The sequence below is a fragment of the Mytilus californianus genome, unplaced genomic scaffold (genome assembly GCF_021869535.1).
Source record: "Mytilus californianus isolate M0D057914Y unplaced genomic scaffold, xbMytCali1.0.p SCAF_5, whole genome shotgun sequence".
Classification (NCBI taxonomy): domain Eukaryota; kingdom Metazoa; phylum Mollusca; class Bivalvia; order Mytilida; family Mytilidae; genus Mytilus; species Mytilus californianus.
In genome coordinates, this window is record NW_026262701.1 from 115,278,073 (window position 1) to 115,399,968 (window position 121,896).

Genomic DNA, 121,896 nt, shown 5'->3' on the forward strand with positions numbered 1-121,896 from the left:
GTTGACTTCCTTTCGGTGTTTCGGCAGCAAATCGGTCGAGTATTGCAGATACCGCATTAAACTTCTCTGTATTTCCTAAGAATTTCCACATCAGTAGTAAGATAGTATACGCCTCTTCGGTATTGACCTTTTCGTTTATTGTCTGTGTTTCCATGGCAATTTCGTCTAATCTCAGGGCACATAACGACTCAGATGATGTGGTCATAATGAAACTTTGAACAAGAGATTTGTATATTTTGAAAATATGATGCAAATTGAAGTCATCTGGATCTATTGTACATGGAAAGTCTTGTGGAAAAGTTCCATATTGGTTGATTTGGATGAAAAGCTGTCTCGCCTTTACTAGGAATGCTACTGCCTTCTTCTTTCTGTGTTTTAGTGATAGATAAATGTAGAAATCATAGCAAAGCGAACAGAGACTTTCAGCTAAAGGTCTCGGAATCAAAAGGTCTCCATATCGATCAGCAGTTTCACTTCCAACGATTTCGTGAAGCGGTATGGGACTGTGAAGCAAGCTGAGTTCTGCAGCAAGAGCTGTTCCAAGTGTTTCATCGGCATGAACACATAGCCACCATTGTTTGGTCAATCCAAAGCTGTTTGTAACTTCTGTAACGAACGCTACAAACGGAATATTATCTTCACATGTACTTACTAATAATCTATCCTCGTGGGCCTCTTGTATAATTTCTATAGCTACATCAAAACTATTAAGTTCCAAATATTTTGCAGCTTGCTTTATTTTGGCTGGTACCAACGCAAAGATTACAGAATGTCGGACACTTTTATGTTCATGAAAGTCCTCGATGTCCATACGTATATCTTGATAGATCTCATCTGCGTTTGTAACCATATTCTGGTAGGCTATGCTGTACAAGGCTATCAGAGGATTAGTACGGAGATTTTGAAGTTTTCCAAGGACACCTTGCAGTTGTTCATGTGTGAGATGGTCTATCATATTGTAAGTAGAAATGAAGTAATTTGGTATATTACCATGGTCTATTTGTCTAATCAAAGTGTCAACTAAATACAAAATGCACCCGCTTACTCTGGATGACCAATACTGTTGTGGAACTTGTTCGCAACATGAGAAGAACACACTTTTTAAATGAGAGGATTCAATTGATTCGTCTCCCATCAAGGTATGACTGACCAATGCCTTGAAAACTATAAAACAATATCTCTGTTCTTTGGATAATGCTTCATTTGCAAGTCGTCGCTCCACAACACCGAAACAGATTTGGAATTCTATATCAGGGTCGGGGCTGTTGGTGTGTGGATTACCAATATAATAAACGCCTTCACTTACAATGGAATCAATGAGGTCTGGTGATGGCCAGTTTGCGTCTCTAGACCGTGACCGCCAGGACGTGGCTTTTTCTGGCCAAAATGGGCTATATATACCAGAATATTTCTGGGAAAATAAATGAACAATCATCGGATTTTGATTTGCGTATTGGTCTTTGATCCGCTTTGTAACACTAGAATCTTCGAACTTATGATGTTTGTTAGGGATGTAGTAGGTCCTTCCACCTTCGGCTTTTCCTTTAAACCCCCATGTATCTGGAAATCGAGCTAGAAGTCTTGCATATCCCGGATGAGTATTGTTAGTACAGACAGTGACGTCAGATTGGTCAATAGTTCCGGAGTTCTTAAAGTTCTGAGGATATGCTATACAAGTGGTCAGTGAGCATATGATGCCAACGTCCACCCAGAATCCAAAACATTCATCCTCAGGTTTTCCGTCAAGTGTAACAAAAAATCCTTCGACAACATCTCCGATTGCTTTAAATTGAAATGGACTTTTGGATCCCCCTACAAAGTCGTCACTTGACGATTCGAGCGCAAAAGCCTGGTGACACATGCTATCTGCATACTTGATTGTAGCTTTCATGGGAATAAACTGTTTTATAAGAAATGTAAAATGAACTGCAGGTATTTCACTCCAAGGATCAATGTAATCCTCTAGAAACATATCTTGATGATTAGTTTCTGTAAAAACAAAATAAGCAGTCACAAAAACATTCGATATAGTAAATGTGTAAGTGGATTTCTCAGAAATGTATACTCGTATACTTATAAGGAAAATAATAAAGAAATACTAGTATATAGATATAAGAAGATGTGGTATGAGTGCCAATGAGGCAACTCTCCAACCAAGTCACAATTTTTAAAAGTAATCCATTATAGGTCAAAGTACGGCCTTCAACACGGAGCATTGGCTCACACCGAACATTAAGCTATAAAGGGCCCCAAAAATTACTAGTGTAAAACCATTCAAACAGAAAAACCAACGGTCTAATCGGTATAAAAACGAGAAACGAGAAACACTTATGAACCACATCAACAAAAGACAACCACTGAACATCAGGTTCCTGACTTAGGACAGGTGCAAACAAATGCAGCGGGTTTAAACGTTTTAATATGTCAACAAGACAGCAACACAACGACTTAAAAATGAATGTGGTCAAAGAATTGAAAAATTTGAAATTGGGCATTTACCTTTCATGGTCCAATATCCAAAATCTAAGTACATTGTTAGAATCAGCATATAAAAGAATACCAAGAATTCAATTTTTGATGAAATCAAACAAAGTTTAATTTTGGACCTCTATGTTGACCAATTTGATAAAGGAGCCCAAAATCCAAAATCTCTCAATACATGGTTAGATTCAGCATTTCAAAGAACCCCATAAATTAAATTTTTGTTGAAATCAAACAAATTTTAATTTTGGACCCTGATTTGGACCAACTTGAAAACTGGGCCCAAAAATCCTTTATTTAAATACAGGTTTAGATTCAGCATTTGAAAGAACCCAATATATATTTAATTTATGTTGAAATGAAACACAGTTTAATTTTATCCATATGCTTATTAATTTTCTGTTCAAAGGGAAATAACTCAAACTGAATAAATGATAAACAAATAGTTCTCTAAAATTAGATATGATTTAACCACTAAAAAATAGTTCTCCAAAAATTAGATATGATGTTTTACATTTGTATCTATTTTCAAATTATAATCAATAAAATTAGATATGATTCAAGAATTCAATTTTTGATGAAATTAAACAAAATTTTAATTTAGGACCCTTTGGACCTCAATGTGGTATTATCTAATTAATAATGAAAATAGATAATGGTTTAGATTCAGCATTTCAAAGAACCCTATATATATTCAATTTATGTTGAAATCAAACACAGTTTAATTTTGGACCCCGATTTGAACCAACTTGAAAACTGGGCCCAAAATCAGAAATCTAAATATATGTTTATTAATAGACAATATAAGCTTAGTTTTTAAAGGAGTTCACTTCATAAAAATATATATATATATAAATATAGCATTCAGAAAATTAGTCTTTACAAAATAACAACAAACCTACCACAAAATTCTTCAAACAATTTACCAAAGAAAAGTAGAAAAAAAATCCAAAATGTCATTTATCATTAATAAAATGTCTTTTAAAAATCAATAAAACGTATCTGTAAGTGTAATCAGACTATATATATATAATTTACCATTTCTGTTCAAAGGGAAATAACTCAATCACACAATAAGTACAACTTTTTACTATTAGAAAGGGATATAACTCAACAACGAAAAAAGCTAAAATCGTGAAAATTGAACTTGACCTTCATTTTGTCACAGGAAACAACATATCTAAATTTGTTTTCATGTTAATGAACGGACACCGTTTGGCAGCCGCCCGCCCGCCCACCGTACATCCCCAAATCAATAACCGATTTTTCCTTCGAAAATCCGGTTAAAAATGCTAAAGTAATCTTTCAATTTTTAAATCAACGTTCAGGAACCGAATAACACCTGCAATACGATTGACATCAGTATATAGTATACATACTGCGGTTTTTAGATGTAGTTATCAAAGAAATATTAGATAAAGTACCAAATTTTTAAATTGTTAATGTTTACTTGTCGGATTAATTGTTATGATGTACATGTCCTCTTTGATCTTGTTTATATAAGGTACATCTGTGTCGTATTCATCAAATTATAAAGCTGTAAATATTATTCTCCGTCTTTGGATATGTTCTTTGAATATGTCGGTGTTTACGAGTGGATATTTAATATAATATAAGTTCCAACAAGGTTGCAATCTTTAACGGTTTTATTATTGTTTATAACATAATACCTTCTAGATTTGGCAGACTTGGCATCATATTATATAGGTCAATAGATGTATATTCATCGTCCCGCAATTCAGATTCTGAAATAAAATAACATATACTGTAGATCCCGATGTGTATTTTCTTATATACAGATATATTGATTGATTGATTGATTACAGGTCAAAGTATATTACATGTATATTTTAGACGATAACATGTTGATATGATATCAACTTGAAACGTGTAGACCGACATGCTGAGGCGACTTCTAAAAATGCTAGCTCCATTCCACAGAAAGACCTATAACCCTACACTGACACATTATTTTAACTACAATCCGACCAGTCTTTACTCCTACTTAGTTAATAACGCGTGCTAAGCGAAGCAGAAATACCAATTTTTAATTTGAACAGACCGGATATCGAACCCACGACTTCTCGCATTCGGTTGTAAAAGGTTGTACTGTGCAGTTCCGTCCAAACAAGATCAAAGGTCAGAGATGACCATTTCAAAATTTATCAAACTTTCCTTGTTCAATGAGTGTATAAAAATATCAAACTATCAGCAAACAGGAAGTGTCTGCACTGCAGATGAAAAATTGCTTACCTGCTACAACTCAACATTATGAAGATGCAGACCAAATATAAAAGCATTCCCTTTCATAGAAGCCAAGAAAAAAATTGACGAAAGTTCTCCTTATACAGAAAAAAAATTGATGAACGTTTTCCTTGTACAATGAGTGTTGTAAAATTTCAGCTATCGGCTCACATGAAGTGGCTGCACGGCACATGTAAATATTGCTTACCCTCTACAACTGAACATTATTAAGCTGCAAACCAAATATAAAATCAGTTCTTTTTATAGAAGCCAATAACTTTTGACGAAAGATTCAAACTATTGACAAACAGGAAGTGACTGCACGGCATATGTAAAAATTTCTTACCGGCTACAACTCAATATTACAACATCATAAAGCTGCAGACCAAATATTATTAGTCACACAGTGTGCTAGTGAACAGTGTCAGTAAATTCCTTATTGGACCAGAGCGAGCAAAGCTCGAGCTCCAGATGGAATTTACTGAACCTGTTTATATCATATTGGGTCACTAGCACACTGTGTAACGAATTTATCTTACCGACTTTCTAATATGGGAAGTTTAGACGTAGTTGTAAACCTTGATATCACAACATTAAACAGAACATTCAATTATTTACAGTGAGAAAACCAGCGTCTCTAAGACATATTTTGTCTAAAAGCATGAAAATATTATAATTATGTCTGTTTGCAATATATGTTACTTTGAGAACAACACCGTTTGCTTCAAAGGACCATAACTCTAGAACTAACTGTGTGTTGGTTTAAAATTGGACGCTACACCACTACTAACCGTGTATTAAAATAAAACACGTCCACTGACCAAATATTAAATATACACGGTCTCCACGTGTACGCATTTAACTAATGATATTCCAAGAAGTGTATAGGAGGCAAGATAAAAAAAAATCATTCACTTTCATAGAACACAAGAAGAGTTTGAAGAAAGCTTTCTACCCAAAGTCTTTTGGGCGGATGGACGGAGTGGAGCGGTTACTAGTACAAAAATAAGAAGATGTGGTATAATTGCCAATGAGACAACTATCAACCAGAGTTAAAATGAAGTGGATGTAAGCAATTATAGGCAACCGTACGGCCTTCAACAATGAGAAAAACCAATACTGTATAGTCGGCTATAAAGGCCCCGACATGAAGATGTGAAACAAATCAGACGAGAAAACCAACGGTCAAATTTATAACAAATTAATTTACGAAAAACAAATATGACAGACATGAACCAACGACTATCACTGAACTACAGGCTCCTGACTTGGGACAGGCACATCAATAATGTGGCGTGGTTAAACATGTTTGTGAACGCTCCACCCCCACCCCCCCCCCCCCCCCCCCCCCCCCCTCCCACCTAACCTGGAACAGTGATGTAACAGCACCACTAGACCACTAGACCTGCTTTCGTTTTTGGTGAAGCAGGTAAAAATAATACACGTTTAATAACGTGATTGAAAAGAAACTTTACACGGAGTTGTAATTTAGTAGTGTATGGTGCATGATTTACACTTTTTTTCTTCTTATTATGGCTTGTTGTGTGCTTTGTGCTAATCTTATGAGTCTATTTCCAATTTATTTTTTTTACAGTTTTTTCTTGCAATTTTCTGTTATCCCAATTTCCCAGGTTATGGGATGATTGAGAGCTCACAAATATGGAAAACCCGTCCCATTCTTTCTGTGACTGTACCAAGTCAGGAGCCTGTAGTTCAGTGGAAACATACTTAGTAATATAAACGTATGCTACCGATTTCACAGCGTATGAGCAGATATATTATTATTTTATAAATTTTACAGCAAAGAAATACATTTTACATATCTTTCATTTGGGATGGCTTTTAGGTATTTTGAATAAAATTCATAATTATTGGGGGAAAAAACATCATGTTAAGAGGAAGTTGAAAATATGAAAAATTAGATGTAATTAGTTACTGATAAAAAGCGGAAAACACTTATTTCCAGTGCATACGAAAGAAGATTAAATCACAGTACTTGTGAACTTAACTCTAGGTAGTATAAAAATATTTCCTTGTCTTCATATACACACATAGGAGATTTCGTATTCGTTCATGTTGATAGATATTTATTTAATATTGTTTTGTGACTTAAACCATACATAAATCAATTTATTTATTTTTATGTGTGAAATTAAAAATTAATATTATAAAGTTCGGATTGTTTTCATTTCAGGCAGCTACCAAAAAATATTGGAAATACCAAAATCGCGTACCGTAATCACCAATGCATTTTTGTTTTGCATTCTTAGGCATTCCAATAGAAAATGTTATGTAACTTTTTTAACGATGTGCGTGTGTTTTGTGTACATTACGAGTATTTTCATAAGTTGCTTGCAAAAAATGATTCTTCATGATGAAATTTGAAAATTGGGTGATCTTTCCTTTTCGTCAGTTTTAGCTGTATTCGTCAAACAAAGCGGCATAACTCCGATCTTATAATAAAAATAAGCTTGCTTTGTACTGGACCGATGTCCTAAGCCGGACCCTTTTAAGTGCATGCTCAGGACTTTCATGATACTTAACACCGATGGCTTCGTGTTTAACAAAAACTTGCAGATACATAAAACCGAGGCATCTTGTTTAACCAACACTTTCATGATACTTCATAAGTGCCACCCTTGCATGTGCAAGACATAATAGTGTCCTGTGAAAAAGTGTCCGCCTGGACAGTTTTTCACAGAATTAAAAGTATTAAAAAATGTCCATTGCCATGAAGTTTTGTCTCTTAAGTGGGCAGAATTTTACAGCAACAGTTATGAAATAGTGTCCTCCCACAGGAGCAGTTGATATTCAATTATGTCCTCCAAGGGAAGTAAATACAAAGGTCATTAAAATGTTTTATTGTACTTGAATTTTAATTTATTTAGAAAGGTGTATTAGAAATAGATGAATTTGAACATAAAAATGGATGGCAGTGAATACCGACAAATTTAAAACTATCTAAGTTCAAAGAAATGCCCCTAAAAGTTCAATGAAAATGTAAGGCGAACAAGTAGAAGAAAATGTCAAAATTATTAAATCAAATTGGAGGAGTTATATCATATTTATAAGGACAATTGTGTCAGGGACAAATTAAAATAAGTAAATATCGTAAATGGACAGTATTTACTATGAAAAAATGTCCAGAGTAAAAAAATGCTCAAGATTAGTTACAGACACAAAAGAATGAGATGGATTTAAAATTTTATTTCATGGGGGACATAAATAAATCCTACATTATCACATTTACTGTTCAAAGACCAAATTTAATGGTAAAAAGTGTCCAGTGACACTTTTTCACAGCTTATGACATTTTTACATAGGTTAATTGTGCCCGGGACACATTAAAAAAGTAAATATAGTCCATGGACAGTATTTACTATGAAAAAATGTCCAGCGGACATTATTACATGGGGGACATTATAAAATCCTACACAATAACCAATCATGATACTTATATAATCAAATAATGTTTCGTGGTTAACCAAAACTTTCATGATACTTAAGACCGACGGCTTCGTGTTCATGATACTTAACACAACCGAACATTTCATGATACTTAACATAGATGGGTTCGTGGTTAATCAAAACTTTCATGATACTTAACACCGATGGCTTTGTGTTCATGATAAATAACACAACCGAACATTTCATGATACTTAACACCGATGGGTTCGTGGTTAATCAAAACTTTCATGATACTTAACACCGAAGGTTTCGTGTTTAACCAACACTTTTATCACACTTAACACCGATAGGTTAGTTTTCATGATACTTAACACAACCAGAACTTTCATGATACCTAACGATAATGACTTCTTGTTAAATTAAAATTTCAAAATTCTACCGATGACTACATGTTTAACCAAAACTTTAATGATAATTGAATTTCACTCATATGGCTTCGTGTTTAACCAAAACTTTAAATGATATTACACATATGGCTTCGTGTTTAATCAAAACTTTAATGATATTACACACATGGCTTCGTGTTTATTCAAAACTTCAATGATATCACACACATGGCTTCGAGTTTATTCAAAACTACAATGATATCACATACATGGCTTCGTGTTTATTCAAAACTTCACTGATATCACACATTTAACTTAGTGGTCAACATAAACTTTAATGATGCTTAACACCGATGGCTTAAGTGTATAACCAAAACTTTCTTGAGATGGTTAAAATCTTCTTAAGAACCTAAATACGATGCTAATGAAGACAAAGGCACCTTAAAAGTGTTTTCAAAATCTTTTGTGGCAACCTTCGCATAAGTGAGTCGAAACTTCGTTATAAAAACACACATATTTAATGCTATAGTGGAGCAAAAATTTTGCTTTTATATGTACAATCTTACAATTCATGTCAAATAGATGAAACATCTTTCACAATTTGTACTCATTTCTAACATCATTATTTGTATTGTATATGCTTACCTTTTTGGGGTATAGGTCTCATGCTGACATAATGAAGTTCTCCAACGTGACCTAGATACAGTGGATCTTGTTTTGCAGAATCTTTGAACAAGGGATGTAAAGTAGTCCATTTCTTTTCGTCCTCTCCGTTTATAATTGTTATATTTCTTTTTGTTACCTGTACAAAAAAGTAAACAATATTCAAATATATCAAACCATAAATTATCCTTTAACATACTTAATATTTTTTGAATGTATCATATTTTTTACTCATTCAACCTAAAAATGAATCACTAATTTATATAAAAAAAAAGCTTAATGATGTTTAACATAGTTTAAAACAAAACAAAATGGTGCGTTGGTGGTTTGTGCCACAAGATTGTGTATGCGTCTAGTGTGAGTTGGAGCCAAAGGCTCTTATACCACCGCTGGCTAGCCTGCTTTGCAGGTGAAAGAAAGCCGAGTGAGTAAGTCTTTTTGCCAGTACATAGCCTCTACACTATTCAAGACTTCTGCAATGCATCCTTGCGACAGCACACTGTAACTAGGGTCCAGCATCCTAGGCATAATTGTAGAGGATCTCGGAGCAGCAAGGGCCTCAGAAATGCAGTGTGTAGGCCCACCGGTGCGTTGACATGCCCTTGCACTCATCAACCTTGCCCCAGTTATGGAAAAATAGCCGGATAGATGGGAGTCGTAAGCCAAGAAAGGCAACCCATATAGGAGAAGCAATAACTCCAAAATCAAACCGGTTAGATAAGGCTCGTAAGTCATCGTAGACAGCTTATCTAGAGGAAGGATACATCGAGAACAAAATTCCTGGCCCTCCAGGTTAGGGGTTGAGCGCAAGACCAACTATCTCGCCTTGTAAAAATTCACAGTTACAGAAACATTGACGAACATCGTCAATGGCCTATGCTCCCCGGAGGAGCCAATGGCCTAAGTAAGTAAGTAAGTAAGTAAGTAAAAACAAAATTACAAATTTTTTGTGTTGTAAATTATTCTGTCCTTTGAATTTTTCTCTGATACACCAACATTCTCACATTCATTTGACATAATCGAAAGTACATTCTTCATATGATTATAAACCTACATTTGATATTGCATGTAACATGAGATGATCTCCCCATTGTCCTTCTTGACTCATCCTGGATAGATAATCTTCCCATGATTCAGCATCAAGGAACAAACAGAAAGGTGTGCCGTCTTCACTGTTCGGGTTAGACTCAAGGAACTTGGTACATGCTTGTCGGAGAGCGAAGGGACTGGTATTACAATCATCCAGAAGTTCAAGTTGATCAATGACAGCGGCAAACATACAGTTTCCGTCTGGTACTACATTCCTGATCTCAAAACCTTTCTCACGACCAGTTTTAATCATTGCTCTTAATAACTTCATAAAGTTTCCATCACAATCTTTACGACCACAACCTGAAAGGGAATAATTGTGTGAATGGCTTACTGGATGGAAACGTTAAATAGAAATATCAATAAAGTTCATTGCACAAGTAGATCTGAATAAAAAACATTATGAAATATATAAAGAGATATTATAAAAAGTTTAGGAAAATAGTAGTAAGTGTCTTAATAAGACCACATTCCTACGATAAATTTGTAAATAATGAAAGATTTCGAACATTGCTTTTATTTCTCGTCATCTGTTAACAGTCACAGGAAGGTATTCAACAACGACCAGGATAAAAACACATAGACACTGATATTCACCAATTACCATTGCAAATGTTCTTTAAAGTAAATATTTTATTCAGATGTTATCAATTATTTACCCTCCCCCCTTAATATCTTAATTCAAGAAAAGGTGGCTAAAGGCTTAAAGTATCAAAAGCCAGTTGTATGGGATCTCATGTACAAAAGTATTTTCAGGATTACAATCTGGTTGGTTGCCCGGTCAAAATTATATTTAAATGAAGCATAGCACTGTATATCAATGTAAAATCCCGCCTTTTATATATTGTTACCTGTACATGTGTGTTTATATGCTCCCTGTGAGGACTGTCTTCTAATTGATGATTTTTTCTCCTTTGACTTTCTAATTACTGAAGAGTTGGTACTTTCTTTTTGGAGCTTTGTAGGTTCAGTTACTGAAGAGTTGGTACTGTCTTGTTGGAGTTTTGTAGGTTCAGTTTTACGTTGCTTTTCTGTAAAAGGCGATGCATATGGTCATTTTGAATAAATAAATCCTACAACTATAACGAAATTACAAACGTTATCAACATTACATGTAAAACAAAAATATCAAGTCTGGAGAATGCACACGAACCTTAATTGGTACACACAAAATCAATCTTCGACTTAAGAATTTTAAAAAATACTTCTTTCTGTAATTTTATTGTGTGTAAAAGAGTTGACCGAGGCACATTTGTATCAAGCGCGGAAGCAGAATTGCTTTATACTAAAAATGTGCGCAGTATTAACGCTTCCACAACCCTATAACATTACAGAAAGAAGCATTCAATTCTTCATTTGTTTCGGTTCTTATACATCAGTGGCTTTCAAACATTCCGCTTTGATCGTTCCTAGTAAAGGTAAATCCAGAAAAGTGCTTCAGAAGCATGAAATTTATAACGTGTTGTTTTCATTTTTTATAATTACATTTTTATGCTACAACCATGAAATTACGAGTTATATCAAATTTTTCGTTTCTTTTCTTATGCATTGTTGTGACGTTGTCATAGGAAAAACCGTTTAACGTGCTATCATGATTGTTGCATTTTATTGGGAAATAAAATCAAATTTTGGAAAGCCTCTTAATTGTTGTCATACTAGTACCTTAAAAGAGCCACAGTCAAAATTTTCTTTTCTGTACACATGCATTCACTTTTAATGAAATAACATCATACATACGACAGCTTTGTACAGAAATGTCGTTAGATACATGGCAAGGTTTATGCCAGATCTTACCAGTACTTGAATGAGATTTCTCACCGTCGATTTCCAAATCGTCTTCATCTTCATCTATTCCCGTATTGTTTAATTTGGTGTCTTTCAGTCTCATTTCGAATATTGTTTGACCTTGAAGTAAGAAGGAAAGAAATTTAACAAACGTATTTTGGTTCAATTTGACCTTGAAAGTAAAAAATGAAAGAAACGTTTTTTGGTTCAAATTTGACCTTGAAAGTAAGAAAGGAAGAAATGGAGGAAACGTATTTTGGTTACAATTTGAACTTGAAAGTTAGAAATATTCAAATTTTGGTTAAAATTTGACCTTGAAAGTCAGGAGGAAAGATATGTTACAAACGTTTTTCTGCTCAAAAATGACGTCAAAGAGTCTTCAATATAAGTTTAAAAAACATCGAAATATTTCAATTATTTCCAAGTTAAAGAGAAATAAAACGGCTTTATTTGATTCATGAATATTTCTGCCGTTTGTTATTGTATATATGTTTTCATGAACATTATTCTCCCGACTTTGGTAGTGTTTTCCCTCATTTCATCCGTTCTCTGGATGGATGTCGGTTTTTCGTTGGGTTCTATTATGTTTATTTCACTGTTATGTTCTATTTTCAATATATTTTCGTTGGAAAGATTTTAAAAATTAAGAATAAAAAAAGTTTAAACATACATTTGTATTTGTTAAATTATAATTCCCTTTTACTTTGATATGTGCATGGATCTTTTATTCCAGCAAATAACACGGCAAACAATAGTATACGTTACCTTCTGACCGAAGACCCACGGAGTTGAACGTTGTCCGAAAAGGATTACATTGTGTCATCGGTGGTTTAGTTGGTCGACTTTGAAGACTCTCTTGTTCTAAACTGTGGTTGTTTGGTTTTATTTCGTGAATTTGAAAACTCCCTTGTTCTAAACTGTGGTTGTTTGGTTTTATTTCGTGACTTTGAAGACTCTCTTGTTCTAAACTGTGGTTGTTTGGTTTTATTTCGTGACTTTGAAGACTCCCTTGTTCTAAACTGTGGTTGTTTGGTTTTATTTCGTGACTTTGAAGACTCCTTTGTTCTAAACTGTGATTGTTTGGTTTTATTTCTTGACTTTGAAGACTCTCTTGTTCTAAACTGTGGTTGTTTGGTTTTATTTCGTGAATTTGAAGACTCCCTTGTTCTAAACTGTGGTTGTTTGGTTTTATTTCGTGACTTTGAAGACTCCCTTGTTCTAAAATGTGATTGTTTGGTTTTATTTCGTGACTTTGAAGACTCCTTTGTTCTAAACTGTGATCGTTTGGTTTTATTTCTTGACTTTGAAGACTCTCTTGTTCTAAACTGTGATTGTTAAGTTGTATTTCCCGACTTTGAAGGTTTCCTTGATCTAAAGTGTGATTATTTGAAGATTTAAGTAAATCTGGTTTACGGAAGAAGTCGGACATCCTAGGCGTATATTCTGTTGTGCTTTCTTCCACTTCTGCGTTAGGGTGGCAATTTAATTTGTTTTTTCTTTCAATTTCATCGTCGTCGTATTTAAAAAAAATGGCTTGACTGACTTTTTCTTTGGATTTCACGGTTTTCTCATGTTGCACTAATGATGTGGCGTTATCTGATATCGAATCAACCTTAAGACCCTCTTCTGTTGAAGGCTGTGGTGCGCTGGTATTGAGTTTGAGTTCAAAACTTAGTGTTATGGTGTCAGCTGTATTTGAATTGTTAAACCTCTGGTCCTCAGTCACATGACTATATGTATCTGCTGTTTGTACAGAAGGTTTTGGTATTACTGTCTTGGGGCTGTGATTTATGGTCGTTATATTCCTCTGTTGAATATCAGATCGTTGGTTGTCAGATTTATTCACTGTATCAGTATCATTCGTAGTTGCAATGAAAGGTTTTGATGTTGAATAAAAATTCCCTCTCTTTGAGTTGTCACATTGATCCATGTCAGAACGGTCAAATGTATTTTTTGTTTGTATATTAGTTTCTGTTGGAGGAATTTTTCTTTCGGTATCATTGTTCTGTTCCTTTGGGTATACGTTTGCGAATTTTTTAATCGGCAAATGATTCTGACCTGACGGTGTGAATTTATTTTTACAAGTTAAAAATTCACCGAAGTCAGTTTGGTCATCTTCGTCATCATCAGAACAATTATTGAAATACAATCTGCCTGTAACTGGTTTTGTCTCGTCTGTCACGAAAGAAGGGTACGCTTGTAGATTCTTGTATTCATCAGGGTTTTCACTTTTCAAGTCATTCTTAAACGTGAGAGAGACAAATCTTTCGTCATCTATTTCGTCAATTGACCCATTTTCAAAGTACGAACTTGACGATAAAGTCGAAGTAGTACTGTTTGAGCTATTAAGACGATAATTATCTTTAACTTCAGGTTGCCATTTTCGATATAGGGGATGAGGTGAAGAAGTGTCATTTTTTGTCAGCAAATTGTTCCAACAATGAAAAGATTCATTTTCCAAATTAATATGTTCTTCGTGATTACCTTCATTATTGGGTAACTTATTAACTTTATTTGTCCTTAAAGCATTTGGTTGTATACGGTTTATATGTGTAAGATGGTTAATCGGAGGTTCATCTTCATCACTACAACTTTCAACATATTCGTTGCCGTTCGGAAAGAAATCAGAGGATCTTTTAAACTTGCCGGATGAAACAGGTCGGACATTATTTACAACTGTGAGATCATTCTTTGAGTCGCCGACATCATCGCTGTCATTGATTCCATCTACAGTCTTAAAGTTGTTTTTGAAGAACGGTGTTTGATTTTTATACTGAATGGGTGTCCTCTGACTCCTACGTGACTTTGGCCGATTTTCTTTGACCTTGTTTACAAATGTCAGATGTTTTCCTTGGTTACAATCATCATCACTACTATCAGATAATAATCCATTGTCATAGAACGGATTCCTGTTTATATTCGGGAACGTCTCTCTGTGTACTTGGTGATGACGGAGAATATTATCCATTATTTTGTTTTTTCATCACTACGTTTACTTCTGTAATTCTTAATCCATGTTCCATGTACTATGTTTTCTAGATCCTATAACCATATAAAAAAAATTCAAACTTTTTTTCTTATTTCACTTTGTAATTGATAGATTGATTGCATATTACTAAGTTTTAATAAATGCATATGCATAAAAAGTGATGTGGCTGTACATCAATGAAACAGCAATCCAACGACACAATTAAAAAAAGACATCTAGAGGGCAACAATCAGCCTTCAACAATGATACTGGAAGAAAAACTTATAATCTGAATTTTTTAATGTTTGAAATGCTAAAACGTAATATTTTAAGAATAACAAGAATGTTTCCATAGTACACGGATGCCCCACTTGCACTATCATTTTCTATGTTCAGTGGACCATGAAATTGGGGTTAAAACTATAATTTGGCATTAAAATTAGAAAGATCATATCATAGGGAACATGTGTACTAAGTTTCAAGTTGATTGGACTACAACTTCATCAAAAACTACCTTGACCAAAAACTTTAACCTGAAGCGGGACAGACGGACGGACGAACGGACGCACAGACCGAAAAACATAATGCCCCTAGGTGGGGCATAAAAATCAGACGATCTTAAATGTATATTGCAGTTTGTTAAAAAACAACTTTAAGTATAAAACTCCACAAATATAAGCAATAAAACTAATACATGCAACGTCAAGAGTTAAACAGTTGAAACAATGCATATAATTGTGTTTTCAAACTTATTTCTGGTTTTAGAATAGAATATAAGTGAATATACATACTCAAAAGGAGTATCAAAGATTCTATACAATCACAGACAATATATAATCACAGACAATATATAATCACAGACAATATATAATCACAGACAATATATAATTAGGGTGCCTTATCATTTTATTACTCTCCATGACTAAGTTTTTAGAGAACCCAGTTTTAAAAGTTTTTGCTGTGTAGGAAGTTCAACTCTCACAATCGAGTGATACTTTTGTGATAGTCTTTTAAAAAGCAGCATCAGCTAAACGTTCGAAGCGATGGAGTCCTACATAATGTACCAATTGTACAATCTGGAACTCATTACAATCAATGTGAATCTACGGACATCGGGAATTATCAAATTCATTGACACCTAAAACATTAGTTTCTGGAACAATTACAATTCCAATTTGATGTTTTGAAAATTTAGAGGTTCTTGAAAGCATTTACTTTTATACATTTGTAAAACTAAATAGCATTTGACACAATCAACACCCAACTATATTGTATATGGTGAGTTAGGATTTTTTTCTATGTCACTACAAATGAATTTAAGATAAGTATGATAATTTTTTGGTGTAGACTGGTTATATAATATAGAGGAAATGAAACAAAATTTTCCTCATTATTATATAAAATGTTAAATGTTTACTTCACAGATTATGACTATAAATATATGTGGTTAAAAGTTATAAAGAATAATTATATGATTGTGGTATGTCAAAAATTTGGCAGAAGCAAACTGATTTTCGTCAATATGGATTTCAAAATGTGTTGAACAGAAACTTAAAGATCAATTTATACAATTTTGGTATCAAGAAATGTTCGAAGTCCCCTAAGGCATTGTGCTAAAGAATATTCAAAAGTCATTTTTGTTTTGAAAAATATATTCAGAATGATCACCGTAATATATGTACATCACATGGTAATTAAGATGTGGTAGTAACCGATTGCCAGTCGAGACTGAATGCGCAATTTACCAAGAAGTCGGTGGTGTGTCCGCTCTGTGACTCGATGGACATCAGTGACGAATACCACTATATTTTGCCATGTAGTTATTTTAATAATGCTAACACAAATCTGCTTATTTTGATTCATTGCACACTTGATATAAAAGGGTACTATGGTCTGCCAGTGAGACAACCGTACTGACGTACACCATAGATCAACAGGTCACTGTATTGTTTCTAGGGATGATCAAACCCCGTGAAACCGTAATTAGTGTAAACTGTTCGAGGCTCCTAAACAGCAGAAAGTATAACAAGTAAAAACGGACGCCTTACGCCAACGACTTTCGAGTTTAAGCTTAATATATCGTTCAATATAAGGGAAGCGTTCCATATGACACCCTCCAAAAACGTAACTAGATGACACTTTATAGTTTATTCCTTCGTATTGCCATATGGAAGTATTTCTCCCTTGCATACATGCATTATTAATGAGAAGACATAATCTCTATTATCATATATTCGAAACTGAAAGTAAACTGTGTGATGAATTATCATCATGTACTTTCGATTTACACACAAAATATAAATTAATTAATGTTTATGACTAAATAATGATATATATAAAAGTCAAAAGAAATACTTTACCAATTGTTGAGCAAAAATTAAATCAAATCTTACATAAAGTTTCCTTGTATTAAACTGAAAGGAATGTTAAAACTAGAAATCCCTAGACAAGATTTGTTACTATTTTTAGTCATAAGGAAAAACATCAAGGTTAAACGACTAAACACCAAAAATTACATTCACACAAACGTACATAAAGTTACATTTTAATTTTACACAATTATATTACTTACATGTACAAACATAAATTTTATTTATCTTTATATGAAGGTATCCGTAAGGGGGCGAACTTAGGCCTAAAAACGGCAAACTGAAAAGGCACTTAATTGTTATCAGCTATTCTCTACCACTACTCGTTTTAGGCCGGAACAGTCCGGCTTTAAAAATGTGATCTATATATAAAACCCAACACCCATTATTTTCAAATACATTTTGAGTAGTTTGTTGCATAAAAGAATCATTCCATCATGAACTCATTCCTTTTCATTTTAGATAAAAAAAAAAAAAAAAAGACTGATAATCAGGACGTCTGATGATTGCATTTTTCTCTTTTGAATTTCAGAGATCAGACTTCACCTCGGCACTTCCATCTGCGATTCGCAAGCTACATTACACTTTCATTCTTTTCACAACATTGACACTGCTTCACACTTTGATTTTCCAGTATTTGTCTTTGGTCGTTTCTAGTGTCTGCAAATTTAAAACATGCAGAATTTAAAGCTCTTCGAACAAGACAAATGTAGTATATGTGATTTTGGTCCAATGTTGTACTTTGTATACCTAATATCACTTTTCTTTGGAAATACTTACAATGTAAGACTAAATACCTTCAGACATTATTGTATAGACACCTGTCTATTGTTGAAAACTGTACGTTGCCCTCTATAGATGTCTTTTATTTATCTTTGTTTTAGTGTTGCTGTCTCATTGATGTACACCCAAAATCTTAATTATATTCGTATTAGTAAGGAGACGCCATTGTATATTACAACTTTACGCAACTCGAAAATATTCACAGACATGAAGACGTACATTTACAATAAGAAGACGTACATTTACAATAACATTAAATTTAAGAACATAACTGACTGTGTTATATATTCCTTTAAAATGTGGCAGGGTTAAACATGTTTGTGTACTCATATATAACTGTAAGGTATATAGCAATATATATTTGATTTATCAAAAACAAAATTAATGTTAGTACCGACAAGGAAAAAAAACAATATTTCACTACAGTCTGAAATTGATAACCTTAAGAATAAGTTAATTCACAGGATCAATGAGTTTACATGGATCGTAACAAAATGTACGGACTCTTTAAACAACATCACCACAAAAGTTATGATGTGATATCCTGTTTTACATGTAATAAGAATTTCACAGCTACAACCAAACTTCCTCACTAAATATTTGTATCTATGGAAGAATTTAGTAAAAGTTTCAATTAATTTGTGGATACGAAATCATTGACTTAATAATTTACTAGTTATACATAATTTAATGCAATTGAAATCTTAAACGCGACTACAGACACGTGTATATAGAACAAGTTGTGGTAATAAGGAACATCACCGTCCAAAAAGGGAAAATTAACAACAGGAATTCTTGTATATATTTTCCCGTGTGAACCTGAAATATCCAAATCTATAAAAGACAATGATTGCTGTCTGTATTATATTTATTTAAAGAAAGTTCCCTTGGGTGAATTATCGCAGTGAAATTATAGAATTCGTAATTATTTAAAGCAAAAATATAACCAAGTTACGGTAAAGTGTTTTTGAATATATCAACTAAATGATCTTTACTGAGTTTGGCCATTAACTGTGATAAATATCAATACAGGAACAAGTCTGCTATTGATGGGGAGGAATGGTGCACATAGGAATGCCCACAACCTGCTGATAAACTTTATTGCCAAAACGTACATAGATGTTGTCAAGGAGAAATTTACAGCTTTGATCATCTCATAGCATATTTCCCTTTTTTTTTATTACGGAAGAATGATTTATTTGACTGGCAGCAATTAAATTTGCAATCCGAATTTTGTCGAGCCTGCAACTTTTGTCGCAGAAAGCTCGACATAGGGATAGTGATCCAGCGGCGGCGGCTACGGCGGCGTTAGCTAACTTCTTAAAAGCTTTATATTTTAGAAGCTAGAAGACCTGGATGCTTCATACTTTGTATATAGATGCCTTATGTTACGAAGTTTCCGTCTGTCATATGTCCATTGTCCTTGACCTCATTTTCATGGTTCAGTGACTACTTGAAAAAAAGTCAACTTTTTTTGTAATGTTAATTTCTTTCTTATTATGAGTAATAGGATAACTTTATTTAGTATGTGCGTACCTTGCAAGGTCCTCATGCCCGTCAGATAATTTTCATTTGACCTCGACCTCATTTCATGGATCGGTGAACAAGGTTAAGTTTTCGTGGTCAAGTCCATATATCAGATACTATAAGCAGTAGGTCTACTATATTTGGTATATGGAATGATTGTAAGGTGTACATGTCCAACTGGTAGGTGTCATCTGACCTTGAAGTTTTTGAGTTTTGGTCTTTTTTCTAATACTATATGCAATAGGTCAACTATATTTGGTGTATGGAAATATTTTATGATGTACATGTCAGTCTCGTAGGTTTTATTTGACCTTGACCTCATTTTCACGATTCATTTCTCAGTGTTAAGTTTTTGTGTTTTGGTCTGTTTTTCTTCAACAATAAGCAATAGATCAACTATATTTGTTGTATGGAAGGATTGTAAGGTGTATATGTCTGTCTGGCAAGTATCATCTGACCTTGACCTCATTTTCATGGTTCATTGGTCAATGTTAAGTTTTCGTGGTTAAGTTTGTTTCTTAGATACTATGAGCAATATGTCAACTATACTTAATGCATAAATTGATTGTAAGGTTTACATGTCTGTCTGGCAAGGTTTATCTGACTTGACCTCATGTTCATGGTTCATTGGTCAATGTTAAGTTTTCTTGGTTAAGACTGTTTCTTAGAAACTATAAGCAATAGGTCAACTATGTTTGGTTCATAATATGGAAAGCCTCAGCTGTCATATATTAGAGATTTACAAAACGTTATGCTGAAGCTTAAAATGTAAAGTTAAGACAGCGTGATGTTGAATTGAGTCATCAAAATGCTAACTCAAAATTACTATATGCTAAGTTGAATCTGCGCAATGTTGACTTGCAATGACAAGTGCTTTAATCGTGATAGTATAATGATAAGTCACGATATTGTGATGATATGCCAAACACACCTAACGTTGGGTTTACAGTACATGATATGAAGTTGACGTTGCATGATGTTAGCTTGCAGATGAAAACTGCTCAGTCATACACATCGACAGCTATGATAACAAATAAAATGAATAGCTAAAATGTATGGTGCTGACTTGTTATTAATAAATGTTGAGCTGAGATAGTACGATGTTATATCATTGTGATATTACGATTGGTCTATCATGCAATCTGTTGATTTAAAACACCATGATGCACAGTTGAAAGTACATGATGTTAAGTTAAGATAACACGATGCTACACCACTATATTGAAACGAAAGGTTTACTATACAATTTTTTGACTTAAAATAACACGATGCAACGTGTTAAGATAAGATGATCACTTGAAACTAAAGGACGTACAGTTGAAATTTTGTAATGTTAAGCTACGATAGCACGATGTTATATCATTATAATGTCACAATAGGCTTATTATACAATTTGCTTATTTAAAACTACACAGCGTACAGTTGAAAGTACGTGATGTTAAGCTAAGATAGCACGTTGTTATATCATTAGAATGTCACGATAGGCTTACCACACAATATGCTTATTTAAAACTACATGACTTTCAGTTGAAACTAGGTGATGTTTAGCTAAGATAGCATGTTGTTATATCATTTGAATGTCACGATAGGCTTACCATACAATATGCTCATTTAAAACTACACAACGTACAGTTGAAAGTATGTGATGTTGAGCTATGATAACACGATGTTATATCATAATAATATCACGATAGGCTTGCCATACAATATGCTCATTCAAAACTACACGACGTACAGTTGAAAGTACGTGTTGTTGAGCTAAGATAGCACGATGTTATATCATTATGACATTACGAGAGGCTTATCATACAATGTGTTGACTTGAAACTACACGATGTAAATTTGAAGTAGTTTGGTCTTGACTTGAAACAGTAAAATGTTAAGTTATAAAAACAGAACGTAAAGTCAAAATAAAACACTGATAGGATGACATATACTTGTGCAGAATTGAAGATTGTTGGTGTTGACTTCGAATATAGTACAAATATTAGATCGTTTTATGTTAAATTGAAAGACAATAACGATGCGTAAAACATTACAGAATTATGTGAATTGAAACTGCAATTCTATGGAAAAGAATGAGGGACAAATCCCCAGGATTTTTTCTTCTTCATTTGCAAGTTGATGAATATTAATGAAATTTAAGTCAAGAGGCAAAATGATATACAAAGAAAGTTTTTCATAAATTCATAAAGCAAAAGAATTACCCATCGCTATATATTACACTTGAATACAGTTTTGCCGTATATTTTACATGTTTTGTTTGGATTTTTTTTTATGATTAAAAACCAGACTTTTTTATGAACAATATTTAAGAAAATATTTATCTATGTTGTGTGTTAATATATTATACAACATAATATTGTGCTTATAAGACTTATGACTGTGAGGGTCAAATTTTACTCATATAAAATCACATCTATGTAAGAGTTATCGGAGAATTTGTATTTACCACTCCCGTTTTCCACGAAATAGAACATAAGAATCTGGAGTCTTAATCTTAAAAAACAAAGATCAACTGATATGACAAAAAATACGCTTTAGTAGGACTGAGAGGGTTAGAGCTATATCAGAATGCGACCCATAACACACTTACATATTCTCGTCCTTATATGCATGTAATATTTGCCACTGTACACTAAATACAAATACATTTTTATCAATTCTTTTTTATGAAAAGGAGCCTATTCTTAGCACGTTCATCGATTTGACACCCTGTAATTCATATTTTTTGGGAGTTCCTCGAAAATTATAAAACATTCCTTCTTTATTTACAAAATCGCCAAGTGACGGGTGCCACATATGAAACAGGATCTGCTTACCTTTCTGGAGCACCTGAGATCACCCCTTTTTTGAGGGTTTCGTGTTGCTCAGTTTTTGGTTTTCTATATTTTGCTCTTAATATACTGTTGTTTGGCTTTTGATCTTTTTTCTCTTGTTTATTTCGGCTGATGAGTTTTTGTCATGACATTGTCAGTTTGGTTAAGATTTTTACTATCCCTTTTGTATCTTTCGCCTCCATTTATCCATTTTTGTGTATTTGTTTTTTCGATTCTCCCCTCATCCTGAACAGTATCATAGATAGATAAATGAAAACAGAAATCCTTTTCAACAAAAGGAGATCTACAAGTAACTCGACGTGACCGAAATAGTAAATTTCTTCCTCATTAGATATATTGCCCTTAGGGTAGATCGGGTGTCTTCTGCCATCTTAGGGAGCTACCATTTGATTTTTATTGGGGACTAGGATGAAATTTGAAAAAAAAGGCAGGACAGGAGTTTTGAGTAAAAATAAGGCAGGATGAGCAACTTGGCAAAAAACAGAAAAAAGGCAGGATGACAATTTATGTAAAAAAAAAGTCAGAATAAACTAATAAAAAAATGCAGGACCGAATAGAGTGAAAAATAAAAAGGCAGGACGGAGATTACAACTAAAAAAAAGGCATGACAAAATTTTTCATCCTAGCCCCCCCCCCCCCCCCCCCCCCGCCTAAAAATCACATGGTAGCTCCCTTATATTCTCATATAGCTCAACACAATCGGTCTAGATCTAAAAAATATACAAATTTTGAGAGAGGAATGTTATTCATATGTAGTACTTTTCATCTTGATGAAGAAAATCGTGTGATTTATCTGATTAAAACGACTATTTGTTTTTGAATACAGAACGTTTTTGCATATTTTTTCAACTTTTCTATATGAGGGTAGATGACTCGAATAACATTATTTTTTGTCGTTTTTTATTCTTTTTAATTTTTTGCCATGGCATTGTCAGTCTGTTTTCGACTTATATATGAGTTTGAAATCCCTTTGGCATACTTCGTCTCTAATGATGGAATGTGTAGGGACTTTATCTATTTTGTTTTGTAGACAGAAAACGAGTCTCGTGATCCCAATTTTTATTTTTATTTTCTAACATTGGTGGGGGGGGGGGGTCACAATCTCATATAGCTCTGACCCTCTCAGTCCTACGCTTTAGCGTATTTTTTTTCATTTCAGTTGATCTTTGTTTTTTAAGATTAAGACTCCAGATTCTTTTGTTTTATTTCGGGGAAACGGGAGTGGTAAATACAAATTCTCCGATAACTCTTACATAGATGTGATTTTATATGAGTAAAATTTGACCCTCACAGTCATAAGTCTTATAAGCACAATATTATGTTGTATATATTAACACACAACATAGATAAATATTTTCTTAAATATTGTTCATAAAAAGAAGTCTGTTTTTAATCATAAAAAAAGATCCAAACAAAACATGTAAAATATACGGCAAAACTGTATTCAAGTGTAATATATAGCGATGGGTAATTCTTTTGCTTTATGAATTTATGGAAAACTTTCTTTGTATATCATTTTGCCTCTTGACTTAAATTTCATTAATATTCATCAACTTGCAAATGAAGAAGAAAAAATCCTGGGGATTTGTCCCTCATTCTTTTCCATAGAATTGCAGTTTCAATTCACATAATTCTGTAATGTTTTACGCATCGTTATTGTCTTTCAATTTAACATAAAACGATCTAATATTTGTACTATATTCGAAGTCAACACCAACAATCTTCAATTCTGCACAAGTATATGTCATCCTATCATTGTTTTATTTTGACTTTACGTTCTGTTTTTATAACTTAACATTTTACTGTTTCAAGTCAAGACCAAACTACTTCAAATTTACATCGTGTAGTTTCAAGTCAACACATTGTATGATAAGCCTCTCGTAATGTCATAATGATATAACATCGTGCTATCTTAGCTCAACAACACGTACTTTCAACTGTACGTCGTGTAGTTTTAAATGAGCATATTGTATGGTAAGCCTATCGTGATATTATTATGATATAACATCGTGCTATCATAGCTCAACATCACATACTTTCAACTGTACGTTGTGTAGTTTTAAATGAGCATATTGTATGATAAGCCTATCGTGACATTCAAATGATATAACAACATGCTATCTTAGCTAAACATCACCTAGTTTCAACTGAAAGTCATGTAGTTTTAAATAAGCATATTGTGTGGTAAGCCTATCGTGACATTCTAATGATATAACAACGTGCTATCTTAGCTTAACATCACGTACTTTCAACTGTACGCTGTGTAGTTTTAAATAAGCAAATTGTATAATAAGCCTATTGTGACATTATAATGATATAACATCGTGCTATCGTAGCTTAACATTACAAAATTTCAACTGTACGTCCTTTAGTTTCAAGTGATCATCTTATCTTAACACGTTGCATCGTGTTATTTTAAGTAAAAAAATTGTATAGTAAACCTTTCGTTTCAATATAGTGGTGTAGCATCGTGTTATCTTAACTTAACATCATGTACTTTCAACTGTGCATCATGGTGTTTTAAATCAACAGATTGCATGATAGAACAATCGTAATATCACAATGATATAACATCGTACTATCTCAGCTCAACATTTATTAATAACAAGTCAGCACCATACATTTTAGCTATTCATTTTATTTGTTATCATAGCTGTCGATGTGTATGACTGAGCAGTTTTCATCTGCAAGCTAACATCATGCAACGTCAACTTCACATCATGTACTGTAAACCCAACGTTAGGTGTGTTTGGCATATCATCACAATATCGTGACTTATCATTATACTATCACGATTAAAGCACTTGTCATTGCAAGTCAACATTGCGCAGATTCAACTAAGTATATAGTAATTTTGAGTTAGCATTTTGATGACTCAATTCAACATCACGCTGTCTTAACTTTACATTTTAAGCTTCAGCATAACGTTTTGTAAATCTCTAATATATGACAGCTGAGGCTTTCCATTTGGTTTATTGAATGATTGTAAGGTGTACATGTATTTCTCGTTTGGTTTATCTGACCTTGACCTCATTTTCTTGGATCATGTTAAGTTTATGTGTTACTTGTAGTAAAGCTTTATATTTAGGACTATCAACATAAAATCAATGGTTAGTAAAGAAGGCGAGATATTTCAGCGTGTGCACTCTTGTTCTAGTTCAAAGAACCATTTAATTAGAAAAAAGAGAACTTCTGCCTGATAATATTGTGTGGAAGTATAGTGTACAGAGTCTAACAGTCATAATTGTCAACGAATTGAATGGACCATCAAAAGCACGTAGTTTATCCAAAACACCCAAAGAATTCTCGACACTCCAAAAATAATTAATACCATTTATTTCAGATGTTTATTACAAAAATTGATATCAAGTTTTTTTTTATAGAAGTAAGTAAATTAGATAACGTCACAGAAAGAATAGTCGTAGGACACTAGAAGCCGAGATGAAATGTTATTTGAAAAAGTGAGGCGAAAGATAGCAAAGGGACATTCAAACTAATAAGACTTAAATAAACTGACAATGCGATTTGAAGGGTTTTGTGTGCAGTTTATGTAGCCAATATATGCATAGTAGGAACCTTCAAATATTCAGGGGAGGCCTTAAGCTGAAATGTGGTAGTGACATGCTTATTTACTATTGACTCTCTTGGAGCGCACGGCTTTGAATGATCAAGAACTTATAATTTTATTTTGATGTTGTGCCTTAGATTGTATTTGTGCATCTTTTAATAGAGGAAAATTGCTTCATGAATTCTCTGATCGATACCAGTATAATATCCCCCCTTTGATTATATTGAAATAGATTGGAAATCTACCAAGTTCAGATATAACTGCAGCATTTGTTGTTTATTTTTGTGCACTCCAAGTATAAATTGGCTCAGTCAATTTGATGTGAAGTTTCTTACAGAGTAAATCTGGAAGATACTTCTTCCTTCTGAAATGTAGAGGAAAGAGAATTAAACATTCCCCATGCTTCACTACTATTTAATAAAATAGGCTTCACAGTGTTATTTAAAACATGAATACTTATTTTGATGTTAAGATTTACTGCTAAAAAATATTTCTTCAATTTATAAAAAAAAGTTTAAGGATTTCTTATGCAGTTTTACTAAATGAGCTAGATTAGTTTAAATATATACCGAGAAACTTGTACTATTTTGAAAACCATTCAAGGAGTTTATGCTAAATGTGAATTTCTTCATTATAACATGTCTGTCTGCTTTGTTGAAAATCAAAATCTTTGTTTTGTTTAGTGTTCACATTGAGACACCAATCTTTGCAAAATTTATCAAGCTTTTCTTTTAACCTTTCTGCTGACCTAGATAGTAAAAGAAAATCATCAGCATACATTAACTAACGCATGCAAATCTTTGTATTAACATTGTCCTTGACAATGGTTTGGGAAATCATTTATACATATTTTGAATAAATCGGGACTAAGGTTGTCACCTTGACGCTAATATTTATTGGGAAAAAATCACTGTCTTGTTTTTGGATTTTGACGCATGATTTTTCTCATTTCAAATATACAATGTACTCTCTACATTATTATAGAAGTAAGATAAAGTAAACCCAACCCCAATATCTAGTTAAACAGTCTCTCTTGTTTTGAATTATAGTATTTATTTATAAGGCAGTTAGTTGTGAACATATAGTCTGCCATTTTGGCTTATTTTTTGTAAATCCAATTTGACTATCATGTATAATATTATGTTTCTGGTGACACCTGACAAGTCATCAACTTAGAAATCTGTTCAAAAACTTCCCATTTGTACCCGTTATTGTTATTCCTTTATAATTGTTTGGATCACTTGTATCGTTGCATTTAAAAATTGGTGTAATATAGCCTTCCGTCCAAGATATTGGGTATATACCTGAAGACAAATAAGTATCAAATATCCTCTGTAAGTATTTTAGTAGGGATGTCTGTCAATTTCTTATCATATTATTACAAATGTTGTCCAAGCCTGATGATTTATTACATTTTAAATGTGAAGTGGCTTTGGAAATTTCGGACTCTGTAATGACACAGTCCAATTTATTGAAACGTTTAGTGTTTTCTACCTGTTTCAGTTTTCACAGAGCTGTGTTTATCTACTTTTAATTCACCTTTCAGTTGAGACAACTTTTAGAAATGTGATATCAAAGTTGATGGTGGTACTGTGCATTTGTGACCTGTTTCGTTTTTGTCTGCAGTTAATTGACCTAGTCCCAATACAGCTTTGGATTCTCTTCATGGAAAGAGTCGACTCTACTGATTAATCAATGATTGCCTGTATCGTTTATATTTCTTAAGCTTCCAGTATTAACGTTTCAATTTATAGAAATGTTGTTATAAAGGGATCATATGGAAATCTTGAATAAGTTTCTCCGTAGTTGAGCAAGTCATTAGCTTTAACTTAAAGTAAACTTGCAACCAAACCACTTATTATTATTTTGTTTATTTGTTTATTTTTAATGGGTCTTTTTAGTGACAGATTTTCTGATAATAAAAATATGTTTGATAGTTTTGATGCATCGTCTGTGAAAAGCTGAGTATATAATTCTATTATGTAATTTTGCAAGGTGTCTGATGAAAGTGCATGTTGTCATTTAATGCTGAACTGTCGTTCCAAATACATCTTGGGGTCATATTTTTCAACTGTATTGGAAAATCACTCTCTGCAGGAACACAATATTTTGCAGACATTTCCCACTCATCTAAAAACACAACATTTTCTAGGATTCCCTCTTACACAGTAACATAATCAATTTAAATAAGGAGATGTGGTATGAGGCAACTTTATATCTACCAAAGCTCAAAAATGAAATGAATGTAAGCAATTATAGGCAACCGTATTGCCTTCAACAATGAGAAAAACTCATACCGTATAGTCGGCTATAAAAGGTTCCGACAAAATGCAAAAATACACCACACTTGCACCATTTAGGATATGGCATGTATAATTACCAAATATGTCCAAAAGAAGTCTGCCGTTTAAGACTCTTAACTGCATGTTTAGAAATGCAAACTTAATGATGCAAAAGTTCTTTACCTCTTTAAACATTTCTAGGTCTTGAACTTTTCTTGTCAATATGATTGTCTTTGTCTGCACGTTATGTATTAAAACATTTGGGTAAATTTCGAATAATCGTTCATAATATAATCGATTTCAGATCCTATTCTGGTGTTAAAATCTCCACATAACAAAATCTCGCCCATATTAAAATTTGTGTCTATGCATTCAAGTAGACCACACGTGAGTTCTTGGGCCTTTTTGGTGTAACATGGGAATTTGTACAGTGTACAAATAAATAGGTCCTTTTTAAAATAAAAAAGTATTTTCTAATTTGATCCATTGGCTCTCTGTAGAATAGCTATACCCACAAAATGTCTCTCATTATTAAAGACATTTCTACATATTGGATGATAGTTAAATTTCCCAATAATCCGAATTGAGGAATTATATCCCAAATGATTTTCTACTAAAAAGAATGTCATAATGCATTATATGATTAAGAAAACGGGGATCCTCTGCTAAGAAGTTGATATGAGTGAATGAAATTGTACACAGACAAAGGATAAAAAGTGCGTTAGGTGAAAAACTTCGAGCATAAATCATTGAGAAAAAAGGTTTAAAAAACTAGAATATTGCATACTATAAACAACAACTTGAAATTCCAACATAGTCCCCTAAATTAAGACAAATATTTTTTTTATTAATCAAAGATCAAATAGAGAGAAAAAAGCAGTCGAGAAAAATAAATCTAATAGACTTATTTCGACCGACTTGTATATATGTTCAAGGTATTTTTAAATTCACTATGTAAACATTTAAAAGGATGATCCGGTACAAAAATGACCTTTAACATGTGTGAATTACTTCCTGAATCGAATTTATTTATATATATCTACATACAAAGTAATACACTATAGTAGTGTACTTATATAGATGTCGTTTGTCGTTTTACCCTATCGGGCGCCTCCACACATTTAAGTTCCTGTTTAGTCAAATGGAGTTTAACAAGGCATAGATAAAAACTGCAACAAAATAATTAGAAATGAGTGGTTTATGGAGTAAATTGACATCTTTTTTCGGAGGAGGAGGTAGAAATACACACAATACATCTCATAAGTCAAATAGTAAGTACTAAATAAAAATACGAGGGATCCTGTTCATCAACAATCATATCAACTTCCTTAAACAACTGATATTTGAATGAAGAGGGAGCACTTACGTAATTCGCCAATCTTAATTAGTTACTGAAACATTTTTATAAGGACTAAGCTCTTAACATGCTTGTAATATTTATACAGCCGTAATTTTTCTTCTCGTCCAAGATCAACTTTTTCTTCTCATTTTTCCATGTTTGTTAGCATCCTCATAAAAGTCTCGACATTGAAATATTTTATAATGATATAAGAATCTAGTTTGAAAATGGTCAGTTGACAGTCACCAGTCTTAAATTTCGACTCGTGTACTGCCAAAAAGGGGGATGGGGCTTAAAATATGGATAGAATAACGTCTGAAGTCAAAGTATCCACTTCATTTGCAGGTGTCTCATGGGCAATCATACCACATCTCCTTATTTTTATATTTATATTCGTCCAATTCATTGAAATAATAAATTTTCTTCATCTCGCTAAATATTTATATCTGAAATGATTTGATTAACCTCGGCCTTTGATTTATTTGACAACATAGTCAACGAGTGAGTTTTATTTGCGTTTGAAAATGACTGACTGGTGACTAATGATGAACAGTAATCGTGTATTTTGTATGTTTTTATACAGGATAAATGTGTACACCTTATTTGACTAGAGGGCTTCATAATAAAAAAATAACAAATAACGATAGAATTTACGTATTCGTAGTTATCATAATTGTTAAAGTAATGTTTTCCTTGAAAGACGAAGACTAGCGTTTAAACATCTCTTTTTTTCAATAAAATTCGTCCGGGCTATGTATGAAATATTTTCCACAGGGCATTGAGCGAACATTCACCAATAGTTCAACCAAACAGAAACTGTATTATCCCTTAATTTGAAACAGTGCAATTTGTAAGATGCATGTATCTGAGCATTATTTTACAGTTATTTTCTTGTTTAGTGCTTCCGTTGTGTGTTTTGAATAAACTTTATCATTCAAATATTGTTTATCAGAATTTTACAGTATGAATGCCATTATTTTGACCTTCCATATTATTTTTGTTTGTTAAAATTTTTTTTGTCGTTTTGGTCTACTGATTTGTTAATAGTCAGATTTTCTTTTACTTTTGTTTAATTCTTAAACAATATAAAACAAATAATAAAATCAAATGACGGCCTTCAAACTTATGTTATATGGCGAGCTGTCAAATATATATATACAAGTCTAAATTGAAAACAACGTTCAATATATATATAGCACAAACAACATTTTTCAAAAAGACCAAAAAAGTGAAAAAGTATATTTTAACAAAACGCATTTGACTAACAGGTCGAACAACAAATGTTCTTAAACCCTGCTGACTGCCAAGAACATTTGTTGTTCGACCTGTTAGTCAAATGCGTTTTGTTAAAATATACTTTTTCACTTTTTGGTCTTTTTGAAAATGTTGTTTGTGCTGTATTTAGACCCCTCTAACAAGAAATTTGTTTTGCATGCACACGTATAAAAATTGCGGTTTTTATCCAACACAATCATAGGTTTGAACGTTGTTTTCAATTTAGACTTGTATATATATAGATATATATATTACATATCTACACAGTCTCTGTTGTAATAACTGAACTTTTAATTTTAGAATTCTACCAGCTCATATCGCACATTACTATTCTTTTTGCATGCGTATCTATGCAGTCTCTGTTGTAAATATTTGAACTGCGTCAACTTTGAAAGTTTAGAATTATACAAGAGTGGTTCGATTTTTAACTTGTATAACGTTAAAAATTGTTTTAGTTAAATCAGAATCGATTGATATGATTCATTTTACATCATCGTGATCATACTGATGAAGGATATCTTTTATCCGAAATATTTAAACATACTTATATTTATTGTTTCCTTTTTTTAATAGTGGTCTTGTTTTGTACACTTTTTAGACGTATATATATATACGTTACCATTGTCTTCATTTACGTTATCATCCATGATTATCACAAAGTTGTGAAACCAGCCGGTAGAAAAATGTAGTTAATAAAGAACTTTTAGTGCATTTTTTTTAATCTATATATGAATACTAGAACTTTTTCACTGTCCTGGCAGAAAAATAAGGTAGGTAGGTAGACTAATCTTATTCTGAAAAATAATTTACATAGACTGCAGAGAAAAATTATTTACATAGACTGCAGAGAAAAATTATTTACATAGACTGCAGAGAAAAATAATTTACATAGACTGCAGAGAAAAATTATTTACATTGCTGCAGAGAAAAATAATTTACATAGACTGCAGAGAAAAATTATTTACATAGCTGCAGAGAAAAATATTTTACATAAAATTGAGAATGGAAATGGGGAATGTGTCAAAGAGACAACAACCCGACCATAGAGCAGACAACAGCCGAAGGCCACCAATGGGTCTTCAATGCAGCGAGAAACTCCCGCACCCGGAGGCGTCCTTCAGTTGGCCCCTAAACAGATATGTATACTAGTTCAGTGATAATGGACGTCATACTAAACTCCAAATTATACACAAGATATAGACTGCAGAGAAAAATAATTTACATAGACTGCAGAGAAAAATAATTTACAAAGACTGCAGAGAAAAATAATTTACATAGACTGCAGACAAAAAATAATTTACATAGACTGCAGAGAAAAATAATTTACATAGACTGCAGAGAAAAATAATTTACATAGACTGCAGAGAAAAATTATTTACATAGACTGCAGAGAAAAATAATTTACATAGACTGCAGAGAAAAATAATTTACATAGACTGCAGAGAAAAAATATTTAAAATTCAATAGTGCTAAACAAAAATTGTCTGGACTTTTACTTACTATGCTTAACAAAAATGTTTGAGGGTCGGCTTGATGATTTAGTTTGAGTAGGGAGGCAGGAAATAGAAGTTTTTTCTTTCTTTTGAGAGGAAACCGCAGAAAGCAGGACACCGAAAGTAGCTGTTTTGTAAAAAAAAAATATGATAAAGTTCCTCATTTTACAAGTATTGGCTTTAAATGAGAAGAACCATTTATTTCATTTCTTCAGCTTTACCGAGTTATATTAACTGCAAGATAAGAGCTTACATTTAAACGAAATACGCTTGATTTTTTTTTAAATTTAAATCGTCTGCTGTATTCCACATCACACAAATTTATTTATCAATGAAATGACTATGAGTAAATGGTTATATATATGCATTTAGACTTATTGCACTGTCCTCCGCCTCTTCATATTTTAGACATCCCACTTCTTTCCGAAGTGGGTAGTAATTATTTGAATTACTCCACTATTTGTCACTTTCATATATTGTATCAGCTGTGTAATTTTCTGAATATATCTTCCGTGTGTTTAATTTCCGTATCAAGGATATTACTTACATATATCTGTAACTGTGTATTCATTTACAGCACGGAAATCATTGTCTTTTTATAATTTCCGCTCTTTAGTATGTGTGCATCAGAGTAAAGCAATAACATGTAACTCTATTGAGTTTCTGATTTTTTTGGTCTGCCAAGTTTTTTAAAATCTTAAAAATTAGTGAGAAACCGTTTATGAAATTTCATGTTAAAATATAAAATTGTATAATTATAAAAGACCAGCAATCATGGCAATGGTGAATGAATGTAAAACCAAAAAATGCGTTCGCTTAGTGTATCATTGCCCATCAATGAATAATAAACACTTTACTATAATTGTTAACATCATTTTATATAATGATAATGCTGATTGATTGCATCAGAATCTATTTCACTTATATCCCGAACTTTCTTTGACTTTAAACAACACAAAGATATAAACATTTTTTTTCTACTATGTATTTTTATTTCATGAATTTTGTGTGTTCTAAACCGATTTTGACTGTTAGTTTTTATACGACACTCAATCTGATTAAAATATGGATCCTATTTTATACATGTATAATTGGCATATAATGTAACAACCTTGTAAGCAAATCTGTAAATTAATCAGATTGTACGTCATTACAATTATTTTGTTCGGTCGTGACATGAGACATTGTAAGACATTGTTAGACATTGTTAGACATTGAAAGCCATTGTTAGACATTGTAAGACATTGTTAGGATATGAACTAAATTATTATGAACTGAATCCTAATCCAATGGCTGATGCAAATGAACAAATATTATAGGTATCCAAATGCACTGTCAACAATATGAATAATCAAGCACTTATACAAAAAATATATCTATATATATGTTCCGGACCATGTGAGTATTTGAACCATATGAGAATAATGATCATGTACCATATGAGTATATACTCGTTTGGTTATTAATTCGCCGAACTATATGAGTATTTAGACCATATAGGTATTTTTAAAATAAATTCTAAAACTTTCTTTGCAGGAACACACAGCTCATTCTCCTAACCCAAAACGACACTTGTTACTAACTGACTATCTTTATCTTTGACATATCGCCTGAATCTTGTTGTATCTGTTATCTTGCTATCGCTAGAGTCACTTTAAAGCGCCTTCATCCTATCGGCTTTTTCATCCGTAAGTGAAACCACAGGCATTTGGGGAAATGACCTTTGTTTCATTTCTCCCCTAGTATTTAAATTATTATTTCAGAAACAAAATTTCTTTTAATATTTACTTATTTTCATTATATTGACAAGTTCTTGTTCTTATTTATACTATCTTACTGTTATTGTAAGATCGTATGAATAGGAGAAAGAACACATTAAATAACTAGAAACAAATTGAAATATTTAAAAAATTTTGATTTAAAAAAAAACCTGAAAAATTTTACACCAAAATATTTTTTTAAAAAAGAAAGAGGGTTCAATAACTAAGTTTCCTGTGATTCAAGCGATTGACTTCTTGTTTGGCTGCTCAGTAAGATATTTCTTTCAGTTATTTCGACACATTGTGTTTCGTAAGGACAACTTTAACGATTTTACCATATGATCAAGGAAGTCAAAATTGCAATTAAAAAATTAATTTATGACACCTTTTCAACGTTCATCATGTTAATTACCCGGACCATATGAGTATATTCGCATATGTTCATAACCATCCGCGTATGGTCCAAATACTCATATGGTCCGGAACATATACACATATGTTCAAAAATGTATTATATAGTCTTCGTGACTGGTGCACATGGACAGGTATACTAAACAGTCATCCACATTCAAGAGTTACCAAAAGCAGGTGCTGAAAAGACATTATAATGTGTTTCGTTAAAATTTAGTGCACAAGTTATTTGGAATTATTAAAATAATTAATACTGATGTAGACTATATGTTCTTGGACCTGTACAGGAAGTTTTATCTAGCACTAATTGTATATTTTTATAGTTGATATTCACCCCATAAGTACCAAGTGTTAGATTAGTTTTTTTGATATTAAAGAAATTTCTTGGTATTCCTAAACGGAAGATTTTATACACACAGAAGAAGAAGTATACTTAACAACAAAATTATTTTCATTTACCTGTGTATAATACTACGCAGGTTTCTTCAAAAGTGATGATTTTCTAAAAATTTCACAGTGATATCATACTTTAACTTTGTTTAAACCTGTTTATTTTACTTTTGACTTTAATTATTTATCCCTTGTAATTTTTTATTAACTGTGTATTTGCATTCAGGTATCACAGGTCAAATTTATTCGTTCATTGTGTGTTAATTTACGTTTTTTGATTGAGTTAAGCCTTCCAATTGATATTTTATAGTGTGTTTTTCTATGTTGTGATGTTGTACTATTGTTTCAGAAAAGGGAGAAGGTTTGGTACCATTAAAACGTTTAATCCCGCTACAAATGTTTGCACCTGTCCTAAGTCAGGAATCTAATTACAGTAGTTTTCGTCTGTTTATGTAGTTCATACGTGTTTCTCGTTTCTCGTTTTTATATAGATTAGACCGTTGGTTTTTCCGTTTGAATGGTTTTACACTAGTAATTTTTTGGGGCCCTTTATAGCTTGCTGTTCGGTGTGAGCCAATGCTCCGTATTGAAGGCCGTACCTTGACCTATAATGGTTTACTTTTACAAATTGTAACTTGGATGGAGAGTTGTCTCATTGGCACTCATACCACATCTTCCTATATCTATATAGCACAAGTTATCCCAATACCCTCAGAAAAAAATTCTTGAAAAATGGGATAAATTATGGAGATTTTTTAACTACATCTCCCTATTTTCATCATTCCTTCACTAAATAAACTGATACTTGATAGTCAACGTATCAAAGTAACCACAAAATTCACTGGCACACAGTCATAGTTAGCTTCTCTCATTATTTTAATAATGAAATGCAAATCTTAGGAGACAATGCGATTTATCTTCAACTTCATAACTTGAGCATTTAGGACAGGCTCCATCATCGAGGAATCCCTGATATCTTCCACTTTCAATCTTTAGAGTGTGTGTTGACACGCGCAATATTATCATTTTTTTTCTTATATCAACACAGTGAATTACAGATAAATATTTTTCATAGTAAAATTAAATTTTAAATATATCTAGTACACAAGCAAGGTTTACTCCTAGCATTTCTGTAATTTCTGTAAATTAATAGATAAACCTACAATTTACATCTAGGTTTTGCTTGTTCATTGGATTTGCAGACTTAATTATTTTTAGTATAACATTTAAAGCAGCCAACATTGAATGCTTCCTGGCTTCAGATATTAACTTTGATTTTTGAAAGGCACTATCTAGTAGTGGAAATATTAACTATTTTTTCTTTAATATTTAACCATACATTACACAAATATATAAATATAAATGCAGTCGGCCTAATTCAGACAAAACAGCTATAGATGTTTCTTTTGAGTGGACACCAAGAATATATTTACAAAATTTAAAATGCAATTTTTCTGAAGGACATTTTTCAAATGTTTGGTTAAAGGTCAACAAACCATAGATTGATTTAGATGTTTAAGTTTCCCACACATCACATATAAAAATAGGTTTAACTGTATGAATGATCGAACAAATGCATACTAGTTTTAACTGTTGGATTCACTGGTTATAAATCTGTTCATACTCTGAAGCATGTCTTTAAGACTTTTTTGACAAACTTCTTCTCGCAGAAAGGGAAATGGTCTTGGAGCACAGAAATGAATACTAGTACCAAGATATTGAATGTGTCAATTTCGGCATTACTACACTTTAATACATGATTGATATTTTTGTGGTTATGTTTATTTTGTACTGTTTCGACTGGCGTTGTCTGTCTCGACACAATGTCCGTGCGATAGATTTTGTTCACTGTTTTTTTCTGGAAATTTACAATATTTTTCTTTTTATTTATCTAAAAAGTTACTGTTTTACCTAGTCACAATTAGATACGGGTTTTTTTCATTGACATTTTTTGAGAGAGAAAAAAATCGGTGTTGTTAGTTTCTGCAGATTTTTGTTAATTCTTACTGTTCAAAGTTCATTTGTCCAACTTTCCTTTGTCGATGTCTTATAGATCACACTACCATCTGGTTCATTTTAATAAAGTAAAATTACTTTTGCTGTTTTCATATGTTTGATGACTTTGCTCTTATGTTTTCGACATGCTGTTGAAAGATAAACAGTTGTCTCACGATTCTATCCTGATTGTAGTCTTTACGTCAATGAATACTAGTTCTACATATAAAGCCGATCACTGATGTCATTATATACCAAGTGTATATCGACAATGGTATTGATGTTCAGAACATCATAGCTTTTCACTAATTCTTTTAAACCATTCATAACTTGTCTTTTAAGATTGATTGAATGATTGTTAGTTGCTTAACGTCCTTTTTTAAGACTAGTGCCTGCATGTTGTTTGTTGCAAGATATACACTGTTATTTACAGGAGTTAAATGTTACCTTTCTTTGATGTTCAATTGACATTTTTTATTGTTATATTTCATCTGGTTTTTCATTTCAGGTAAGAAGAAAAAATCCGAGGATTCCGTAGAAAACGGAGGTCAAGAACAGTACAAAGGTATATTGATAAGACTCCATTAATTAAGCCTAGCCCGTATAAAATAAAAATAACACTTCATGTGGAATGCTTGCGTCTGTTGACCAACCTAGTCTCGCTCCATATGGAATCTTTACGATTGTTAAACCCACCTGATCCAACGCCATGTGGAATCATTCCGTCTGTTGACCAACCTAGTTTGGCTCCATATGGAATCTTTACGATTGTTAAACCCACCTGATCCAACGCCATGTGGAATCATTCCGTCTGTTGACCTAGCTATTCTCGCTCCATATGGAATCTTTACGATTGTTAAACCTACCTGATTCAACGCCATGTGGAATCATTCCGTCTGTTGACCTACCTAGTCTCGCTCCATATGGAACCTTCACGATTGTTAAACCCACCTGATCCAACGCCATGTGGAATCATTCCGTCTGTTGACCTACCTAGTCTCGCTCCATATGGAATCTTTACGATTGTTAAACCCACCTGATCCAACGCCATGTGGAATCATTCCGTCTGTTGACCTACCTAGTCTCGCTCCATATGGAATCTTTACGATTGTAAAACCCACTTGATCCAACGCCATGTGGAATCATCATTCCGTCTGTTGACCAACCTAGTCTCGCTCCATATGGAATCTTTACAATTGTTAAACCCACCTGATCCAACGCCATGTGGAATCATTACGTCTGTTGACCTACCTAGTCTCTCTCCATACGGAATCTTTACGATTGTTAATCACACCTGATCCAACGCCATGTGGAATCATTCCGTCTGTTGACCTACCTAGTCTCGCTCCATATGGAATCTTCACAATTGTTAATCCCACCTGATCCAACGCCATGTGGAATCATTCCGTCTGTTGACCTACCTACTCGCTCCATATGGAATCTTTAAGATTGTTAAACCCATCCGATCCAACGCCATGTGGAATCATTCCGTCTGTTGACCTACCTAGTCTCGCTCCATATGGAATCTTTACGATTGTTAAACCCACCTGATCAATCGTCATGTGGAATCATTCCGTCTGTTGACCTACCTAGTCTCGCTCCATATGGAATCTTTACGATTGTTAATCCCACCTGATCCAACGCCATGTGGAATCATTACGTCTGTTGACCTACCTAGTCTCGCTCCATATGGAATCTTTACGATTGTTAAACCCACCTGATCCAACGCCATGTGGAATCATTCCGTCCGTTGACCTACCTAGTCTCGCTCCATATGGAATCTTTACGATTGTTAATCCCACCTGATCCAACGCCATGTGGAATCATTCCGTCGGTTGACCTACCTAGTCTCGCTCCATATGGAATCTTTACGATTGTTAATCCCACCTGATCCAACGCCATGTGGAATCATTCCGTCTGTTGACCTACCTAGTCTCGCTCCATATGGAATCTTTACGATTGTTAAACCCACCTGATCCAACGCCATGTGGAATCATTCCGTCTGTTGACCTACCTAGTCTCGCTCCATATGGAATCTTTACGATTGTTAAACCCACCTGATCCAACGCCATGTGGAATCATTCCGTCTGTTGACCTACCTAGTCTCGCTTCATATGGAATCTATACGATTGTTAAACCCACCTAATCCAACGCCATGTGGAATCATTCCGTCTGTTGACCTACCTAGTCTCGCTCCATATGGAATCTTTACGATTGTTAAACCCACCTGATCCAACGCCATGTGGAATCATTCCGTCTGTTGACCTACCTAGTCTTGGTCCATATGGAATCTTTACGATTGTTAAACCCACCTGATCCAACGCCATGTGGAATCATTCCGTCTGTTGACCTACCTAGTCTCGCTCCATATGGAATTTCTGCGATTCTGATTGTTATCGACCAATATTAGTTGGTAACTGAACATAGGATTGTTTTACTTACTGCATTACACGCTCTGCTGAAATAAAACATTTTTTTTGTTTTTACTTTAAGCATTGAAGTCTTTTTTTTACCTTAAAAAAAATGTACCTAAAAGCTTGCAACACGATCCAAAACCATAATAGAATAATTCAGTTATTTTCAGACCATGTAAGATATGGAGCTATCTTCTTGTGACCAAAATAATTTCTTGCAATGCTTAATTTATGAAACTTGTACCGAGACGCACAATTCTTATTTCATATCATTTCCCAAAATAACAAGTTTGTTAAAATCATTCTGCCATGATAAATGTTTTGTTGTTAAATGCCTGATACAACCCTGCTGTCCATTATATCATTTTGAGCGACAAGACATAAATTGTTAACACTCAAAATATATCAGCGCTTAGAGAATACTCAGGAAGTGCTTAACTTAACACTGTCAGGTAGAGTTTACATTAACGAATCAAATATATTATAGATTCGCAATAAGGAAGAATTTCCTGTACAAACAAATAGTGTGTATGTTTCGATGATTTGGAATTTCAAATAATACAAACAAATGATTTGGAATTCAATGGTTGGTATATTAATTGCGTCATGTTCGAACATTTTAAACTTTTATTATTTCTAAAGGGAAAAGTAAAAAAAAAAACAGACTCATTGTTCGACTAAGTTCATTGACCATAATAAATTTTCTATGTTCTAAGTTAGGGTTAGGGCAAACACTTCCCGATAACTAATTTCACCGTGGCAATACGGACATTTAAAAATATAAATCAAAATTCACAGTATCACAGTTTCCTTTGTGTATTTCAAAGTTTAAAAAATACAATTTCGTATTGCTGGACAAGTAATTAAATGATTGATGATTATTTAAAAGTAAGAAAATACCAAGTTCCCAACAACAACAAAACCGAAATAATACTATGGCTATAAGAAAGTAAGAAGAAATGACAGATGATCACAGATGTTTCCATAGCACATTACACAGAAAAGTAATTTTTATTTCGAAAATTTAATGTTGATGGTGAATCTTTTATAAAGTCCTTGTTTTCCTTCAGACTTTTTTTTAAGTATGGCGACTTTGAGCTAGATATAATGTAAAGACGCCTGTCTATTTTTGTAGTCTGTAGTTTGACATCTTTTAGTCATTTGTCTTGATCATTTCTGATCCATTTGACAACCCGCTCGATTCTATTAATTCATACGAATAGATCAACACGAACTCAAACAAAAACAGGAAATGAACGCCATGTGCGCCCGGAAGGGTAAGCAATTCTTGCTCCACTAGAGGGCATCCGTCGTGCTAGATATAATCAATATTATTAATAAATGTTATAAACGAAAAAAGAGATATTGTAGGTATGAAGTCGATAATTCATCTTTACAAGTATCTATGAGTAAGATGCACATAAATAATCCTGTATATTGCGTCTTGTTTCAAATATTAAGAATGTGAAATTGTTTGTTTTAATTTTCTGCAACCTCAGATATAACAATGACAACAACCTTTAATAAAAATTAATAGAAATTTTTTTATTATTATAATAATGGTTATAATGATCTATAATAGATTGTCATAATGTAGACCTATAACCGTTTTGCTTCAGTGTTGTTGAAAACCACATGGTGGCCTTTTAATAGGAATAAACAACAAAAATACAAAAAGATATCTCGAAGAAAAAAAACAGTGTTCATTAATAGTGCCTGTACAATATTCCGAGCTCTAACTCGTCCTTAAAAAATTGGAAAGTTACACAGAAACTACCACCATAGATCCTCCATCAACATAAATTTCTCCAAATAATATAATATTGAAATATGATAGGACAAGCACTGAAGAGGTTCCGGTCTTAGGATAGGTACATTAATATGTGGCGGGATTTTGAGATCTTAACCGTCCCCTTTACCTTCTTTCCTTTCTCATCGACATTATTACACCATCATGATATATTTTCTTACAAAGATTATACTACTGTGCATGATTTCTGAGAATTTCTAGTTAATTTCAAAATTACATAATATTGCATTGTTTGTCTTGGTTGACAGTTCAGAAAGTAACACGAACGTATGAGGAAATAGAACTACCAGAAGATAAAGATGAAAAGGAAACCGTAGATTACACAGGTAAGACTGTGACGATGAAACTGCATGCGATCATCTTTTAAGAAAGCAAATGTATACGGAAAACTTTATATTGATTTTCATATGTTCTGATGTATTTCAAGGTAAATATTATATTTTTTTATTCAGTTCACAAAGCAACGAGATCGTATGATGAGATAGAATTACCGGAGGACCGGGAAGAAAAGGGTACAATAGACTACACGGGTAAGTGTCTTACAGGATGTCTTACTAGGTCAAAACATTATATCATAGTCCATTGTTACCCAAAACACATTAAACTCGATAAAACCTGGAAATGTAGACGTATAATAGCAATACAAATATATACACAGATTTTTTTATTCCTAACAATTAGAAAATGGAGTGGTTTGACATGTCGATGGAAAAAATACAACGGTCCTCTTACGTAACAAAATGATATTTCCGATTTCCAAATTTAAAATTTTCTCATAAAGTAAGTTTGCCAAATTATACAAGTTGTTTTAGGATATGTAAAAAGTACATATCCTGACATGAAAGAGCAAATCTAATTATTTTGTGCCTTAAGTTGTCGTTTTTAGCATACGAATGTAAGTATATGTAGTTGTAGTGTTAACTATCGTATACATTTAAAAATATCTAATTATAAACGCGCGAATGGCGTACCAAATTATAAGGTATCTTAGATGAGTTTTACAGCCACTTGTTCGATGTCAGTGTTGGTAGGCTTTTTCCCCCGAAGGTGTCACCAGCCCAGTAGTCAATACTTTCATGCCGACATGAAATATCATTGATATGTTCATTTTCTGTAAATTGACTGTTTATAAATGTTGAAATATTCAAAGCCTTAAGGTTGTTCTACCCTCAGGTATGGATTGCCTTAGCCGTATTTGGTACAAATTTTAGGAATTTTCGGTTTTCGCTGCTCTTCAACTTTGTAAACTTTGTAATTGATTTGACCATTCAACTGTTTTGATTCGAGCGCCGCTTGCGAGTCTTATGTAGACGAAACGCACTTCTGGCATACCAATTTATAAGACTGGTATCTTTGTTAGAGTTTTTAGATCTAATGACCATCTTTGAAGTAAGAGAAAAATGCAATTTTGAACATTTTATCTGCATTATATCGACTGTATATCCTAGAAAGAAGTAAAATTATGCTACTTTCTATTTCAGTTGAGAAAAAACCTCGTGCATATGAAGAGGTTGTGCTACCAGAAGACAACAGGTTGTCGCAGGTCCTCTGCATGCTTTGCTTATATATTTATATAATCTCTCTCAAAATCATTATGGCATTAAATGATTCTTTTATTCAATTATTTTGAATTTTTATAACTTCTTAAGAATTTGTTTATTCGATTTTATTTACTTGCTTGTGGGCTGTTCCAAAGCGATAGGTCTATGATATGATAGTCACCAATCCTGGTAATGACAGCACATTTCAAAAATACCAAAAGTAGACCCTTTCAGTAGAAAAAGAGCAACAAAGGAGCAGCTATAGTATAACAATGATTGATTGATTGATTGGTTGGTGTTAATGCCACTTTCAGTACTATTGTGCTATTTCGTGGCGGTCAGTTTTTATTGGCGGAGGAAGCCGCAGTACCACGTGCGGGATTCACAAACCCAGTGTTGACAGGCTAGTAGTTCAACTACTTAGACCACTCGGCCAACGTTGTCCCCAAGTGTATCAATAACCAATATTTATATAGAGCAGTTTGCTCTCAAAAATTTAAATTTGATAAAACCCAAATCTATTGATAAATATTTTCATACACATATGGGCTACAATCGTTCAGATATTTTCTCACTAAACAAATTTGTAATCTAAAGATGTATAAATGTAAAATATATATACTTGTTTAAGATTTACTTTGATTAGAGCTTGTGGCAAAGCTTTATAAAAAAAAAAACTACACAGAAAAAAATCAGTATTATGATAACATGAATTAACTATATTAAAACATTCAAATTTTGTAACAATATAATATATCTAAAGGCTTTTCGATATAACCACGAATAAAATAGTGCTATATTATAAAATTCGAATTTTCGTGGATATTTAGGACAGTAATTGAAACTTTGTGCACCTTCTCCTTCTATGATCTTCTATATATATATATATATATATATATACTAGCTTGAAAACGATCACAATTGCGTGGTAACGTCAACAGTGTTATGGCATTGTCATGGGTCTTTGGATGTCTTTTCCAAACAAAATGTTCTTTTAATCAAAGTTGTCAGTAAAGTCTAAAAAGTGCATTAGCTTGCATTCAAATTTATTGTCGGGAAATAGTGTTTACTTACTTTTGTAATTGTATCTAATGTGCACATCTTAATTTATTTATTGTTGCATTTTACATTTGTTGAAAGCTTGAAGTGAACATGCTTTAAATGTTATTTCCCTTCTTTCAAATACCTTTGATGTACAGTTGCAAATCTTTCACGCCAATAAGTTAAATAAAACGATACATGGTTTAGATATTTAATATATATATATATACCATTTTACTTCTAGATAATTTGTATTCATTCAATAAGTTTATATACTACTGGTACTACTGGTTTGCTATACCTTATCGCTATTTAGGTGTCAGGCCACCAATTCACCCACTCCAATTTAGAACGTGAGCTACTCCGACAAAAAATAGTGCTTTTGATGTCATTGTTTACTTAAACTAACAAACAAATTTGCAGAAATGAAACTTTTGGTGAAAGAATAATATACTTTGACCATTTTGAGCCAAAATTTACTTGTCTATGAGCTTACATTAAAAATTGAGGATAAATGCTATAGTTTAAAAATGAAGCGACTGGATGATCGAGACTAAAGAAAAGTAGTTTGGACATCGTTTGATATCAACTCGAGTTATTCAATTTCATTATTAATTACAAACTCGCCAAAGGTTCGTATATTATATTGAAATTAAATAGTTTGTTGATATCAAGCGATATTCAGTTCTCACTCGTTATTATAGGTCGATCATATGAAAATTAACTGAATCAAAGGGTTTGTTTGTCTTTATTATTTATGCATTTTACATCTTTAGCTGAAATGTTTGTTTTAATTTGCATGTTTTAATGTACATTACATAGTGTTACGAAAGCAGATATTTGCATGTACATTATCAATAGTCATGTTCATAAATGAATCGGAATATGAAATAGATTTAGAAACCTTGTTTTGGAAGTTAAATATACCAGTAAAAATATTTTATTATCACAATGTTTTGTTGCTCGACTATACGTATCAATCAAACTTTGTTATAGATAAGACTGTAAAGTAAATAGATTACTGTAAATTTTGTTGACACTTTCAGGTTTGATCTGCTCTTCAACATTTTTCTAAGATTTTGGATATTTAATATTTTGGCCTCGAGCATCACCGAAGAGACAGTAATTGTCGAAATGCGCATCTGGTGCATTAAAATTGGTACCGTTTATGTTATTTCAGAGTATTTCCCAGCCTATACATTCATATTTCCGATGAACACATACAAATGAATTAACGGATATGTTGTGTGCGTGTGTCAATGAGACAGCAACCCAATATTATGACAAAACAAACCAAAAACATGAAAGGTCAACGATATGGTTTTAAATAAAATAAATAAATATATCGATAGATTTCAGTGTATATTTTGTAACAAACAAATATCAAAATAACATATATTTGTAACCTTACCATCCAAATATGACCTATTAAATGATTGTAAGAGGGGCTGTGCATAGTTAGATGAGGAGTACACGTCAATGAAACAGCAACCCAATAACACAACAAAACCAAAATACATCTAGAGGTGAACATATTCTTTAACAACAGACACGTGTCTGTACCGATTATCAGGTTGTCTGCATATTGATATTGTAAAATATCAGCTGCGAGTCACAATATTAAGCTTTTTGTCGAGTGAGCGCAGCGAACGAGATCAAAAAGCCTTCATATTGTGTCGAGCAGCTGATATTTTACAATCTCAATATGCAGATAACCTGATAATCGATTTATCGGGCTGTATTTGCGTCTTTTGGAAGTGTTTTCTTTGTTTCACCAGCAAACCGGGAGAGGACTTGATAAGTTCGGGTCAAACTTATCAACGTCGGTTCAAACGTTATGACGTCGCTGATATGTCCGGGTCAAAGTTATTAAGCTTAGGCCGGGTCAACGTGTTTGACGTCACAAAGCCGTGATATGCAATTTTATTAAGAGCTAAGCAGAGTGATATAGACAGTGGGACGACCGATAATTACAATATATCAAATCAAATATCGTCTAGAGACGTCCTTAATAAATTTAACAGAAACTAATACTTTTTAATAACATTGACAGACAGTAAAATAAAATCATTTGTGAACCATTAATTATCAACTATTATTTTTATACAGGAAAAGCGACCGGTCCTGAACTATGTGGAGGTCGAATTCACCAAACCACCTTCCAAAAAACAATCAATCAACAGAAAAGATAGTAAGACTGAATATGCCGACGTCACTGTAAAAAATAAGACTGTTATTGTTAAATAAACTTGTAAATTATATGTAACTTACACTGTGTAAACAAAACAAATAAATATGTAACTTACACTGTGTAAACAAACAAAAAATAAATGTGTTACTTAAATGTGTAACTTACACTGTGTAAACAAATGTGTAACTTACACTGAGTAAACAAAACAAATAAATGTGTAACTTACACTGAGTAAGCAAAACAAATAAACGTTTAACTTACACTGAGTAAGCAAAACAAATAAACGTGTAACTTACACTGAGTAAACAGCAATTTATAGTAAATTTGTAATGAAAAATAAACTTTTAAAGGCATATAAAATGCCACTTTGTTATTCATGGTGACATCAACTTTGTTATTCATGGTGACATCCACTTTGTTATTCATGGTGACATCAACTTTGTTATTCATGGTGACATCCACTTTGTTATTCATGGTGACATCCACTTTGTTATTCATGGTGACATCAACTTTGTTATTCATGGTGACACCAAATTGATAAGGATGGTTGGAATGTCAAATGGCTCAAAACAATTATTCAGTATTTGTATGCTGATGGCGACTCCTGACATTGACAATTTTAGACAGCACTTAGAAATTCTTTCAGCTGGAGCACCGTCCCTAATTATATAAATTGAATGATTTCATATGTATATGTATTGTTACATTATCCAAATGCACCATTTTATTCTAGTCTACACATGTAAATAGATTTATTGTTTTCGCTGAAATGATCACCTGATTATCGTACCATGACTTTCACTTTTTTATATTTGTATTAATCTTTGAGTTGTTACAGCATATAAAAGTATGTGCATCCCTTCCATTAGTTAATGGGGAATTTCCTTTGGGGGGAGAAGGGGGGGGGGAGAGTATCATATTGCCCACTCTTTGCTGTTTGTCTATATTTTGTATTGTTGACATATACTCCAGATTTTGATTCGTTTCGTTTTTAGGTGGTATTATTCTCTTGATTTCTATTTTGAGAGACCACTATTAAACCTTACCGTGCAAGGGTCGTAATATTACAGCCACTGCCGACAACCTGTTTTGTTGTTGCTCCAATTGCTTTCTTTATTTTCAGAAGCTTAAAATTAATATAATGTGAAGTTTAAATCAAAATTTTTTTGCCTGGTAAACTTTGATTTTAACAGTAAATATATCCCCGAAAATGGATCAGCTTTAATATTATTTCAGTTGAGCACTATGTAACAAATACAAATCTTAAAAGTTTTTTATTTAGAGAACTCAGATTCTATTTTGAGTATCGTTTTTATTTAACATATTATTTGTTAATTTGTATTATAATCTGTACCGCTATAAATTATTTCATAATAAAATGTTGTTGTAAACTAATTATGGTGTTAGACTCTTTAAATGCATGATACCCCGGCCACGTGAAACGACAGAGATAAAGAAAAAAGAACATCAACGGTACCAATTTAACTGCATCAGAGACGCATTTTAATGTCTCCTCAGTGATGTTCGATGATAAAAACCTAATACAACCGTTGAAGAGCTGAAAGTTGTAAATTTTCTATTTGACACCATTCTATAAACGTAATGACAATCAAGTTTATCGGCAGGTTGTAGACATTCCAATGAGCATCAATGGTGTCCCTTTAATAGTAGACTTGTTTGTGTATTGTTAAGAATCATGACCAAACTAAGTAACTATCAGTCTAAATGCCATTCAACTAATTTTGATCGCCCGTTACCTTTATGGTTTATATTTGCTGTAGACAATCATAAACTCTCATTATACTGCAGAAATTTATCCAAAGAAACTTATATACCTTAAATAAATCTAATATAAACAGCAAAGAAGATTTGGTATGATTGCCAATGAGATAAATTTCCACCAACAAACCAAATGACATAGAAGGTTAGCATCTATAGGCCACCGTACGGCCTTCGTCAATGAGCAAAACACATACCGCACGAAAAAACGAACAACTTTATGTAGAAAACAATAAACGAAAAATAAATGCATGTTATATACAGCAAGAAAATACAACCACTGAATTACCGGCACCTGACTAGGGAGAGGCACATACAAAATGTGGCAGGGTTAAACATGATTGTAGGCGCGCCAACGCTCCCCTTACCTGTGACAATAGTCTAACAGCAGAACATAAGAACAGAGTATCAAAATTAGTTGAAAAGAGCTTAACTCATCACTTATTTAAAGGACCGTAAAAAAAAGGAAAAATAGCAATAGGGAACGAAAAATCGTCCTTTTTGTCGTATTTTTTTGTGTATAGCTTCCCGTGTAAAACTGAAATATCGACGTAAAGGAAAGGACAGTTATTGCTGTTAACATTACATTTATTTAAGGTTAGTTCGTCTGGGTGAATTTCGGCAGTATATTTAGAGAATTCTTGTTTATTAACGAATAAATATCATCAAGGTAACGGTAACTGTTGTTGAATTTATCAAATAAATGCAATTTAGACGGGTCTTTACTGAGCTTGGCCATAAACTGTGATTCATAACAGTACAGGAACAAGTCTGCTATTAAAGAAATGCAATTGGTGCCCATAAGAATACCTACAACCTGTCGATAAACTTATTTGCCGAAACGTACATAAATGTTGTCAAGGAGAAAATTGACAGCTTTAATCGTCTCATCACACTTTTAGTATAAGTATATCTAGCATATTTATCTTTTTTTTTCATTACAGAAAAAGGCTTTATATGAGTTCCAGCAGACACATTTGCAATCAGATTTTTCAAACGACCATTTAATTTAATAGGAACACTTTTGTTTGATAAGGTTGTGTGGAAGTGAAGTGTAAAGAGTTAAAAAGTCAAACATGTTCACCGAATGAAATAGACCATCAAAAGCAAATAATCTATCTAAAACATCCAAAGAATATTTTACACTCCAATAATAGTTGATTCCACTATTTTCATATATTTTATTACAAAAGTTTATGATAAGTTCTTTGATAGTAGTTAAGGAACTAGTTAAAAGCACGTAAAGATTAGTTGTTAAACACCAACTAGAGGCTGAAAGGAAACGATTTTTTGTTTTGTTCAGGTAACCAATACATTGTAGGGACTGCTCAGTCATGTACTTAATTAGATGATTAGCTTATTTCAAATGTTAACCACGAATAATTTTCATTTACATGTATTAAATCAGGGTGCTTACCGAACTCCAAGGAAAAGTCAAAACAGAAAGTCGTTCAAATCCCACTTTTTTTCAAATATATATAATTATAGACTGTCCCTGGTCCATGCTTATTTAATTAACAAAATAAAATTATTTGAAAAAAAATGTTCATTCATATATTTATAATTATCTCATTAAACATATTAACCTGATATATAAAACCGCTCTTACTAAAATCTTACAAGCTTGATTCCTTATCAATACAATGGTTTACGTCTTATTTACATAAAAGATCTCAAAAAGTTATAATGAAAAAAATGCAATCATCTACCAGATCATGTTTAGGAATACCACAAAGGAGTGCTCTTGGTTCTTAATTATTCCTTTTATACATAAATGATTTGCCCCTTTTTACACTAACAATTGTTCTATATGAGATGAAACATCTGATTCTAACATTGAAAAAAAAAATAAAATTACGAAATCATGCTACAAGAACTATTCTTAATGCTATACATGATGCTCAATCATTACAGCTACTTCAAAAACTGGGTTGGTTAATTATTCATCGTAGAATAGAATACCACTCATGGACTTCTTTACCACAAATAAAAAATATATTATATGTCTCTGCCACATAGTATAACAATTGTGGAAACTATTGATTCGTTTAAAGAAAGGTATACAGAATATTAAATGTATATGCAAGAAAATCATTGAAACATTTTATTTCACAAAATTCATATTGTACTGTAGATTTGTACAATAGATATAAGAAGATGTGGTATGAGTGCCAATGAGACAACTCTCCATCCAAGTCACAATTTGTAAAAGTAAACCATTATAGTTCAAAGTACGGCTTTCAACAGGGAGCCTTGGCTCACACCGAACAGCAAGCTATAAAGGGCCCCAAAAATGACTAGTGTAAAACCACTGATTCAAACAGGAAAACCAACGGTTTAATCTATATAAAAAAGGAGAAACGATAAAAATTTATGAACCACATCAACAAACGACAACCACTGAACATCAGGTTCCTGACTATAATGTATATATTATTCATTTTACGGGAATCCTATTGTTTGAGGGGGAAATTATGGTGTGCTACCCTTTTAAAATAACGTATTTATTGCCTTGAGTGTGCATTTTTCACTGAACTAGTACACATTTTTGTTTAGGGGGCAGCTGAAGCCCGCCTCCGAGTTCGGGATTTTCTCGCTGTGTTGAAGACCCATTGGTGGCCTTAGGCTATTTTCTGCTCTTTGGTCGGGTTGTTGTCTCTTTGACACATTCTCCATTTCCATTCTCAATTTTATCCGTGCGTTTTGGAATCGTTTTGGGGCATCGTCACTTCCTTCCCATGTTGAGCGAGCGGTTGAAAAAATATGATGCTATATTGCACGAATTATTCGGCAAATTAAATTCTTATAATTGATAATCAGCTCTGCTGTCATTAGGGAATTGTGATTCAGTACCTACGGAACAAACATTATTTCTAGTTTATCCTGCATAATGACGATAACGAAGACGCTTGATGATCTTTGATAGTGCAGGGATACCGGCGATCCCCTCTATATGGTAAATTACGTCATAAAGGCGCGCATAATTGAGGAACTTTTCCGGTGAAGGACATAAATCGAAAGTGGTCTATTACCGTAACAGGTACGCAAATGGGCGATCTCAAGAATTTTATGAAATTTTGCATACTAGAGCACGAGGGAATCAGTACACATGAACATCGAAACAGTTATATCTATAACTTTTATCCTTTCTGAGATATTGCAAATAAAATAATCAGAAAATAATAGTACAAATGTAAGCGGAATACACGTAAATATCGTTAAAAAGTTCAGCAATTTTGATTTAGAATGAATTTTTCTCGAAATAATCTCCTACGAATTTCTTTAAAAATGATATGTTATTACTACTGAAATTTCCGTTTTATTGATATTAAATTAATAAGGGGTCACCGAATTCGTTTTTCTGAGTATGAATAATTGAATCTTCTGTACAGCGTCTCGGAAAAAAGTGCCTAAAAGGTGAAAATAATCGTGACTTCGTCGCTAGAAATGTTATTTTTCGACGTTTTTAGGTGTTACAAAGAGACTGGAATTTTCATATTGATAAAACGGAAATTTTAGTGGCAATAACCAATCAATTTTAAAGAAAATTCGTAGGACACTTTTTTGAGAAAAGGCAATTTAAAGTCAAATTTTTCAATATTTTTTTTAATATTTACGTGCATCCTATACATATGTACTGCTTTCTACAGAATATTCAGTTTGCTATATATCCCAAAGTATAAAAGTTACTTATATAATTTTTCGATACTCAATTGCATTTCATCATGCTCAAATTGCTTGCAAAATTTCATAACCTCAGTCTGTGAGATTGCCCATTTACGTACATGTTACCTTAAACTGTTTGTGTTCAGTAATAAAATAGATAAAACACTTTAATAAAATCTTTAATATAAATCGACACGTACCAGGAGAATCAGGATAAGACCGCTGGTTGGTCTTCTCGTGTGAATATTTTTGTTTGAATAAAGCTGTTGCTCATATATATTTTGACTAGACCATGAACAATATATATGTGATCATGGCCATTTTATGTCAAATACGTAAATTTCGACATGTTTATGACGTCATAGTGACATCACAAGTGATCTATCTGCACTAAAGTGTCCAGATTATATTAATCTGTTCATTTATCAATATAATTAACATAACTTTGAAAGGCTCGAAAAAGTTTGCTATTATTTTTTTTTCTATTTCGGGGGCCAAATAATGGCTATTATCATACTCCCTCTTTTTAGGTCTGCGTTTAGGTCTTTAGTGCTACCTTTTTTCTATTGCATCAAGCGACATTTTGCATTGATAGAAGCAGGTTTTGTTTTTATGCCTGATGATTAGAACGATGCCGACAGAAAGTTATGTTGGTGCTGTTGATAATGGAACGAGTAGTTCCAGATTTCTGGTAGTAGTCTTAATTACACCTCAACGAAAATAGATTGTCGCAAATCAATAATCATTGTCATGAACAAGTAAAATCGAAAAGGATTTTTTTAAAACCTCAAGCCCTAAATTTTATTATTATTCACGATCTTCCAATAGGCTATTTCTCGAATTATGTCTTTCACCGGAAAAGATCGTCAATTACGGACGCCCTTATGACGTCATTTACCAGATAGAAGGCGTGCATGTATCCCTGCACTATTAAAGTCTGAAGCATTCTCAGGATCATCATTCTGCAGTGTAGTATAGAAATAAATTTATCTATGTTCCATACAGCTAAATGGAGGGTGACCATCTAATTAGATTTTAATTTCCGAAATATTTTGTGCAGTATAGCATTAAACTTTTTCACCTGTTCACTCAACATGTGTTGAAAGTGACGATGCCTAGTGGTGATGGAAGTCACATGACAGATTCAACTAACTACCGTAACTCGGAACTGTCATATTAATACATTTTATAATAATCAACATGATTAAAACTTAAAATTTATGTTTAATAAGTTCTTTTTGAAAAAAATTTGTTATATTGAAATGTTGAATACTGAGCACTGCCATAGTCATACTGGTTGTTTTTGTGGTTTGGTTGCTGTCTCGAGCTTGTTTCTGTATATCCCATATCTCCCTTTATTAACATTTCTATATAAAATTTCAAATATAAGATATTAATCTACAATTGTCATCATCTGTTGAAAATTTTGGAATTAATATAATACAATGTAGATTTAAAATAAAAATCAGACTTGACAGTAAATATTTCTGGCAATATAAAAATAAGAAGATGTGGTATGATTGCCAATGAGACAACTCTCCACAAGAGACCAAATGACATAGAAGTTAACTACTATTGTCACTGTATGGCCTTCAACAATGAGCAAAACCCATGCCGCATAGTCAGCTATAAAAGGCCCAGAAATGACAAATGTAAACAATTCAAATGAAAAATCTAACGGCCTGATTTATGTACAAAACAATTAATGAAAAACGATGATATACAGCAACAAATGACAACCACTGAATTACAGGCTCCTGACTTGGGACAGGCACATACAGAATGTGACGAGGTTAAACATCATCAAGCTTATTTATTTATTTCAGCCAACTATATGTACATTTTGTACCTGATGACAATTTGATATTCAAATGGGATCATTCATGTGTGAAATCATAACCTTTCTTAGAATAATTATTTGTTTTTAAAAACACTTAGGCCAAATAAAAGTATATGTGTGGTTCCAGTTACATCCTGAAAAAATAGGGTAGGTAAGTCGGCAAATTTTATAAATTTTTTTTTTTAATTTTCATATTAATCATGTTAATATTTTTTTGGATTGTCAATATCTGAAAAAAAATTGTGTGTTTACCGAGTTGGATTCTTGTATTATACACTTCCCTACCGGAAGTTCACCATTTTCCATACGTTTGGTTGTCAAATCAGGGGTGAAACTTAACTTTGTAAGGCCAGTAGCCAGCTGGACTACTAGACTTGAAAATCAGTAAGCCCAGACAAAAAGTTAGTAGCCCACTTTATTTCACTATGAGTATCACTGGTGAAGCCCGCGAAGCGTGCTGTACTTGCTAGGGGGTTTGGGGGCATGCCCCCCAAGAAAATTTTGAAATTTTAGACTCAAAACCCTGCATTCTGAGCATACCTGGAGGTGATTTAGATGCTAGGGAAAATGTAAATTTTGTCTTATTTTTGTTGTTGACTTCAATCAAATTTGATTAAAAAAAAATCATTTACAAAATGGGAATCTTCATGCCCTGTGTACCAGTTTTTTTTTTAATATCTTTTTAAGACAACTAAAGAATTCTCTGTCCTTAAATACATGTAGATGATCGATGAAATATTTAATTTTATTTCTTTAATAATCTAATTTATTAAATATCTTGATTGATTTATTTTGCATAACTACGTACATTTGTAAACAAATGACCCCCCTTTTTTCTCAAAAGATTTGTACACGTATTTCAAAATCATTGTCATAAAATTGATATCTCCTCTGATTTTCTCTTTTTTGTAAACTGTTCAGTAAGTAGGAAACTAAAATCATTTTGAACTAATGTTATTTATTTGTGGTCGACAATATTCTACTTTCGTTTTTGACCTTCATTCTCTGGACACCACATGGGCTTTGAAAAGGGAACTACAAAAGCCAAGGTACTGTTTTCCAGATTTTTAACAACATTATATATTATACGTTCTTTTATTTGACTGATATTATTTCATAACATGCTATTGTCATCTTCTCTGAATTTCTTCGCTTTCTTGAAGCCAAAACCGAACAGGGTATTTGATCGCATATTGTAAATGACCATCGGAACGTCTCTCTTGTTATCCTTGCAAACATACGATACTTTCCAGACTTTAAATAGACGACCAATCAGTGACCTGAATTAACGTGAACTATATTTAGTCAAAGGTAAACACTGATTTTACATCCTTGTTTATCGCGACCGCGACTTTTGTTTTAAAAAGATTTTTTTTTCTTTTTGAATTTATATTTTTGTCAGTGAAGTAGCTGGCACTTGGAGCCACGGTAAATAGCGGATTTCCGTCTGTCGAGTACTTTGTTTTCAATTCGCCACCTGGGCTACCACAACTGAATAAAAAGATCGCCCAGGTCAATTTCTGGTCGCCATGGGCGACTGGGCGACCGTTAAGTTTTTTCCCTGCAAATAAACATATGTTACGTTTTTAGTTAATTTTGTTGCATTCTGTTAAGAATTTGTTGCATTTTAGTCAGTGGATACATCCAGTTGAAATTTAGATAACAGAAGTCTGTGAATTTAATGATTTAATTTCACATTCCACAAAATGGGATCGTTCGAAAATTATTTTTCAGAAATGGAAAAAAAAAAGTTTTAGGGTTTGGGTTTAAACTAGGGTCGGTCGGGTAACTGGAACCACACATATACTTTTATTTGGCCTTAAAGTCAAAGTTTAAAATAGAAAATTAGAAATTGATAAATTAACAAACATATCTCAATCTCCATCATGCAAAGCTCTGATTCTTGCCCAGCTTTGGCTATACTTTTTGTCTTTCTTGGTTTATAAGCTCTTATTTGTTTTAAATTGGCACTGTTAATGTTATATCAAATCATTATTGCAAACTATCTGCTTGGAGACACAATAATCCCATTTTCAGGGGTTTCCTTCTGTTCTCCCATTGAAGAGATCAAAATCCTGTGTATTAAAATGTAATGAATCAAAAATTTCTGACACCAATTATACTATGTACATGTATGTTTATTTATAAAAATTCACTATTGTGGTAAACACCTGAGGATTATTTCCTAATGCTAATAAACAAGTGATAGTTTGATTTAACAGTCAACAGGTGATTGGATATGAATTGTTAGATGTGGCTTCTGTTTATGTCACATGCCACATGCAATGATGATTAGATTAAAGGTAAATACCTGCATTGATAGTAAAGTGGAATGGTGTTGTCAGATCATCAGATTGTCTTATTCTGAATTTTCTGCTGACAGGGGAGGAATTTCCCTGTGTTAACAGTTTATTACATCAGACGGTTACATTTATGACAAAAAAATGTTGATAAAAAACCACCTGATCTAAGATTTAAACTCCTAACCATAATTTCCCAATCTCCTAATCTGAGTTTCACAGTCCATCACATGTATGCAAACTTTGACGAGTCTAAAACTTTTAATTAACTGAAATTCAAAACTTCACTTTTTCAGAACTTATTGAAAATGATAAATGTATGTAAATAAATTTGATCACTCATAAGTTGTTTATAAAATACATGTACCGGTATGCTTATAAAATATATGTATAAATTACCTATCTACATGTTTCTTTTCTGTAGAATGTAATATCTTTATATTTCAGATGTTATTTGGAATAACTTAGATTTCCAAATTGACAGCAGAAGATCTAATTACAATCTTTTCTTTCAGATATTTTCCAGTACAACAGGAGAGCTAATTACATATCACCAGACTGAGATGAAACAGTATTGTCCAAAAGAGGGGTAAAATAAAAACTTACTTTTTAACATTTTTTTATGTGTAGTAGGAGTATTGATCATATTCCTATTCATTATTGATATGTGAGTGTTATATAGTTTTACCTCAATTTGTGTTATCTTCAAACATATCTCAATCTCCATCATGCAAAGCTCTGATTCTTGCCCAGCTTTGGCTATACTTTTTGTCTTTCTTGGTTTATAAGCTCTTATTTGTTATAAATTGGCACTGTTAATGTTATATCAAATCACTATTGCAAACTATCTGCTTGGAGACACAATAATCCCATTTTCAGGGGTTTCCTTCTGTTCTCCCATTGAAGAGATCAAAATCCTGTGTATTAAAATGTAATGAATCAAAAATTTCTGACACCAATTATACTATGTACATGTATGTTTATTTATAAAAATTCATTATTGTGGTAAACACCTGAGGATTATTTCCTAATGCTAATAAACAAGTGATAGTTTGATTTAACAGTCAACAGGTGATTGGATATGAATTGTTAGATGTGGCTTCTGTTTATTTCACATGCCACATGCAATGATGATTAGATTAAAGGTAAATACCTGCATTGATAGTAAAGTGGAATGGTGTTGTCAGATCATCAGTTTGAAGGTTTTGATGCCGAAAAACATTTATTTAACTTTTATCTTGGCAAAGTAATGCTCACTAGTATTTCACACTCTAATGCTGACATTAAGAGGATCTTAAGCATGCTTAAGAAGACCCAAACAGACAACAAGGACAACCTTTGTTCATTTATGTATCATTGTAATTTTGCTTAGTTTCTTTTGTTACCTATTCTGACATCGGACTCAGACTTCTTTTAAACTGAGTTTTATTGTGCATATTGCTATGTGTTTCTTTATTCTACATTGGCTAGAGGTATAGGGGGAGGATTGAGATCTCACAAAACATGTTTAACCCTGCCGCATTTTTGCGCCTGTCCCAAGTCAGGAGCCTCTGGCCTTTGTTAGTCTAGTATGTTTTTTAATTTTAGTTCATTTATATGTTTTGGAGTTTAGTATGACGTCTATTTTCACTGAACTAGCACACAATTTTATTTAGGGGCCAGCTGAGGACCACCTCCGGGTGCAGGATTTTCCCGCTGCATTGAAGACCCATTGGTGGCCTTCGGCTGTTGTCTGCTCTTTGGTCGGGTTGTTGTCTCTTTGACATATTCCCCATTTCCATTCTCAATTTTATTTAAATGAAGCTCAAGAGTAAAGAATGCTTTCTTTAAGATTCAGTGTTTTTAATAGTAGAATGAATATTTCAGGAAGTTTTGAATCTATGTATTATAACATTATTTTAGTTAGTATTTGCATAAGCGTTACACAAGATATTGGATTTTGACATGAAGAGTTCAGAGAAACAAGAACTACAAAATAAATGTACATCTATAAATAGCCTAATTTAAAGTGAATATACTTTCATTTTGTGTTCTCCCTTAAAGGCAAAATACAGGGTTAGATTTTAAATATATCTTTTCAGACTATACATTGTGTTGTACAATTTACTTTGCTTGAAAGGAATAGTCATTTAATTTATAACAAGGTGAATATTTTCTAGATGGGCGGAACAAGATCCTATGGATATACTGAATTCTGTTATTGTATGTATTGATAAAGCTGTAGAAAATCTGAAAGCTTTTGATAAAGACCCAGCATGTATAAAAGGTAATCTATATGAGATTTAACAAAGCAATCAATTTAAAAGTAAATAAAGGTGACATTATTAGAATTTGGCACATCGATATCGTAAAGTTCACAATAGATTAAGAATGATTTTTTTTCCGTAATATAAACAAATACAGTTTAATTCCTATACAATTGTTAATTCACATTTGAAAATCTTTATTGTTGCATTTATATATTTTTTGTTTACTATTTTTTGTTTTCCTTTTTTGATTTAATATTTTTTTGGTAGTACATTGTACATAGACAAATTTCAAGTTACTCATGTAGGTCAATCTGTTTAAATTATGTCATTGAACAATCATCTCTTGCTGTGGCTTAATAACATTGATTTTATGTGGCCTAAAAATAACATGATATTTTGATATCAGTACAATTTGATATCAGTACATAAGTTGTTGTCATACTACAAAGAGTATAAGCAAGCAACTTAAGCTCTCAGACATATATTTTATGGCTACGCATTTCATTAAAGCCCTTGTTAGTAGGCTAAAGGATATCAATAAAGGGTATTTTTAAAACTTTCTTTTCATTCTGTTTGTTTTATTGTTAAAACCAAAGTAAATGGAGTTGACTTGGATAACTTTTGGGAATATAATAATTTCAAAATAACTTTCTTTGCTCTAGTGTAGCTCTAATGATAGATATTTATTGTTTATCTTTGTAGCTATTGGCATAACTAACCAAAGAGAAACCATTGTGGCATGGGACAGAAAAACAGGGAAACCATTATATAATGCTATACGTATGTGTTAGATCTGTGGCATAAATATAAATATATAGTTCCTAGTACAAAAAATTGATTCAATTGTAAAGTTATAAATTTTACATACTTAAATCAAGTTCTACATGAAAGATATTACTGTAACTTTTACATAAAATGTGATTGTGATTTTAGTTATAGTTTTTTGTGAGTATAAACTGCCTTGAGATGTTTCAGTGACAAATATACATATGTACTGTACATTGCTTTATTTTCACGAAGTATCTACTAGCCAAGAAAATACAAACTAGATTTGCTTAGAAAAAAGCAACAATATTCAATTTCAAGAAAAACACATTTCAGGCAATTTGCAAATAGCAAAGCATGATTTAAAATAAGTTTCTAAAAACTTATTTGTTTTTTGTCTGTTATTTCAGTCTGGTTGGATGTAAGGACATCTTCAACAGTATCAAAGTTAATAGCAAAAACACCACAGAAAAGTAAAGATTCTTTGAGAGTAAGTATTTAGTCTCGTGTTTATATACCAGTATATAAAGTCCAAGAAAGGCTGATATATGCTTTATTGTCTCGCCTTGACGGAGTCAAAAAGCGAGACATAGGTATGCTGTTTCCGGCGTTGACTGGGGGCGTCGGCGTCAACAATGTATTAGTTTGTGATTAGGTCTAGTTCATGGTGAATCACTAGTGGTAGGTCAATGATATTTGGTATGCAGTTGTATTAGCATTGGCACATCTCATTACCATGGAGATTATTTGGCCCTGCCCCCTCAGTCAAGGTCTATTGACTTTGAAACTTTTCATAGTTTACATGTATAAGTTTGTGATTAGGTCAATTTATGGGGAACTGTTAGTGGTAGGTCAATGATATTTGGTATGCAGTTGTATAAGCATTGGCATATCTCATTTCCATGGAGATTATTTGGTTCCGCCCCCTTAGTCATGGTCTATAGACTTTGAAAATTTTGCTAAGTTAGAATGTATTAGTTTGTGATTAGGTCAGTTCAAGGGGAACCATTTGTGGTAGGCCAATGTTAATTGGTGTTCAGTTGTGTAAGCATTAGCACATCTCATTTCCATGGGGAATATTTGGCCCCGCTCCCTCAGTCATGGTCTATTGACTTTGAAACTTTTGCTTAGTTTACATGTATTAGTTTGTGATTAGATCAGTTTAAGATGAACTGCTAATGTTAAGTCAATGATATTTGGTATGCAAATGTATTGGCATTTGCAAGTATCGTTTCCATGGAGATTATATAGCCCCACCCCTGATCATGGTTCATTGACTTTGAAACTTTTACATAGTTTACAAGTTAATGTTTGTGTTTAGGTATGTTTAAAGGGAACGACTTATAATAAGTCAAAGGTATTTGGTTTGCAGTTGTATTAGCATTGGCACATCTCATTCCATGGAGATTGTTTAGCCATGTACCTTCAGTCATGGTTTATCGACTTTGAATATTTGCATAACTTACATGTTAAAGTATTGCTATTTTATTTTCAACATTTGCATTATCAAAATTACAAAAAGGCGAGACATATCTCTGTGATAACAGTTTATGAATTATTATTCGTGGATTGTAACCTTGTCTTTCTGAAATTATAGAGCTTGGATCTGAAAAATATGACTATCTTTTATGTTAACATTATTTAGTATCATAGAAGATGTTAAAGTTCAATCCATTGAGCACATTTGCAGGATTTCCATTTTTATACCCTGACTCTAAAAGTGGGGGCTATATTGCCTTGTCTGTCCATTCTTCCAACAAATAATTTTGTCACACTTATCAGAAACTACGGAACAGAATGACTTCATATTTGGTCAGTTGGTCAACAGTAATGAGAAATGTGTGAGCACTTTTAGGATCTGTCAAATACCAACTTCCTGTTTGCAGATACTTTGAATTTCTCACAATGTTGAATCAACTTGAAATTTTTCATCACACTTTTCTCAAAAACTACTGAAAAAAATGACTTCATAGATGAACAGTGATGAGTTGTAATGTGTGAGCCCTTTTGCATCTGTAAGATACCTACTTTTCTGTTTGCCTAGAATTTTTCAATATGTTGAATAGACTTGAAATTTTTGTGTCACACTTTTACTCAGAAACTATTGAACAGAATGTCTTCATATATGGTCAGTAGTTCAATTGTTATGAGTTACAAGTAACGTGTGTGCACCTATAGATCTGCCAGACTCCTATTTCCTGTTTTTCAATACATTTGTACTTTTGAATTATGAGTAGGGGTATTCTTAAGTGATGATTCGATTATCAACTATTTTCAAAAATCGATTGAGTACTGAAAATTTTAGATTAATTGATTATTATTAGCTCACCTGGCCCAAAGGGCCAAGTGAGCTTTTCTCATCACTTGGCGTCCGTCGTCCGTCGTCGTCGTAGTGGTCCGTCGTCGTTAACTTTTAAAAAAATCTTCTCCTCTGAAACTACTGGGCTATATTTGACCAAACTTGGCCACAATCATCATTGGGGTATCTAGTTTAAAAAATTTGTTTATCAGGTCAAGATCTATCTGCCCTGAAATTTTCAGATGAATCGGACAACCCGTTGTTGGGTTGCTGCCCCTGAATTGGTAATTTAAGGAATTTTTGCCGTTTTTATACGACCGCAAAAAAATTTTGTGGTCGTATATTGGTATGACGTTGGCGTCGTCGTCGTCGTCGTCGTCCGGCGTCGTCGTCGTCGTCCGGCGTCGTCGTCCGAATACATATTGGTTTTCGCACTCTAACTTTAGTTTAAGTGAATGGATCTTTTTGAAATTTGACCATAAGGTTAAATACCACAAAAGGAAGGTTGGGATTGATTTTGGGGGTTATGGTACCAACAGTTAAGGAATTAGGGGCCAAAAAGGGGCCAAAAATGAGCATTTTCTAGTTTCCAGACAATAACTGTGGAACGGTGTATGGATCTCTCTGAAATTATACTACAAGTTTCCATACCACAAAGGGATGGTTAGAATTTGCTTTGGGGGGTTATGGCTCAAACCGTTTAGGAATTACGGGCAAAAAAGGGGGAAAAACAAGGTTGTCCTGGTTAATGGACAAATACTTTAGTACAAAACATAATTTAAAGCAGTGTAAGGGAGATAAATCAAATACATCATTGAAATTATCTCCCTTACACTGCTTTTAAATTATGTATAAAGTAATGATTAATGAACAATAAAGATAATCTAAAACAGTGTAAGGGAGGTAATCCAAATACAACGTTTTGGTTACTTCCCTTACACTGCTTTTAAATTATGTTTAAAGAAATGCATATTTATAAAGGAAGACCAGTAAAAATATCTGCAAATGTTTTCATCTTTTTTTTTTACAAAAAAATCCATATGAAAGATTTGACACTATATTTTTATTAATTCTATTATAAAATAGATTAAGTTAGCACTATGGTAAATTTAAATGGGTAATTATGGTTGCCAACTCCATTGGAAATTTGAATTGAGATTATGACCATATCTTGAGGGAAAGAATTTTTTTGGGGGGAAAAGGGGGGGGGGGGGATAAAAAGAAATTGTGGGGGGCCAATTTTTTCTCATTTCAGATTTCAGAAATTAAAAAGAATTATTCTTCAAATATTATTTTTTTTTCAAATTTCAAATATTGAAAAATTTCAAGAAGTAATCTTTAATTGCACAGTATGGCGCATTAGATTTGTAAAATCTTTGATCACATTTATTTATTTGTTATGCCGAATCTAACAGTGTATTTAGATTTTTAATTTTGGGTCCAGTTTTCAAATTGGTCTACATTAATGTCCAAAGGGTCCAAAATTAAACTTTGTTTGATTTTAGCAAAAATTGAATATATGAGGTTCTTTGATATGCTGAATCTAAACATGTATTTAGATTTTTGATTTTTGGCCCAGTTTTCAAGTTGGTCCAAATTGGGGTCCAAAATTAAACTTTGTTTGATTTCAACAAAAATTGAATATATGGGGTTCTTTGATATCCTGAATCTAACCATGTATTTAGATTTTTTATTTGTGGACCCCGTTAACTTATTGGTTCATATTGAGGTCAAAAGGGTCCAAAATTAAACTTTGTTTGATTTCATCTAAAATTGAATTATTGGGGTTCTTTGATATTCCAAATCTAACCGTGTATTTAGGTTTTTAATTTTGGGCCCAGTTTTTTAAATTGGTCTACATTGAGGTCCAAAGGGTCCAAAATTAAACTTAGTTTGATTTTGACAAAAATTTAATTCTTGGGGTTCTTTGATTTGCTGAATCTAAACTTGTGTTTAGATTTTTGATTATGGGCCCAGTTTTCAAGTTGGTCCAAGATAGGGTCCAGTATTTAAACTTTGTTTGATTTCAACAAAAATTGAGTATATGGGGTTCTTTGATATGCTGAATCTAAACATGTATTTAGATTTTTGATTATGGGCCCAGTTTTCAAGTTGGTCCAAATTGGGGTCCAAAATTAAACTTTGTTTGATTTCAACAAAAATTGAATATATGAGGTTCTTTGATATGCTGAATCTAACCATGTATTTAGATTTTTTATTTGTAGGCCCCGCTATCAAATTGGTTCATATTGAGGTCAAAAGGGTCCAAAATTAAACTTTGTTTGATTTCATCTAAAATTGAATTATTGGGGTTCTTTGATATGCCAAATCTAACCGTGTTTTTAGATTTTTAATTTGGGTTCCGTTTTTTAAATTGGTCTTCATTGAGGTCCAAAGGGTCCAAAATTAAACTTAGTTTGATTTTAACAAAAATTGAATTCTTGGGGTTCTTTGATATGCTGAATCTAAACATGTGTTTAGATTTTTGATTATGGGCCCAGTTTTCAAGTTGGTCCAAGTTGGGGTCCAAAATTAAACTTTTTTTTATTTCAACAAAAATTGAATATATGGGGTTCTTTGATATGCTGAATCTAACCATGAATTTAGATTTTTTATTTGTGGGCCCCGCTATCAAATTGGTTCATATTGAGGTCAAAAGGGTCCAAAATGAAACTTTGTTTGATTTCATCAAAAATTGAAATATTGGGGTTCTTTGATATTCCAAATCTAACCGTGTATTTAGATGTTTAATTTTAAGTCCCGTTTTTTAAATTGGTCTACATTAAGGTCCAAAGGGTCCAAAATTAAACTTAGTTTGATTTTAGCAAAAATTGAATTCTTGGGGTTCTTTGATATGCTGAATCTAAACATGTTATTAGATTTTTGATTATGGGCCCAGTTTTCAAGTTTGTCCAAGTTGGGGTCCAAAATTAAACTTTGTTGGATTTTAACAAAAATTGAATATATGGGGTTCTTTGATATGCTGAATCTAACCATGTATTTTGATTTTGGACATTGGACCATAATAGGTAAATTAAAAAAATTCAAGTTCTTAGACCACATTCTTTCTGTGTCAGAAACCTATGCTGTGTCAAATATTTAATAACAATCCAAATTCAGAGCTGTATCAAGCTTGAATGTTGTGTCCATACTTGCCCCAACTGTTCAGGGTTCGACCTCTGCGGTCGTATCAAGCTGCGCCCCAGCGAAGCATTTTATTGGTTATTATCTTGAATATTATTATAGATAGAGATAAACTGTAAACAGCAATAATATACAGCAAAGTAAGATCTACAAATAAGTCAACTTGACCAAAATGGTCAGTTGACCCCTTAAGGAGTTATTGCTCTTTATAGTCAATTTTTAACCATTTTTCGTAAATTTTTGTTATCTTTTACAAAAATCCTCTCCTCTGAAACTACTAAGACAAATTTAACCAAACTTGTCCACAATCATCATTAGGGTATATAGTTTAAAAAATGTGTCCGATGACCCCGCCCACGAACCAAGATGGCCGACATGGCTAAAAAATAGTACATGGGTAAAATGCAGTTTTTGGCTCATATCTCTTAAACCAAAGCATTAAGAGCAAATCTGACACGGGGTAAAATTGTTTATCAGGTCAAGATCTATCTGCCCTGAAATTTTCAGTTGAATCGGACAACCCGTTGTTGGGTTGCTGCCCCTGAATTTGTAAATTTAAGGAAATTTTGCCGTTTTTATACGACCGCAAAAAAATTTTGTGGTCGTATATTGGTATGACGTTGGCGTCGTCGTCGTCGTCGTCATCGTCGTCGTCTGCGTCGTCGTCGGCGTCCGAAGACACATTGGTTTTCGCACTCTAACTTTAGTTTAAGTAAATGGATCTTTTTGAAATTTTACCATAAGGTTCAATACCACAAAAGGAAGGTTGGGATTGATTTTGGGGGTTATGGTACCAACAGTTAAGGAATTAGGGGCCAAAAAGGGGCCAAAAATAAGCATTTTCTAGTATCCAGACAATAACTGTGGAACGGTGTATGGATCTCTCTGAAATTATACTACAAGTTTCCATACCACAAAGGGATGGTTAGGATTTGCTTTGGGGGGTTATGGCTCAAACCGTTTAGGAATTAGGGGCAAAAAAGGGGGAAAAACAAGGTTGTCCTGGTTAATGGACAAATACTTTAGTACAAAACATAATTTAAAGCAGTGTAAGGGAGATAAATCAAATACATCATTGAAATTATCTGCCTTACACTGCTTTTAAATTATGTATAAAGTAATGGTTAATGAACAATAAAGATAATTTAAAACAGTGTAAGGGAGGTAATCCAAATACAACGTTTTGGTTACTTCCCTTACACTGCTTTTAAATTATGTTTAAAGAAATGCATATTTAAAAAGGAAGACCAGTAAAAATATCTGCAAATGTTGCATCTTTTTTTTTTACAAAAAAATCCATATGAAAGATTTGACACTATATTTTTAATTCTATTATAAAATAGATTAAGTTAGCACTATGGTAAATTTAAATGGGTAATTATGGTTGCCAACTCCATTGGAAATTTGAATTGAGATTATGACCATATCTTGAAGGAAAAATTTTTTGGGGAAAAAAAGGGGGGGTATAAAAAGAAATTGTGGGGGGTCAATTTTTCTCATTTCAGATTTCAGAAATTAAAAAAATTATTCTTCAAATATTTTTTTTTCTTTCAAATTTCAAATATTGAAATATTTCAAGAAGAAATCTTTAATTGCACAGTATGGCGCATTAGATTTGTAAAATCTTTGATCACATTTATTTATTTGTTATGCCGAATCCAACAGTGTATTTAGATTTTTAATTTTGGGTCCAGTTTTCTAATTGGTCTACATTAAGGTCCAAAGGGTCCAAAATTAAACTTTGTTTGATTTTAGCAAAAATTGAATATATGAGGTTCTTTGATATGCTGAATCTAAACATGTATTTAGATTTTTGATTTTTGGCCCAGTTTTCAAGTTGGTCCAAATTGGGGTCCAAAATTAAACTTTGTTTGATTTCAACAAAAATTGAATATATGGGGTTCCTTGATATGCTGAATCTAACCATGTATTTAGATTTTTTATTTGTGGACCCCGTTATCAAATTGGTTCATATTGAGGTCAAAAGGGTCCAAAATTAAACTTTGTTTGATTTCATCTAAAATTGAATTATTGGGGTTCTTTGATATTCCAAACTAACCGTGTATTTAGATTTTTGTCGAGCCTGCGACTTTTGTCGCAGAAAGCTCGACATAGGGATAGCGATCCGGCGGCGGCGGCGGCGGCGGCGTTAGCTAACTTCTTAAAAGCTTTATATTTTAGAAGGTGGAAGGTCTGGATGCTTCATACTTTGTATATGGATGCCTCATGTTACGAAGTTTCCGTCAGTCACATGTCCAATGTCCTTGACCTCATTTTCATGGTTCAGTGACTACTTGAAAAAAAAGTTAAGATTTTTTGTAATGTTAGATTCTCTCTTATTATAAGTAATAAGATAACTATATTTGGTATGTGCATACCTTGCAAGGTCCTCATGCCCGTCAGACAGTTTTCACTTGACCTCGACCTCATTTCATGGATCAGTGAACAAGGTTAAGTTTTGGTGGTCAAGTCCATATCTCAGATACTATAAGCAATAGGTCTAGTATATTCGGTGTATGGAAGGACTGTAAGGTGTACATGTCCAACTGGCAGGTGTCATCTGACCTTGGCCTCATTTTCATGGTTCAGTGGTTACAGTTAAGTTTTTGTGTTTTGGTCTGTATTTCTTATACTGTATGCCATAGGTCTACTATATTTGGTGTATGGAATGATTGTAAGGTGTACATGTCTAGGGGGCAGGTGTCATCTGACCTTGACCTCATTTTCATGGTTCAGTGGTCAAAGTTAAGTTTTTGAGTTTTGGTCTTTTTTTCTAATACTATGTGCAATAGTTCAACTATATTTGGTATGTGCGTACCTTGCAAGGTCCTCATGCCCGTCAGACAGTTTTCACTTGACCTCAACCTCATTTCATGGATCAATGAACAAGGTTAAGTTTTGGTGGTCAAGTCCATATCTCAGATACTATAAGCAATAGGTCTAGTATATTCGGTGTATGGAAGGACTGTAAGGTGTACATGTCCAACTGGCAGGTGTCATCTGACCTTGACCTCATTTTCATGGTTCAGTGGTTATAGTTAAGTTTTGTGTTTTGGTCTGTTTTTCTTATACTATATGCAATAGTTTAACTATATTTGGTGTATGGAAATATTTTATGATCTATTTGGCAGTCACGCAGGTTTTATTTGACCTTGACCTCATTTTCAAGGTTCATTGCTCAGTGTTAAGTTTTTGTGTTTTGGTCTGTTTTTCTTAAACTATAAGCAATAGGTCAACTCTATTTGTTGTATGGAAGAATTGTTAGCTGTACATGCCTGCCTAGCATGGTTCATCTGACCTTGACCTCATTTTCATGGTTCATTGGTCAATGTTTAGTTTACTTGGTTAATGTTAAGTTTATGTGACAGTTGTAATAAAGCTTTATATTTAGGACTATCAACATAATATCAATGATTAGTAAAGAAGGCGAGACATTTCAGCGTGTGCACTCTTGTTAATTTTGGGTCCTGTTTTTTAAATTGGTCTACATTAAGGTCCAAAGGGTCCAAAATTAAACTTAGTTTGATTTTAACAAAAATTGAATTCTTGGGGTTATTTGATATGCTGAATCTAAACATGTGTTTAGATTTTTGATTATGGGCCCAGTTTTCAAGTTGGTCCAAGATAGGGTCCAGTATTTAAACTTTGTTTGATTTCAACAAAAATTGAATATATGGGGTTCTTTGATATGCTGAATCTAAACATGTATTTAGATTTTTTATTATGGGCCCAGTTTTCAAGTTGGTCCAAATTGGGGTCCAAAATTAAACTTTGTTTGATTTCAACAAAAATTGAATATATGAGGTTCTTTGATATGCTGAATCTAACCATGTATTTAGATTTTTTATTTGTAGGCCCCGCTATCAAATTGGTTAATATTGAGGTCAAAAGGGTCCAAAATTAAACTTTGTTTGATTTCATCAAAAATTGAATTATTGGGGTTCTTTGATATGCCAAATCTAACCGTGTTTTTAGATTTTTAATTTGGGTCCCGTTTTTTAAATTGGTCTTCATTGAGGTCCAAAGGGTCCAAAATTAAACTTAGTTTGATTTTAACAAAAATTGAATTCTTGGGGTTCTTTGATATGCTGAATCTAAACATGTGTTTAGATTTTTGATTATGGGCCCAGTTTTCAAGTTGGTCCAAGTTAGGGTCCAAAATTAAACTTTGTTTGATTTCAACAAAAATTGAATATATGGGGTTCTTTGATATGCTGAATCTAACCATGAATTTAGATTTTTTATTTGTTGTCCCCGCTATCAAATTGGTTCATATTGAGGTCAAAAGGGTCCAAAATTAAACTTTGTTTGATTTCATCAAAAATTGAATTATTGGGGTTCTTTGATATTCCAAATCTAACCGTGTATTTAGATTTTTAATTTTAAGTCCCGTTTTTTAAATTGGTCTACATTAAGGTCCAAAGGGAACAAAATTAAACTTAGTTTGATTTTAGCAAAAATTGAATTCTTGGGGTTATTTGATATGCTGAATCTAAACATGTGTTTAGATTTTTGATTATGGGCCCAGTTTTCAAGTTTGTCCAAGTTGGGGTCCAAAATTAAACTTTGTTTGATTTTAACAAAAATTGAATATATGGGGTTCTTTGATATGCTGAATCTAACCATGTATTTTGATTTTGGACATTGGACCATAATAGGTAAATTAGAAAAAAATTCAAGTTCTTAGACCACATTCTTTCTGTGTCAGAAACCTATGCTGTGTCAAATATTTAATAACAATCCAAATTCAGAGCTGTATCAAGCTTGAATGTTGTGTCCATACTTGCCCCAACTGTTCAGGGTTCGACCTCTGCGGTCGTATCAAGCTGCGCCCCAGCGAAGCATTTTATTGGTTATTATCTTGAATATGATAATAGATAGAGATAAACTGTAAACAGCAATAATGTTCGGCAAAGTAAGATCTACAAATAAGTCAACTTGACCAAAATGGTCAGTTGACCCCTTAAGGAGTTATTGCCCTTTATAGTCAATTTTTAACCATTTTTCATAAATTTTTGTAATTTTTTACAAAAATCTTCTCCTCTGATACTACTAAGACAAATTTAACCAGACTTGACCACAATCATCATTAGGGTATCTAGTTTAAAAAATGTGTCCGATGACCCTGCCCACGAACCAAGATGGCTGACATGGCTACAAAATAGTACATAGGGTAAAAGGCAGTTTTTGACTCATATCTCTGAAACCAAAGCATTTAGAGCAAATCTGATGACAATTCAATTGTTCATTAGGTCAAGATCTATCTGCCCTGAAATTTTCAAACCAATCAGGCAACCCGTTGTTGGGTTGCTGCCCCTGAATTGGTAATTTTAAGGAAATTTTGCCGTGTTTGGTTATTATCTTGAATATTATTATAGATAGAGATAAACTGTAAACAGCAATAATGTTCAGCAAAGTAAGATCTACAAATAAGTCAACTTGACCAAAATGGTCAGTTGACCCCTTAAGGAGTTATTGCTCTTTATATTCAATTTTTAACCATTTTTCGTAAATTTTTGTAATTTTTTACAAAAATCTTCTCCTCTGAAACTACTAAGACAAATTTAACCAAACTTGTCCACAATCATCATTAGGGTATATAGTTTAAAAATGTGTCCGATGACCCCGCCCGTGAACCAAGATGGCTGACATGGCTAAAAAATAGTACATAGGGTAAAATGCAGTTTTTGGCTCAAATCTCTGAAACCAAAGCATTTAGAGCAAATCTGATGAGGATAAATTTGTTCATTAGGTCAAGATCTATCTGCCCTGAAATTTTCAGACCAATCAGGCAACACGTGGTTGGGTTGCTGCCCCTGAATTGGTAATTTTAAGAAAATTTTGCAGCTTTTGGTTATTATCTTGAATATTATTATAGATAGAGATAAACTGTAAACAGCAATAATATACAGCAAAGTTAGATCTACAAATAAGTCAACATGACCAAAATTGTCAATTGACCCCTTAAGGAGCTATTGCTCTTTATAGTCAATTTTTTACAATTTTCATAAATTTTGTGTAAATTTTTGTAAATTTTTACAAAATATTTTCCACTGTAACTACCGGGCCAAGTTCATTATAGATAAAGATAATAGTAAGGAGCAAGAATGTTCAGTAAAGTAAGATCTACAAACACATCACCAAAACACAATTTTGTCATGAATCCATCTGTGTCCTTTGTTTAATATGCACATAGACCAAGGTGAGCGACACAGGCTCTTTAGAGCCTCTAGTTTTCAATATTAAATTGCTAATCTTGAAAAGACATAGGCAATTATAAAAAAAAAAATTCTTTACACAAACCTTTGCCAACCTCCATCTTGTCCAAGTAAATGTAAAGAATGCCTTTAAATTGCCTTAAAATATCCATTTTGTACACAAACACACTTTTTTGGTGTACAGTACTCTGCATGCTTGGGTAGTTCTACTACAATAAATGCTTTATATAAGTCATGCACAAGTATATATCACCTGTTCAACTTCATTTGCTACCATGAAATCCTCCATTGACATAAACAACTCTTCAAATACAGTATTGTTATTACTCAATAATATGTATATGTATATAGCAAAATATGTATTTACCTGACTTTTTATATACATGAATTATATGATATTAAATTTGTTAATACCAAATTATATATCAATTTAATGCCATCAAGTATAAATCCACAATATATTTTACTCAATTTTTAGCTAGTACTCATTCTGGTAATTTCAGAAATACTGTGGTTTGCCTATTACAACATATTTCAGTGCTGTAAAACTGAGATGGCTTCTTGACACCAGTGAAGAAGTGAGGAAAGCTATCAAAGATGGCCGATGTCTGTTTGGAACAGTTGATTCTTGGTTATTGTGGGTATGTATTTAGATATATACCAGTAGTCATTTTGTATATATCTGATTTCAATCACTTAAACAAAAGATCTATATATGCCTTTACAAGATAAAATAATGTTTATTTTTTTCAATGATTGTATTAGATTTTTTGGGGTTCTTTTTGTGTTTGTGTGTATATAGGGGGTAAATAAAAAAAAATTAAGCTGTGAAACACAAATTAACTGTTCATAAATTATAGCTTCATTGATGCATCTTGAATTTAATGGTCAATTTATTACTTAGATACTTAGTGATCACATTTCAGTTCTTTTTCCTTGTTATTATTCCTCTACATACTGTACAAATGCTCTTATTTCAGAATTTCACTGGTGGTATAAATGGTGGGAAACACATCACAGATGTTACCAATGCTAGTCGCACAATGTTAATGAATATTCATAATCTGCAGTGGGATGATTATCTGTGCCAGTAAGTTAATGAATATACATAATCTGCAGTGGGATGATTATCTGTGCCAGTAAGTTAATGAATATTCATAATCTGCAGTAGGATGATTATCTGTGCCAGTAAGTTAATGAATATTCATACTCTGCAGTAGGATGATTATCTCTGCCAGTAAGTTGTTGTAAGGATTGTTCTCTAGAGAGATCAGTTGTAATATATATATGATAATATGTTGAGAAATTGGATACAAGAAAATGTTTTCTTAAAACTGCATGTACATGTATGCTTAAGGAATTAAAAATCTAATAGCTTTATCATTTAATCCCTGCAACACCCCTTATGATCAAAGTACATAACTAGCAAAAGAGGACATATACTGTATACATAGAAAAAAATATAAATTGTCTTGAAATACATGTATAGAATTATTTAGAAAAAGTGCATTAGTACCAGTCTATATACTGTAAATTCAGAAATTATTGCGATGTTTTTATTATTGCGAAAAATGCGACAGAGGTATAATCGCAATAATTTAAACTCGCATTTTGAATTTTTTTATATGAATTAAACAGGATTTTTCTCAATATCGCAAAAAATTAAAATCGCATTTTAGTCTAAAATGACAAAATCGCAATAATAAATGCACGCTATAATTTCTGAATTTACAGTACTATCAATGACTGTATATCACCAATGAATATAGGGTCAATGCAGTTTGACTGCCCAAATAGCACAGTTGCAGTATAAACTGTAATTAGCAGGTGATCATTTCTTGAAGTAGTAGCCATAGGTACAAAGCAAAAACAGGAATAATATGAGACCTTTAGGTAGTCCATATGTGAAACAGTGTCCATTCCCGTTTTACGTGCTAGTTTGATATCAAGCTTATCCAGTGTCAGTTAATTATGATCTATGAACATATATACTATTTTATCATGTTTTATGTTTAAGCAAATTAGCTCCATATTATTATGGTAGAGATTAGACTCAATATAATAGAAAAAACTTTATATATTGTGATATTTTGTATATTAATGAATAATTTAAAAATGTTTCATTTGAAGATTTTTTGACATACCAAAGGAGGTATTACCAGAAATTAGAAGTTCTTCAGAAATATATGGAAATATGGAAGTTAGCGTACTTAAAGGGCTTCCCATAGCAGGGGTATGTTATAATTGAATAACGATTATAGAAATATTAATGTACTCCCACAAACTTCACAAATTTACAGGAATTATTTTAATAAGTTCCGCAAGTTTAAGGGTTTTTGTTAATTACATGATAAAAAGAAGTGTAAATATACTAATTGGTTCCGAAATGAAAAGTAAACTTAATATCAGAAGTCATATGCCATTTAGCAATCTGCAAAAGATCGATATCCAAGTTTAAATATTTGATTCTTGTACTTCTTATTTACATCCTATTAAAGCAAGTTGTTGTTAGTATATTATAAGTTTATATTAATTTTGAAGTTTTTAAAGACAATTATATGTAATTATATGGAATCCATAAAACCAATAAACTAAAGAATGAGAAACACAGACTTTACTAAATGTTATTATATTCTCAGAAAGATAAACACACAAATATAATTCTGAATTATCTTGAACACACATTTATTAACTCTAAAACAAAACATGGGGATCCGGATGTCAAACGATTTCAAAATTAGCTCAGTGGTAACTGAATGTGGTGATCAAACATGTTCATTTTTACCCAGTTATGAGAATATCTAGATAGGAAACGCATGGGACAAACATAATCCTACTGGAATAATGTCATTATTACCCAGTTATGAGAATATCTAGATAGGAAACGCATGGGACAAACATAATCCTACCGGAATAATGTCATTATTACCCAGTTATGAGAATATCTAGATAGGAAACGCATGGGACAAACATAATCCTACTGGAATAATGTCATTATTACTGGTAACTGATTTTTCTTATAGATATTAGGGGACCAGCAAGCTGCCCTGGTTGGACAGCTGTGTTTTAAACCTGGCCAAGCTAAAAACACGTAAGTTAAAAGGGAAAGAGAAAATCTATGCTCCTGCTTGATAATAAAGATATTTATTGAAAATTATTAATTATAAATTAGACAAATAGATAAAACTATTTCAATGTTACAGAATACAGGAATGGAGGATGTCATGAAATCTTTTATTTTATGTAACTATTGCCAAGTAGACTACTGAAAGTATTTCTTATTTATTTGATCCCTTGATAAAATTTATCACTTCAACACGGTATATATCATAAGTGTAAATTCAATTTACACTCACAAATTTTATTGAAATCTCATTTTTTCGCAAAAATTAATGAATTGCTAGTTGTAACAGACATATTTGATTTCTTTATAGATATGGCACTGGTTGTTTCATGTTGATGAACACAGGTACTGAGGTAAGAACCTTTATTTGTATTACTTGGAAATATCACATATATATTCACAGCTCTTTTAGTTTAGATATTTTTGCATTAAGAATTTATAATGAAAAATTTCCTAAACACATCATGCTAAAAAAGGCCTGATATGACAAAATGTGAACCAATTAAAAAAAAAAACAGTCAACAAACAGCCTGAATTAAGACAAAATAATTAGGAAAAAAAAACAAATATAATAGACAGCAACCATCAACTACTGAATTAGAGGCTCTTGACTGGGGACAGGCACATATTGAATGTGAGGGGGTAAAACATGTTTGTGAACCCTCAACCATCCTATAACTGGAGACAGTGGTGTAACAGTACAATATATGCAGTAGGAATTTAAACCAGCACTATCTAAGGCATAAAGTATGCTTGGATATTGAGAATTATTTTCACTGTACAATTTATTTTTGGAAAATACTATTGCGATCTCCAAAAAGTTTAAAAGGTAAAAAGACTGTGGAAAAAGTTTTAAAAGATTTTTTTATCATCTTTAACATATACATTTTGAATAAAAAATGTGAGAATATTTTATTTGTAGGTTGTACAATCGGAGCAAGGACTTCTTACAACAGTAGGTTACCAGTTTGGAAAAGGGAAGCCAGTTGTTTATGCATTAGAGGTATCTTTATTTATATCATACACATCAAATCAATAAGACAAATTCATTAGTACATGTTTTATTTTTGAACAGTCAGATTATAGTTATGATTGAGTTTTATATCCACTCTGAGAGAGGGGGTACACTGCATATACTTTGTCAATTCATCCGTGTGTTCATTTGCTGTTTGTCCATCCCATGAAATATCCATTGCATTTTTCTCAGGAACCATAAAATTAAGCTTCCTGAAATTTGGTTTCAGGTTTTGTGTTCGCATACTTTACTTTATCGGCAATTTGAATATTGTCCCTTTGATCTTAATGCTTAATGTTTTTCTTTATCATGGACAGGACCTCATACTGTAAAATATTAGGCAATGACGTCACGTAACAGTGCAGCAATATCACACATTCATGTGCATCAGTGAAAAGTTATCAATGAAATGCACGTGACTTCATTCATACAACTGAACAACTATCACAACGTTTTCTATGCGTAAAAATAGTTTTACTTTTTATTTCATTTTATTTCCTATTCTCAAACAAAAAACATACTGTTAAGCCAAATTGTGGATAAAAAGATTAATGACATTTTATTTTTATGCCCCTGACACAGCGGAGGGGCCATTAAGTGTTACCCTTGTCCATCTGTTCGTCCTTCCATATCTTGAAATTGGTTTCCGTTCTCTAACTTTAGTTTGCCTCAAACAAATGTAATGAAATTTATACACAATGCTTATTATCGCACAACACAGATCAAGTTTGAATTTGGGTGGCGTCACTTTTACCATTCTTGAGTTATCCCCCTTTACAAATGGAAAAATTGCTGAATTTTTCGTTTCCGTTCTCTAACTTAAGTTTGCCTCAACCAACTGTTATGAAACTATGTGGCGTTACTTTAACTGTTCGTGAGTTATGTCCCTTATAATCATATGCAAGCAGGGGCATCATATGTATCCATGGACACATTCTCCATTTATTTTATACTGACTTCATCAGCTCAAATATCAGCTCACCATTGCAAGCTCGCTTGATATTCTTTCTGATAAGCCGCTGGACCTTAAGCAGCCATCTATCATCATCATCTTGCTAATAAATTCAGTATCAAAAGCAAAAATGCCATTATTCTATATGACTTGCTCATAAACTTCCTGTTTTTCAAATACTTACCGGTATATATTATTATTAAACCCCAATCAATGAGTATTGAATTCACCTTGTCTGTCCGTCCCTTAGTTCAACAAATATATTTGTCACACTTTTCTGAAGTACTCACGAACAAAATGACTTCATCTTTGGTCACCAGCTTGACAGTGATGAGTTGTAATGTGTGAGCATTCTGATCTGTCAGACATCTATTTCCTGTTTGCGGAAACTTTTGATTCTTTAATGAACTGAATAAACTTTTAAATTTGTATCAAACATTTCTCAAGTGCTATTGAACTGAATGAATTCATGATATTGAAATGGTTTATTTTTAGGGAGCCATAGCTATTACTGGTGCTAGTGTAAAATGGTTAAGAGACAATCTTGGCATCATTAAAACTGCTTCAGAAGTAGGTAAGAGCTGTTCCACAAACATTTTAGCTGTATGCTATATTTTCAGTTTTTGAATAACGATTCTTGAGATAAAGCCATAAATTTATTAACAGCTATTTTTAAGGATGTATGATTTAGAGCTTGTGTTGTAAGCTTGTTGTTACATTGACAAGTACCCCACATGTCCTTTCATTTATATATATTACAGTAACTAGTTAAAGTCATATTTATATATCCTGTTGTGTACTGCATCAGTATGCTAAGACAATTTATTTTTATTTATTAAATTATACAATAAGAGTCCTATGGTAGTTCAAAAGACAACAGTATGCAGGAAGAGAGCACACACATTATTCTGACCCCTAGCTTACCGGTTTATTCCCGATTGTCCCACTTTTTAAAATTTTAGAGTTCTGATTGTCCCACATGAAAAGTTCTGATTGTCCCACATTATTTTATGAAGTAAAATATTCTTAGATAAACAATGTAACTGTTGTTTGTTTTGCTAAATAAACAAGAATTAATTTATTGCACATTTAATATTAATTTTATAGAAGTATAAAAAAAAAATGTTTTTTAAATCATTAGATTAATGCACTTTTGATTAAAAAAATTTTATTTCTGATTTATGAAATATATCTACAATGTTACGTTATTTATAAAACAAATTTCAATACCGTAATTTTAATGACATTTTCTCTATAAAGTTTTTGAATAAATAATGTATGCAATTTAAAAAAAAAGGTATAAACTCATTTACATTCTACACTTTACACGTACTTGTTGATGGATAGATTTTTCCAGAAGTCTTTACAATTTTACTAGGGAAGTCAGAGGACATTAATACAACATTCTCTGCACTATTGAATACTGCTAACACCCAAAGTCAGATTCACCTGAACCCAACAACTTCCTTTTTTTGATAACGAAACTGTTGTCTAGAATTCTGCCAGATCAGCCTTTCTAAGAATCAATATCAAAGGTTGTTTTTCCAATATTCCCAGTGTCTTTGCCATAAAGTGCAGTCAACAGGACTCGTCACCAACTATAAAGAAGAACCAGACTTCCATAAAAAAAAAAGATGTGGTATGATTGCCAATGAGACAACTCTCCAAAAAAGACTAAATGACACAGAAATTAACAACTATAGGTCACAATACGGCCTTCAACAATGAGCAAAGCCCATACAGCAGAGTCAGCTTTAAAGGTCCCATATTAAAAATGTAAAAAAAATCAAACTAGAAAAACTAACGACCTAATTTATGTACAAAATAATGAACGAAAAACAAATGTGTACACAGTAACAAACGACAACCACTGAATTACAGGCTCCCGACTTGGGACAGACACATACAGAACGTGGCGGGGTTAAACTTATTTGAAGGCGCCAATCCTCCCACTAACCTGGGACAGTGTTGTAACAGTACAACATAAGAATAAACTAAAAAAAATAAGTTGAAAAAGGCTTATCTCATCAGATGGGTACAGACAGAAATACATCTAACAAATCACAGAGTGGACATGGACGTGGACGGCTACTTATACATCCCCACAACAAAGACACTAAGTACAGATCTTAGAGTACTCGCAGTTACTGACAGCTAGTTCAAAGCCAATAAAAACTAATTAAAAAAATCATGCTTCTAAGACTAAAATTTTATGATTTCATATTATATTCCATGTTTGATGATACTTAAATTGTACCTACTACATGTATGTGCAAAATATAATGTATATGTAAGTATTATTATTTGTTCATGGTTTTTTTCATATTTTATAAGTTACAGTGATTAGTAACCTGTAATTAACTGATACAGACTATAAAAACAAATTAATCACTATCAAAACAATTCCCAATTGTCCCACAAACATATTCCCGATTGTCCCACAAAATTTCATTACTTTTTTACCTGTAATTTCAAAAAGTGGGACAATCGGGAAGACACCAGCTTACCACACACAACAGTGAAGCAGTAAAAACCAATTTTAAAGTCTCTGATTTGATCTGCATCAGGAACCAAATCTGCAATCTTCCATACTCAAGGCTTCCACAAGACTTAGTTCAAAACCTTTTGAAATAAATTGCCCAATATACAAAGGACGGTAGAGCTATACATTTATGTATATTACCGAAAAAACTTTCCTTTCATGTAAATATCACTAAATAGATAAGCACTGATTATGGTCAGATAAAATTCAAAAATATCCTCTGAACTGTAGATAAGTAGACAGATTTATTATTGTATTATTAAATATGTGTACATTCAATGAAAATAAACTTGCAGTTAATATGAAAAAGATCTCGATGTACTCATTTTTCTTATTTCTTGATACAGGAAAAGTAAAAGATTATTTCTTTAATCTAGTTAAGTTTTACATTTCTGTATTAGGTTCATATTTCCCTTATTGATTTCTTAAGATGAACAAAATTTTTAAACAACAGTTTTGTTTTATATTTTAACAGAAACATTAGCACAGAAAGTAGACAGTACACATGGCTGTTATTTTGTACCAGCATTCTCAGGATTGTTTTGTCCTTATTGGCAGGATGATGCAAGAGGGTGAGTAACTAGCTGGCTTTGGCATGTTAGATATATAATTGAAATACTGTGGATTCATTGTTATTAGTGGAAAACCAAATTGTGTGGATTTTACAGGTATATATGAACCATGAATTTCAATATTCAGCAAAGTGAAAATTTTTTATAGGCTTGTATGCAGACTTTGGCAAAACCATGAAAGAGCAATATTTTCTAAGTTCGAGAAAATTCATTTCAAAACTATACTGTGGACCAAGCAAAAGTAATATCTAATAGAAGGACCAGAATATTTGTTCTTCTTTTCCAGGGTGTACTTATTGAAGTTGCTCTAGAAATTTAAGTTTTCTCAACATATCAGTTGATAGTTTTCAAAAATAAAACTGTTGTTGATAAACATTTGTATTTAGTTCTTTGTGCCTTCCATTGAAGATAAGCGAATTGATCAACGAAGCAATTTGATCTTGTTTTACATTCCAGAATTATATGCGGACTTACACAGTTTACTACCAAAGAACACATTGCTAGGGCAGCTTTAGAAGCTGTTTGTTTTCAGACAAGGGAGGTAAGAATAGGTCAAAATTAAGTCATATGCAATGGAGAAATTAATGCAATCAAGTTGTTTTCAGACAAGGGAGGTAAGAAGAGGTAAAATTAAGTCATATTCAATGGAGAATTAATGCAATTTGTTTGTTTGTTCAGGATAAAATATGGCAATCTGTTTATGTGATAATCAGATTCAATGCATTTGGCTATTTTAAAAGATAAAGAATTTCACAAAGAGTTAGAACACAGACATTAATTAAGATTGACTATATACATTTTAAATAGAACATACACATTTTAAAGAAAAATATTTCTGGTGGTGATTAGTAAAAGTAATGATGTACAGAATCAAGAACCTCATTGTGATAAGACCATTTTTTATCATTTATTTTCATGGAGGATGTTGTTAATCAAAACCTAAAAACCAAAAAAAAAAGTTATCTTTGAGTCCATGTAGGATTCATCAAATGATCTATAATAAAGTTTATATTATAACAGTTGCTTGAAGCAATGGTAAAAGATAGTAAAATCCCGTTAGAGTCGTTACAAGTTGATGGTGGGATGACAATGAACAATCTATTGATGCAGCTACAAGCAGATTTAATGGGCATTGGTGTTGGTATGTATAACCTTTTGTGTTTGTCTAGCTGAACAAGTCCTTGGCTTCTTGCATTGCAAGGAGGCATAGTCAAATCATCTTAATGATTAAATATATAATCTGATACTGAAAATGTTTAATGTAGTTTTTTCCCAGTTGAACTGCCACAGCTTGAAAGTAATATCTAGTTCTTATTATTGAGGATGAGACATTTCCTTTTTTCGCCAGCTTGAGTTAATGCTATTATTGGTCATCTTGTCCTTAATATCTGAAACTACAACTTCACATGATGATCCAAGGGTATTTATATTAATATCTGAAACTATAATTTCACATGATGATCCAAGGGTATTTATATTAATATCTGAAACTACAACTTTACATGATGATCCAAGGGTATTTATATTAATATCTGAAACTACAACTTCACATGATGATCCAAGGGTATTTATATTAATATCTGAAACTACAACTTCACATGATGATCCAAGGGTATTTATATTAAAATTTGTTGATTATATCTTTCCACTAACCAACTTGGCCACATTGGTGAAAAATTAAACATTAGTGTAAAACATGGCTTCCAAAACGGTCATATATTCCGGACTTGACCGAAATTTATATAAAAAGTCCGGCTGCTCTCAGCCTCAAACGGTCAAATATCATAGGTTTGCCACTTTTTGTTATTCAAGGCATTTTCATAAAACGGTCATTTCACTTTTTTTACCAACTATCGATCGGTAAAAATGTCCGTTTGGGCATTATAGTTTATAATTGTGGCAATCTATTTCACAAAGATATTTCGGTCATATTTGGGTTTAATTAAACAGATGCAGCATATTTCATACTTTGAAGTGTCTCAGTTAGTCTAATCCTCTGGGTACACAAATGCACGTCTTGGTACATCAATAAAAAGTAGGAAAAAAAATTGTTTTTTTATTTAAAAAACAATAAGCTGTCAAACAATTATCCCTTCAATAAGTAATATTGAAGCCATAAATCATTCACTGATTACAGGTCATTATCTTTGATGAGAGACCTTAGCTTGTCTTAATCAATAGAATTGATGATGCATAACAATGAACATAAAGGTGATCAGGTAAACGAGGTCAAACATGTAAGCGTGTATGGAACAACATCCTATTTAATTACGCTTTGTAGATATTATTGTAAATGACCATTCAGTTTTAAAAAAAATTCCTTAGATTTTAAAATAATTCTTCAAATAAGAATATTTATAAATGAATTCGAATATGTATGATATTCATTATTATATTTAAAAACACTGTACATCGTGTTAAATACTGGGGTACGCTAAAGGGTATTCAAAGTTATTTTCTTACATTTCAGCGGGTAACATCTAATTAATTTAGTCTAAAAGATTGAAATTATAAGAAATACGTTAATAAATATGATTTGATGAAAAATTTGAAAAGGTTTTAAATGAATAATCGTCAGAACCACGTTGTTTGAACTAGTACACGTGTGCGCATGTGTCTATTGTCCGCTGGTGGGAAATTTAATTATGCATCCTAATTCTTCAAAAATGCTAAAAATTATCATTGATTCCTTTATCTAACGTTCATTTTGAGTATTTTCTTGAAGAAATAACTTGAAAAGGCTACTTAACTCAATCGTAAACTTACACAGATATTACGTATCTGTCTCTGATCCGTGATTAACCATTGTCAAGTCAACATCCGGCATTAGGAAAATGTGATTTTAAAAACAAAAGAAAAGCTTTTGACAGCGTTATTTTGCACAAATAAAGAGTCTAAAGCGGAATTAGTACGCTGATGTTGCACACTTCGAATGCTGTACTTTCAATTTAACACTTTACGTCAGAACATCGAATTTATATCAAAGTAAAGTTTAACATCGTTTTAATGTCAATCATTGGTTATATCATATATGATGGCCAACTGATGATCATAGTTGCCTAATTTACTAAGTCTAAAGGGATTTAAAATCGGGATAAGATATGAAATGTCCGGCTGGCTCAACAAAATTTTGGAAGCCCTGGTGTTAAATACAATTAATTGTCTAATATCTTAAAACCCAGATAGACACAGGCAAATATGCTTAGAATGTCAAGATTTACTTACTCAGTATACAAACTATAATTATCAGACAATTTTTTATAGAATTTAATGCCTGTAATAAGTAAAGATTTACTGAAATTAATCAAACTGTCAGAGGATTATTGGAGTTATTGCCTTTCAATGATAATTGTTATGAACTTCTAGTGTTTTTTGCTCGAGTAAAGTTACTAAATATATTATTTTGATTCTGATATTTATGTCAACATCCATTTGGTGTATTTTTTGCTAGATGAGTGTATCGGGATCCTTAATGGTTGTTTGTTATTATTGTCTGAGATAAACCTTATTATAAATGTGATAAAAGGTCCATAATATAAGGAGACCTTAACTAAATATTTAACTAGTATATAGATGACCGTAACTAAATATTTAACTAGTCTATAGATAATATGTACAAACTAATTTATTCTTTCAGTTAGACCATCAATGCCAGAAACAACAGCATTAGGAGCAGCTATGGCTGCTGGGTCAGCCATTGGTGTCTGGGATATCAATAATACAGCAGTAATTACAACAGACTTATTTAATCCATCCATACCTCAAAGTGGTGAGTACATCTATAACTCAAGTTGGTGAGTACATCTATAACTCAAGGTGGTGAGTACATCCATAACTCAGGCTAGGGAACGTCTTGCAGTGAGGTGAGTTTTTTTTTGTTCTGTGTTGAAGGCCTCACTGTGACTTTGAGATGAAGAACAGCAATAAAAGCGCTGTTCCTTTGCTTTATGTGTGTTTTTTGCTGGGCATGTACTGATTTTGTGTCATGGATGGATACCCTATAATCTTTGTTTTTCTATTGTAATATGACTGGATGAAGGATAGGGTTATTTGTACTTAACTGTAGCTAAAAGAAGCTGATTGGTCAACTAATTTTGTCAGTAGTCTACTTTAATAGTAATCCATGCTAGTGATTTTGGTTCTCAATTCAACCATAACTAAGGTACTTGATATGCCCAGTCCCCAATCAGATGAGTACTGTACTCAATTTGCATCTTGGGCTGATGAGTATCAGGTACTGCACTGCCATCTATATCAGTTGTTGGCAGACAAATTTAAAGCATCACTTTTTTGTCTCCAGTTTCAAATATAACATATGTCCCTCTCTTTTCAAGCATGCATCATAATAAAAGTTCATTATTGTATAGATGTTGCATTTACTCAAGTCAGACTCTTGATAATCCTACAACAATAAAATAAAATTTATTTGAACTTTACAAAATATAAAAAAAAACAGAATTTCACATAAATATATGGACATTAAAGAAATGATTTTTACCATACAACGGTATGTTTTATTGTAGATCGTGATGAAAGATTTTCTAGATGGAAAATGGCTGTGGAAAGATCTATGCATTGGGACATCAAACCAGATACAGGTAATCATTTCAAAAATTAATTCACTTATAGAAATTCATAATTAGAAAAATAATGGGAAATATAGTAAAAAAACATTAGTTTTGTTCCCAAATTTTTTTGTGTTTAAAACCCAGTTATTAAGATTATGAACGTTTGACTTTCTTGGTTTAAAAGAAAGATTTTCTAATAAGAAAATGCAATATTATGAAGTGTAGTGTCTGTAAATGTAGATATTTTTGCATACACTTATTTTTATGATTTTCTAAGAATGAACAAAATGTGAGGTTAATTATTGTTATAATAGTAAAAGCTTCATACAAATAATGCTCACAAAATGTAAGATTTTTTTTAGTTTTATGATACCTACTCTGTTTGCAACTTTTGTAATAATAAAAAAAAACATCACAAAAATTTTTGAATTTATAGTAATTATCATTTTTAACTGACATCACAAGAATATTCATTGGTAACCTGACATGTAAACTGAAACAAATGCTTGGAGTGAGTTTAAACATTTGAGTCTAATTTGAATGAAATTACATGTATTAAATAAACACTAAAAAGAAGTAATTAGTAAAAGTAATCTGCTTATTTTTCAGTTACTTTTTGCCCTTAAAAGGGTTATAGTTTTGATGAGAAAAAAAACATGTAAAAAAAAATTTCAAGTGGGGAAAAGCTTACGAACAAAAGTTAGGAAATGAAAATAGATGCAAGTCATATGAAAACACTTTTTTATCAATGAAACAATTGGATAAAGAGAGTGAGCTATAACTTGCCAAGGTGAACTTTCAAGGTGAAACTCTAATGTCGAACTTTGAAAACATAGAAATTTTTTCAGATCCTTGGTATGGAACCAGTAGATCTCTCAGGTTTCAGCATGTAAAACCAATAACCCAAAACTTTAATATATAATGACCCTCAGTTTGAAATCTTTCAGTTACAATCAAATTGAACTAATAGTATTGTATTTGAAGATTTGCAGGATCAAATTGTGATAAGATGGTTGCAAATGTCCTTTTACTGAATTGCTGACATTTTGGAATATCAAATACATGTGAAGATTATTAATTGTGTATTATCTATCATTCTAACTCAACAGTGACTATGTATCAGTTTGAAAACATCAAATTGCCAATTGATGTCCACAAATCTTCAAAATACTATACCCTAATTTAGAACAATGTTTACGGACACTACTTTGCGGAACTAACCAACATAATCAATATACATAAATGATTAACACAAAGAATATTCACATTATTTAAGCATGTTGCTTATTAATATTTTTAATTTTTTGCAAGCATAGTGACAAGAAGAAGTTTTTGGGATGTGCTTGGACCAGGACTATACTTTTGGACAAGTTTAGGGGTGCTTATAATTGCTAGTCATTTACACAGTAGGTGATATCACCTGCCATAGTTTTTATATATCACAATTTTAGAGATTTATACAATTGTTATTGTTTTGTTTTATATACATAGACTTTATATTAAATAATTCTGTGAACCATCTCAATAAAGTTTTTGAAAAAAACATTTAGTTTTATTGATAAATGTATAAGAATATTATATGGTTGTTACATGGTATAAGGATGTTATAGTGTTGATAATAGTAATACAGCATTGATTATGATATTAGGTACTGTAGTAGTTAAATGTTCAGTTAGAACTGAGATCATGCTGTGAATTCATTTAATTTCGTGTATTGAGAAAAGATTGTATTTACATGGATTTGTGTTTTAACCAAGGTTTGCATACAAGCCTGTTGGAATTTTGAACTTTGATGAACACTTCAATTCAAAGTGTACCTTTACCCACAAAATCTACAAAAATTGGTACCCCACGAATAGTAATAAATCCACAGTACTTATTGATGTAAAATGGAAGAATTTGTGTTTTTTTCTAGTGATATAACAATGCACTTCTGAGAATAATATTGTGAAGGAATTAGCAGGAAACATCTTGCAACAATCAAATTTTTCTCATTACAAATATAGAAATTCCATAACTTAAAAACAAATTAAGACATTGGGACATAAATTTATATTTCAGAAGGTAGAAGACTTGGCTGCTTCATACCTTGTATACTGATGCCTTATGTTACAAAGTTTCAGCCTGTCATATATCCATTGTCCTTTGACCTCATTTTCATGGTTCAGCGACTGCTTAAAAAAACTGAATACTTTTTTTGTCATGTGAACTCTCACTTATTAAGAGTAATTGGATAATATTATTTGGTATATGGGATCCTTGCCAGGTTCACATGTCCATCAGACAGGATTCAATTGATGGCAGACTCCTTTCATAGATTAGTTATGTGATTAGATCCATGCCTCAGCAACTATATGCAGTAGGTGAATTATGTTTGGTGTATGGCATGAACGTAAGGTGTATCTGGTTGGTTTCATCTGACCTTAAAAGGGGGACAAAAGATACCAGAGGGACAGTCAAACTCACAGATCGAAAACAAACAGACAACGCCATGGCCAAAAATAAAAAGACAAACAGACAAATAATAGTACAGATGACACAACATAGAAAACTAAAGACTAAGCAACACGAACCCCACCAAAAACTGGGGGTGATCTCAGGAGCTCAGGAAGGGTACGTAGATCCTGCTCCACATGTGGCACCCGTCGTGTTGCTTATGTTATTACAAATCCGGTAAATAGTCTAATTCGGTAGGTCATATTCGTGAAAAGGGAAGGGTATTGTAGTTTGACATAAGGAACATATCCGATATAATCTGTGAAACGGTTATTCCATAACGGTCAACCAACTCGTGATGGCGTCCGTAAAATTTACGAAGGGATGATTTCAACTTCACCATTTGGAACTCTTGGTTTAATAGCTTCCTTGTGAGCAGCAATCCTCTATCAAGGAAATCATGATAGGAAATACAAGCCCAGGAATATCGTATCAATTGGGAGATATATACTCCGTATGCAGGCGCTGCTGGAATGTTGCTACATAGAAATGGAAAGTTCACAATTGGGAAGCTGAAATCATCTCTTTTGTTGTAAAGTTTTGTTTTCAACCGACCCTCATTGTCAATTTCTAGATGTAAGTCAAGATATGAGGCAGACTTAACTGTATCTGTAGTATCCTTTATCTCTAGTTCGATGGGATAGATTCGTTCAACATAGTCACTAAATTTAACCTGATTTTCATTGTTCATTGGTTAATGTAAAGTTTTTGTCCTTTTTTTAGTGAGATACTTAAGCAAAAGGTCAACTTTATTTGGTGTAATGAACGATTGTAAGGTGTACATGTCTGTCTGGCAGGTATCATTATCATGGTTTTTAATTTCCCTAGTTTGGTCCTTTTCTCAGATACTATAGGCAATAGGTCAGCTATATTTAGTAAATGGAATGATTACAAGATGTACATATCCCTATTCATTCCTATTGTTTTAGTCACAACTGACATAGCCACTTGAATGTTGAAAAGGGAGAAAATTCATAGATTTATATTTTTATTTTGTACCCCAATGAATGTTTTTTTTTTTTAATTTTTGAAAACTTGGACTTTTGTAGAGTGAGCAGTCTAATATAATAGTAGGGAATTTGTGTCACAAATTGATTCACCATATTCTTTTCCTTATACTGATTTCTGTCATACAAATATAGTTCACCTGTTTCTGAAATCATCTTTATCAGGGAAGTTTGAGACTTAAAATTTTGGAAAGCCCAAAATATGAAATGTATTGGAGGATTAAAACCACAACTGCCTAAACACGTCATGTGACAGAACAGTGCAAGGTCAACTTTGTCTGAGGGTATTACAACTTTGATATTGGTAAAATTAACAGAACATAACTGAAAATTTATAATATGTATGGAGCACAAAAATATATATTATCTGATAAGGTACAGACCATGAAACCAGGACTGCTGAAACCTAGCAATATGATTGCATTGAACTCACAACTTTCCTGAAAATTTAGTTTTGAATCACTCATTTTATATGCTACTCTTAAAAAGAAAGACAAACAAGTTGTTCTGTTTTCTCACTGATGAAACCCCTACTATAAAAATTAATGAGTGATGAACGTGAGAACGTGAAAACGTATCACAGTGTAGAATGCTCACATGAAGCTTTATACCCATTTAATGACAGTCCGATTTACAAATAATAAGGAGGAGAATGTTATTGTAGGAATAAATGGAAGTTAAGCAGTACATCCCTCCATTACAGCATGGTTTAATGATAATATAAGAAATTAGCACTGCATGGGAGTGTAGAACATTCAAAAAGATTGACAAAAACAAGACTTGACCAGGGTCATTTGCTTGATTAATTTTGATGATTTCAGTTTGTTTACAAAAGTATTTTTATTGCCAAAACTAATTATTTTAAAACTATTTCACAGATGCCAACATTATTCTAGTGAGTACAAGAAGCACTACAATTCTAATCTGTTTACAGCATCAGAGCTTTAACAAGTTTTCATCAGGATGTAGATAGCTCATTGATTTCAATCAATATTAATAAGACATATTTCAAATTAATCTTGACTATATTTAAAACTGAAGATTGGATACAATATTTGGAGAAAAAATTCAAACAAATCTTTTTTACAACTTGATACATAAAACATGTATTATATGTCTCTACTATCATAATTATAAAATTATATCATTATAGAAGATTCACAAATTTATCAATTCAACATATATATATATATAAACAAATCACAGATAAAATAACAATAACAGTACCAATTTTTACTGAACTAAATACATATTTTGACAATCAATGTTTCGTCAGTGATCCTTGAGGCCAAAAAATTGAAAAATCAGAAAAAAAATTTATACAAACTCTGAAGAGCTGATAAAACCAAAAAGGACGTGACGAAGATACATTCCTTCATTAGAAATTATTTCCAAAATATAACAAGGCAGCAATTTTCAATAAAACAGTATCAGTATTGTCATGCTAGTACAGAAGTACTTGCTTCTTTGCTAGTGGTACCCTTGGGGGATAACAGTCCACCAGGAGAGGTATTGACCGAGTGAAAGATATAACATCAACAGGTCCGTTTTTTCTGCACAAGATGTGCATTTCGACAATTAATGTCACTTCAGTAATGCTCGAGGCCAAAATATTTGAAAATCCAAAACCTGATACAAACGTTAAAGAGCTTTAAAACCAAAAAGGACTAAAAGTAAAGCCAAGCTCAGACAATGAATCAGTACTATGTATTAGTGTGATTCAATCTTTCATTTAAAATGATTTCCAAAATTTAATAACAGTAAATTTCAATTAAATAATACCAGTTTATTATGCCAATACCGCAGTACTTTCTAAATGGTCTGAATGAAGCCATTCTTTGGATTACTTGACATTGTTTCTACATCGTAACATTTAAAAATACAATTATCTTACTGATTGGTGCTACAATGATACTAAATGACCAATGAAAAGAAAAAAGGGTTGATTATAATTGTCTTGAATCAGTTAAGATATAAATTTAAAACAAACAATGTCCGTAGTCATCTTACCGGTATGTCAATATTTCATTAGTATAACAATATCTCGTTCCCAGAGATCAGTTAAAGAAATGGTAAGTACATGTTCGGGGCTGTCAATATTTTTTCTCTTAATTGTAAACACTGATAATAATTGAATGCTTGAAATGTTCAGTCCAAATTTTTTTCACATTTGGAAATAAAAAAGTCTATTATAATATAAAAGTCTTGCAATATCTACATGGAAATCGTGTTTGAAGTATCATAGAAATAATAAATTAAACAATGTGCTCCCCAAACCTTAATGAATGATCTCCCACATATGGCACTCACTAATATTGCTCAGAAAGATAATTCATAAAAATACATAGTAATCTAGAAAGCATAATTGTTACATCAGGAAATCAAGATATTCAATCAATTAGGGAGCTACCATTTGATTTTTATGGGGGGGGGGGGGCTAAAATGATATTTAAAAAAAAAAAATAGGCAGGACAGGAGTTTTGAGTAAAAAAAAAGGCAGGATGACAATTTATGTAAAAAAAGTCAGAATAAACTAAAAAAAAAAAAAGGCAGGACCGAATAGAGTGAAAAATAAAAAGGCAGGACAGAGATTACAACCAAAAAAAAAATGCAGGACAACATTTTTCATTCTAGCCACCCCATAAAAAAATCAAATGGCAGCTCCCTTAATATTTTGAATAAGAAATACTTCTGTACAATATTTTCCTTTTTCTCAACAGTCTGAACATCGATGTATCCATTAATACATTGGGACAATTTATGGTATAATGATCAGAAATCTCGAACCCCGGGGTTCTTCAGTATTTTTCATCGATTTCACTTTGTCTTCCAACTCATTTGCTTTTTCTCGGTTTCCTAATTGTCGGTATATGTTTGCCACATTTTCATAGTGTATGCGGCTATCGATGCGACATACAATTTCTTCATAGTCATAGATATGTTCTTGGAATAGTTCTAATTTGTTCATTGCTTCGTAGCATTTGGATAAGTGCTTGTAGAATGTCACTAGGTACCATAGAGTAACGTATACTTGCTTATACCTTGCTTTTTTTAGCTGTTGCATTCTGTTTTCATCAGTGATCTCACTATAGTCAGTTTCATCATCTTGTAAATCTCTCTGAAGGACAGAAATTGAGCATCGAAGGATCTCTGCACATTCCTCTGATTCTTGGTTTTTAAACAGATCACCAGTTAGCTCATATATTGAATTGAACTTGTCTTCACTGACGTCAACATACACATGACCCCATTGACCCGTATATTCTGAGCCAAGAATACCCGAGATTGGCATCGCTGATTTATCTTTAAGCATTATTTGACTTAAATTTGTTTTCTTGACTTTATCCACTAAATGTGCAAATGGCAACATAACTTCAGAATTTTTTACTGATGTCAAGAACGACAGTATGAAATCATTGAACGTTGTACTGTGTTCTTCATCTGTGACTCCCTCTGTCAGTTCAAATCCTACTTCTAAGTAATCTAAAGCTTGGTTGTAAAATGGTAAAACTTTTTGCCTTATATTAGCTGTAGCAAGTGTAAAACAAAGCGGTATGAACACTGTTTCCACTAATTTGTGCTTGTCCTTGGATTTTGTATAGTCTTCTATCGAAGATTCTATTTGATCAATCATGGAAAAGTTTGGGAGTGAATGGCGTTCTAATAAAAAGTAAAGTGAGGGGAACGGAAACCAGCGTAAAGCTTGCAAACAATATTCAATGCTTCTTAGGTCATAATCTTCCATATGCTCAATCATGTTGTTTTCTGGAATGAAGTAATTTGGGATAATGCGCTCGGCAACCCTTTGTAACAACCAAGCAATTATAAACATTATACAACCACCAGGATTTGATGACCAAGCATCCTCAGGAATAAGCTCGCTGCTATAAAACATTGATGTCAGAAGACCGTACGTTTTAAGTTTGACTTTAAGGGTTCTCGTTTGATGTTCAACAAGTGCCTTAAAAACACGAAAACAGTACATCATGGAACTAGTAAATGACTCAACTAGAACCGTTTCTGCTCCAGTGAATATAAACTGCCATTCAATATCTGGGTAATCACTAAATTCGTGAGCACGTTTAATGAGGATGCAACCCTTTTCAGAAGCCTCTTTTATTTTTTCTGCAGATGGCCAGCAAGAGACAGGTTTTCGTTTCGTCCAGTATTGAGCTGGTTTAGGCCAGATATCACAATCTAAGCCATCAAAATACTTGAATGAGACTTCAGGAAATTCCTCAATTATTTTAGGGGGCCTAGCATCTTTTAATTTCAATCTACGAAGGAAAGCATTTTGGCATGATAACCACTCGATGCACCCAGACCAGTAAGCTGTATTTGTTGGACGAAGACGTGTATATCCCGGTAAGGTTTCTGTATCATCAAGTATTAGATTTCTTTCAAACGAAATGCCCCGTTCTTCATTATCATTAAGAATTGAATACATTTGTGTGGGAAGCTTAATTACAAAAGTAACAGACAATGGTTCTGTCTCTTTTGGAGTTCTTTTTTCTAGTAGTTCATAATGTTGCATAACTGCTGTAAAGTCCATCAGACTTCTGTTTAAACCCATTGATCCACTTCCAATTCTGGTAAGTATTTCTGGGTGTGCGTCAAAAATACTATCCAAACGTTCATATATATTGCGGAAATACTTTGATGGTAGAAGGAGTTTAAGTAGATAAGTTAAATGTACCATAGGAACACTACTTAATTTGTCTATTTCAAACTTCTGCTTCACCAAAGTGTCCATTGTTTCTAGAAAGAAAATATAATGACTAGTGAATGCAAAACAAAATTATTAAAAGATACTAAGTACATATAAGAAAGTTATAAAACATTTTCTTTGGATACCAAAATAACAAACCGCTCTCAAATAGTTTAGAATATTAAAGCGTCTTGTATAACAGTGATAATCCACATTTATTCAGGGAATAGTTAAAAACATTCCCTTTTAAAGAGTATGTTTTTTCGTCAAGGAATGTAACCAAAATCAAAATATTCATAAAACAACACAGTATTAAAAACCAATAATTTGATATGTGTATATGACTTTTTGTGTATTATTTCAAATTGATCGATTTAATTTTGTCGTCAATTACGGAATCAACATCATGCTTATTTCATATAAATGATACATAAAGGCAACAGTAGTATACCGCTATTCGAAATTTATAAATCGATTGAGAAAAAAAAAACAAATCCAGGTTACAAACTAAAACTCAGGGAAACACATCAAATATAACAATCTTTTGTTTTAATATGATTGAAGAGAATAAATCAACGTTTTGGCCTTTTCATACCCGAAAATCTTTTCCGAAGATGGCAAATAATATCAGACAAAATGAAATATTAAATGGTAACGAATTAAACCATAGACTACGGTTCATTTTTGCGATATTCCAATGAGACACATTTCTGCATGCACTAGGTAGAATTTTGAAAGATTCATTTGCATGATGCCATATCGTGTTACATTTTTTTTTTTACTATTCATGGATATATTTAACCAAAAAGATTTTTGAATCAATACATATGATTTCACATCTTTTAGACATATTCAAATGTTCGTGAACGTGATATCCAAGTAGGTCTCGATTCTGTTTATCCCTAATAAAAGACTTTTTTGCGATTTATATAATAAAGAATGGATCTATGTCAAGGAGACGTCAAATCATGCATGCCATTGGACTTCATCTTTTAAAAGAGAGGCGAAATATACCAGAGGGACATTCAAACTCATAAGTCGAAAATTAACTGACAACGCCATAAATGTGTGCATGGAAACGGGCAATGGATTTTTTTCCAGGCACACATTGTTTTACAAAGTAAATATAAAAAGAATGTTTTTTTAATAACATAAAAGTGAAATGTTTGTTTTCTTCAAATGCCGGGAAATGAACAGAAGGTATTATTTTGCATCATTTACCCGACCCTAAAAGATGGGAAGGGGTCAGGAATTTCAACGTATCAACTTCATTTTGGCATAGCCACGCCCCTGTCATTCAAAAATAAACCACATTTGTTTAAGCATTGAAATCCTTTCTTGGCGTTGATATGATTTTCTGTTTATGATTAGTACATGGATAATTATTAGCACATATTCCTTTTTTACATCTTTTTTTTAAACCAGGTGACGCTAAAAATGCAGTATACTTCCAAGAAAATAAAACTTACCAGGGGTTTCCTTGAAAAGTTCGTCCATTCCTTTTGACACTGATGTACTGTGAATTTGTAGAGCGTCAATTTCTTCTTGTACTTTCTGAAAAGTATCGATGTCACCTGTGCTGAGACTTTCCCTCATCTTTGCAATCTTTTTCATAGCTTCTTCATGACTAGATACAGCAATTGCAGAATCCAAATGAAATTTGAAATTCAAATCACTAATAATTTGATCTTTGTGTCGTAGCAATGCTCCTGTTAAAACATGAACAGTTTTAGAGCATATTATCAGTTCACGGCCTTACAAACAAATATAAACTTGTGTCCATTTGGTAATGTATTTAAACCAGCAACATTGAGCACACGCAATTTCAATTTTGACAATGACTTCCATGATGGTGTTTTAACTCACCAGTCACTCTGGGCCATCTCAACTTTTGCCATCACTGGGTGTCTATTGTCTGTCGTAAACTTTTTAAAACCTATATTCCTCTTAGCCCAGGGAGGTCGAACATTGATTTAGCTTCGTTAAAACTATAGAACTACAGAAAACATTGTATTACGATTGAACTAAATCATGCCAATGCCAAAGAATTACTGAACGAATAAACTATTGGGTACCAACTGTTCATCGGTAGTGATATGATGTCCGTGATAATACTAAAATTACTCATATGAAAATACTTGTGCTCGAAACGGTTGTTTTGGTTTGCTTTTATTAGGAACTAACAAAATTTAACAATGGGAGTAAAAGAATCAAAAATGGAGACAATACCAAGTGGGCAATAAAACATAAGTCGATGTGTTAAATGGAAACTATGTGGGACAAAATATTTTTCTTCTCTGATCAATTTTGCTGAACAGAGTTTCTGAAGTTTTTAAGCAAAAACGCATACAAATGGTTAAAATTGTGATAAAGGGACAAAAACTCATGTGAGGAATCGATTGACGATTCCATTCATTTTGACTAGTGATGATATAATGTTATTAAAGGTCAGTAGCTCCAATTAGGAGTCGTTGACAATTTTGGTCAAAATAGACAGCAAGTCCCTACAAGATCTAGGTTTTCAAGATTGGCAATTTTGGTCAAATAGACAGTAGGTCCCTACAAAATTGCGGTTTTCAAGATAATTAATAGACAATACTTGCATCTTACCCCTGTTTTATATATAGCCTTTACAGTGATGTTTGTTTAGAATTCGGGATCATCGGACACATATCGTTTATAGTTTATATCCCAATGATAACTGTGACCAAGTATGGTTTCAATTGCCTGTAGTTTCAGGAAAGATTTTTGTTAAAAATAACGGACGAAAGACAACCGACGCAAAGTGTTGAGAACAGGGTTTTTAACCCACCATTTTCTTCGGAAAATGCCTGCACCAAGTGAGGAATATGACAGTTGTTTTCCATTCTTTTCGTTGGTAAATAAAGTCTAACGTTTGATTTTGTCAGTTTTTTTATGGACTTCATATTTTTATACGCCCGTTTACGGGTCGTATTATGGTATACCGTTGTCCGTCTGTCCGTCTGTCTGTCTGTCCGTCCGTCCGTCCGTCTGTCCGTCGTCAACATGTCGGACATTAACTCAAAAATGCTTTAACCAATTTGCATAAAACTTTGGTGAATTGTTTATATCTATTGAAGTGAGCTCCCTTTCATTTTTTATAAAATTTAGTTTTTACGTGCCCAAGTTACAGGGTTTTATTCATAAAAAAGGGGGGATTTTTGCAGTTTTCAGACAAAAGCTCAAAAATGCTTTCAGCAATTCTTATGAAACTTTGGTGAATTGTTTGTATGTATTGATGTAAGCTCCCTTTAGAATTTTATAAATTTTACATTTTACATTTCTGAGTTATGGGGTTTTATTCATTAAAAGAAGGGGTGATTTTCCAGTTTTCGGACAATAACTCAAAAATGCTGTCACCAATTCTCATGAAATTTTGGTGAATTGTGTATATCTATTGATGTAAGCTCCATTTTTATTTTCATAAATTTCTAATATGACTTTGAGAATTAATTGAACTTTATTTGTTTATAGTCTGACAACAGATTTACTAAGTATTGCACAACAGCAAGAAATCCTTAATTGAATATAAATTCAATTCATATAACCAATTTCAAGTTCTTTGATTACATTTATTCAGAAACCTTTAATATGTCAAATATTTAATTACAATCCAAATTCAGACCTGAATCAAGCTTGAATATTGTGTCCATTTTTGCCCCAACTGTTCAGGGTTGGACCTCTGCGGGCGTATCTAGCTGCGCTCAGCGAAGCAGTTTATTTAATTTACCGTAGAGTTCGGTATTTTTTTAAGTATGATTTTTCTCTTCTTAAATGATGATATTTGTTAATCCTTGCTACTCTTTTTTATGAATCATGACTGGACATGGAATTATTCTTCCAAACTATCTGTAAGTTTGGAATGAAGAAAACATGTGTGAAATGGAGAAAAATATTTTTTTCTTATGCACGATGAAAGAGATTTCGACTGTTTTTGCTTTAACAGATTTAGAGGGTTGGACATTTTAGTATCCACAACGGATTCATACCACCCTAGAATGGAATATTCACAGTAAGTATGACGCTCGGTTTAAATTGATGGTAGGCTCGATGTTAGTAATTTGGAAAGAGGTATTTGTGGAGCATTTGGCAGACCCGGCAACTGTATTTGGACTTCCAGTATATTGAGGGCATTTATATCCTTTTTCTTAAATTCCAAAATGAACACAAAACATAATTATGAGTGTTCGGGGTTTCCTCTTTACAGAAAATTTCGTCGGAGTAAAATTATGTTGGGTTTCCAAGTTAATTGCCAATACTCAATAACCTTATTACGCAATTTATATAACTTGAATTACTTCATTTAAATGATGTTGTTTAGGACTTTGCCCGTAAGAAGAAAACAAATTTGTCACAGATTTAAGGCAGATGATTAGTATTATTTGGGTCTTTCGAGTTAGACGTCACATTAATCTTTTCTATTCTGATTTGTATAAACAACCTCACCATTTTAACCCATTAGGAAAAAGTATCATTGTCTTCGTTTTTCACGTTTTTGTATTTGGTCAGAAGTCAGTTAATTGGCACTATAGTACAAGTTGCATGAGGATATCCTCAGGCGTATAAATACTGCCCAATATATGACTGTTTTCAAAATCGAAATTGAGTCTATACCTAGCTATCCCAACAATTTTCAGTTTGAAGTAATTTAACCCGAGCATATTAATGCTAGTGCTAGTCCTATAAATTGAGGGGGGATCGGATTTTTTTTTTTTCAAAATTAAAAGGCATTTTTTAAATTACAACAAACAATTTATGTGTTCAACCAAACATATCCAAGTATACATACTCAAGTTAGCGTATAACGGGTGAAAAATGAAAAACAATCTGACCGTTAAAGTCCTGTAATCCAGATAACAGCGTGAAGTTATGAAAAAAATCAATCAAAGTATACTCTAGTAAGCGCGTAGTATGTGAATAAATGCCTTAAATCTGACAGTTAAAGAACGACAAATAAAACAAAAATTCTTTTGTCAATTCCAACAACAATGTACAGTGTTAAGAAAATTGATCTAAGAAAACTCTTAGACTCGCAGTGAGGTGAGAGTTATTTGCTGCGTGTTAAAGGCCTCCCTGTGACTTTGAGATGAAGAACAGCAATAAAAGCGCTGTTCCTTTGCTTTTTGTGTGTTTTTTGCTGTGCATGTCATGGATGGATACCCCATATCGTTTTTCTATAATATGTAAAAAAAAATGTCCTAAATCTGATTGTTATAGCACTCGAACAATGGAACGACAGACCAAACACGATTCAAAATTAAAAGAGAGTTATCTTTCGTCAATCGTAATGTTGTGTTAAATTCCATGAGAATTGTTTAAGGCAAATTTGAAAACAGTATTAACTAATAGGCATAGAATATTGTACGAAGTGGTGACATACGAACAGACTACGGTATACCATACATAATACGTCCCTTACGGGCTAATAACAATTACACCATGATGCAATAACACAATAAAATAAAATGCATGCAACACATGGAATAGTATTCGTGTATAACAGGGGATAACTTACGCATTGGCCACATCATTTCCCAAAACTGTGGTCTAAGACTGACAAAATGCATCAGATTCTGTATATGTCCAATAAATAACTCATTCTTTTCAAAAAGATTTGTAGGCGTTACTTCAGTCCTGGACATAAATGAACTATACACTACTATCTTTCTCCCAGTTAGCTCAGAGATCCCTTTCAGCATGATGTCATCTCCCCATTGACCATCCATTTCCATCTTTGCAAGGTATTCTTCCCATGTTTCATTAGTAAGGAAAGATTCAAGATGTGTTTCCTCATCAACATGTGGTCTCTGTCTTAAAAATCTGTTATAAATAAAAAGTAGTACGCAAAATAATACAAAGTGTAAAGTTAAATTTCATTTAGAGAATTTCTGCTGAATTTCGTACTTTCTTTATAAAATCTGTATACATTTAGGAAGATTGCGTTCCTTCTTTGAATATTATATCAGTAACGGAATATACTTAGTCAATTCTGTGTTCTATCTTTAATATTATTTCCAACACTTTAAATTCTTTTTGTTTTCACACGCAAACTGTTTGACGAACTTTCAAAGAAAGAGGAACGGCCAATTACCAATGAATTTCTTTCACTAACAGGATCAAAACCCGAAAGTTGTTACAGTATATTCAATAATAAACCTTGAAAATTAAACAACAACTTTACACATATCTTTAAATTCAATATATAATCCAGTCCTAAAATATTCTAAATACAGTTTTTAATTATCAAAATATGGGATTTCAAATTTTACATCGTAGATCATCCTAAACCAATATGAATTAATTTGTATCTGAAAGACAAAACATAGCTACATTTCTAATTGGTATAATTTTGTTTTTGATAAGAATGTCCATATTAATTTCGCGATAATGTCTTACAATGTATCAAAACCTACAAAATTGCAGTGTTGGACATCTTTAAGTATTTATACCCATTATAAGCTGTAATTATGTGAATTTAAGTAAAGCTTAATAGACATGTTGAAAATGGCCTTGTTGTGAAATAAATGGCGTAGTCAGTTTGTTTTCGATCTATGAGTTTGACTGTCCCTCTGGTATCTTTCGTCTCTCTTTTAAAGGAAAATTGGCAGTACCCTTTTTTGAGACAATTTAAATTTGTCACTTGTTATCTTTATTTTTCTAAATATCAAACCTATCTAACAATGGGAAAACGTAAACAAGGCGATCATGTGATAATTAGACATCCCCACAATTAAATTTGACTAACTTTCTCGCGATCATCGATCAATTGTTAGATGCACCATACTTATAACTGAATCTCCCGATATCTATTCTGACCCCCATATAATACCTTTACAGCAAAATTGTAGGTGTTAATATCATGTTAATACCTCATCCATTTTTACGTGTTTTTTAGTTTTCACTTTGTGTACAAGTTCAATTACCATTTCAGAGATACTGTTTGAAATAAGAAGAGAAGTATTTGTTCTATCAGAATGCCAGATACTGAACTTATAATAACTTACTGCACTGCCCTTTTACGAAGATTGTCATGCGTATAAGAAAAGTCACCATTGATTCTCAGCTGATCAACAATAGCAGTAAATAAGCAGTTTCCATCTCCAGAAACATTCTTTACATCATATCCCATTTTTTCCATATATTCAGTTAGTAAAGATAGATGCTGTTTTACCGTACACTTACAACAATGGCAATCACCTAAAAATTGGTATAGATTTACATGTTCATGTATTTTCAACAACAATGTTGTTACCATCAAAATTTCTGTATGTCTCAATTTCTTTTTCTTTTTGTTTTTATTGTATTGTTTTCAGTCAATATTACAAGAAAACACAATCATATGACAAGAAACACAATATCATTTTTACAGTAGGTGACATATGAATTTGGTAATTATCCCATTGCTTATAAAATTAAATGGGAAATGTGTCCATGGGACACAGATGATGCCCCCGCTTGCATATAAAGTTATAAACGGACATAACTCAAGAACGGTAAAAGTAACGAAACCCAAATTCGTACTTGATCTGAGTTTTGTGGTAATTAGCATTGTGTATAAGTTTCATATCATTTGGTTGAGGCAAACTTAAGTAAGAGAATGGAAACGAAAAAATTCAGCAATTTTTCCATTTGTGAAGGGTCATAACTTTAGAACGGTAAAAGTGACGCCACCACAATTCATACTTGACCTGTGTTTTGTGGTAATAAGCATTGGGTATAAGTTTCATAACATTTGGTTGAAGCAAAGTTAGAGAACGGAAACCAATTTCGGGACGTACGGACGTAAAGACGGACAAGGGTAAAACGTAATGCCCCCGGCGGGGGCATAAAACAAAAGCCTTATCAATTCTACTGCTCTTTGTTTAAAACTTGACAACGACCAAAATTCAGAACAGAAATCAATTAATAAGTGAAGGTGGAAAAAGAGAGGTGATAGATACCAATGGGATATTCAAACTCATAAGTCGAAAACAAACTGACAAACAGTGGCAATCATACCACATCTCCTTCTTTCTATATAATGCCATGGCAAAAACGAGAAACGTGGAAATGTGTGTATACCCACTAGTCTTTCCTTATATTACACAGGCAGGTAATTTGCTTTTAAGTGACGAAAAAAGATGCAGCACTAAAATCATCGATTCATAACTATTACTGACGAGGTTCCTTATTTGGAAAAGAACATGAAGATATGGCAGGTTAAACTAATTTTTTTTCGAGATATCGAGCAGTTGAATAAGAAAAGTTAAACATATAACAAAGAACATCCAATAAAAATTAGTAAGGGAAAAGTACTTAACGCTGTGAGGGACTTTCCGTTTTGAATTTTCCTTGGAGTTCGGTATTTTGTTATTTTACTTTTTTCTTATGATACTGGTATAATAGATTTCAAAAACACAAGTTCATGTGAAGGCAAACAATGTCGTATCAAGGGATAAATGCAGTTACTGAAAGCAAATTTAATGAAATACTTCATGGTTAAGTGGCTATTTTAATTCCATCTATCCCATTGTTAACCGCTACGGAAAATATGTATCAATTTATCGTCGATTGAGGCTTAAAACAGAATGTTGACTAGCACAAGCTACATGGCGGATGCAAATATTGGAGCAGGGGTTCGTGTTGCTTGCTCAGTCTTTAATTTTCTGTGTAGTTTTTTGTGCACTGTTTTATGTCTTTTCCACATTTTATTTTCGAAACGAATATCAGTACCTACCTATAATCTGAAACTATGTATCATTGTCATTTTGCTTAGTTTCTTTTGTTACCTATTCTGACATTGGACTCGGACTTCTTTTAAACTGAGTTTTACTGTGCGTATTGCTGTGTGTTTGTTTATTCTACATTGGCTAGAGGTATAGGGGGAGGGTTGAGATCTCACAAAACATGTTTTTTGCGCCTGTCCCAAGTCAGGAGCCTCTGGCCTTTGCTGGTTTGGTATGTTTTTAAATTTTAGTTCATTTATATGTTTTGGAGTTGTGACATCCATTTTCACTGAACAAGTACACATTTTTGTTTAGGGGCCAGCTGAAGCCCGCCTCCGGGTGCGGTATTTTCTCGCTGTGTTGAAGACCCATTGGTGGCCTTCGGCTGTTTTCTGCTCTTTGGTCGGGTTGTTGTCTCTTTGACACATTCCCCATTTCCATTCTCAATTTTATGTTGTTCTCAATGTTGAATGTCCCTTTGGTATCTTTCGCCTCTCTTTCACAACATACATTTGAACTGGATATCTAAATATCAAGCAATTTGACCACACATTCAATTGAAATACTTAAAAAAATCTAACAACATAATTTACCTTCTGGAGAATGATCAGTGGCATACCATGACCTTCGACTATGACTTCTGTTTTCACTCTCTAGCGGCTTATTCGATACAGGATTACTCGAAGAATTCAACTGAAATCTTTCGAGCTGGTTGTGTTGTGGACTATGAAGCTGTTCATCTCGTTGGTCATGAGTTTCCGAATTACCATTAGGATAACTGGTTTCATTTTCTAGGAAGTCAGTTCTGATAAATGGATCACTCATCGAACTTTGGTGGTATTGAGGCGTCGAGTTGTATTTAGCATTCCGTAGGTCATGTCTATCTTGACTCCAGGATTGATTAGGTTCAATGCTCCAAGGTTGATTTGCTTGCATTTCAAAAGAGTTTTCCCGGTCAGTGAATTTGGGTAACTTTTGATCATTTTCCGTGTGCTTGGGAAAAGATTTAGTCGTGACAGCATCTTTATATTGGCTACTTGATAGCTCAATTTCCGGATCTTGGGTTTTATACTTGAATGTAATGTTTTGATTTCGTTCAAACGCATTCGTTGATTTTGACTCTCCATAATTGTCAAATTTAATTGATATACATCTACGTTGGCCACCGTTCAATTCGTCTGTGTTTCCAAAATGTGTAATTGTAAATGCATATTTAGAATGATTCTCTTCCGACTCATTACATCTTTCCGTTTCTGTGGTAGTTTCTGAAGTTTCATATCTATCCGCAAGTGAAAACCTATCAACGTTCGCATTGTTGTACGATAATTTAGTTGACTGTTTATCTTCGGTAGACTCTTCATCGTTTAAGATATCATTCCTATCCCTAGATATAACATTAACTAATTCAGACTCAATATCTGTAAGTCTGTTTTCCATAGAAGGAAAAAAGTTCGACTGTGAAGCTCTGCTTATATTCTCTCCATCATTTTGTTGGCTTTTGATCTTTTTCAAGTGTCTTGATCCTATAAGACATAAATCTTTCATAAAATTTACAGAATTATCGAATTCTTTCTTCACTTCTGGTCCCTTTGATTTCTTACTTGAATGTATATGCTCTTGAAAAGAAGACTGCTTTCCACTTTCAGATGATTTGATATTGCAGTGAAACACATTGTTCCCTTTTCTACTTATGTCATCTTTCCCTTTACTTTGACTGAATTTTCCTGCGGTGTCACGTGTAAAATAGTTATCTGTTAATTTTTCTTTTTCCGAAATCGTTGGCGTAAATGCTTTGTTGAAGATCGGATTGTGTTTTCCAACTGATGGACTCGAGTCCTCTTTTGTCTTTGCTGAGAAGTCAATTGATAATTCCGACTTGATATCATGTTCTCTCTGATTAAATGGTTCTTCATTTGAGGATTCTAATTCCTCCTCATTTACGTACATTTTGTTTTCTGTCTGTGATTCATTTGCGTTCTCATTTAATGGATGTTGTAATTTATTTCCAGGATTTTCATTGGATGCTGACAAAAATTCTACACCCGTACTATCATGCTCAGTAGTCTGATAAGAAATTTCAAATGAATTCGCATACTGACGATGTTCATGATTGTTTGCAATATATTCCTTATTGTCGAGTGCAAGGAGAGAATCTTCAGTTTTAGCTGAATACAAATCTGGTTCATTTATTGGTCGAAAAGGGTTAACTTCTACAACATCATGTGACATTTCCTTCTGATATTGTACCATCTGCTTTGCATTGGGCGCCTCCATCTCCCTGTCTTCACTAGATGCTCGGGTCGAAGCATCATTACACTCTGTTTCCTGTTGATGATATGACTCATCTATATTTTCTAGGGTCTGCTTGGTTATGTCATGGCTGATTTCTGTTTCATCTTCTGATTTGATAGGTGTTTCTAAAACTAAAGTTTCCATTTTGTTCTTGTTGATATGACTTTCATTTTCATGAGATGACTTTTCTATGTCGTCATTTTCTATCCAGTTTTCATTTTCAGATATCATTTCTCCTTCGCCTTCTCCTTTAATGAAAGTAATACTTGACTGATTTGATTGCGGTTCTTCGTTTCCAGAGAGTGTTGCTGTGTACATATTCTCTCGACTATTTGTGGCTTTTTGATTAATTTCTTCGAAATTGGTCCTTTCTTTGAATGTCGCTGTTTTTGTAGAAGTCATATCACAGTTGTATTCACCATCTAATATCAAGTTTTCCTCGCATGTTCCTGTCTTATCGTTTATTCTTTGGTTAACATGATTGCGACTCGTTTCATCGCAGGAAATCATTTCCGAGGCGTTATTCTCCTTTTTATCCTCCTCCATTTTCTCTGATGCTCCAGGATGTACATTTGTACGAGTTACTTTCACTTTTTCAAGTGACCAGTTATGTTCTTCTTGATATTTCTGGGTTTTCATTTGAAATAAATAGTTGCTGTGTTTGTCTTGACTCGTTTCACAGGTCTCTTCGTCAGAGTTATCTATATCTCCCAGGTTATCGTATCCAAATAAAGCAAAAGTGTTCTGTGAATTATCAGTGTCGGAATGGTATTGTGATTCCTCGGAGTTTATTTGGTTTGATGTAAATTTGGTTGTCTGGTTCTGTATAATAATATTATCAAATTTAGAGGTAAGCATACAGTCAGTATGCGTTTAACTCTTATCATTTTATTACAATTTTTTTTCGGAGGGGAAATGTTAAAATATTTTTTCTTGAAAATTAGATTAATCAAGTGCAGATCAATATTGTTATTTATTCATAGAAAACATTGAATCGGATATACATGTGTTATACAGGTTTGCGTTCCACAAATACTATCGGAAATGAGGGGATTTTATTTAAATTGTTCAGGTCTATGAACTTGAACAACAACTAAGATACCTCCGAAACTCAACAGGTCGTTCACACATTTGTCATATAGATATTTGAAGTATTGGGATAAAACTATTTCATTGTTCCCAGTAAATTACAAAAAAGGTGTATTATAAAAAGGGACCTGCACGTTCATTACAATCGAAATCACTGAGCTGCTACCACCGAGTCCATAAATATTTAAGTGTTCCCAGAAATTGCAACTAAAAGAATTTGTGATCAATGCATTGTTTCTACAATCAAATATCAAACTTAACATATGTCCATCGTACTACACAAATGAACTCTTTAATGGATTTTACATTTTTTGTGGTGATTTTATTCTTATTCAACAGCACTTATTTGCCCTAAGTTTTTAAAGTGATCAATTTCGAGTATTTGCCTGCATGTACTTTTATTATATAATTATTAACTTGCATACTAACGTAACTGGCTGATTTCGAATTAGTATGGTCCAGATCAACAGTATCATAAGGATCGGTTTCGTGGACGTCTGTCATCCTGTGTAGAGGAGATCCCCAGATGAAAGAAATTTTTGAGTTTTTGGTCTTCTGTCCATTGCACACAATCCCGGTCACAAGACTGTTTTCTTCTTCATCTTCATCCATATCCATACAGAAGCTAAGTTTTGATTCAAATACTCGGTGATTCTATAAAAATGTGTGTATGTATATAACATGTATAATATATAAATGCCTTCAACAGCTGAAATATCATAACATAATAGATCCGAGATCACTTAAATATTCTCTTTGTACGCCAATGTCTATAATGTTTTGTTGAATTCTGCCCCTAAATAAGCTCATTTTATACCATCTGACAACCCTCCTCACCAAACAGTTCCATAAACACATTCGATTGATGGCAACGGACCAAACTTTTCACTCGTAGGAGGGGACAAACATTTAGCGATGAGATGAAAGGTTGCAATGAGAAATGAAAAACAGATACAGTTCAATATAGCTTCCTGCTTTTATCCCAAACAAATCTGCCGTATATGCATATACAAAGTCTTCAAATCGCTCTTATGGTAGGAATGCCTGTTTGAATAAATGGAGATGTGGGGTATGTCAATGCGATAGCAACCCAATAACACAAAAACAAACATTTAACATTGGATATCGTCTTGAAACTATGCAATTTGAAGTCCGATAAATGATGGCATTGTATTCAAATGATAATAATGTTTGTCATTAGTTAAAGATAGAACATTTTAATGATATTTTTAAATTTAAAACAGAGAATTCTACAACTAAAGTTATTAACATATATAAAATAGCTTACCTATATGCAATACTTCCTTTTTCTGAATCGAAAGTAGAGAATTCCCAACTAGATAAAGGGAAATAATCAAAATCAAATGTTACAAAATTTAAACGTAAGGAAGGTATAAAATAGTAATGTATAAATCTTAAATGCTAAATATAAACTAAATTTAAATTCAAAATAATGAAAATCCCCAAACGGAGTTAAAAAGAATCAACTGTCAAATCCGATATTCAAATTAAGGAAATTCTTTCGAATCTGCGATAGCTTTAACGCATTGCTTGAATAAGGAAGCTTGTATGATGTGCCGCCGAAAGTAGTGGATTTATCAGAATTGTTCATCAAAACAAAAACAAAAAGAACAAAAATTTAAAGATTAAATGATGGTGATTTCCTTGCGTACGACATTATCCGATACAGTTGAGCAAACTGGGTTATATACTTCATATCAGAAAAGGAAGAAACCATAGAGTGATAGGCATTGCAAATATATTTATACAACATATAACATTGATTAAATAATATCAGAAGTCCGACTTCTAATAATATACATGCAAATGTCTTTTTCAAACTCCTCATATTTATTCATAAGTTTGCGGGATTGGTGCTGATGGCAAATTTTTAGACTTTTGGGGCAACATATTGTAATGACATCTGTCTATTGTTGAAGACAATATGGTGGTCTCTGTGTCTCTTGGTTTATTGTGTCATTTTGTTGATGTCTCATTGACATACATATATTGCTGTCCCACATGGTAATTTCGATGAACAAAATTTAGACAAAACTTGATAAATTTTATGCGTCCGAACCGCTTTTCTGGATTTACCTTCGCAGGAACGCTCAAATCCGAATATTAGAGATAGAATTGAGAATGGAAAGCATAGAATGTATTAGAACTGAAACATTTGAAGAGCTATATGACCAAAAAGACCTAAAAATAGCCAAATCCATCTGAGGTCAACTTTGCCTGAAGAAGTTGACTGTACTTCACAGAAGATTTTATATAGTAATGCACGTTATAAACAGAACATGTAGATACGATCTTGCACAATTCCAAGAACATATACAGACTTTTTAAAGAAGAAAAACAAATGGAACTTTTAAGTCTTTTTGAATAGGTCTATATATGTTTTATATCCTTAATATCTCAAATCCTAAACCAGGTAGATTTGTTGCCACTATTATAAGAATTTATAATATATATCAATCACTTATTTTGTGTTTGTCATTGGTGACGAGGAGTGCTTATTCTATATGAAAAGAATCCTTATCGAATATATTCCTGACATACCTAAAGAAAATTATTTTTGCTGGGTGTTCTTGTAACTGGAACAAGTCAATACACCATACGCGTACTAGGACTGACTGGAATATCTGACTAAAAATACAAAATAATGGTATGGTTTTGCTCATTGTTGAAGGACGAACGATAACCCATAGTTGTTAACTTCTATGTCATTGGTCTCTGGTGGGGAATTGTCTCATTGGCAATCATACCACATCTTCTTATTTTTATAAATCGTAAATTGAAACGAATTCAGCAAAACATAACAATCGAAAGCATGGTGTTCTCGACCACTTCATTGTTATCAATTGAAAAAAAAACAATACAAATTGTAAGATTTAGTTGACATTTATCATGAATACAAGGCTGCATTGTATCAGAAACATTCTGAAAATTAATGTATAGAAAGATTCTCTGTTTAACTCTCCAACAGAGATCGACATTTGAAGATCAACGTTACAATCTTTAATATGAATGAAAGGAGGTGTGTGGTAAACGTCAATGAGACAGCAACCCAACAGTAAAAAAACCTAATGCAAAAGGGCAACATACAGTCTTTAAAAATAGACAGTTTTCTATACAATATGTCAAACTCTAAATCTTCCCTAGTCTATAAAAGTTGTGAATAGGTTAAACAGAAACGATAAGAAATCTGCCTTTAACACACAATTGCATTGTTTGAGCATTTTCTTCGTGAATATTGAAAGTAAGACAATTTGAAGTATGTTTCTAATTTCACAATTTAAACTTTGTTCTTTTTGGTAACAGCTAGCTATTCAATTGTTTCGGTTCTTATACATCCTTGGCATTTAAATATTCAGCTTTGAGCGTTCCTGATGATAAAGGTAAATCCAGAAAAGCGCCTCAGAGGATGAAATTTATATAACGTGTTGTTTTCAATTTTACAGCACTGGCCCGGATCGATACCGCTGCTGGTGGTCTATCAGTCCCCGGGGGTATCATCAGCTCAGTAATCAGTACTTCGGTACTGACATGATTTATAACAAACCTTTCTAAAATTGTCCGTTTCTAAATTTAGAAATTATAAAGAAACTAAGGCTTCAACTTCCTCAGGTAAAGTTGACCTTAGATGGATTTGTTTTATTATTTTCGGAGTCCTTTTTGTTCATATAGGTCTTGAACTGTTTCAGTTCTTATACATCTTTGGCGTTCAAATATTTGGCCATGAGTGTTTCTGATGAAGGTAAATCCAGAAACACGCTTCGGACGCAATAAATTTTCATTTTTTTACCAATAAATAACGAATACTACATCTGGTTTTGATTGTCGACATAACTTTTACGCAATACATACTTCTAACTTACACGAAAATTTACTTGTCTATTGTCACATTGTCATCTAATTCCCGGTTTTTATTTTTCATGTAGAACTTCTTTGAATACGATGGTTGATAGTTAGAAACTTTTAAAGCATTAAGTGCACTATAGTTATTGTTCTATACAGTAAGTAACAATACAGTAAGTGTATTTTTTATTCTTAGTTCACTTTCAAAATACATTTTGTTTAAACTTCCTGTTGTCAGTAAATCTTTATTACTTATAATACCTATTGATCTAATAATAGATTTATAATCTAGGTGTTACATGAGTTCCTAAAATAATCAAAGTTTTTTCCGGACAACTTACAAAGAATGATGTGCCGATTTCTTTTACCAGCAAAGGTTTCCAAATGGTGACGTTGAACTCGATGCCTCGAGTGTAGAGAGTGACCCGCTCTCTGCACGATAAAAAAAAACACCAATTGCAAACACTCTTTGAGGGATCCTTGTGTTGTCTATTGCGAAGCAAATTTCGGCCCATATCCAATATATCTGCATTTTCCATTGTTCTTTAAAATTCTAGTCCTTCATCCTAGTCGACTCACGTTACAAAACCTGTTGCATTTATTGCTAATTTGTTCCGGTCGTGAATATGCACGAAACATTTGCTACTGGACGTTAAGCAAACAACAATCAATCCATCTATCTAACAACAGCAATTTCAAATATGCGCGTACCAGCAGTTTTGTCGTGTGTTTTTATATATTATGGGAAAATAAGCTTTCCATGATAAATTTGACTGTTGAAAACTTAACACATATTTCCAACTTAAAACCATCTTCACATTCTCTCATGCTTTCTCGACTGAATACTTCATTTTGTATTAGATTTGATATTTTGTGAATTTTGAAGTACTTATGAATTGATTGACTGCGTCATCCCCTGTCCTCTATATTAAACGATACCAATTCAAATAATGTTAGAAAGCTCTTACTTTTCATGAGCTGATTAAGGCATACAGTTATTATTTTAGGAGTTCCTCAAGTAATCACATGTACAATATGTTGCCTTCTAACTGTCTTTTTGTTTATTTGGGGTTGCTGTATTCTTTTTATTTTTTATTTGGGTTGCTGTGTTTTTGTTAATTTTAGGTTGCTGTGTTTTGGACATTTTACCCAACTTCCCTTTTATTTATACAAAAAAAAAGTAAATTTTGCAGTTAACTTAAGTGCGAATCATAAGAAATGCGTTGAGTAATTTATAAAAATAACGTGATTTGCACTGGTTCTCAAACCATCTGTACAACAAATTATGCCCGCCGTCTAAATTTTAACATTAACAATTCATCTCGACATAATAAATTGATATTGTGCCAAATAATTCTGATTGACTCATCATAGATACCAGGATTAAAATTTTGTACGCCAGACGCGCGTTACGTCTACAAACGACTCATCAGTGACGCTAGAATAAAAAAATGTTAAAAGAGCCAAAATAAAGTACGTAGCTGGAGAGCATTGATGGTCCGAAAATTACGAAATGCTTTGCCAAATACAGTTTATGTTATCTTTTTCTTGAGTAGAAAAATCCCATTTTTTTCAAGAGATCTCGTTGGACCGGATTTGAGAACTAATAGTTTTCATAAAATTCATAAAAATCTGCAAGATAGCCCATTTTCGTACCTGTTACCTTAAATAGTTGATCAAATTTATGTTTATTGAAAAAAAACAGGACTGTGGTAAAAAAATATTTTTTTTAACTTAAGGATTCTACAATTCGTAATGTAGTGTAATGTAATGAATGGTACTCGCCATCAATATAAAAATAAGGAGATGTGGTATGATTGCCAATGAGACAACTATCCACCAAAGTTCAAATGAAGTTTAGGTAAGCAATTATAGGCCGTCAACAATGAGAAAAACCGATACCGTGTAGTCGGCTATAAAAGGCCCCGACAGGAAAAATATAAAACAATTCAAATGAGAAAACTAACGGCCTAATTTAAAACAAAACAATTTACGAAAAATAAATATGACAGACATGAACCAACGACAACCACTGAGCTACAGGCTCCTGACTTGGGATAATCACATAAAGCATGTGGCGGTGTTAAACATGTTTGTGAGCGTTCAACCCTCCCCTAACCTGGGACAGTGGTGTAACAGCACAACATAAGAACAAACTATAAAAATCAATAGAAAAAGGCTTAACTCATCAGATCGATACAAAGCAGAAAAAACATCAAACAAACAAAAAATCCGGACGTGGCAGTGTATTTATCCATCCCTCATCCCTAACAACAAAAAAGACACTCAGTACAGATCTGAGAGTACTCCTAGTTACTGACAGCTAGTTCAAAGCCAATAACAACTAATACAAAAAGTCATGTGTCTAAGACTAATATCGTTTGAGTCACTTTGACGACATGTTGTCTTCTCTCAGTAAACCGGCGGTCAGAGTCGATCACTAGCGAGATTCCTCCTAAAATATTTCTTTGTTTTTTCTTTGTTTATGACTTGCCGTATGTCATATCTTAATTTTCATCAATATTTCGAGAATTAAGTTTTAGTTGCAGATCTTTGATTGTTTGTTTTAAAATCATTCACAGATCTTGACATATAATATAAACACCTGTCTATAGTTGAAGACTGTATGTTGCCCTCTAAATGTCTTTTTGTTATTTTTGTGGTTGGGCTCCTGTCTCTTTGACGCATACCCCATATCGCCTTTTTTCTTATTTTTTAATTTTGGACAGGCATATTTCACACATCAAATTTCTATGAAATTAATTGCTGCAATAAATATTTGTCAAGATGTAAACAACAAATTTTTGCTTAACTTAATTTCTCAATCAATATAATTTCTTATGAGTGCCAATTTTAATGTGCATAAAACTTTTTTTCTTTAAATATGTACAACTAGACACGCGTACTTTGCATACGTTGTCTATATTCTTCGAATCGACTACGATAGAGATCAGCTTTTTCGTTGTTTCCAAGATCTTCCCAGGTTGTTGCAAGTTTATTATAGTAACAGGGAACTGCCAATGTTTCCACTAAATCTTCATAATCATGAATGAACTCTTGAAACATGATTGTTTGATCCATTTCGTTGTAACACTCAATAAGATTATTATACAACCTATGCAGTGCAATGTTAAGATTATCCACAGTTCGCAAGTTTTTTTCGGTAATTTGTGTTTTGATTTCTTCTTCTGTTATTTCACTTGTGTCAATCGTTTCTGATGTAAGACTACTCCTTGCAATCGTAATACCACATCTTAGAAAATGAGCACCTGATTCTTTACTGCCCAATGTCATCAAATACTTGGCAAAACTTTCCATATATTCAACATCATCAAGTTTGCTCCCGTCTGGAATGGGAAATTCGTTATAATGTCCACCAACTTCTTTTTCTACAATTGTGTCCATAGAGCGAACGTGATCGGAAGCCACCATCTTATGAAGCATACTTGTTCCTAATTTGCGGTCTACAAAATCGGTGAAAAAATAACGATTTATTGGGTCTTCAACAGCATAAACAAAAGGTTCCATAAACTGTTCAAAAGTTTGTGGATTTTCTATCTTCCTTTCTTTTTCAAGTTCATGAAGTCTATCGTATGCTCTCTGTGTCAGTTTAAAACCTTTCCAGAAATATTGAACTCCATACATAACTAATCGTTTCGAGAGTTCTATAAGAGTTGGACAGAAAGCTTCCTCAGCTGATTTTAAATGATCTTTATCATTTCTGAATCGATGTAGATCATTGACAATTGGGTCGATTATCCATTGGTTTGGTAGTTTGCTATCTTCTGCAAAAATATTGAATGACATGAACGGAAATAGACGGATTTGTTCCAAGCATCTGAGCAGATCATCTATTTCCAAATCTGAATAATTGTCTATCAAATTTACAGACTCCATTACATAGTGTGGCAGATGTCGACGATGTAGATATGCCATTAGTGATGCTACCAAATATAAAATTGCGCCACCGACATTGTTTGACCAGACGGAAATTGGAAGATTTTCACAAGTGTATAACATGACAGTCTTGAGGTGATTTGTTTTCAGTCTTCTTTGGGCGTACTCAGTCTGAAATTCTACTATCATTTTAAACAGTCTCATGATATATTTCATATGGTCATTCATCATATCTTGGAGAAGATCCGTTTCAACAGTTGGAAATACGAACTGCCATTCAATGTCAGGGTTGAGGCTACAGTGATGTCTGCACTTGCGAACAAAACATGCCCTACTGGAGAGTTCCTTCAGCATTTCAGTGTCAGGAAATCCACTTGGTCGTTTCCTCGTGTGCCATTCTGATGTCAGCGATTCTGGCCACTGCTGACACTCGATACCTTGCTTTAGCCTCGGTTGGATACGCTGGCAACCGATTGGTAGTGTGAACTCTAAAGTTAAAGCATCCAAGAAGACGGTTTCATCAATTTTAACAGTTATACTTTTCTCAAAGTATTCTGGATATGGAATTGCAAGTCTTACAAATCCAGGAGAACAGGCGTCTGTGTTGACTAGAAGCGAATGTGGACCTGTACCATTTTCTTTTTCATAAACTATATTGACAACGTTTGACATGTAAAACAATACTTGAGGCTTTAATATAGAATGACAACAATGCCAAGTATCTGGATAAACTACCAGTCCCTCGCCCACTGATCCGTACACTACGACATCGATATTCAATTTCCTTGCAGAAGATTTTACTTTACAATTGACGGTAGAAACTGCACTGTCGATATAAATGTCTGCTGGTTCAATCAGTTGTCTTAAATAGAAAGATAGATGTTGAATTGGGATAGCACTCAGCGGATCGATATAATCAGTTTCCATGACCAGTCTTTTGAGGTCCTCTGCAAAATAATCAGTATGAATCAAAACAGGCTAATTTGTTTTATATTAAAGAAATGTTTTTAAGATTAACTTTCTAAAAATGTTTTTAAGACTTCGTAAGAACAAAAATATTGAAATAAATTTCGTGTTTGTACGAACTTGTGTATATTTGTTTTAACATGTAAAGCGCTTAGAGTAATTGTAGTATTATATAATGCGCTTTAAAAATGTCTTGTAATAAATAAATAAAATAAATAAATCTATGAGTTAACCTTTATTATGAATGCCCAAACTGTTATATACAAAGCGAGATTAAATAAACTGGAAGCTGTACAACAAAGAAAAACATAAACATCATTCACCTGGCTTAAGATCATTTGCATTTATGAATTATCAAAGTCTATCAGGAAATGTTGTGTCAGACACATTCTACAATTATTTGTTTTCTCGTGCCATTTTGTTTACATCTTATCCATTTTAATAAAGTTAATTTGAAACCGAAAACGACTTGTAATACAAGTGAGAGTTTTAGCAAGCCTTAAATCCTAGCTCAATTTTTGTTATTTGTATAGTGCTTGAACCAAGTCAGGACTGTGATAGTAAACAGTTCATTATTCCAAAAATTTATATACGAACAATTTTTTTTTCATAAACGCCAGAACATGTGTTTTTTCTTTTTGTTTACGTGTGAAATGCATATGCATGAAAAGATTAATTAAGCTGCAGCTGATATCCGCCTTATATGATATACATGAAAATACCCCCCAAAAAAACAAACAACACGTTATAAATTTTATGCGCCCGAATCGCTTTTCTGGATTTACCTTCATCAGGAAACTCAAAGCCGAAAATTTGAAAACCAGTGATGTATAAGAACCGAAACAGTTGAAGAGCTGTATAACTAAAAAGGACCACAAAAAATAGCCAAATCCATCAAAGGCCAACTTTGCCTGAGGGAGTTGAAACCTTAGTTTTTTTTTATAATTTCAAAATTAAGAAACGGACAATTTTAAAAAGGTTTGTTATAAATCATGTCATTACCGAAGTATTGGCTACTGAGCTGATGATACCCTCGGGGACTGATAGTCCACCAGCAGAGGTATCGACCCAGTGCTGCAAAAGATGCATAATCTTACCATCTTTATCAAACAATGCTTCTGTTGCTTTAAAACTTTGTCCTCTTTGTATTAGGTCTGTATTCTGGAAAACAATGAAGGATAAATCAACTTCGTTATCAAAGACATTGTTTGCAGTGTTGTTGACTTTGTTAACTGTTGTTTCATTAGTACTAGTGGGCTGGTCGTCAATTTCACTTTCTTTGGGAAGTTTGTATCCATTTCCAGTGTCCTCATCGGTAGGCTGCTTTTGAAGTTCGTTGCTATCATCTGGATGGTCAGTCTTCTCTTTTTCATCCAACGGGTCAGTGTCTGCTGGTGTTATATCGAAAAGACTAGGGTAACCCTCTTCATATGATTGCTGTCCCTTTGTTGGACCTTCTATCTCGTTTAGAAATTTAATCTTAGCCCCTAAAATTGTAAAGAAAACATATAACAAGAATAGTAAATGCCTTTCTCTACTTTGTTGTGAAGCACTTTAACCAAACTCCGTTCTCACAATAATTTGAAAATTTTCCTATGATGACAGCGCATTGTAATTCAATAATGCAATATTGTAATTTTGCGAAAGTATTATAATATTGTAATTCTTAGATTTTACATACCGTCACTTGATTTAACATGTGAAAACATTTACTTTGTCATATGTTTGTCTGTAACGTACGTTTGAAACCTTCAATGTCACAATTTGTATTTATTGTTAATAGGAGTCATGGCAATTAAATATCTAAATGTATATCCTTTACCAAAGGAGAAGGAAATGAACAACACCAGGTCTCCGAAAACGTCAGTTGCTGAATTCTCTCTCCTTCTTTCTCTCTCTCTCTCTCTCTCGCGCGCGCTCGCGCTCTATCTCTCGCTCTTCCTCTCGGTCTGGTATTTTCGTTTGAGTTGCTTTTTCTTTTCCCTCCGTCATCGTTGGTTTGGTCATTTTCTTGATTATTTATTGACTGGGTTAGGATCAAACTATATATAATATAAAAATAAGAAGATGCGGTGGAGAACACCATGCTTTCGATTGTTATGTTTTGCTGAATTGGTTTCAATTTACGATTTATAAAAATTAGAAGATGTGGTATGATTGCCAATGAGACAAATCTCCACCAAAGACCAAATGACATAGAAGTTAACAACTATAGGTCACCGTACGGCCTTCACCAATGAGCAAAACCCATACCGTATAGTCAGCTATAAAAGGGTCCGAAATGACAAACGTAAAACAATTTAAATGAGAAAACTAATGGCCTGATTTATGTACAAAACAATGAATATGCATATGCTAAATCCATGACTTACGTATTGCCCATGCTTCCTGATAATTACTCGGTCTTAGACTAACATAGTGATATTCTCCCATGTGCCCTAGCAACACTATATCCATCTGTGCTTCGTCGAAGGTAGAATGCCAAGGGTTAAGTTCTGTTTTCACAATATCTGAATTTATGACTATAATTCTACAGTTTGTGACTTCTGAAACACCTTGCAAAATCATATGGTCACCCCACTCTCCTTTTCTTTCCATTCTTCGTAAATATTCTTCCCATGATTCAGTTGCCAAAAACAATTCAAGATGGGTTCCGTCTCTATGGGTTGGGTTCTTCCTTAGAAACCTTAAAGATACGTAACATCATGAAGAAAATAACGCATGTAGCGTTCCCAATATCTATTTGTCTGTTTTACTTGTAAGTAGTCCATCCCTTTATTGGTTTGTTAAAGAGATTTCACTGATCAAGATGAAGATTGATTTTTTTCACTTTCTAAATTAACGCTTATATACACTAAGAACATGCATGAAATATTTGCCACTGGACGTTAAGCATCCAACAATCAATCAATCACTAATAATGAACAGAACATATGTTAAAATATGTTTGTAGGTCACCTAGCATTACAAAAACAAGATGTAAAATTAAATGTGTTAGTAAAGCGTAAAAAATAGGTCACAGTGACTATCTTTTTGTGGAATGCTACTATATATATATATATATATATTATAAAATGCATCTTTACACAAATTTATACGATTGTAGGTTAATTAGCATCTACGATCTAAACTGAAACATAAAACAAGGTATGAGTCAATGAAGCGCACAATGCCGATCAGAGTGCAATTTTACTGTATTGTTTAAAACACTTGTTTTCTTTTGCTAGAAATTGTTCGTGGTGCATTGGGTGATCATCAATAATATTTAAGGAGATCAGAAGAGTACAATTATAACAATTTTGGTTACATACGAACTCTGACTATTAATTTCTTAATTTTGGTTCTATTATTGAAAAAGTTGCGCGTTAGGTCTCTATTTTAATTTAATTTTTTGAAATACCTGATGGAGAAAGTATACACAGAGTAATAGCCTTCCAATTAAAACAAAAAACAACATACATTGCTTTGAATGTCTATTTCTTTGTACCATGTGGACACCAATGAAACTGATCAACACTTTATATTTTTGATTATTGGGTTTATATCAATTTATAAGAAAAACATTCATAGATGATTTTGGAAATAAAAGTTATTATTACCAGATCTTTTTACTTTTATTGATTCTTAAATATTTAAATATTGTTTGATTAAATATTTCTATAACCTATAAATGACTATAAGCAAGCTTGTCATGCTTTAGCATGGTGACTTTCATAACAAAACAAAGAGATTCCGAAAAGATCAAAATAAAGTTAATATACATTTCTTTCTTTGCAAAATGCACATCTTTTAACCAGCAAGTCACAAATTTAAAAAATAAGAAAATACTTATTTTGAACGTAACAATGATAAATACCATTACGACTGAAAAAAATCTTTCAAATTTTTTTTAATTGTCTCCCTTACTTAAATCTAAAGAACGAAATACAATGCAATCAATAATTTCAAATGAAAAATTCTGAAAGCGTATAATTGTTTTGATGCAGAGTCAAAGCGAAGAGCTTCATTTCATTTATGGAATAAAATCAACAAAAGAACTGCCCAATGTTTAAAAATAAGTGAAAGTTTTATTAACAAATTACTGTTACTGTATAGGCCAGGAGAAATAATAAATAAAACAATTGAAGTGAGAAAGGATACAGTTGATCAGTTTGACAGGGATTTGATAAAGACTACTGTTCATAATTATTTTGAAAAAAAATATGTGTTACATAAAAAAAAAAACTCTAAAAAATCTTTTGGGGAAAGACCATGATGTTGTTTTATTAAAATACAAGCTTACACGGATTAGGATTCAAATATACAAAAAAAATGATAAAAAACAGAAAAGGTCTTGTTGAAAGAAAAGACACTTTCAATCAACGTATCCAATATGTAAGAAAAAACGTGATGAAGGGTTCACATCTAGTTATATAGATGAGACATGGATTGACACAAAACATAATACATCACATCAATGGACCAATGCTGATGAGTCATATAATAGAAAAATTCTTCCAAGAAAAGGGCAGAGATTTGTTGTGTTACATGCAGGTTGTAACCCGTAGTATTAAAAGGATACAATTTATTTTTATGAGTATGAGTATAGATGGACGACATTACCATACAGACATTAATTGTAAAATATTTGAACAATGGGTTGAGAAACAGTTAGTTCCCGCCTTACTGTCAAAAAGTTTTGTAGTAATGGACAATGCATCATAACACAGCGTCCGTGTTGAGGGTACAACACTCCCAACATCTAATTCGAGAAAAGATGATATAAAGGACTTTTAAAATAAACTTGGGGTCGCATTTGACAGCAAATCTACAAAACCGAAGCAGTTCAAGCTATACCAAATTATTAAATCTAGGACAATTGACACAGTCTATAAGGTAGATGAATAGATGGGAAAGAACATAAAGTACTCCAAGTTACCCCTAATCATTGTGATGTGAACCCTATTGAATTTGTATGGGGTGATTAAAGAGATTCATCGATCAGGAAAATTCAACTTTCAAACTTAATGATGTAAAATCACTCATCCAAAAAGGATTTTAAAAATGTGGTAGTGTCAAATGGTTGAAATCTTGTGATCATGTAAAAAAAAATTATGGAACCAAGTTATTGAAAAAATGATGCTATCCAGGAGGAAATTAAAAAAATTGTTATCCACGTTCAGTCTGACTGTGAATCTGAAATTGAAAATGATGACTAAAGATTATATATGGCCTTAAAATTAAATGTGAGTAATGCTTCAAAGTTTGGCCGTGCCCTAAACTAAAACATTCAAAGTGGAGAAACCCTGTCATGACTCATGTCTACTAACATAAAAGATGAAGGTATAAATATAAAAGAAAATGCTTTATTCAATTTTATCCCATTTGCCTATAAAGTACTGTTTTACTTAGAAACTGGAGGATGGAGAATCCTGTGTCATATATAGAAAATTTAAACAATCACATGACATGAACTTCAATTTTGTTTCCTAATCAGATAAGGTCTTTTGAATATGTAAAGTCACATGGTACAAAGAAACAGACATTCAAAGCACATGTATGTTGTTTTTGTTTTGATTGGAAGGCTGTTACACTATTTATACTCCATCAGGTATTTTATACTTCAAAAAAATAAAATAAACATAGAAGGCCGTACGGTTGCCTACAATTGCTTACATCCACTTCATTTGAACTTTGGTGGATAGTTGTCTCATTGGCAATCAAACCACATCTTCTTATTTTTATATAGAGACCTGATGTGTAAATTTTTCAAAAATAGACCCGAAACTCATAAATTAATAGTCAGAGTTCGTATATATCATATATTTACATAATCAAGTAAAAAAATATTGATTTGAAAAAAAGGATTTTTAAGATATTTTCCTATAAATATATGGAAGTCAAATGGACAATAACGCCCGAATAATGAATAAAAATAGTTTTTCGTAAACCAATACATAACCGAGAAGAAAATACTTACTCAACAGCTTCTTTTCGGAGAGAATCTTGTGTAAATCTAAAGTTTCCATTTATCCACAGCTGGTCAACAACTGCACTGAACATACAGTTTCCATCTGCACTGACATTATGGATATTCAAGGAATTGTCGTATGCAAAGCTAGAAAGTTTGTCCATCATGTCTCTTTTATGTCTACATTTATCTGTAAAAAAAAATGAAAAAAAAGAATTGAGGGTATTTTAAATGACGTTGCTGTGTAGCTTGAATAAAACAAATGAAAGTTAATTGTGTAAAGTATTAAATAGCATAAACATGTGAAGTAATCATGAATGGACAATTTAGAATTATCGTTACATTTGAAGTCATATATTAGTAGTACAAAATTGGGTTGTGCTTTACTTGTTTGCCAAAATAAATACAAGACAGGTTAATATATATATAACAAAGCACAAGAGCAAGTATAAACGTTGACTTACATTTCGCTTTGTTTCCTGGTTTCATTTTTGAACATGATATTTTATTATACGACTGTCCTTTCTTGTTAGTGTGATTTTGAATATATAATGGGTTATAATATGACTTCGTTTGATGAACAGTCTGAAATGACCCTTTAAGAACTTGATTGTTGTTGTTATATGTATGTTCTTCTTCTTTTTGTCTCGGCGGAAGCATCTTGCTTGGGTTTTGTGTATCATTGCTTTCATACTCCTCGCTGTCGTCCTCAGTGTCGTCGTATGGCTTGTTAGCTTCTGCTACAAGTTCTATAACTGATTTTCCCACCTCTATACCAGGTGAATACAACTCATGCCTTGATGATAGATCTTGGTCCTGTATGTATCCTTCTTCCTCCTTAATCGCAGGAGGAAATGACGTGTAAACATCTTGAAATCCTTCAACAGCTTCTTGAAACTCTTCTCCGGCTCGTTGTACTTTAAGACCGGCGTAAAAGCTTGAATGTTCTCTGTCATTTAAAGGATGTTTTTCTAGTATTGTTTTATCTTCAACTATTTTTTCTGATGCTTTGTTTGTAATTTGGGGTGAAAAACTTTTTTTCAAGATTAATTCTTGGTTTTCACTATGTTCAATAGGTGGTCTCGTGGCTGTTTGTCCAGTTCCTACATATATTTTCTGGCACGGCATTCCGGACAGATTGAAACTCGTCTCATTATAGTCATGTGTATTTTTATCCAAACAAGTTTTTCCCTGGCGAGAAGTTGTGTTATTGTCCATACTCGTATTTCTTATTTGCAATGTTGGCATATTTTCTTCTTTTGCCACCGCCCTCTCGTGATTTTCATCAACAAAAGTTGCCTCTTCGGATTCATTACAAAGATGACCATTTTTTAATGTCAATGGGTATTTTAGAAGATGTAGTAAGATTTCTTTCATATCTATTGTATTCCCACATTTCTCACATAAAATATTATATGTTTCATTAAATGATGAATACACAAAATCAGTTTGTGTACCACAGTCTTTCATAGTCTGACTTCCCAACGATTGCCTTTGAACGCTAAGATTCCTATTCATTGAGTTCATATCTTTATTTAATGTTAGGTTTTTAGGCTGTCCACATATTTCTTCTTTGTCTTCGTGATCCTGTTTCATTCCCCCGTTTATCTCATTTTTGGTTGCAACAACTAGCCCGTTACTAAGTTCACCTCCGATGCCTTCGTTTGTCCGTTTTCCATTGGAATTGTCACTCTCAATGCTTCTAGTGGAAGAATTTTCATCTTCACTTTTCATGGAATTTGTTTTTTTCTCTGGTATTTCATAGGAAACATTTACATTGCTCAGTTTCACCTCAGTTTCGATTTCGTCTGAAATTTTTAGTTGTTTTGGTCTAACTTCATTGTTTTGATATCTGCTTAGTGAATGTTCTACATGATCCTTTGGCCGCGGAAATACCGAGTCCCTACTTGGAAAATTCATCATGTCTTTCGCAGTTTGTTCCGTTGTAAGGTAACGAATTTTATTTTCATCAATTATTTTGTTACACAATGGCAACTCAGTGGTAATATTGGTAGATATTGAGTTTTCACTGTTAAATTTACTATTCTCAGCAGATGGTGCTAATACATCCATTGTTTGGCTCCGAAAGTCGGAGTTGTCAGTACTATAAATTCTGTGTTCGTCTCCCTCATTCATATTTACTAATATATCTTCTGTCTCTATGATGTCAAATATTTCTACAGTGTTTTGATCGGAAACCTGGTTTGATAGAGGATAAGATGTTTTTATAATTTCATGTTCTTGACCTGTAAGTTTTGAGAGTTCGATAACAGACTGTCCTGTTGTAGTGTTATCATGATTAGTTGAAGAATTTATTTCGTTGCTATCCTTCCAAAGAATGTCACAATACCCATCTGTGTTTTCTCTGCTGTGTATTTTTGAATTAGCTCCTAGATTGTGTTCTTTTGAAATAGATTTTAAGTCTACCTCTTGAAGATGATTAAGTTTGTCGTTGTATTTGCTATGCATGTCAGGACTATTGTTGAGCAGTTCGTTTTCATGACTAGCTAGGGCGAGATTTTCACCATCTGTATATCTTTCAGGTGATTGTGAATCATTCAATATGGGACGACTAGTTTCATCCAGAGATTCATTACTTCTTCCTTTATCGTCATCTTCCTTTGAGGAAGTTGATACCAGCGATGAACACGTGTTGTTGTCAAAATAACTGTTTAGGGATCTAGCAAGGTTTACGTTCTTCTCTATCACTTTTGTCTTCCCCGTGTGGAAATCGTTAACATACTGAACTTTTTTCTTTTTATCAATTGGACTATTTCCCCCTGAGGTATCCATTATTGTTGTTCTTTATTACAGGTCTACAAAATAAAATCTTACTTATTCAACTGTCATATAAGAATCTGGAAACAACGAATATTTCGTTATACTACGTTATAACGTAGTATAACGAAATCCGAGATCTATATTTTAATTAGATTGATAGTATAAGTGATTGCTATAAAGAAGATTGTTGAGTCATGTCATTATCTTTTTCTAGTGTCCTGTAAAATACCATGTTTTAAGTGTTCACATATCCTGTATTTCCAATCGTTTGAAATTCGCTTAAATTGTTGTTCTTTTTTAATTATTATTTTTTGCTACGGAGATGTTTTTAAGAAGAAGTGTCTTATGGTAGTGATGACAATTTGTAGAGACTTTCTCTAAACTGGATGATTGAATCAGTATCCTTAATCGATTTTTGTTTCATTTTAGTGTTGCAAAGTGAAACAAGGAATGTCAGCTGATTTCCTCAGTGAAATTTCAGTAACAATTTTAGTCGTATCTGAGATTGATTCATTTACTTAGTAAGATGACATGATATGATATATTAGTTATCTTTATTTTCTGTTTTAGATAAATATATTACCTGCAAAGTCTTCCTGAAGGATGAAAATGTAATTCACATATTCATTGGAATATCCAATTGCTTGAAACCGAAAGTCCGCACTTAGACTAGATTTTTTTTTAAAAGCTATAAATTCTGCTCACCTATTTTGGTAGATGGTGTCATCGTTTTTTTTCTGTTAGTCTATGTGTATAAAAAGAGTAAACATTTCGTAAATGTAGAGAGCATTTTTGCTAATTTAAATGTCAACAATTACGGAAAAGGAAGTTTAAATTGTTTAGCTGTAAAATTTGTTTGTGCTATTTATAACTAAGTAATCACGTGATCATTTTGATTAAGTATAAACCCCGGTATTAAAACAATGAAAAGAATGAACAACAGATAGCCTCAAAGAAAAAAAATATACTCTGCGCGGTAAACTAGTGTTGATATACCGTAATACTGTGTTATGTATTATTCTTTGGAAGCGACACAT

The 121,896-nt window shown here is 32.8% G+C and overlaps 5 protein-coding genes and 1 long non-coding RNA gene across 18 annotated transcripts in view; 2 read left to right on the forward strand and 4 right to left on the reverse strand.

The window, feature by feature from the left end:
• The window catches only part of LOC127700731 (uncharacterized), a 17,901-nt gene extending 425 nt beyond the window's left edge, over positions 1-17,476 (reverse strand). Inside the window, exons 1-8 of one of the 4 annotated variants that reach the window (XM_052204348.1) lie at positions 17,418-17,476; positions 12,822-15,098; positions 12,090-12,176; positions 11,123-11,302; positions 10,237-10,574; positions 9,165-9,321; positions 4,152-4,226; positions 1-1,989 (exon numbers count right to left, since the gene is read on the reverse strand). The exon at positions 1-1,989 is cut by the window's left edge and continues 425 nt beyond it. In XM_052204348.1, the coding sequence (XP_052060308.1) occupies positions 1-1,989; positions 4,152-4,226; positions 9,165-9,321; positions 10,237-10,574; positions 11,123-11,302; positions 12,090-12,176; positions 12,822-15,024 (5,029 nt within the window). In that variant the 5' untranslated portion in view covers positions 15,025-15,098; positions 17,418-17,476. Of the gene's footprint in view, positions 1,990-4,151; positions 4,227-9,164; positions 9,322-10,236; positions 10,575-11,122; positions 11,303-12,065; positions 12,177-12,821; positions 15,099-17,384 lie in introns of all 4 variants that reach the window. The other 3 variants (XM_052204345.1, XM_052204346.1, XM_052204349.1) reach the window with 3 other exon arrangements.
• An 11,970-nt stretch (positions 17,477-29,446) lies between these two features.
• Positions 29,447-47,448, forward strand: LOC127700759 (uncharacterized). 3 transcript variants are annotated; one of them, XM_052204413.1, is made up of 6 exons: positions 29,447-29,664; positions 37,565-37,621; positions 41,529-41,606; positions 41,733-41,810; positions 42,762-42,823; positions 45,972-47,448. In XM_052204413.1, the coding sequence occupies exons 1-6, from the start codon at positions 29,583-29,585 to the stop codon at positions 46,107-46,109; spliced, it is 495 nt and encodes a 164-aa protein (XP_052060373.1). In that variant the 5' UTR covers positions 29,447-29,582; the 3' UTR covers positions 46,110-47,448. The 3 variants fall into 3 exon arrangements, with proteins under 3 accessions (XP_052060373.1, XP_052060375.1, XP_052060374.1); XM_052204415.1 differs by having other exon boundaries at positions 29,448-29,664; positions 42,762-42,813; XM_052204414.1 differs by lacking the exon at positions 41,529-41,606 and having other exon boundaries at positions 29,450-29,664.
• Positions 37,645-40,882, reverse strand: LOC127700765 (uncharacterized). Of its 6 annotated transcripts, none has more exons than XR_007981702.1 (4): positions 39,237-40,882; positions 38,812-39,151; positions 38,178-38,388; positions 37,885-38,092 (listed from the first exon to the last, which is right to left on the reverse strand). It is a non-coding gene; the product is annotated as an uncharacterized LOC127700765 (long non-coding RNA). The 6 variants fall into 6 exon arrangements; XR_007981701.1 differs by having other exon boundaries at positions 38,178-38,473; XR_007981704.1 differs by having other exon boundaries at positions 38,178-38,473; positions 38,812-39,113; positions 39,199-40,882.
• Positions 47,449-52,055: 4,607 nt separating the features above from the next.
• LOC127700746 (glycerol kinase-like) lies at positions 52,056-84,629 on the forward strand. 2 transcript variants are annotated; one of them, XM_052204394.1, is made up of 18 exons: positions 52,056-52,189; positions 56,154-56,227; positions 57,798-57,904; positions 58,590-58,667; positions 59,063-59,142; positions 70,817-70,954; positions 71,294-71,403; positions 72,444-72,546; positions 73,337-73,404; positions 73,748-73,790; positions 74,360-74,440; positions 75,900-75,978; positions 78,422-78,518; positions 78,975-79,059; positions 79,539-79,659; positions 82,156-82,287; positions 83,042-83,116; positions 84,403-84,629. In XM_052204394.1, exons 1-18 carry the CDS (start codon positions 52,118-52,120, stop codon positions 84,498-84,500), a joined length of 1,641 nt encoding a protein of 546 aa, XP_052060354.1. In that variant the 5' UTR covers positions 52,056-52,117; the 3' UTR covers positions 84,501-84,629. The 2 variants fall into 2 exon arrangements, with proteins under 2 accessions (XP_052060354.1, XP_052060355.1); XM_052204395.1 differs by having other exon boundaries at positions 52,063-52,189; positions 84,398-84,629.
• A 2,966-nt stretch (positions 84,630-87,595) lies between these two features.
• LOC127700734 (uncharacterized) lies at positions 87,596-104,755 on the reverse strand. Its single transcript, XM_052204378.1, has 7 exons — positions 104,693-104,755; positions 103,834-104,058; positions 100,617-103,137; positions 98,323-98,515; positions 96,834-97,138; positions 92,767-93,006; positions 87,596-91,347 (listed from the first exon to the last, which is right to left on the reverse strand). Exons 2-7 carry the CDS (start codon positions 104,020-104,022, stop codon positions 89,348-89,350), a joined length of 5,448 nt encoding a protein of 1,815 aa, XP_052060338.1. The 5' UTR covers positions 104,023-104,058; positions 104,693-104,755; the 3' UTR covers positions 87,596-89,347.
• A 5,344-nt stretch (positions 104,756-110,099) lies between these two features.
• Positions 110,100-121,694, reverse strand: LOC127700735 (uncharacterized). 2 transcript variants are annotated; one of them, XM_052204379.1, is made up of 6 exons: positions 121,565-121,694; positions 118,543-120,894; positions 118,088-118,268; positions 114,501-114,814; positions 113,226-113,615; positions 110,100-112,109 (listed from the first exon to the last, which is right to left on the reverse strand). In XM_052204379.1, exons 2-6 carry the CDS (start codon positions 120,869-120,871, stop codon positions 110,158-110,160), a joined length of 5,166 nt encoding a protein of 1,721 aa, XP_052060339.1. In that variant the 5' UTR covers positions 120,872-120,894; positions 121,565-121,694; the 3' UTR covers positions 110,100-110,157. The 2 variants fall into 2 exon arrangements, with proteins under 2 accessions (XP_052060339.1, XP_052060340.1); XM_052204380.1 differs by having other exon boundaries at positions 121,443-121,694.
• Positions 121,695-121,896: the final 202 nt, after the last annotated feature.

Coding starts and splice junctions, on each gene's coding strand:
- LOC127700759 (XM_052204413.1), top strand. CDS start 29,583: ATGAGTGGTTTATGGAGTAAATTGACATCTTTTTTCGGAGGAGGAGGT. Junction 41,607..41,732: donor GGAAACCGTAGATTACACAG/GTAAGACTGTGA, acceptor TTTTTTATTCAG/TTCACAAAGCAACGAGATCG. Junction 41,811..42,761: donor GGGTACAATAGACTACACGG/GTAAGTGTCTTA, acceptor TTTCTATTTCAG/TTGAGAAAAAACCTCGTGCA.
- LOC127700746 (XM_052204394.1), top strand. CDS start 52,118: ATGATTAGAACGATGCCGACAGAAAGTTATGTTGGTGCTGTTGATAAT. Junction 57,905..58,589: donor AGACCCAGCATGTATAAAAG/GTAATCTATATG, acceptor TTATCTTTGTAG/CTATTGGCATAACTAACCAA. Junction 78,519..78,974: donor TGGCAGGATGATGCAAGAGG/GTGAGTAACTAG, acceptor TTTACATTCCAG/AATTATATGCGGACTTACAC.
- LOC127700734 (XM_052204378.1), bottom strand. CDS start 104,022: ATGGATATGGATGAAGATGAAGAAGAAAACAGTCTTGTGACCGGGATT. Junction 98,516..100,616: donor CACTGATCATTCTCCAGAAG/GTAAATTATGTT, acceptor ACCAATTTTTAG/GTGATTGCCATTGTTGTAAG. Junction 91,348..92,766: donor ACTTTTCAAGGAAACCCCTG/GTAAGTTTTATT, acceptor TTTTCTTTCTAG/AAACAATGGACACTTTGGTG.
- LOC127700735 (XM_052204379.1), bottom strand. CDS start 120,871: ATGGATACCTCAGGGGGAAATAGTCCAATTGATAAAAAGAAAAAAGTT. Junction 118,269..118,542: donor ACCAGGAAACAAAGCGAAAT/GTAAGTCAACGT, acceptor TTTTTTTTACAG/ATAAATGTAGACATAAAAGA. Junction 113,616..114,500: donor TCAGGAAGCATGGGCAATAC/GTAAGTCATGGA, acceptor TTACAATTTTAG/GGGCTAAGATTAAATTTCTA.